The sequence below is a fragment of the Eschrichtius robustus genome, chromosome 2 (genome assembly GCF_028021215.1).
Source record: "Eschrichtius robustus isolate mEscRob2 chromosome 2, mEscRob2.pri, whole genome shotgun sequence".
Lineage (NCBI taxonomy): Eukaryota > Metazoa > Chordata > Mammalia > Artiodactyla > Eschrichtiidae > Eschrichtius > Eschrichtius robustus.
Genome location: NC_090825.1, coordinates 173,597,281 through 173,705,852, shown reverse-complemented (window position 1 = coordinate 173,705,852; position 108,572 = coordinate 173,597,281). Strand labels below are relative to the sequence as shown.

At 51.5% G+C, this 108,572-nt stretch overlaps 3 protein-coding genes and 1 non-coding gene across 5 annotated transcripts; 1 reads left to right on the top strand and 3 right to left on the bottom strand.

The window, feature by feature from the left end:
• Positions 1-12,722: 12,722 nt before the first annotated feature.
• On the bottom strand, positions 12,723-15,907 carry CLEC4G (C-type lectin domain family 4 member G). Its single transcript, XM_068534955.1, has 9 exons — positions 15,835-15,907; positions 15,402-15,503; positions 15,043-15,096; positions 14,790-14,852; positions 14,549-14,653; positions 14,120-14,209; positions 13,749-13,897; positions 13,513-13,628; positions 12,723-13,227 (listed from the first exon to the last, which is right to left on the bottom strand). Exons 1-9 carry the CDS (start codon positions 15,887-15,889, stop codon positions 13,089-13,091), a joined length of 873 nt encoding a protein of 290 aa, XP_068391056.1. The 5' UTR covers positions 15,890-15,907; the 3' UTR covers positions 12,723-13,088.
• A 25,393-nt stretch (positions 15,908-41,300) lies between these two features.
• CD209 (CD209 molecule) lies at positions 41,301-44,443 on the bottom strand. The gene is made up of 8 exons (XM_068534954.1): positions 44,309-44,443; positions 44,055-44,129; positions 43,854-43,940; positions 43,405-43,554; positions 43,109-43,186; positions 42,717-42,868; positions 42,115-42,227; positions 41,301-41,706 (listed from the first exon to the last, which is right to left on the bottom strand). The coding sequence occupies exons 1-8, from the start codon at positions 44,346-44,348 to the stop codon at positions 41,565-41,567; spliced, it is 837 nt and encodes a 278-aa protein (XP_068391055.1). The 5' UTR covers positions 44,349-44,443; the 3' UTR covers positions 41,301-41,564.
• Positions 44,444-47,103: 2,660 nt separating this feature from the next.
• On the bottom strand, positions 47,104-47,210 carry LOC137760297 (U6 spliceosomal RNA). Its single transcript, XR_011073262.1, has one exon. It is a non-coding gene; the product is annotated as a U6 spliceosomal RNA (small nuclear RNA).
• Positions 47,211-68,092: 20,882 nt separating this feature from the next.
• EVI5L (ecotropic viral integration site 5 like) lies at positions 68,093-97,855 on the top strand. 2 transcript variants are annotated; one of them, XM_068537099.1, is made up of 20 exons: positions 68,093-68,254; positions 79,201-79,384; positions 80,748-80,937; positions 81,324-81,548; positions 81,634-81,708; positions 82,371-82,496; positions 83,774-83,917; positions 84,066-84,155; positions 85,303-85,400; positions 85,484-85,544; positions 88,768-88,821; positions 89,693-89,725; positions 90,730-90,870; positions 93,706-93,834; positions 95,236-95,376; positions 95,458-95,613; positions 95,700-95,846; positions 95,925-96,020; positions 96,101-96,196; positions 96,353-97,855. In XM_068537099.1, exons 2-20 carry the CDS (start codon positions 79,248-79,250, stop codon positions 96,629-96,631), a joined length of 2,418 nt encoding a protein of 805 aa, XP_068393200.1. In that variant the 5' UTR covers positions 68,093-68,254; positions 79,201-79,247; the 3' UTR covers positions 96,632-97,855. The 2 variants fall into 2 exon arrangements, with proteins under 2 accessions (XP_068393200.1, XP_068393201.1); XM_068537100.1 differs by lacking the exon at positions 89,693-89,725 and having other exon boundaries at positions 68,094-68,254.
• Positions 97,856-108,572: the final 10,717 nt, after the last annotated feature.

Here is a 108,572-nt window from a genome sequence, read left to right as displayed (position 1 = left end):
AAGTCTCTTGACTCTAAAGCACCTATGTGCCAAAGAGCATGGGCTTTGGGGTCTGACAAGCCTGGGGGCCACCAGCTGCCCCCCTTGCTGGATGACTATGGGCAAGTCACTTCCCCTCTCTGAGTCTCAGGGAAATGGAGATGGGGGCAGCCAGGCTCGATGAACGGCTGCTCAAACCGGGTCTTTCAGCACCCCAGAGGAGGCCAGAGGTGTCACCACCCTGCAGCCGGACATGCCTGAGCCCATGCTGGCCAGACCTGGGGCTGAGTCCTGGCTTCACCCCGGATGAGCGACTCAGTTTGTTCATCTGTAAACTGAGGGTGAGCAGCAGCGCTGGTTCTCCCCTGGAGGCCCCTGGAGGCTGTATGATACGGCATTCGAGGTACTGGCACACAGTAGGTGTTCTGTAGGTGAACTGAGGTACCGAGAGGGTAAGGAAGCTGTCCGCACCACACTGTGGTGGGACTGGACCTTGAACCCAAAATGGGTGACCTCGGAGCCTATTTGCTCCACAACTGGGGGACACGGCCTCCTGGTGGGTGTCTGCTGCTAAGGGCCAGGGCGGCAGGGCCCCGATGCCAGCCCGTTTTTCCAACACAAGAGCTCCTTCCCCTGCTTACGGTCTTCAGTGGCTCTCCAGCGTCCTGCACGATCAGCCCTCAATGCACCCACCAAGCACATCTTTCCTGCTCGGTCACGCAAATCAGCCGGGTTTCACTTCCCCAAACCAGGTCCCTGGCAATTCTGTCCACACCTACCCCTGCTTTCCTCCCTCAAGGGAGGAAAGGTCGTCCCTCAAGACTCAGCCGAGAGGTCGCTTCTTCCAGGAAGCCTTCGGTGCCCACTTTCCACTATCAGGTGGGCAACAGAGAGAGGTCACTGGGGGCCACTGGGTGGGCAAAGATGGCAGGAGGCCTGGGGGGTGGGAACCCTGGGGGACTTTTATGGAGGCCAGGTGGGGGTGGGGACACTGCAGGGGCCTGTCACCTGGTCCAGGAGCCATAGGAGGTGGCCTGGGACAGTGGCAATGGGGATGGAGAGAAGCAGGTAGGTTTGAGATGAGGTAGCCTTTATGATGGGAGGGACGTGGGGGTGGGTGCTTGGAAGATGCTATGGAAAATGGCCAGTGTGGGTGAACAGCTGGGCGGTGAGGACACAGGAAGGAGGAGGAGAAAGTTTGGGAACAAGTCCTGCTGGGCTGCGGGGAGGCCACAGGACGGGGTTCCGGACAGAGGCTGGGCCTGTGATGGAATCTGGTGTTTCCGAGCTTCTGACAACTCTGCAGGTCCAGGCACCCCAGCCCCAGGCCATCCTGGTGCCCAGTGGCCCTAGATGTTCTAACTGGGACTCGACGGCTTGCATGATGCTAGGTTCCTGCCAAGACTCAATTTAGACACCCACACAACACACACACACACACACACACACACCACAAAAGCACAAATCGACATGCAAAGGCATCCACACAACACACATACAAAGATTCAGACACACGGACAAACAACACTATCCAACCACAGATACCTACACCATGCAAAACTGCACATGCCCCACGTGCACACAGACACAACCCAGAGGCATCTACACAACACACACACAAAGATACAGACCACAGGACACCACCAAACCACACACGTACACAACGCATACACATAGATATACACAGACACAGACAAATACACAGAAATGCACAGAGGTACACACAACACACACACACAACTTAAACACACAGAGACAACACACAGTGGAACTACAGATGCAAGATAGACAGACGCACCCAATGTGCACACACACAACGTAATCACATGCACACATAAACACAGACGCACATATAAGTGTACCGAAACATACACACACAAAACGCACAGACATAGCGACACACACCACAGCTATGCAACACACAAGCACATGCGCAAGTACACGGTCATACAGACACACACGTACGCCCTCTACCGGTCTTCTGCAGAACTGTTTCCAAAGAGGGCTTGATGGACAGAAGCAGGGCCCTCCTCCAGCAGCCCTCCTGCGGGAGGAGGGGAGGAGGGCTGGACTTGGCCCTCCTCCCCCCACCCCCATCCCCCACAGGCCTCAGTTTCCCCTTAGGACCTCCCCCTCCACCTCTGTACCACCGCCCGGCTTCAATCACCCCCAATCCTTGCTACTTCCCACATCTCTGTGTTCAGCCCCGTGCATCTCCTGTGCATCATTCGTTCATGCGACGAAAAAACTCATCAATAGTCAATCTAAGAAAGAAACGGAAAATTTTATTGGAGCCAACCTGAGGATTATAACCCGGGAGACAGTCTCTCAGAGAGCTCTGAGGGCTATTCCGAAGAGGTAAAGGGGGAAGCCAGTACAGATGTGATTTTGGAGAAGGGGGGTTTGTGCAATCGAGCAGTCATCTTTTTATTAATTTTTTAAATTTTAACTTTAAATTTTTTATTTTATTTTTTCTGGGCCGCGCCACGCGGCATGTGGGATCTTAGTTCCCCAACCAGGGATGGAACCCACACCCCCTGCATTAGAAGCACAGAGTCTTAACCACTGGGCCACCAGGGAAGTCCCACATCTTTTTTTTAATTTATTTTATTGAAGTATAGTTGATTTACAAAGTTGTGTTAATTTCTGCTATACAGCAAAGTGACTCATTTACACATATATATTCTTTTTCATATTTCATATTTGAGTACTGATCTTGGTAGAAGGTTGCTGCTGTTCTCGAGGGACAGATATCTTAGTTAATGGTTTTAGTGGTTTCCTAAGGATGGGATGATGCAAGAAACTGAGCTCATAAAATTGTCTACTGGAAATCTCTGTCTATCCGAGGGCCAGTTCTGCCAATTTTCCTACAGCACAAAGTGCCTCATCCTGATCTTCGCCCTGAATTCCTTGTTGTAGGTCAGCAACTTCGGTGGCTAATGACTTGATTCCTGTAGAACTGGATGGTGGGCAACAAACATCCTTTGTTTTACAATCCCCTCCCTTTCGGTCTTAATTGCGACCAAAGTTTGGGAGGCCTTTCGTGACCAATTTGTCCCATGGTGCTAGGAATGCTCATTCCCAGGTCTGGAGAAGATTTCATGGATAGAGCCACTCAATGTGCTATTAGTGGGCTGTTAACAGTAGCCAAAAGCTTCTGGACTACCTCTCTTACTAGCTCATTATGGTCCAGGAAATGGTTCCCTCTTGTTGCTTCTTCCCATAGCTAGAGCTACACTATTACAATCACTGATCTTATAAGACTGTATATTTGATCAACCGTTTCAAGTCACCTAATCGTGATTAAATCTACCTGAGGCTCGATTACACATTTTTTTTAAAGTCTTCTTTTTAATAAATTTATTTATTTTATTTTATTTATTTATTTTTGGCTGTGTTGGGTCTTTATTGCTGCACATGGGCTTTCTCTAGTTGCGGCGAGCGGGGGCTACTCTTTGCTGCAGTGCATGGGCTTCTCATTGCGGTGGCTTCTCTTGTTGCGGAGCACGGGCTCTAGGCACGCGGGCTTCAGTAGTTGTGGCGCATGGGCTCAGTAGTTGTGGCTCGTGAGCTCTAGAGCACAGGCTCAGTAGTTGTGGTGCACGGACTTAATTGCCGTGCAGCATGTGGGATCTTCCCAGACCAGGGCTTGAACCCATGTCCCCTGCATTGGCAGGTAGATTCTTAACCACTGCACCACCAGGGAAGTCCGTCGATTACACATTTGGTAATGCAAGAAACAATAATCTGGTAAAATAGGCAGAATACAAGTAATATAGCTAGTGGCATTAATAAGGTCATAAGTAAGTATCTAAGCTGAGAACTACCGTTAGGTACCGCCCAGGATCGCCCCAGGTTGTCTGACCAGTCTGTTCTGCATCCGTCTCTATCTTTAAGGAAAATGGTATATTAGCATTGTATGGAAAGTTCACCGAAGATGTCTGCACCTATAAGGCGAGTGGTGGCTCGTCGTGACCCCTTACAGATTGTGGAAGGAATGTCACCGTCTAAGGAGTCACAGGGCTGGCGCCAGAAGGAGAAGATTGATCTTCATGGTTGAGCAGGTATTTCTGCCGTTGGGGAGGTCTGGTTCACACATAATGCAGATGCACGATACACACAAGAGGGCGAGGGAGGAGACCAAAGGGCAGAGGAAAAGTTTTATGTTTAAATTTTTCTCGTCTCCCCTTAAAATGTGAATTTTTATTTCATCACTGTCATTCACTCACTCATTCATTCATTCATGCATTCAGTGAGACACTGGACACCATGATGGGCCCTTGGGGCTGATGTCATGCAGAAGCTGAACAAAAACTCTACCCTTGGACCTGACGTTCTATCCGGGGAGACAGACAAATGTCAGACGGTGACGGATGTCAGAGACATAAAGGAGATAGGAGGAGGGGGTGTCAGAGGCACTATTTAAATAGTGACCCAGGAAAGCTCTCTGAGTGGGTGACGTTTAGCCGGAACCCCTGCAGGGAATGAGACCCCCAGCTCACGGATGGGGGGAGGGATCCCCAGCAGGGGAAACGGCACGTGCAAAGGGCAAAGAAGAGCCCGCAAGGCCCCGTGTAGCTGCCACCTTCCCCTTCTGCACACGCCTGGGGATCCCCTGGGCAGCAGGGTCTGTTGGAGGAAATCGAGGGGGGCAGGTGTGATGTACAGAGTGAGCCCAGATGCGACCCCTGCCCCGGGCTGAGCACAGCATTGCCCACCACCACCTGCCTTCTCCCCACCCCATCACCCACATTCCTTATCTTTTGACTGGTCCTGTCTCTCCTCTTCCACGACCCCACCCCCGGTCACCATCTTCCCTCCTGGACAATGGTGGCAGGCCCCTCTCCATCAGCCACAGGACCACATCTTCCCCCGCTTCCAACCCTCCATGCCTCCCCTGCCTGGAGTTCAAGGGCTTTACCTGCTCAGCCTCTCCAGCCACACCTCCCCCCACCCCCACTTCCCCAGGTGCACTCTTACACCTCAGGGCCTTTGCACTGCCAGCTCCCGCTCCTGGGGTGCCAAGCTGGCCTGCAGTGACAGTTTGCACGGAGGCCTCCCTGACTGCAGAGGCCGGGCTGGGGGCCTCCTCTGAGACCCCACAGTCCTCTGTATTCCCCTTACCCAGTCCATCTGTGTTAGGTGGGCCTCTCCTGGGACCCGGAGCTCCCTGCGGGTAGGACCTGGGCACCCTTCCTGGAGGGTCCCTGAGCTCACAGGCAAATGTGCCCCTCCTCACTCCCCTTCCCAACCATCATCCATGCAGAGAGCAGGTCAGCAGGAAGAGGAAAGGCACGTGTGGGATGGGAAGGGGCTGGCTGTGCATTGTCACCTCCTGGAGCCTCACGTGGCTGATTGTGGTTTTTTGTGCTGTTGGGGGCGGGGAGGGGTTGGAGGGGGGCTCAGGATGAGGGGGACACAGAGGCTGGCTTGTCCATATCCTTCCTTCTGGAGAGACTCCCAGGCCCAATGCCCACTCCCTCCAGCCCCTCCAGGTCCTAGCACACCCCCGGGGACCAGGGGGCTGAGCTAGCCCATCCTGGGAATCCTGAGAGCATTCCAGGACTGCACTGGGAGATTCGGGGGTTTCTCTCTGACATTGCCCATGGTTCTCTGAGAGGATGGGATATTGTGTGGGGACCAGGCTAGAGGATGGCTCCCAGCCCCCTAGAGATACAGAAATCTTGGACCCCAGGCTCCAACATCAGGGACCCATGCTCTGACCTTCCTGGAGACCCAGGAATCCAAACCCTTAAGGACCCAAGAAGCCAGGACCCCAAGCCCCACACTCAGCGACCCAGGACCCTAGCCCTTTGGAGATCCAGGATTTCAGGACCCCAGTCCTGACTTTCAGGACCCCAGAAATCCAGGCCCGCCAGGCCCCCAGCCCCTTAGGGACCCAGGAAGCCAAGACCCTAGTCTTTTTTTTTTTTTTAACACTGGCTCTGTTTTGTTTTATTTATTTATTTGTTTGTTTGTTTGTTTGTTTATTCCCAGTTTTTTGTCCATGCTGCATGGCTTGCAGGATCTTAGTTTGCCGACCCGGGATTGAATCCCAGCCACAGCAGTGAAAGCGCCAAGTCCTAACCACTGGGCAGCCAGGGAATTCCCCAAGACCCCAGTCTTGACGCTCAGGAACCTAGAAATCCAGGACCCCAAGTCCTCAGTCCCTCAGGGACCAGGCCCCTAGACCTTAAGGACTTTGGTCTAAGATGGTGAGGTTTTTCTGCTCCATCTGGCTGTTCTGCGGGTTGGTTCCCTAGGTTGGTCAGGACGGTGGGAGTGCTGCCCTCTGCTGGATATACCTGGTCACTGCTTCCCCCGACTGGGTGACTCCCCACAACCCGCGCGGGTGAGAGAAGGCCACGGAGTCCCAGCTCCACCCCCTTCTCCTGTGGGGCTCAGTTTCCTCATCTGTAAAGTGGGGATATGCACAATTCTCCCACGTAGGTTGTCGTGTGCATAAGTCCTTCCGCACAATTAAACAAAAAGTCTCGGGCTTCCCTGGTGGCGCAGTGGTTGAGAATCTGCCTGCCAACGCAGGGGACACGGGTTCGAGCCCTGGTCTGGGAAGATTCCACATGCCGCGGAGCAACTAGGCCCGTGAGCCACAATTACTGAGCCTGCGCATCTGGAGCCTGTGCTCCGCAACAAGAGAGGCCGCGATAATGAGAGGCCCGCGCACCGCGATGAAGAGTGGCCCCCACTTGCCGCAACTAGAGAAAGCCCTCGCACAGTAACGAAGACCCAACACATCCATAAATAAATAAATAAATAAACCCAAAGTTTAAAAAAAAGAATTACCTCTTTAAAAAAAAAAAAATGTGCCTTCAGCTCAGAAACTTCACCCTTAAGTACACTTAAAAAAAAAAAAAAGTCTCTTCCGCAGGATAGAGAGAAGCCAGCAACAAATGGGAGCGCTGTTAGCACTATTTCCCGAAACACATCGCTGTTGCGTATCTCCCATTATTAATACACGCTCCCCCCCCCGCCGCCCCCAGCCACAAAGCACAAAGGCTCTTGGAAGAAAACCCAAACTCCCTGCAGCCAGCAGGGCCCTGTGTGGCTGGCACCTTCCTTGCCTGCATCGTTCCTTTGCTCAGCTCCAGCCACATCTGCACACTTTTCTGTTTTTTGAGCCCTCTGGCTGGCCCTTCCTCATCCTCCAGCTCTCTGCCCTCCAAGAGAAGTGGTCCTGGTTAAACCGGCCCCTAGCCCCTCAGTCACCCTGTCAATGGTCTCTATGACCCCCACCTGTGAAGGTGTCCGGTTTGCTTATATCTTGCACGGTGCCCATTAGAACACGAGTTCCAGAAGGGCAGGGGCAGTGCCTGTTGTCACCACCGAGTCCCCAGCCCTTGGCTCAGGGCTAGGCACACAGTAGGTGCTTTACAGGCATCACATCTGTAGGAGTTTCTTAATGACTGCTGTAAGGAATTACCTCAAACTGGCTGGCTTTAAACAACGTAAGTGTATTATCTTGCAGTTCTGGAGGTCAGAAGCCCAATACAGGTCTCACTGGCTAAAATCAAGGCGTGGACAAGGTTGCCGTCCTCCTGGACATTCTAGAGAGAATGTTTTCTTAGCTTTTCCAGCTTCTAGAGGCCTCCCACATTCAGTGGCCTGTGGTCCCTTCCTGCATCTTCAAAGCAAACAGTGTAGCATCTTTCAACCTTTCTCTGACTCTGATCCTCCTGCCTTTCTCTTATAAGGGCTCTTGGGATAACACTGGGCTCACCTGGGTAGTCCATGATCCTCTCCCCATCTCCAGATCCTTAACTTAATCTCACCTGCAAAGCCCCTTTCACCCTGTCAGGTTGCCTATTCACAGGTTCCAGGGATTGGGACGGAAACATCTTTGGAGGCCATCGTTCAGCTGACCACAGCACCTGAGGAGGTAGATGTTATTATTGTTCCCATTTGATAGATGCAAAAACTGAGGCTCAGGGAGACAAAGTCACTTGCCTAGGCTCATCCATCGAGTAAGTGGCAAGCACAGGTTCTAGACTGTGGTCTTTCTGTCTGCATCTGCCAAATCCATCCATTTGAGCCATCTGTGAGTGGACGTGGGGACATAGGAGAGGGAAGAGTTGGGGGCAGGGTGGTGAGGTGGATGGCAAAGGGGCTGCCAAGGGGACAAGAGGAGTGTGTGTTCTGTCCTACCCTGGGGGCTTCCCCAGATACCTCAGCCAACCCAGTAAGATGCCTCAGGATCCCAGGGGGTTTCCTGGAATTGGGGGGAGGGATGTGGGAGGTTGGAAAAGACGAGCTACTCTGTCCCAAGTTCACTTCCTTGGAAAGTGGGGTGACAGATAGGGCCGTTCCATCCAGGAAACCCTGGCTGGGCTCCAAGGTCACCTTTGATTTGCTGACTCAGCCCCAGACAGTGGGGTCATGTGGTCACTCAGGGGGCTGCTGGTGGGAACACCTACTTGGAAAGGGTAAGAGGGTGGCCAGAAGGGGTCTCTTCTGCCCCCAACCCCCTGCTTCCCAGAGCAATCCCCTTTGGCCTCTCCAAGACAGACCCTGCTTTCCCTCCCCCACCTCACTCCTTAGGATAGAAGTATAGGGAGCAGGGGGGACTGCTTTTCCAGAATGTTCCACTTCCAGTTTCACCACGTGGGCACACCACCTTCTATTTCTCTTCATCACCTCCTCTTCATCACCTGCCAGACTGTGAGCCCCAAGAAGGCAGCAACCACAACCTGAACCCCAACATTTCATTATGACAATTTTCAAGCATACAGAAAAGTTGAGTTTTAGAATGAAAATCCATCCCTAGATTCTACAATCAACACTCTATATTTGCTTGATTACAAATCTGTTCATCCATTCACCCCTCAATCCATTTTATTTTTCATGCATTTCCAAGTAAGGTGCAGACATTAGCCCACTCCAGCCCCCTAAATATCAATACTAAATCCCCCCCCCCAAATGCTCCAACCCACAGACCGTGAACTAGAGGTCAATGTTCGCTGGCTGCTCTCCTAACTTTTTTCCCTTTTGAGTAAAATAACTTAGAATGAAATACACAAATTCCAGCAGTGTTTTCTTGGAGCTTTGACAAATGCATTCACCTGTGTAATCCAAACTTCTATCAAGGTACAGAATGTTTCCATCATTCCAGAAAGTTCTTTCATGGCCCTTCCCAGGAAGTCCCTACCTCTGCTGCCGGGGAACCATTGTGCCCACAATTTTCCAAGCTTGAGTAGTTCTGCCTATTCTAGAACTTCATATAAATGGGCTCATAGCGTCTATACTATTTTGTGCATGGCTGCTTTCGCTCAGTCTAAGGTTTTTTACCTCTTGTTCTCCATTGGAACTCCAGTGCCTGGCTTACAGTAAGTGCACAAGAACTGTTTCTGGGTGAGAAAATGATTGCATTGAATGAATGAATGAATGAATGAAAGAAATTGCTCCTTGTTCACGGAGACTTGCTCTCCCATCAGCTCTCCCGTCTCCAGCTTCTCTCTGGCCAACCTCCTCCTTGGTCTGCTGAAGCACCACTATTGTCACCCCCCAGAAGACCCCTCTTTGGGGTGCAGTCAACAACCCTTCTATTTGTCTCTGTTCAGGGGGCTGTAATTCCAAATATCAGAGACCCCTCCCCCGTCTCCTCTTCCCATGAAAACACGTGTTATCAGGCACATGTAAACCCGTGCTTCCTGCCTTCCCACGATATCAGCTTCAATTTCCAGCCTCATTTCCGCCCCTCCTGCTCTTCTCTAGATAATCACCTCCACCTGGTTCTAGAACTGCTAAAGCCTCTCTTGGGTCAAAAATACCCTCCCCGAGCAACCAGAGCCTGGAGACATCGCTGAGTATTGGGGAAGCAAAAAGGGTGCAACCACTTTGGAAAACTGTTTGTCAGTTTCTTACAAAGTTAATCACTTACCTACTATCTGACCCACTCCCAGGTATTTACCCAAGAGAAGTGAATACTTAAATCCATAAAAAGTTCTGTATGAGATTATTCACAGTAGCTTGATTCATACTCTCACATTCAAACAACATAAACATCTGTCAACAGGTGACTGGATACACAGATGGTGGTCCAGCCAGCCAACGGAAGATGATTCAGCAATGAAAAGAAACAAACTACAACAGCGTGGGTGAATCTCAAAAACACTATATGCCTGGAGAAAGAATCCAGGCACAAAGCACTACACACTGTACGATTCAACGTATATGGCATTTGAGAAAAGACAAATCTCGTCAATAGTGATGGAAAGCAGGTCAGTGGTGGCCTGGGGGAGGGGAGGAGGTGAGGATTGTTTGGGAAGGGACAAGAAGGAATTTTAGGAGGTGATGGAAATGTTCTACATCTGCAGTGCAGTGGTGGCTACAGAGCTGTATACATTTCTCAAAACTTGTTAAATTGTAAGCTTGAAATAAGTGCATTTAAAATAAAAAAATTTTTTCAACTGTTGTAAAATAAACATAACATAAAATTTACCATCTTAACCATTTTTTTAAAAATTATTATTTATTTATTTATTTTTGGCTGTGTTGGGTCTTCGTTTCTGTGCGAGGGCTTTGTCTAGTTGCGGCGAGCGGGGGCCACTCTTCATCGCGGTGCGCGGGCCTCTCACTATCGTGGCCTCTCTTATTGTGGAGCACAGGCTCCAGACGCGCAGGCTCAGCAGTTGTGGCTCACGGGCCCAGTTGCTCCGCGGCATGTGGGATCTTCCCAGACCAGGGCTCGAACCCGTGTCCCCTGCATTGGCAGGAAGATTCCCAACCACTGCGCCACCAGGGAAGCCCCCATCTTAACCATTTTTAAGCGGACAGTTCAGGAGTGTTAAGTATATTCGCATCGTTCTGCAACAGATCTCCAGAATTGTTTCATCTTGCAACACTGAAACTCTGTACCCATTAAGCAACAGTATTTGTCCTTTTGTGACTGGTTTATTTCATGCAGCATAATGCTGTAATATGTGTCAGAATTGCCTTCCTTTTTAAGGCTGAATAATATTCCATTATATGGTTGAGTATATTTGGTTTATCCATTCATCCATTGATGGACACTTGGGTTGCTTCTACCTCTTGGCTATTGTGAATAATGCTGCTATGAACATGGGTATGCAAATATCTTTTCAAGACCCTGCTTTCAGTTCTTTTGGATATCTATCCAGAAGTGGAACTGCTGGGTCACATGGAGTTTCTGGGGGGAGACTGATCCTCGTGACCTTGATTTCAGTCCAGTGAAACTAATTTTGTTTGTTTACTTTCTCTTTTTGGCTGCACTGCACAGCATGCGGGATCTTAGTTCCCCGACCAGGGATCGAACCCGTGCCCCCTGCAGTGGAAGCATGGAGTCTTAACCACTGGACCACCAGGAAAGTCCCAATGAAACTACTTTTGGACTTCTGACCTCCACAACTGTAGAATAGATGTATTCTATTCTATTGTATTCTATTGTATTGTATTGTATTGTATTGTATTGTATTGTATTCTATTCTATTCTATTCTATTCTATTCTATTCTATGTATTGTTTCAAGCCACCAAGTTGGCAGGCATTTGTTACAGCAGCAGTAGGGAACTCATACACTCTTCCAAGCTGACTGTCTGGAAATCCATCAGTCTGGTCAACAGTCTACTAGGTATTTTATCTGTCCAGAAGTCAGATGGCTCCTGGGCAAGGTCAATGCCTTGCTCTGGGCTGGAGTTTATTTATTTATTTATTTATGGCCACACCACTCGTCATGTAGGATCTCAGTTCCCCCACCAGGTATCGAGCCTGCACCCCCTGCAGTGGAAGTGTGGAGTCTTAACCACTAGACTGCCAGGGAAGTCCCCTGGGCTGCAGTTTAGAGGGTTCAGAGAAGGGTTGGGGGTTTCCTGATTACAGCACTGAAAGATTCCACCTGACCAGGGAGTTTGAGTGCTGTTGCCTCCTGTTCCTACTCAGTGAACGCTCTCAGGGCTGGGCAGCTTGGGGGCTCCGAGCAGCTTTGGTTCTGGACTCAGCTCTGCACAGAACTAAAAGCTGCTAGCCTGTCACTCCCCTCAGTTGGACAGTTGGACCCGTCTCCACTGGAAATGATGGGAGAGCCCCCAGGTCCCCAAGACAGGAGCAGGAGGCTTTGGGAGTGCAGGGTAAATTCAGATCAAAAGTCTCCAGTTGATAAAGCTAGGCTGTGTGCACCCCACACCCCCCAAATGGGTTCAGCCATGCCTTACACTTTCCAACACCCTCTGCCTGCAAAGCCCTCCCTTCCCAGCTCCATGTGCTGAAATCCCATTGTTCTTGGAAAGTCCATCTTCTCTGGATGTATTCCCTGAACATCCCACAGAACCTGGGTGCCCGAGATGAAAGGGACAATGCTCATCAGATCCGGGCAGCCCCTCTCCCACCTGTCTCAGGGCCTTGTGTCAGGCTGCCTGTAGTCTCTGCAATAGGGTGACAGTCTCCTCAAGGAACAGGGCCAGCACTGCAGCATCTCAGCAGAGTTCCTCTCCCTGGGGACACAGGTGGCTCCTTCAAATGCATCATATCACTCCTTCACGTATTCCTCAGTCGGGTCACTGGTCACATTGTCCCAGGGGTAGGGATGGGGGTCAGACTCATTCCTGTGTCCCCCGTGCCCTACAGCCCTCCTGGCCCAATGCAGGTTACCCACTGGGTTTGGGGGGCATCATAGGCCCCTGAGGTCAGGGTCACTCACATGGATGACATCAGAGTCTCTGAGATAAAGCTTAGAACAGCTAACCAGAGCCAGGGGCCAAGATTCATTTCTCATTTATTGATGCTCGCTCGGGCTGCGAAGAAAGCTCTCAAAATCCCTATCTTTGAGGCCTTCCATCTGCATGGTAAAATACAAGTAAATCAAACAGCTCCATCCCTCAGTTACTTGACCTTGGTTAGGGAGGGCGATAGGGTCAGATCACAGGGCCGGGGAGCTCAGATTTTGGAGTGGGTGGAGACTAGCTCTGGTCCACGCGTGAGGGGTTGCAGTGAGGCTGGAGCGGAGGTCTCAGAGTGCAGTTACTGGCCTACGCTGTGGGTGGGGTGGGAAATTAATGGTGGTGGGCGGAGCCAGGACGGTGAGCGGCTCAGGCGGTTGGACAAGTGCCAGTGGGCGTGACTCTGGGGCACTGGGGGAGATCAGCAGCTGAGCCTCTTCTCACAGATCCAGCTGTCGTCCCTGTTGTCGCACGGTGCGTCGTTCCACATCCCCGTGCGGAGAATCATGATGCAGTCCTCGCGCCCCAGCGAGTCATTGGGCTCCCCCTGATTCCAGTAGCTGCAGTGGTTTGGCGGAGGTGTTGCTGGGAAGCTAGGCTGAGGATGGCCATGGGGTCCAGCCTTCCTTTCCGGGGTCTAGCCTGTTTATTGCTTGGGTCTAACCTAGACATCCTGAGGGCCTAACCTGAGCACACGCACCTGGGATATAACTTTCTAACCCCAGAATTTAACCCTAGTCACTTCCTGGGGTCTAGCCCGCCCATCCCTAAGGAGGCCCTGAGATCTGGCCGAAGCGCTTCTCCTAGGATCCGAACTGTCAGCCTCCCCAAGTCCCTTCCCTCACCTGAAACTGAGCGGGACTCCGTCCACCCACTGGTAGCCCTGGATCCTGCGCGCCCTGCGCACGGCCCTCAGGCCCAGCCAGTAACCGCGGCCACCAATGTTCCGACTTAGGAAGCCCTGGGCAAGAGGGGAGACTGAGCCTCGCGTCCGTCCCGCCCCGCCCCGCCCCCAACCACGCCCCCTCAGGTAAACTCTTTCTCCCCGCCCCCCCCGCCCCCCAAAGCCGGAGCTGCGCACCTGCTCATCCAGGCCCCCGACAATCACCAGGTGCGCTCTGGCGCCCTCGCAGTGGCGCTGCGCCTCCACCCACGTGGCCCGTTGGGTGGAGAAAAGGTAACAGGAGCCCTGGAATGGCAGCCACGACTTGGGGCACTCCTCGCAGGAGCCTGCAGGGTGGCGAGGATCAAAGAGGTGATTTGCTCCCGAATGGAGCAGATGGTGAGGATTGGGGAGGGGAGTGTCGGACCCCCGGGCTGAGTCAGGGTCGGAGCCACTGAGACCAGGCCAAGGTCAAAGGGCGGGGCCAGGCGGATCAGGGAACCCTGGGGCCCAAGGGCGGGATCCACTTGTCCTCGCCTCTCCCCTCCACCCCTCCGGATCGTGCTCACGGTTCCCGAGCCGGACTCCTTCCAGCTCCCGGAAGAGCTCACTGCGGATGTTCTCACGGTCCCTACCGGCTTCAGCCAAACTCTGGGTCACTGCGAGGTAAAAGGAGTCCAGATTATAGCTAGGCTCAGCATCAGTAATAGGGTCATGATTAGTTAAGGTCAGCATCCACTTCCGTGGTCATTGCCAAGGTCAAGAATGACATCACGGTCAAGGACTGTTATAGCTGGGTAGGGTCCAGTTGCGGTTGGGGTTAGGAGTTGCAGTCAAGGTCAGAATCCAGAGGTCAGGGTCAGGATGGAGGACACGACTGGGGTCAGTGGTCAGGATCACAGGATAGGTGGGGGTCACAGAGGGGTCCGGAGGTGAATCAAGGGTAGGGTAACAGCCGGGGTGAGGGGTCAGGGATCATGGCAATGTCCCGCCCTCACCGCGCTCGCTCAGTTCTTTTAGGGCGCTCTCCTGCTGGATCAGATTCGACTGTGCCTCTCTAAGCTTGGTGCGCACGGTCTGCAGCTGCGCCTGAGTCCCCAGGCCTGGGAAGGGGGGCGAGGATGGGGGTGGGACATCTGAGACCAGCCCGCCGCCCCCACTACGCACCAGGAGCCCCGCTCCCACTCGCCTCCTCCAATCCCGGCCACAAGCCCCGCCCCCTCGGTCCACCAGTCTCACAGCAGCTATTGCAGGCTCGGATCTCCTCCTTCAAGACACCCAGCACCACCGTCTGCTTCGAGGCTGGAACGATCCCCCGTCCGCCCCACACACTCCAGGTCACCCTCGGGGACTCACAGGACCCTGCCCAACTCCAGGGCCAGCCTTGCAGACTGTGAGATCCCCACCGACCCACCCACTACCCCGACGCCAGGGTCCAAGACCCTTCCGCCCCCGAACTTTGGGGACCCAAGAGCCCCTGTCCTGCACGTACAGTTTGTCCTCAGCAGATCCTGTTGGCCGAGCAGCGCCCCGCGCTCTGTGGAGGCTGCGGAGAGAGGGGGACTCGGGAACTCTCCCCGCGGCCCGAGGGGTGCGGGGACCCCGATCACCGTACGCACAGAGTGGGTGGACAGGCGTGCAGAACACGTGATGTGCACACACACCGACAAAGGACAAACACATTCACAGGCACATATGCACACACGTGGGTGCACACAAACTCTGTTCCGAGGTGTTCACACTCAGACCCAGGCAAGGGCCTGGGACCTGGCTGGTGTGTTTAGGGACGGAGAAAAGGTCTATGTCTCCAGGGGGGCTGGACACGACCTCCCCCATCATCCAGTCACTCACCCTTGGAAAACAGGACGCTCAGAACGAGGGTCCACAGGATTGTGACCACCAAGAGAGCCAGGGCCAGGAGGAGGGGTCTCTGTCCCCAGCGTCCCCAGTGCCCTGGGATAACACGGATGGACTCCTGAGTTCCTCCGGTACCAGGACCACCCTGGATCCCTGGGCCCTGAGGACTGAGCCCTGGATGCTTGGGTTCCTCCCAGGAAACTGAGATTCGGAGAGGTACAGTAACTTGTCTGTGGTCACACAGCCCCTAAGTGGCAGAGTTGACATTTGAATCCAGGTCCAGCTGGCTCTAGGGCCTGTGGTGTCTCTCCTGCACTCACTACTTAGGCCCTCTCTTGGCTGATCCTCTCCATTCTCCCATCAAACCCCAAACCACTGGTCAGAGAGGGACCCAAGGGGACCTGTGAGGCAGCCCCATTGCTCATACCTCCAGGGACCTCCTCCAGCCTGCCGTCCCACTTGCTGTACCCGACAGTGTCCATGGTGAGCAGGCACCCAGCTCTGGGAGTAGATACAAAAGTAACCCCATCCCTCTCCCCACCCCACCCACCCTCTTCCTTCCTTCCCATCTCCTGTGTCTCAATTCCTGGTACAGAGAACCACTGACCAATCACAGCGATGGGCCCTTTCTGGGCTGGGCTGGGCTGGGCTGAGCTGGGCTGGACTGCAGTAAGGGTGGGGTGGGGAGGGGAAGTGGGGAGTTGAGGGGGGTTGAGGGAGGGTAGAAGGAGTGGGAGGAGTGAAGTGTGTGTGTGTGTGTGCACGTGCGTGTAGTCCCAGCCTCTTGGGCGCTCATCCCCAACCCCCACCATCACCAGGCACGTGCTCCAGCAACCATTTCCAGGCTCTGCTGGGGCTTCACTTTGGAGCTCGGTCCGCATCTCTTATAGGTCTGGCGTTGGCCTTCCTCCTGAGAGGGACAGGATGAACCCAGCCAAGTTCAAGGCAGCTCCCTGCTGGTACCTGAGAAAGCCCCTTCAGGTGTGCGCCCCCCAACCCCATGCCAGCTGCTCATGGCTCCTCAACTCCCCTGCAGGTGCCTGCCAGAAGCTACCTTTGACCCTGACCTTTATTCAGTCCTATTCGACTAGAAGGGAGAACACAGCCAGTTGTTGCATGGAGGCCAGCTAAGCTTCTGGACTCTACTATTGGGTGTGTGTGTAGGGTGTCCATATGCAGCTTCTAGAAGCCTCTGTTTTTCTCCTCGGTGCAAAGGGGGACAGTGACAAGGCCTCCCTCCAAGGGATGCTGTGATAAAGAAATGAGGTTATGCACGGCAAGCCTTGGCACCATCCCCAAGCACAAAACCCTCCAAATGTCATTCATTCTTTCAACTAATATTGGACACCTACCACATGCCAGGCATCGATCAAGGAACTGAGGATACATCAACGAACTAAAGAAGAAAATTCCTTTTTTCTTGGAGTTAACATTCCAGTAGGGGGTAGGGAGAGACAGACAGCCAATAATGAACATAATTAAAAGGTAAGTTGGAGATTGCTTCAAGATGACAGAGTAGACGGACATGCTCTTACTCCCTCTTTTGAGAACACCGGAATCACAACTAACTGCTGAACAATCATCGACAGGAAGACACTGGAACTCACCAAAAATGATACCCCACATGCAAAGACAAAGGAGGAGCCGCAATGAGACAGTAGGAGGGGCGCTATCACAATAAAATCAAATCCGATAACTGCTGGGTGGGTGACTCACAAACTGGAGAACACTTATACCACAGAAGTCCACACACTGGAGTGAAGGTTCTGAGCCCCACGTCAGGCTTCCCAACCTGGGGGTCTGGCAATGGAGGAGGAATTCCTAGAGAATCAGACTTTGAAGGCTAGTGGGATTTGATTGCAGGACTTCGACAGGACTGGGGGAAACAGAGACTCCACTCTTGGAGGGCACATACAAAGTAGTGTGTGCATCTGGACCCAGGGGAAGGAGCAGTGACCCCATACGAGACTGACCAGACCTACCTGCTAGTGTTGGAGGGTCTCCTGCAGAGGTGGCGGGCAGCTGTGGCTCACCAAGGGACAAGGACACTGGCAGCAGAAGTTCTGGGAAGTACTCCTTGGCGTGAGCCCTGCCAGAGTCCGCCATTAGCCCCACCAAAGAGCCCGGGTAGGCTCCTGTGTTGGGTCGCCTCAGGCCAAACAACCAACAGGGAGGGGACCCAGCCCCACCCATCAGCAGACAAGTGGATTAAAGTTTTACTGAGCTCTGCCCACCAGAGCAACAGCCAGCTCTACCAACTACTAGTCCCTCCCATCAGGAAACTCCCACAAGCCTCTTAGATAGCCTCATCCACCAGAGGGCAGACAACAGAAGCAAGAAGAACTACAATCCTGCAGCCTGTAGAACAAAAACCACATTCACAGAAAGATAGACAAGATGAAAAGGCAGAGGGCTATGTACCAGATGAAGGAACAAGATAAAACCCCAGAAAAACAACGAAATGAAGTGGAGATAGGCAACCTTCCAAAAAAGAATTCAGAATAATGATAGTGAAGATGATCTAGGACCTCGGAAAAAGAATGGAGGCAAAAATCGAGAAGATGCAAGAAATGTTTAACAAAGATCTAGAAGAATTAAAGAACAAACAAACAGAGATGAGCAATACAATAACTGAAATGAAAACTACACTAGAAGGAATCAATAGCAGAATAACTGAGGCAGAAGAACGGATAAGTGACCTGGAAGACAGAATGGTGGAATTCACTGCTGCAGAACAGAATAAAGGAAAAAGAATGAAAAGAAATGAAGACAGCCTAAGAGACCTCTGCGACAACATTAAATGCAACAACATTCATGTTATAGGGGTCCCAGAAGGAGAAGAGAGAGAAAAAGGACCCAAGAAAATATTTGAAGAGATTCTAGTCAAAAATCTGCCTAACATGGGAAAGGAAGTAGCCAAACAAATCCAGGAAGCACAGAGAGTCCCATACAGGATAAGCCCAAGGAGAAACACGCTGAAACACAGAGTAATCAAAGTGGCAAAAATTAAAGACAAAGAAAAATTATTGAAAACAACAAGGGAAAAACGACAAATAACATACAAGGGAACTCCCATAAGGTTAACAGCTGATTTCTCAGCAGAAACTCTACAAGCCAGAAGGGAGTGGCATGATATACTTAAAGTGATTAAAGGGAAGAACCTACAATCAAGATTACTCTACCCGGCAAGGATCTCATTCAGATTTGATGGAGAAATCAAAAGTTTTACAGACAAGCAAAAGCTAAGAGAATTCAGCACCACCAAACCAGCTCTACAACGAATGCTAAAGGAACTTCTCTAAGTGGGAAACACAAGAAAAGAAAAGGACCTACAAAAACAAACCCAAAACAATTAAGAAAATGGTCATAGGAACATACATATCGATAATTACCTTAAACGTGAATGGATTAAATGCTCCAACCAAAAGACACAGGCTTGCTGAATGGATACAAAAACAAGACCCATATATATGCTGTCTACAAGAGACCCACTTCAGACCTAGGGACACATACAGACTGAAAGTGAGGGGAGGGAAAAAGTTATTCCATGCAAATGGAAATCAAAAGAAAGCTGGAGTAGCAATACTCATATCAGATAAAATAGACTTTAAAATAAAGAATGTTACAAGAAACAAGGAAGGACACTACGTAATGATCCAGGGATCAATCCAAGAAGAAGATATAACAATTATAAACATATATGCACCCAACATAGGAGCACCTCAATACATAAGGCAACTGCTAACAGCTATAAAAGAGGAAATCGACAGTAACACAGTAATAGTGGGGGACTTTAATACTTCACTTACACCAATGGACAGATCATCCAGACAGAAAATTAATAAGGAAACACAAGCTTTAAATGACACAATAGACCAGATAGATTTGATTGATATTTATAGGACATTCCATCCAAAAACAGCAGATTACACTTTCTTCTCATGTGTGCATGGAACATTCTCCAGGATAGATCACATCTTGGGTCACAAATCAAGCCTCAGTAAATTTAAGAAAATTGAAATCATATCAAGCATCTTTTCTGACCACAACGCTATGAGATTAGAAATGAATTACAGGGGAAAAAACCGTAAAAAACACAAACACATGGATGCTAAACAATACGTTACTAAATAACCAAGAGATCACTGAAGAAATCAAAAAATACTTAGAGACAAATGACAATGAAAACACGACGATCCAAAACCTATGGGATGCAGCAAAAGCAGTTCTAAGAGGGAAGTTTATAGCTATACAAGCCTACCTCAAGAAACAAGAAAAATCTCAAGTAAACAATCTAACCTTACACCTAAAGGAACTAGAGAAAGAAGAACAAACAAAACCCAAAGTTAGCAGAAGGAAAGAAATCATAAAGATCAGAGCAGAAATAAATGAAATAGAAACAAAGGAAACAATAGCAAAGTTCAATAAAACTAAAAGCTGGTTCTTTGAGAAGATAAACAAAATTGATAAAGCATTAGCCAGACTCATCAATAAAAAGAGGGAGAGGACTCAAATCAATAAAATCTGAAATGAAAAAGGAGAAGTTACAACAGACACCGCAGAAATACAAAGCAACCTAAGAGACTACTACAAGAAACTTTATGCCAATAAAATGGACAACCTGGAAGAAATGGACAAATTCTTAGAAAGATATACCCTTCCAAGACTGAACCAGGAAGAAATAGAAAATATGAACATACCAATCACAAGTAATGAAATTGAAACTGTGATTTAAAATCTTCCAACAAACAAAAGTCCAGGACCAGATGGCTTCACAGGTGAATTCTATCAAACATTTAGAGAAGAGCTAACACCCATCCTTCTCAAACTCTTCCAAAAAATTGCAGAGGAAGGAAAACTCCCAAACTCATTCTATGAGGCCACAATCACCCTGATACCAAAACCAGGCAAAGATACTATAAAAAAAGAAAATTACAGACCGATATCACTGATGAATATAGATGCAAAAATCCTCAACAAAATACTAGCAAACAGAATCCAACAACACATTTAAAGGATCATACACCATGATCAAGTGGGATTAATCCCAGGGATGCAAGGATTCTTCAATATATGCAAATCAATCAATGTGATACACCATATTAACAAATTGAAGAATAAAAACCATATGATCATCTAAATAGATGCAGACAAAGCTTTTGACAAAACTCAACACCGATTTATGATAAAAACTCTCCAGAAAGTGGGCATAGAGGGAACCTACTTCAACATAATAGAGGTCATATGCTACAAACCCACAGCAAACATCATTCTCAATGGTGAAAAACTGAAAGCATTTCCTCTAAGATCAGGAAGAAGACAAGGATGTCCACTCTCACCACTATTATGCAACATAGTTTTGGAAGTCCTAGCCACGGCAATCAAGGAAGAAAAAGAAATAAAAGGAATACAAATTGGAAAAGAAGAAGTAAAACTGTCACTGTTTGCAGATAACATGATACTATACATAGAGAATCCTAAAGATGCCACCAGAAAACTACGAGAGCTAATCAATGAATTTGGTAAAGTTGCAGGATACAAAATTAATGCACAGAAATCTCTTGCATTCCTATACACGAATAATGACAAATCTGAAGGAGAAATTAAGGAAACACTCCCATTTACCATTGCAACAAAAAGAATAAAATACCTAGGAATAAACCTACCTAGGGAGACAAAAGACCTGTATGCAGAAAACTATAAGACACTGATGAAAGAAATTAAAGATGATACCAACAGATGGAGAGATATACCATGTTCTTGGATTGGAAGAATCAACATTGTGAAAATGACTATACTACCCAAAGCAACCTACAGATTCAATGCAATCCTTATCAAATTACCAATGGCATTTTTTACAGAACTAGGACAAAAAATGTTAAAATTTGTATGGAGACACAAAAGACCCCGAATACGCAAAGCAGTCTTGAGGGAAAAAATTGGAGTTGGAGGAATCAGACTCCCTGACTTCAGGCGATACTACAAAGCTACAGTAATCAAGACAATATGGTACTGGCACAAAAACAGAACTATAGATCAATGGAACAGGATAGAAAGCCCAGAGATAAACCCTCACACCTATGGTCAACTAATCTCTGGCAAAGGAGGCAAGGATATACAATGGAGAAAAGACAGTCTTTTCAATAAGCGGTGCTGGGAAAACTGGACAGCTACATGTAAAAGAATGAAATTAGAACACTCCCTAAAAGCAACCTAAATGCCCATCAACAGACGAATGGATAAAGAAGATGTGGTACATATATACAATGGAATATTACTCAGCCATAAAAAGGAACGAAATTGGGTCATTTCTTGAGACGTGGATGGATCTAGAGACTGTCATACAGAGTGAAGTAAGTCGGAAAGAGAAAAACAAATACCGTATATTAACGCATATAGGTGGAACCTAGAAAATGGTACAGATGAACCAGTTTGCAGAGCAGAAATTGAGACACAGACGTAGAGAACAAACGTATGGACACCGAGGGGGGAAAGCGGCGGGGGTGGGGTGGTGATGGTGGTGTGATGAATTGGGCGATTGGGATTGACATGTATGCACTGATGTGTATAAAATGGATGACTAATAAGAAAATAAATAAATAAACATTAAAAAAAAAAAACCAGAAAACCAAATGAATAAGTGTAACAACAACAAGTCTTGAGGACAACCCAAGCCACCAGCCTGGCATATGCCAAAGTGTTACCATTTGCTGGTAAACAAATAAAGCATTTTAAGTTCAGATAAAATAAAATAAAATAAAATAAAAAATAAAAGGTAAGTTGAATAACATGGTGGATCTCAACTGAGGGCAATTAGTCTCCCCAGGGGGTATAGAGCATGTCAGGAGACATTTGTGCTCTTCACAATTGGTGGGTGTGCTACTGGCATCTAGTGGGTTGGAGACTCACGATGCTACTCAACATCCTACAATGCACAGGACAGGCCCCCGCAAGCAAAGACTGATCAGTCCCCAGTGTTCACATGCTGAGGATGAGACCGCTAATATTGTGTATTAAAAAGTCACAAGTGCTACGAAAAAAAAAAAATTAAAGGAAGACAAGTCAAGTTGGATAAAGGACCCTGGAGTTCTGGGCTGGGGCAGTGACCAGCAAGTAGGGTGGCCAGGGTTGGGCTCACTGAGAAGGAAAAATGTTTTTATTTTTGTTTTTTTTGTAAGGAGCACTTCTTGCATTGCAGCCCCCCTTGTAAGTGCCTACACACACCTTCTGGCATCCCCTCAACAACCCTCAGAAATAGCAAACCGTATCCACTTCGTGTTTAAAAATTTTATTCGATGCCTATTCTCTTGCCTTGTTTCAGAAAGGCATGAGAGAGACAGATGTGATAAAATAAAATGAAGAGATGAGAATTTTTTTTTAAAAAAAAGGAAGACAATCATTAGTATAACTCAGAGTCACGTGTTCTGCACCGTCTTCCCAAGGTCCCCAGTGGGATTCAGCTCCTGAGCACATCCTGTATTGGCTCTTTCTCTTCCCTCTCCCACTTCCCTACATTCCTCCAGGGGCTTCTAGAACCACCGCCCAGGTAAACTACAAGTCCTCAAATCCTTATCTCAGGCTCTGCTTCTGGGGTGACCCAAAGACTCCTTGGCCGTTTCTACAGACCAGCAGAGTAATACACTCAGCCTGGCAGGGCTCCATAAGAGGTAGCTGCTATTATTTTTGCTGTTGATATTATGATCTTTCCATGGTTGCCATCCAAGATCAACTGGGACCTCTAGTTAAATGAATTGTCCAGGTTCATGGAGAGAGTCTGCCAGAAAAGATCTTAGAATTGCTGATTTGTAGCCCGTTTTCCTGGTGGTATACTATAAGGAGGATTGTCAGGTGATGATAAAACTGGATTGCTTCTACTTCACAGGAAGGAATCTGGAGCTCATACAGGAAAGGTGGCTTGCCCAAGGCTACCCAACCAAGAGGTGTTGGTGCCCTGACCCAAAGCCATGTTCCTCCGCCACAGAGACAATTCTCTTAGTTATTGTGGGAGACTGAAAGATCCCAGCCAAATCCCACCCATCTCCTACACAAGCCTCTCTGCAATGTGACTTTGTTACTCCTCACGTCACGTGGAATCAATTTCCTCTCCCTCAGAATCTGTACTATCCACGTGATTTGCTTTCAAAAGTGGGCGTGCAGAAGAACCAACACGTGACTTCCGAGTCTGGGCCCCAGGGTGCTTTGCGGCTTCCACACACGAGCTCCTGGGATGCTACAGGTCTCCTTGTTAGAGAGCCTGGCTTTGATCCGTGAGGATGAGAGGCCACGTGGAGGGGAAAGTGGTCCAGCTGGCGGCCAGCAGCAAAGATCCTCTTGGCTCTTCCAGCCATTCCAGCTGCCATCCCAGTGCAACAATGCAACCGATTCTAGGCTAGACCAGGAAAGGAGCCACTGGGTAAACCCATGGAATTGTTGAGTTTTAAGCCCCAAGTTGTAGGGTGATTTGTTATCTCGCATAAATAACTGAAACAGTCATAAACATAAACAAGCACATTCTTGTACTCCAAGCAAACGCAGTCTGGAGTATGGGGTGAGTAGGGAGGGGAGCCCCTTTCCCCTGGCAGTTGGGTATGTCAGAGAATGTTCCAAGACAGAGCAGACGGGCCCTTTTTTCCTTTCAACCTGGACGTTCTCAGAAGCGTGACCCTTGTCTCCAGAATCTCAGCCCCCACTCAGGTGTGAATGCAGTCATTTGGCTTCTGGCACTGCAGCTTTCCCAGTGACTTGGGTTGACCACTGCAACTGCTTCTACTCAGAACCAGGCATCTTGTGGATTTCTCTGAGGCACATTGGCAGGTGGCCATGCCAAACTTCCTGTGGCTTCCGGGACACCTGCTTGTCTAGTGTGTGTGCTACCCTATTGCAGACACTTTCCTAGGCACTGGAGATTCAGCAATGGACAGAACTGGCCAAAATTCCCTTTTTTTTTTTTAAATAAATTTATTTATTTTTGCTGTGTTGGGTCTTCGTTTCTGTGCGAGGGCTTTCTCTAGTTGAGGCAAGCGGGGGCCACTCTTCATCGCGGTGCGCGGGCGTCTCACTATCGCGGCCTCTGTTGTTGCGGAGCACAGGCTCCAGACGCGCAGGCTCAGTAGTTGTGGCTCACGGGCCTAGTTGCTCCGCGGCATGTGGGATCTTCCCGGACCAGGGCTCGAACCCGTGTCCCCTGCATTGGCAGGCAGATTCTCAACCACTGCGCCACCAGGGAAGCCCCAAAATTCCCATTTTTAATGGATATTACAATCTTGTGGAAGGGAAGACAGTAAGCAAATGAATATGTACCATGTATTCTAGTGTCATAGAGCAATAAGTATATACACTATCCTATACTATCCCACCAGGGAGTGAAGGAAAAATGAAGTAGTGTACGGAGGTAGTGAGTGATTTGGAGCAGCTGCTTTAGGATGATCAGGAAAGGTCTTTCTGAAAATGCAATATTCTTTGGAAAATGGTTTGACAGTTCTTCAGTCAGTTAAACATAGAATTACCATGTGACCCAGCAATTCCACACATAGGTATGTACCCAAGAAAAATGAAAACTTACATCCACACAAAAACTTGTACATGAATGCTTATAGCAGTGTGATTCATAATCGCGAAGAAGTGGAACTAAGCCAAATGTCCATTAACTGATGAATGGATAAACACGATGGGGTACATCCAAATGATGAAATATCATACAGCCTTAAAAAAAAGAACAAAGTCCCGATACATGCTATGACGTGGATGAACCTTGAAAACATTATGCTAAATGAAAGAAGGCAGATATAGAAGACCACATATTGTATGATTCCATGTATAAGAAATGTCCAGAATAGGCAAATCTATAAAGGCAGAAAGTAGATTAGTTATTGTCTAAGGCTAGGAGTGATGGGGGAAACTGGAGGGTAATGGTTACGGGCTATGGGGTTTCTTTTCAGGATTATATAAAGTTCTTACATTGGTTGTGGTGATAGATGCACAACTGTGTGACTATAATAAAAACCACTGCATTGTACAGGTGAATTATATGGTGTGTGAACTATATTTCAATAAAACCAGGAAGATAGGGAGAGAGAGGGAAGGAAGGAAGGAAGGAAGGAAGGAAGGAAGGAAGGAAGGATGGAAGGGGCAACATTTAAGCAGAGATCCAAATGAAACAAGGGAATAGCCATGAACATATTGGAGGAAGCACACTCCAGCCAAAGAAAATAACAGGAGCAAAGGCTCAGAGATTTACTCTCATTTATTTAATAGACATTTATTCAACACCTCCTAGGTACCAGACACAGTCCAACGGCTGTGGATATCGCAAAGAAGCAGCTGCAATCTCTGCCCTTGTAGAAGTCACACATTAAACCAAGAATTCCAATTACTATGTTACTGAAACAAAATGTTGCATAAACTCATTTCTTTTTCTAATCAATGGCTTTCTCTCTTACTTTCCTGATTCGCAAGCAGCTCAGATTTTCCTTCCTTTCTCTTGAATTGTCCAAGAATCTTTAGGGACTCTAAAAACCAAGTGTGGGAGGAGAGGGAGCAGAAAGGTTTCCACCCCAAGTGGAGACTGGGTCTGAATCAGACCATTCTTGCAGTTCCTCTCCAAACTACACAGTGGCGCTGCTGAAGACTGGTCTCCAGGGTCTGACCAATGAGATGGGCAGCCTTTTGGGTCCAGATACCCACAAGGCAATGCAGTCCTTTGCAGGAGGACGATTATAATCCCTCCAAGGGACATGCGGGCTGACATACAGACCAGGTACCCACCATGGCAGGAACTCCTCATCTTAAGTTTCACACAAATTCATTGAACAGATATTTAATGACTGCCTACTATGGCCTCTTATGCATTCATTTAACAAATATTTCTTGAGTTCCTACTATGTGCCATCCCCTGTTGAAGGCCATGTCATGGCAAATAAGACAATCAACCCCAGCCCAGCTGGATCTAAATCTAAATATTTGCAAAGCCAAACTTTGGGGAAAATATCCGGTAGAAAGGATTTCTTAGAAACAGACTCACAGGGACTTCCCTGGGGGTTAAGAATCCACCTGCCAATGCAGGGGACACGGGTTCGAGCCCTGGTCCGGGAAGATCCCACATGCCGCGGAGCAACTGAGCCCTTGCGCCACAACTACTGAGCCTGTGCTCTAGAGCCCACAAGCCACAACTACTGAGCCCGCGTGCCTAGAGCCCGTGCTCCGCAACAAGAGAAGCCACCGCAGTGAGAAGCCCGCGCACCTCAACAAAGAGTAGTCCCCACTTGCCACGACTAGAGAAAGCCCGCGCGCAGCAACGAAGACCCAACGCAGCCAAAAATAAATAAATACAATAAATTTATTTAAAAAATTAAAATTCTATTAAAAAACCTGATTTGTCAAGTGAAATCCTTAGTGGCTTCATTTTCAATCCCTCGTTATCCCCCCCTTCCCCACCTTCTCTCTCTCTCTCTTTTCTCCCCCTTAGTTAAAAAAGAGTCTTTACGTTTTTATCACTGTTTATGTTTTAATTCGTTTTGCTCCTTCTCACTGAATCTCATTGTGGTTTTTGATTGTGTTCCCTGACTCCTGGAGATTTTGAGTATCAGTATATGTTGATTCACTCTTCTGGTTTGATTTTCTATAACTTGTACCCTTTTACCCATCTTTTTCTTTTTCTTTTTCTTTTTCTTTTTTCTTATTAATTTATAGAACTTCACTAGTGAATAAGTAAAACTTGGTGGGCACGCACTCTGAAACAAATGAGTAATAAACTAGTTGCAGAAGCAGCCGTGGTCTAGATCCCAGTAACCTAGGATGGCAAGAAGCAGAAACCACTTGAGATGCATAGCGCCGGGACATTTCTGTAACTTACACACACAATCACACCAAGTGTGTAAGCATGTGTATCGCCCACATCATGATGTTGGAGGGGCAGCAGCAGTGAGCGGTGGCTTGAAGTGAGATCTTAGTTCCCTGCCCAGGAATTGAACCTGGGTAGCCTGGATGAAAACCAGGACTCCTAGCCACTAGGCCAGCAAGGGCTAGAGACTAGAAGCAAATTTCCCCTGGCTCTTACTCCCACTGAAAAATGCATTTCTCAAGGAGGCAAAAACTGTAAAAACAGGCACAAAGTTTATTATTAGAGACACAGCACAGCACAAGTGGGAGAGCACGTAGAGAGACAGTTTGTTTAGCTAAGACAGAAGCAAGGCAGAGATACACACCTGTAGAGAAAAGGGTGTGGGCGTCCTCCCTAATGAGGAGAAGCGCAGTAAAGAGGCTGTTCCATCATTCATATAGGGCAGTGCTTCCGGGTCTCTGTTTACCTCTGGCCAATTATCTGGTTTCTTTTTCCACACCTGACCTGCCCTAGGACCCTCCCCAGCATGCCTGCACAACTTTTTTCCAAGGTGGATTCCAGCCCAGAGGCCTATGGGGAGCCTTGGCATCACCTATCATGGGGTGGTGCCCCCTCTTTTTTGACCCCCAAGAAGCCTTTCTGCACAGGTGCAGTGTCTCCCTTGCCCCAAGGATGGGACATATATGACCTCTTGATCTTTTCCTCAAGCAGGGTTTAGCCCCTCTCTGTTCCTGCCGTGACTGTTATCTTAAAGTGTCCTCAGGGGACAAAGCCTGGCTATTTACCCTGTTTCTGTTGTTATTTCCATCTCAAAGTGCAAACAGGAGGCCAGTTGTAAATACCTAATCTGGAGCCCATCTATCTCCTGCCTCAGTCAGAGAGGCTGCCTGTAGTACAGAGTGGGGAAGAATGGTTAGACACTGAAAGTCAGCAGTACTCAGAGACCAATGCAGGGCTGAGGAAGGTTATTGCCCACAAAATGGGAGGGTCCCGCTCCTCTTCCTAAAAGTCCTCTGGTTCCGGGACACAAGATCCATCTTGCTTTTGTCATCAGAAATGGAACCTGAATCAACAGGGGCTGACAGCTGCCTTACCAGCAGGAGGTTACAGTGGGGCAGGACCTTCATGGAGGGCACACCCTCCTCCTGGGGCTCTCCAGGACAGCAGTACTCAGGAGGGATGAGGGCTCAGTGGGAGGAAATGGAAGAAAAAAAAAAAATCCACAAGTGTTGCACAATATCACCAGAATATGTTCTTAGGAAAGGATCTAGATGGAAAGGATTCATCAGCCCTTATGGAGGAGAAACAATGAATTTGTTTGGGGGCATGAGAAGAGGTTTTCTGAAAGAGGTAGCGCGGGAACTGGGCCTTCAAGGACTTGTGCACTGTTGACAGAAAAAGGAAGGGTCTACCAGGCAGAGGGCACAGCCAAGGCAAAGGCTAGGAGGCAGGAACATGGGTCTCTCTTGTATATACCTGTAGCTGAAGCTGCCTTGGGGAGGTCGGGGGAGATGTCCAGTGTTGCCAGGCAACCAGAAGGCTGTCCACTCCCTGTCTTGTGCCCGGAATTTGTCACAGGGGAAATTAAAGGGAAAGGGAGGTCCCAGGCACAAGCCTGGCCACAGCCCTCTAACCTTTAGCCCTGGCCCACTCCAGGGAAGGGAGACCCATGGCGGGGGTGGGGGGGCGGGGGGGGGCAGGGAGCAGGGAGGTAGGAAACATGTGAGCAGGGACTTTAGAATACCATTTTTTTATAAATGAATTTTAAATTAATTTTTATTGGAGTATAGTTGCTTTACAATATTGTGTTAGTCTCTACTGTACAGCAAAGTGAATCCGCTACACGTATGCATATATCCCCTCATTTTTGGATTTCCTTCCCATTTAGGTCACCTGACCAGGGACTTTAAAACCATGTGACGAGTCTGGGAGGCACAGGGGACTATGAGGACCCCTAGAGGCATCTGACTCAGCCTGGAGGATCCTGGAGGACTTCCGGGAGGAGGTGATGCCTGGAGAAAAAAGCCAGAATTATTCTGGAGGATGAAAGAGTGTTCCTAGCATGATATTAACGCTTGCAAAGATTGGGAGGAGAGAGGGCCTAGGACTCTTCAGAGAAGCTGAGACTAATTCAGGGGCAGTAGTCTGAGGCTGGGGTGCCAGCTGGGGCCAGATCATACAAGGACTTGAATCGTGCAGACAAGGGGTTTGGACTAGTATGGGAGGAAGGTGAAAGTCACGGGATTCAGTCCCAAGGCCAAGACCACTCTGTGATTTCCATTCTCTCCAGAGACAGGAAGCTCACTAGTCACCAGGGAACCCAGCTCAGTGCAAAGGGTATCTTATGCTTTGGTTGCTGCTGTTAGTTTTGGTTTTGCTTTGGGCGTGCTTTATTTATTAAGCACGCACAAAGGTATGCCAGAGAAAAACATGAAAACCCGCATGCCTTTCACTCAGCTTTATCAGGTTTTGACTTCTTCGTGTTTTTGAGATCTTCTTAAAAGTAAATAAATTATAGCTGATAGCCCCATGTGCCCCCTCTGGTCTTATTTCTCTCCTTCCTTTGCCAAGGAAAATGCCCTCCCGAACTCGGTGTTTATTCTATTAAAACCTATCTGAATTATGTGTGCATTTAGACAATATATGGAGTTGTTTTGCACATCTGGAAGCTTTACCTAAACGGTACCATGGGGCTTCCCTGGTGGCGCAGTGGTTAAGAATCCGCCTGCCAACGCAGGGGACACTGGTTCGAGCCCTGGTCTGGGAAGATCCCACATGCCGCGGAGCAACTAGGCCCGTGAGCCACAACTACTGAGCCTGCGCGACTGGAGCCTGTGCTCCGCAACAAGAGAGGCCGCGATAGTGAGAGGCCTGCGCACCGCGATGAAGAGTGGCCCCCGCTCGCCGCAACTGGAGAAAGCCCTCGCACAGAAACGAAGACCCAACACAGCCAAAAATAAATAAATAAATAAATTTATAAAAAACAAAAACAAAAAAAAGTACCATGTGATCTACATCCTTCCACAATTTATTTTTGTCCCCTCCACATTGCAATTATGAAATATATCTATTTAACACTCATTCCTCATTAGAAAAAAAAAGATAAACACAAGAAAACAAATGCTGAAGTAAACAAAGAACAGGATAGAACTTCCTTCATTTGATAAGTGGCAATTTCCAGGAACCCACAGAAATGTCTTACTTGTGAATTATGAAAAACATTTTTGGTAAAATCAAGAACAAAATAAGGATGCCCATCTTGCTATTTTCCCAGTGCAATAGTAAATAAGACCTAAAAATATTGGAAAGGAAAAGTGAATGTTAACAGTGATCATATTTCCAGAAAGTCCTAGGGACTTAACTTCTGGACTAATTAGAGGACTCACCAAGATTAACGTACAAGGGAACAAGTTTCTATGTTCTAGCAGTGAACATTGGAAAATAAGAAACAAATCCTCTACCTAATATACGAAAATCCCTTGAAAGTTAAAGAATAATCATAACAAGACTATGAATAAAGCTGTTATTCTCCTAAGAATGTGTCTGAACAAATCAAGACAAAAAGTGAGTTCCCCAAAAGAACACTCAGTATTTTAAAGAGTTTAATTCTCCCTAAATGAATTTATAAATTCAGTGCTATCCCAATTAAAATCCTAAATAGATTTTTTGATAAAATTGTTTTATTGTGGTAAAATATGCATGACATAAAAATCTACCATTTTAACCACTTTATTTATTTTTTAAAAACTGAAGTAGAGTTGATTCACAATGTTGTCATTTTAACCATTTTTAAATGAACAGTTCAGTGGCATTAAGTACATTCACATTGTCATGCAACCATCCCCACCATCCATCTCCAGAAATTTTCCATCATCCCCAACAGAAACTCTGTCCCCATTAAACACTCACTTTCCATCCCCCTCCTCCAGCCCCTGACAATCACCATTCTACTTCCTGTCTCTATGAATTGGACTCTTCTAAGTACTTCATATAAGTAGAATCTTAAATAGATTTTTTTTGAGTCTTTTTAAAGAAACTTAATTTGGAAATAATTTTAGAATCACAGATGAGTTGCTACCACAATACAGAGAGTTTGGTGTACCCTTTACCCAGCTTCCTCTGTCAATAACGTCTTACGTTACCATCATACATTTGTCACAGCGAGAAAATCCTTACCGGTACAATACTATTAACTAAACTCCAGGCTTCATTAGATTTCATGTTTTTCCACCAGTGTCCTTTTTCTGTTATAGGATTGCATCCAGGATCCCACACTATATTTAGTCATTGTGAAACCCTGTAACTCATATTGGGATTTGAACCCACACGCTGGGACTCGAACCCAGCCCAAACCCAGATTGGGACTTAAACCCACAGTCATTTAACTGAGAGCACACACCTGGTCTCAGGACTTAATGAAGTTCAGGTTCTTGATGTCTCATCGCAGAAAGAATTCAGTGAGACAAAATGATAGGTAGGAAGTGGATTTATTTAGAGAGAAACACATTCCACAGACAGAGTGCGGGCCATCTCAGAGTGCGAGAGTGGCACCAGGGTATGGGGTTGTCAGTTTTTGTAGAGGTGGGTAATTTCAAAGGCTAATGAATGGGAGGAGAATTCCAGCTATTTTGGGGAAGGGGTGGGGATTTCCAGAAATCGGGCCACCGCCCACTTTTTGACCTTTATGGTCGGCCTTGGAACTGTCATGACACCTGTGGGTTTGTCATTTAGCTTACTGATGTGTTACAATGAGCATATACTGAAACTCAAGGTCTAGTGGAAGTTGACTCATCTGCCATCTTGGACCTATTTGGTTCTAATCAGTTTATGTCGTGTCCTCGGGCTATGTCATTCCTTTAAAGGTTGTGCCCTGTCCCCTTCCCTCCTGTTTCATTTGTATTAGTTTGTTCAGGCTGCCATAACAAAGTACCACACACTGGGGGGGCTTAAACAACAGAAATTAATTTTCTTGGATCTGGAGGCTGGAAGTCCAAGATCAAGGTATCGGCAGGGTTGGTTTCTTCTGAGGAAGAACAGAAGCAAAAAAGGAACAGAAGCAAAGAGGGGAAACGTAGGGCCTTCAAGACAAAATTGTAGGTCTCCCACCTAGAGTAATGAAAATAAAAACAAAAGTAAACAAATGGAACCTCATTAAACTTAAAAGCTTGTACACAGCAAAGGAAACAATAAACAAAACAGAAAGACAACTCACAGAATGGGAGAAAATATTTGCAAATGAATCAACTGACAAGGGATTAATCTTTAAAATATACAAAGAGTTCATGCAGCTCAATATCAAAAACAAACAAACAGGGTCTTCCCTGGTGGTGCAGCGGTTAAGAATCTGCCTGCCAATTCAGGGGACACGGGTTCGAGCCCTGGTCTGGAAGATCCCACATGCCTCAGAGCAACTAACACCATGCGCCACAACTACTGAGCCTGCGCTCTAGAGCACGGCGTACCACAACTACTGAAGCCTGCGCGCCTAGAGCCTATGCTCCGCAACAAAAGAAGCCACTGCAATGAGAAACCCGTGCACCACAACAAAGAGTAGCCCCCACTCGCCGGAACTAGAGAAAGCCCATGTGCAGCAACGAAGACCCAAAGCAGACAATAATTAATTAATTAATTAATTAATTAATTAAAACAACCTAATCAAAAAATGGGCGGAAGATCTAAATAGACATTTCTCCAAAGAAGACATATAGGTGGCCAAGAGGTGCATGAAAAGATGCTCAACGTCACTAATTATTAGAGAAATGCAAATCAAAACTACAATGAGGTATCACCTTACACCAGTCAGAATGGCCATCATCAAAAAGTCTACAAACAGTAAATGCTGGAGAGGGTGTGGAGAAAAGGGAACCCTCATGCACTGTTTGTGGGAATGTAAATTGGTACAGCCATTATGGAGAACCGCATGGAGGTTCCTTAAAAAACGAAACATAGAGCTACCATATGATCCAGCAATCCCACTCCTGGGCATATATCCAGAGAAAACCATAATTTGAAAGGACACATGCACCCCAATGTTCATAGCAGCACAGTTTACAATAGCCAGGACATGGAAACAACCTATATGTCTATCAACAGATGAAAGGATAAAGAAGATGTGGTACATATATACAATAGAATATTACTCAACCATAAAAAAGAATGAAATAACACCATTTGCAGCAACATGGATGGACCTAGAGATTGTCATACTGAGTGAAGTCAGAAAAAGACAAATATCATATATCACTTATAGGTGGAATAAAAAAAATGGTACAAATGAACTTATTTACAAAACAGAAACAGAATCACAGATGTAGAAAACAAACTTATGGTTACCACAGGGGGAAGCAGGGTCAGGGGGAGGGATAAACTGGTAGATTGGGATTGGCATATACACACTATTATATATAAAATAGATAACTAATAAGGACCTACTGTATAGTACAGGGAACTCTACTCAGTACTCTATAATGACCTATATGGGAAAAGAATTGAAAAAGACTGGATATATGTATATGTATAACTGATTCACTTTGCTGTACAGCAGAAACTAACAGAACATCGTAAACCAACTATACTCTAATAAAAAATTTTTTTAAATTGCAGGTCTCGCCACCTATCCCTGCCACCAACAAAACAAACCAAAACAAAATCCACTGAAGTAAGTCGATTTTGCTGCATTGACATAAGCAGGTAACATTGAGCTGCCTATCTCATAAAACATCCCCAATACATGACACATATGAACAAAAGGAAAATAGTAAATTCAGAGAGAGTAATTGAAAAGATTCACAAAATGAAAATTCACACAAATCAGCTGAGGAAAAAGTCCCCCAGAAAAGGAATCAGGAAGTAAAAGAAAACCGTAAGTCAACACTTTAAAGAGAATTAAATATAATCAAACAAGCATTTGAGGACATGAAAAATCATCTTACATCAAAAATTCAAAAACTAAAGAACCAAGTACTGATGTGGGCAGAAAAGAAAAACAGGGGTAGATGAAGAGAGATTTGAATCAACTCAGGAAATAAGTGGAAGAAAAAGAAAAAATTATTTCAGAAATGCAGAATAAATTATAAGGTACCCAAGAGAGAATAAACTCAAATGAAAGTGTAATAAAGGGCATTGGATAAAAGCAGAAAAACAACTAAGAAAGTGACAATGGGGACTTCCCTGGCGGTCCAGTGGTTAAGACTCCACACTCCCAATGCAGGGGACACAGATTCAATCCCTGGTCAGGGAACTAAGATCCTGCATGCTGCATGGCACGGCCCAAAAAAAACAGAAAGCAAAGAAAAGAAAAGAAAGTGACAATGACATGAAGAAAGAAGTGAAAAGGCATCAAGGGGAAATGAACAGAAATGGAATTTCAGACACTGAAGGAGTAATACATGCATTATTGTGGTCCTTGAAGAAGGAAAACAAAACAAGAAAACAGAGCTGATATTTAAAATCATAATCCAAAAACTTTCCAGAAATAGAAAATCACCTGAAATTACACACTGAGAGGGCTGGCCAGGTACTTGGGAAAATTAACCCAGATGGTCAACTCTGAGACATATTCCAGTCAGGCTACTTGATTTCAAAGATTAAGATAAAATCCTTAAGCCTTCCAGATCAAATAATTTACAAAGTCATAAGAATCAGACTGGTATCAGACTTTTCAAAACTAATGTTCAAAGCAAGACAACAATGGAGGAGCATTAAAAAAAAGAACTCAATGAATGAAAGTGTGAACCAAGGATTCGATATCCAGCCCAGCTGTCCTTCAAATACGTACAAGAAATAAGGAACTCTGTACCCACTAGCCTTTCTTGAAGAATCTCTGAGAGGATTCCCTTCATCCAACAATGGGATGATTTTTTTCTCATAGAGGCATGAAATAGAAATTTGTAAATTGGTGCAGCCACTGTGGAAAACAGTCCAGAGGTTTCTCAAAAAACTAAAAATAGAATTGTGATATGACCCAGCAATTCCACTCCTGGGTATTTATCTGAAAAAAACAAAAACATTGATTCAAAAAGATATATGCACCCCAATGTTCATAGCAGTATTATTTACAATTGCCAAGACATGGAAACAACCTAGGTGTCCATCAAAAGATGAATGGATAAAGAAGATGTGCCATATATATATACATATATATATATACATATGTACACACACACAATGGAATACTACTCAACCATAAAAAAAGAATGAAATTTTGCCATTTGCAGCTACGTGGATGGACTTGGAGGGCATTATGCTAAGTGAAATAAGTCAGACCGAGAAAGACAAACACTGTATGATATCACTTATATGTGGAATCTAAAAAATACAGCAAATTAGTGAATACAACAAAAAAAGAATCAGACTCACAATATAGAGAACTAGTGGTTACCAGTGGGGAGAGGAAGGGGAGGGGCAATATAAGTGTGGGGGAGTGGGAGGTACAAACTATTGGATGTAAGATAGGTTACAGGGATATATTGTACAACACAGGGAAAATATCTAATATTTTGTAATAATTATCAATGGGAAGTAACCATTAAAATTTGTATAAAAAATACAAATCCACAGCTAACATCATACTCAATGGTGAAAAGCTGAAAGCATTTCCTCTAAGATCAGGAACAAGACAAGGATGCCCACTCTTGTCACTTTTATTCAACATAGTTTTGGAAGTCCTAGCCACAGCAATCAGAGAAGAAAAAGAAATGAAAGGAATCCAAATTGGAAAAGACATAGTAAAACTGTCACTGTTTGCGGATGACATGCTACCATACACAGAAAACACTAAAGACGTTACCAGAAAAATTGTATAAAAAATAAAAATAGGGCTTCCCTGGTGGCGCAGTGGTTGAGAATCTGCCTGCCAATGCAGGGGACACGGGTTCGAGCCCTGGTCTGGGAAGATCCCACATGCCGCGGAGCAACTGGGCCCGTGCGCCACAACTACTGAGCCTGCGCGTCTGGAGCCTGTGGTCCGCAACAAGAGAGGCCGTGATAGTGAGAGGCCTGCGCACCGTGATGAAGAGTGGCCCCCACTTGCCGCAACTAGAGAAAGCCCTCGCACAGAGACGAAGACCCAACACAGCCAAAAATAAATATTAAATAAATAAATAAATAAATAAATAAATAAAAATGCAATAATTTTTTAAAAAAAATAAATAAATAAAAAATAAAAATATATATTTTTTTTTTTGCAGAAGAAAAAAGAAATTCTGAAACTCCTTCCTGTGTATTCTCTGGCTGAACAAATAAGCAAATATATTGTGGTTAATGAGAACCACATTTCTCACTGTTGGAGAAAAGGTGTTACAAATAAGGAAAGGGGAAAAGCTAGGGACTTCCCTGGCAGTCCAGTGGTTAAGACTCTGAGCTTCCACTGCAGGGGTCATGGGTTCGATCCCTGGTCAGGGAACTAAGATCCCACAAGCTGTGTGGTGAAGCCAAAATAAAAGAGGTGGGGGAGGAGGAAGACCAGAATGAACTCTGTGATGTTGGACTACAAGTAGGGTATCAGTATGAACTCATGGTTTTTAATATATGTGTCCAGATAAGTAGATACAGAAATACAGACATATAGTATGTCTATGTATGCCTATTTGTACACACGCATGTGTTTCCGAGCCCTGTCTCCCAAGAAGACCTAGAACAATGGACACAGCAATAGCAAAAGCACACCTAAACCACAAGATACCAAAATTAGTGGATAAAAGTTTGATGAGAGATGGAATATTTTCTAACTCCCAACGTTATCTCCTCGCAAGATATTTATTCATTACAAAGAGGAAAAGACTCACTTTGCAATGGAGTAAGCTGGTGGGCACCACCTTAACCAGATAACTGCAGTTAATGCCAACAATAATAGACATAGCGACATTACGTAACCTTTGAGATGAGGCACTGGGAAGTATGCAACACCACTTCTGTGGTATTTTTGCCAAAAAGGATAACCTCAATCTAATCAGGAGAAAAAAAAAACACACCAGATAAACTCAATCTGAGGGACAGTCTACAGAAAAATTGACCAGCACTCATCAAAAATGTCAAGAGCATGAAAGCCAGGACAAGACTAAACCCTCACAGATTGGAGGAAACTAAAGAATGACAATTAAATGCTATGTGACATCCTGAGTCAGGAAAAGGACCGAATAAGGTCTGTAGTTGGGTTAATAATAGTGTATCAATGTGATGTTCCCGGATTTGATCATTATACTGTGGTCCATAAGATGTTAACCCTGGAGGAAGGTGGATGAAGAGTATTTAGGAACTTGTGTCTTTTCCCCAACTTCTCTTGTAAGCCTTAAAATCATTTCAAAGTACAGAATAAAATAAATAAATGCATCCAGCACTTCTTTAACCCATAACTTTTATCTCAATGCAAAGTTTCTATTGAGTTTGTGCCTTTAGTGGTTTCTCCACCAGCTGAGCTCCAAGGTAGAGACTCAGGTGTAATTTATTTGGGACATGACCCTGGGAAGCATGACAAAGGCAGTGGGGATGTGAGAAATGGAAGGGAAGGGAACCAATAATGAGGATGTTAATAAGGAACTAATGATGGTGGGCAACTGAGGCTGAAAACTTTGCCTCAGAGTCCTCCTTCCAGAAGGATAAGTGAGCTGGAGTATTTAACCATTAACTCTGATCAGTCATTGGAGATGTGGTGGCATCATCATTCCTGGGCATTCCTGGCTGCCTTGTACGTGGGTAGGGAGGACTCTGATGGTCAGGAAAAGTCTTTAGGTGGCCAAGTGTCTCAGATGCTGGGCATTGGATGTGTGGGGGCTGGTACACCCAGGAACATGCATCAGTCAGCTTAGGTTGCATTGCAGTAACAAACAATCCCAAAACAGCTTAGAACAACAAAAGCTATTGCTTGCTTATATGACAGGTCTGTGAGGGTGGGCTTCTGATATTCCCAGTCATATGTTGAGTCTGGGGTATCATTCCTTCTAAAGCACTTGAGTGGTTTTTTCTTGGCCTCATATAATTTCTCCCCATGCATGTACCAATCAAAACTCCACCAAAGACTGAATGGGGGGGGGACTCCCCTGGTGGCACAGTGGTTAAGAATCCACCTGCCAATGCAGGGAACAGGGTTCAGTCCCTGGTCCGGGAAGATCCCACACGCTGCGGAGCAACTAAGCCCGTGCACCACAACTACTGAACCTGAGCTCTAGAGCCCACGAGCCACAACTACTGAAGTCCTTGCGTTCTAGGGTCCGCGTGCCACAACTACTGAAGCCCGCACACCTAGAGTCTGTGCTCCGCAACAAGAGAAGCCACCACAATGAGAAGCCCGCGCACCACAATGAAGAGTAGCCCCCGCTCGCCGCAACTAGGGAAAGCCCAAGCACAGCAATGACGACCCAATGCAGCGCCCCCCCGACCAAAAAAAAAGATTGAATGGGGACCGTCTGCAGATTCTTAGAGCTCTCTCCATTCAGTTCTCTCTTCTTGGAACTCTGTCCGTTGAATTCTAGCCTTTCCAGCCTGCCTGAATTACCAACTCTATCTCTTCAAGCCAGTGAGAACTCAGAGCTCTGCTTGGGTTTACCTTCCCTGCACTGCAAACTGGAAACTCCTTCCAGGCAGTCAGCTGGGCCAATTGTAGGGCTCACCTTGTTTCTCCCCTTTCAAGGACCACTGCATTACACTTACCTCCAGAGACTGAAAATAATTCTTTCATATACTTTGTCCAGTTTCTCACTTACTTCAAGCAGGAGCTGGTACCGCATCTTGGCTGGAAATTATCATGGGGATCTCTTAATTCTGTCTTTACAAACACAAGCTGGTAAATAGGAATTACAATAATTACTGGAGGGATTTTTCTTGAGAAAAGCCATTCCAGCATTCACTGAATTTGGACAGTGTGATTCCTGGATCATTTTTGTTTTCAACACAGTTCAACGGTTTCCATTTTTTCCCCCTTTGTCCCCTTTTATTTCACTGGAATTATTTTTAATAATCAATTATGCTAGCTTCATAGAAGGAGCTAGGAAGAATTCTCTCCTCTACATGCCAGGTGCATGGCTGGGAGCCGAGGTTCTGGAATTCCTCTGTGGACAAGTTAATAAGAATCTGCTACACTATGCCACAAATAGCAAATACACCCCAGCATCTCAGCAATGTAACACAACACAGTCATGGCCAAAACACGCTCTTGCAAAACTGTTGCAGATCAGAGAAGCTATCTTGCATCCAAGTTGCAGTTGTGGGTTCCCGCATTGGCAAGGGGAGAGAAGAGTGTGCAGGGAGGTGACCACCAATCCTTCTTAAATGTCCCAGTCTGGAAATGACATGGTCAATCTAGTCTCAGCCCATCTACTTACCAGGCGTGTTTCTGATGCACTGCTTGAAATGAGTCCCATGAGCCCAACCTGAATTTGGTTCAGTTCCCCCAGACGCAGGCCTTAAGACAAGGATTTCAGTACAAGAGGTTGATTTGTTGTGTCATCCTCAGAGGGCGCTAGGAGAGAAGGGAAGGAAGCCATAAGAAAGCATTATTTTTTTTAAATTTGTATTTATTTTTTGGCTGCATTGGGTCTTCGTTGCTGCATGTGGGCCTTCTCTAGATGCGGCGAGCAGGGGCCACTCTTCATTGCTGTGCGTGGGCTTCTCATTGCGGTGGCTTCTCTTGTTGAGGAGCACAGGCTCTAGGTGTGCGGGCTTCAGTAGTTGCAGCTCACGGGCTCAGTGGTTGCAGCACGCGGGCCCTAGAGCGCGAGGGCTTCAGTAGTTGTGGCTCGCGGGCTCTAGGGCGCAGGCTCAGTAGTTGTGGCACATGGGCTTAGTTGCTCCATGGCATGTGGAATCTTCCCGGACCAGGGATCGAACCGTGTCCCCTGCATTGGCAGGCGTATTCTTAACCACTGTGCCACTAGGGAAACCCCAAAAAAGCATTATTGGCATTATTGAGCAGGTGGCTTATTCCTCTTGCTAACCTCTAAAAGCTCTGAAACATGCCTCAGAGTTGTCTAAGTCAAGAGCAGAGAGAGTTGGGATATTACCCACCAACTCATTGCGATTTACCTCGTACAGCACATCCATAAGAAGTACAACACGTGGTAGACAGAATAACATCTCCCCTAAAGATGCCCATGTCCTAATCCCCAGGACTTATGAATAGTTTATGTTACGTGGAAAAGCAGGAAGTAAGGTTGCAGGTAGAAATGAGGCCCCTAATCAGCTGATCTGAAAATTGTGAGATTAGACTGCATTATTCAGGTGGGCCCAATGTAATCACCGGGTCTTTTAAATGTGGAAGAGGGAGGGAATTCCCTGGTGGTCCAGTGGTTAGGGCTCCCTTCTTCCACTTCAGGGGGCACGGGTTCGATCCCTGGTCAGGGAACTAGATCCCACGTGCTGCAGCTAAGACCCAGTGCAGCCAAATAAATAAATAAATAAATATTTAGAAAAAAAATTTATATGAAGAAAATCATAAAACTTTACTGAAGGACATTTTTAAAGTACCCAAATAGGGGAGGGAGGGTGGGGGAGGATGGATTGGGAGTTAGGGGTTAGCAGATGCAAATTATTATACATAGAATGGATAAACAAAATCCTACTGTATAGCACAGGGAACTATATTCAATATCCTGTAATAAACCATAATGGAAAAGAATATGAATAAAAAATATATATGTATAAAATCACTTTCCTGTACGCTGGAAACTAACACAACATTGTAAATCAACTATACTTCAATAAAATATGTTTTGAAAAAATAAAGTACCTGAATAAATAATTGGTTCATGAATCAATGAACACATAGATAGCTAGACAGACACATACATACCTATTTGTATTGTATATGTATACATATATGTATATATGTACATTCCCAACCAAAATTACAAACTGATTCAAAACTGTATCTGGGAAATAAAATACACAATAGTAGAGAAAAACATATTGAAAAAAGGCAATGTCCTAGTGTACATCAAACAGATTATCAAACTATAGTAACTGAAAAAAAAAAAACTATAGTAACTGAAACAGTGGCAAAGGAACAAAAATAAGTTCAGTGGGACACATAATGCAATGTATGACTTTATTAAGGGGATGTCATGGGGGGGCTGAGGGGGGGCTGAGACCATCAATAGATGAAAAAAGATGGTCTATAGCCTATGGTGGGATGGGTCTTAGAGGATAAGGGGGTCTCAGAATCTCCCTCAGGACCTCGAAGACCTCCGTACAGGAGGGGGATGGGAATTCACCAAAGGGAAAACCAGAAACGGATGGGGCCTGAGAGGAACCAGCAGACCGCATGTCTCAGTCGCCTGATCTCTGCGAACCAAGACAGGGTGGGGTCGGGGGGGAGGCAGTGACCCTCAGAGGGCTGGGCAGGGAGCCGAGGGCTTCTCACAGATCCAGGAGTTTTGTGTGCTACATTTGCCATCATTCCAGCCATCGTTGTACAATTCCACACAGTCCTCATCTTCGTGGTTGTTGGGTTCCCCTTTTTTCCAGAAGCTGTGAACCCCATGAGAGCTCTGAGCCCCCTACTCCACCCCGAGCCCACCCCCAGGCCCCCCTTTGGAGGAGCTGGTCCCTGGGCTTTGGCGGCAAATTGCCAAGTACCAGCCAGAGGGTGGTGAGGAGTTTGGAGGCAGGGTTTTGGAAATGTGGGTTAGGGTTGGAATCCACCTCCATTAGCATCAGCTCTGGCAAAGTTAAAATGCAGATTCTTGGGCCCTTACCCAGACTTATAGGATCCGAGGTCCCCACCACCACCACTCCCACCCCCAGAATGAAGGCAGGACTCTGCATCTTCACCAAGCGCCTCAGGTGATACTTTCCAGTCCCAGAGTCTGAGCAACCCTGCTTTGAAGGAGGGGCGTCCCTGCCCACACCCTCGGGCCATTGTCACTGGGAGGTCACCTGAGTTGGAGGGGGCTGTTGTCCACCCATTTCCAGGAACCCTCATTGTGGTGGTCACTGAGGCCAATCCAGGTGGGTTTATTATATCTGACATACCAAATCTTCAGGAATTTCTGGGGGCGGGGGTGGGGAGAGGGGTATCAGGAGGAAGATCCCTGAACGCCACGCGTCCCATGTTTGCCCACTTTCCCATGGTCCCCTGCCTCCCATGGAAGTTCCTTTCACAGTCTAGCCTATAGCCCCTACTCCAGTGGTATGTGTTCACATGTGCATGGAGGCTGTGGATGTGTGTTAATATACATACATGTGTGGATATGTGTTAACTTGTGTCTCAGTTGACATACATTATGTGTGGTCTCAAGGGTACTCTGAATTCCTTTTCTGTCCAGACATGGGCTCCTCTCAAACATGTTCTTCTCTCACTTGACCTTCCAGAGTCCATTATGGTTCCTCCTCCAGGAAGTCTTCCCTGACTGCCTCTCACCTCTCACCCCCATCTACCCCGTGGACCTCCATCTCTCAGAGGGCAGAGGAGTGCAGCAGAAAGCTCTCTGTTGACCAGTCATTTGGCCCAGCCCCAAGGGGAACCTTGCCCAGCCCACCTGCTCCTCAGGACTCTTGATGATCACCAGCTGGGCCCCAATGTCCTGACAGGCAGAGACAGCAGATTTCCAGTCACTCTGGGTCCAGGAGAATAAGTAGCAGCTTCCCTGGAAGAGTCCCCAGTTCCAAGGACAGGGACGGCACAGGCCAGCTGGGAAGGAGGAATGGGGTTGGGACAGAGAGGTCACTTGGCTCCTAGGCCCCAGACACCTGCGTCAGATCTTGGGAACCTAGGGCCAGCCACTGTGTTCAGCTGTCAGCTCAGTCCCCAAGAAATCCATGAGAAAGATCCCAGCTCTGCCCTGCCCTCCTCAGGGCAGCCATAGAAGGTGGGTCCCAGCCCCACCCGCAATCCTGTGACTTCCTCTTGACCTTGGCATGGGACCCTTACCCAGGGTGGCATTCATCCAGGTCAGGTGCTGCAGGATCTCCTCCAGGTTTGATTGCATCTGTCCCTGTGCAACATCAGCTGGAGGGAGAGGACCTCAATTATTAAGCACCTACTGTGTGCTTGGTGCAGAGAGGGCCCCATGACAACATTATGTATGGATCTCACAGGGACCTGAAGAGCCCATAGCACAAATGAAAAAACTGAGGCTTAGAGAGTGACTTGCCCAACATTGCCAGCCCCCAGGACCTCTTGCAGGGCCCCAATCCCCTCCCCCACTCCTGCCCTCTCTCCTTCACCCCTGGTGGTGATGGCTGGTCCAAGGTCATGCTCCCTCGGAGCCCCATCCCCTCTCTGACTCCGGAACCCGGCGTCCAGCCCCTCATCCAGCCTGTTGTTCTCCTCGTGGTGGTCCCCCAAATCTCTCTGCAGGACCTGGATCCTGGAAACTACAACAGAGCAGAGAATTCCCCCTTTATGAGCGCCGACTCTATACCTGACCCGGTGCCAAGTCCAGTTTCAAGGTCTCAGGGAAACTAAGCTCCCCACAGGGGAGGATGCACTGCATTTCACGTGAGGAAGCAGGATCAGAGAGGGGGAGTAACTGGCCCATGGTCACACAGAAGGTGACACGGAGCCCAAACGCCCCAGCCCTAGTAGGTCTGGGGAATGTGGAAAAGGGCAAAGACCATCCCAGAGAGAAAACCCAAAGGGACCCAGGACTCCAAACCCCCAGATGCTGACTCACCTTGAACCAGGGTGGTCAGCTGCAGCATGAAGAAACCCAGTGAGATGAAGAGCAGTAGGGGAAGCAGAGGGTTCCGGGCCAGACACCCTGCAGGACCAGCAGATGGACAGAGCTTGGGGCTCAGGGGCAGACCCTGTCCCACCCCGCCCCCTAACCGCCCCCTTCCCCAGCTGCCTGCTCCTGAACCAGCCATTCTGGTACCTGGTGAGCTCCTCAAACTGCGTAGGAGTCCAGGGTGTCTCTCAGCCAATCTCTGGCCCCCAAATGTCTCCTCCTCTGAATAGGACAGAGCACATGCAGTTGAACTTGGAAGCCTGCTGAGCCCTCTCTCAGAACTGCAAGCTGGAGACCAGACCCTCCCCCTTCCCTGCAAGCTGAAGGCCAGACCCCAGCACCCTCAGGACCCTGGGGCCCTGTCATCCCACCATCACCCCAGACTGGGGGTCCAGCCTCACCGGAGCCACCCGGCTCCTTGGGGTTACACATCTCTGCCATCCTCCTTTCCTCTCTGCCCCTCTTTCTAACTCCTCTCTGGACTATGGTTTTTATAACCCCACGTATTCCCCTCTGTAGCCCTTCCTCAGATCTGTTCTTTCTCAACTCAGGAAGAATGAGGAACAGGATGGGGATAACACTTCCTCTCAGAAAAATCCGGGGAGGGATAAAGCGCCTGACACAACTGAGAGGTCAGTTAGGATCGGGCAGAAGCTGTGCAGTCAACTTTGGTGCCAGAAGGCACTGTTCCAACCCCTATCCAGTCCTGGGACCTTCAGCCTCACATTCTCAGAGCCTCAGTTTCCTCAACTGTGAAATGGGACAATTACCCTGCCTCACACTGTAATTGTAAGGTTTAATACAGCGCACTAGTAATGGGTATAAATTGCCTATTCTAATGATGAATACTCAGTAATAACAACACTTAAGCATGTGCCCACTGTTCCCCCTGGTGTGTGTTCTCCCTCACTGTAGCAAGTAATAAGCCTGGATTTGCTAACCACAGGTGTGTTCCTAATGGTCTAACAGTTCTCACAATAGCCCTATGAGGAAGGTAGTTATTATTCTGCTTTACAGATGAGGAAACTGAGAAACAGAGAGGGCAAGCAACTGCCTGAGGTCACATAGCTCAAAAGCAGTGGGGCTGGGAGTTGACCCATGAGTCCCTGCTTAACCACTACACAAAGCAGTTACTTTTTTCCCCTTTGTAGTTACTAAGTATTTTGTAGAGAGTCACTTTGAAACTTTGTGTATTGAGCTTCCAATTTATTTCTGTATGGACCCTGGTCTCCTATCTGATGCAATTGGGTGTATGTTACAATCTAAAGTGAGTCTCTTGGGGCTTCCCTGGTGGCGCAGTGGTTAAGAATCCGCCTGCCAATGCAGGGGACACGGGTTCAAGCCCTGGTCCGGGAAGATGCCATATGCCTCAACTAAGCCTGTGTGCCACAACTACTGGAGCCCGCGTGCCTAGAGCCCATGCTCTGCAACAAGAGAAGCCACAGCAATGAGAAGCCTGTGCACCGCAACAAAGAGTGGCCCCTCTCACCACAACTAGAGAAAACCTGTGTGCAGCAACGAAGACCCAACGTAACTAAAAATAAATAAAGACAACAAATAAACTTATTTTAAAAATAAATAAAGTGAGTCTCTTGTAGACAGCATGTAATTGGAACATCTTTTTTATTCATTCTGTCAATCTCTACCTTTTAATTGTAGAATTTAACTCTTCTATATTTAATGTAATTACTGATAAGGTAGGGTTTCTATCTGCCATTTTGCTATTTGTTTTTCATATGTCTTATTTCTTTTTCATTCCTCAGTTCCTTCGTTACTACTTTTTTCATGTTAAATAGACACTTTCTTCTTTTTTTTTAAATTGAAGTATAGTGATTTACAATGTTGTATTAGTTTCTGGTGTACATCAAAGTGATTCAGTGCGTATATATTCTTTTCTCATATTCTTTTCCATTATAGTTTATTACAAGATATTGAATGTACTTCCCTGTGCTATACAGTAAATCGTTGTTGTTTATCTATTTTATATATAGTAGTTTTTTATATAGTAGTTCACCCTCTCCAGCATTTTTTTTTTTTTTTTGGCTGCGTTGGGTTTTCGTTGCTGCACACAGGCATCCTCTAGTTGCGGCGAGCAGGGGCTACTCTTTGTTGCCGTGCACAGGCTTCTCATTGTGGTGGCTTCTCTTGTTGCAGAGCACGGGCTCTAGGATGCTCAGGCTTCAGTAGTTGTGGCACGGGCTTAGTTGCTCCACGGCATGAGGGATCTTCCCTGACCAGGGCTCGAACCCATGTCCCCTGCATTGGTAGGCAGATTCTTAACCACTGCACCACCAGGGAAGCCTCCAGCATTTATTATTTGTAACTTTTTAAATTTATTTTTTAAATTATTTATTTATTTATTTATTTTATTTATTTTGGCTGCACCAGATCTTAGTTGCAGCATGTGGGATCTTCATTGCAACATGTATTGCAGGATCAGTTCCCCGACCAGAGACTGAACCCGGGCCCCCTGCATTGGGAGCTCAGAGTCTTACCCACTGGACCACGAAGGAGGTCCCCTGTAAATTTTTAATGGTGGCTATTCTGACCGGTGTGAGGTGGTACCTCATTGTAGTTTTGATTTGCATTTCTCTAATAATTAGCAATGTTGAGCATATTTTCATGTGCCTATTGGCCATCTGTGCGTCTTCTTTGGAGGAATGTCTATTTAGTTCTTCTGTCCATTTTTTTAATTCTCTTGTCCTTTTATTTAACCAGTTTTTTTTAAAAAATAGATCTTTATTGGAGTATAATTGCTTCACAATACTGTGTTAGTTTCTGTTGTACATCAAAGTGAATCAGCCATATGCATACATATGTCCCCATATCCCCTCCCTCTTGAGCCTCCCTCTCATCCTCCCTATCCCACCCCTCTCGGTTATCGCAAACACCGAGCTGATCTCCCTGTGCTATGCTGCTGCTTCCAACTAGCTAAATATTTTACATTCAGTAGTGTATATATGTCGATGCTACTCTCACTTCGCCCCAGCTTCCTCCTCCCACCCTGTGTCCTCAAGTCCATTCTCTATGTCTACATCTTTATTCCTGCCCTGCAACTAGGTTCATCAGTACCTTTTTTTTTTTTTTTTTAGATTCCATATATATGCGTTAGCATACAGCATTTGTTTTTCTCTTTCTGACTTACTTCACTCTGTATGATAGACTCTAGGTCCATCCACCTCACTACAAATAACTCAAAAATATAGAACGCTTCACGAATTTGTGTGTCATCCTTGTGCGGTGGCCATGCTAATCTTCTCTGTATCGTCCCAATTGTAATATATGTGCTGCCAAAGCGAGCACTTCTGCCCATTTTTTGATTGGGTTGTTTTGTTGTTGTTATTGTTGAGTTGTATGAGCTGTTTGTATATTTTGGAACTTAAGCTCTTGTCGGTCGTATCATTTACAAATATTTTCTCCCTAGTTGTAAGTTGTATTTTCGTTTTGTTTATGGTTTCCTTAGCTGTGCAAAAGTTTATAAGTTTGATTAGGTCCCATTTGTTCATTTTTGCTTTTATTTCTTTTGCCTTGCTAGACTGACCTAAGGAAACATTGGTACAATTTATGTCAGAGAATGTTTTGCCTATGCTCTCTTCTAGGAGTTTTAGGGTGTCATGTCTTATATTTAAGTTTTTAAACCATTTTGAGTTTATTTTTGTGTAGGGTGTGAGGGTGTGTTCTAACTTCATTGATTTACATGTGGCTGTCCAGCTTTCCCAACACCACTTGCTGAAGAGACTGTCTTTTCTTCATTGTATATTCTTGCCTCCTTTGTTGAACAGTAATTGACCGTAGGTGTGTGGGTTTGTTTCTGGGCTCTCTATTCTGTTCCATTGATCCTTTTGTCTGTTTCTGTGCCAATACCATGCTGTTTGATTACTGTAGCTTTGTAGTATTGTCTGAAGTCTGGAAGGGTTATGCCTCCAGCTTTGTTCTTTTTCCTCAAGATTGCTTTGGCAATTCTGGTTTTTTTAAGGTTTCATATAAATGTTAGGATTATTTCTACTAGTTCTGTGGAAAATGTCATGGGTAGTATAAGAGGGATCACATTAAATCTGTAGGTTGCTTTGGGTAGTATGGCCATTTTAATCAATATTAATTCTTCCAGTCCAAGAGCATGGGATATCTTTCTATCTCTTTGAATCATTTTCAGTTTCCTTTTTCAATGTTTTATAGTTCTCAGCTTATAAGTCTTTCACTTCCTTGGTCAGGTTAATTCCTAAGAACTTCATTTTATTTTGTTGTTGTTGTTGTTGCAGTTTAAAAAGAGATTTTTTTTAACTCTTCCTTTTTGATATTTCATTGTTAGTGTAAAGAAATACAACAGATTTCTGCATGTTAATCTTGTAGCCTGCTATCTTGCTGAATATGTTTATCAGTTCTAGTAGTTTTTGTGTGGAGTCTTTAGGGTTTTCTATTAAATAGATATTTTCTATTACTATATATTTTTGACTTATTTTCTTAGTGGTTGCCCTGGGGTTTACTATTAACATTGTTAATTTATAACAATCTAGTTCAGAGTAATATCAACTTAATTTTAATAATATACAAAACTCTGCTCCTATTTAGTTCAATTTCTGCCTCCTTTTGTGCAGCTATTATCACAAATTACATCTTTATACACATGTGCCCATCGACTTAGATTTCTAATGATTGCATTAAACAGTTGTCTTTTAAATCCGATGGAGGAAAAAAAGGAGTTGCAAACCAAAAATACATGTATACTGTCTTTTATATTTACCTGTGTAGTTACCTTTGTTGGTGTTTTTATTTCTTCATGCGGATTTGAGTTACTGTCTAGTGTTCTTTCATTTCATCCTGAAATACTCCTTTCATTTCTTTTATTGTGGGAAAATACACGTAACATAGATTTTACCATCCGAACCATACAGTTCAGTAGCATTTAGTACATTCATAATGTTGTGAATTTTGTGCAACCATCACCAATATCTAGTTCCAGAACATTTTCATCACCCCAAAAGGAAACCCCATACCCATTAAGCAGTCACTCCCCATTTCCACCTCCCCCCAGAGCCAGAAACCACTAATCTACTTTCTGTCTCTATGGATCTACCTATTCTGGATTTACCTATTTCATATATATGGAATCATACAACACCCTTTTGTGTCTGGCTTCTTTTGCTTAACATAGTGTTTTCAAGGCTCATGCATGATGTGACATTTATCAGTACTGTACTCCTGTCTATGGTTGAATAAAGTAGTTTTACTGGATATAGAATCTTTCATTGACAGGTTTTTTCTTTCAGCATTTCATATATGTCTTCCCACTGCCTTCTGGCCTCCACAGTTTCTGATGATCCACCGCTGTTAATCTAATTGAGGATCACTTGTACAAAGTGAGACATTTTTCTCTTGCTGTGTTCAAGGTTCTCTCTGTCTTTGAACAGTTTGATTATTATGTGTCTAAGTGTGGATCTCTTTGAATTTATCCTCCTCGGAGTTCATTTAGCTTCTGGGTATGTAACCTAACATTTTCATCAAATGTTGGATGTTTTCAACTGTTATTTCTTCAAACATTCTTTCTGTCCCTTTCTGTCCTTATTCTCCTTCTGACACTCCCATTATGCATATGTTGGTACGCTTGCTGGTGTTCCACATGTCTCTGATGCTCTGTTAATTTTCTGTTCCTCAGACTGGATAATCTCAATGGATCCATTTTCATTTTTTGCTGATACTTCCTTCTACCTACTCAAATCAATAGCAATTTGCCCTCTAGTAAAATTTTCATTTCAGTTATCGTACTTTTATTTATTTATTTATTTATTTATTTATTTTTGACTGCATTGGGTCTTCATTGGTGTACGTGGGCTTTCTCTAGTTGCAGCGAGCGGGGGCTACCCTTCCTTGTGGTGCGCGGGCTTCTCATTGAGGTGGCTTCTCTTGTTTCAGAGTTCAGGCTCTAGGCACACGGGCTTTGGTAGTTGTGGCACGCAGGCTCAGTAGTTGTGGTGCACGGGCTTAGTTGCTCTGTGGTATGTGGGATCTTCCCAGACCAGGGCTCGAACCCGTGTCCCCTGCATTGGCAGGTGGATTCTTAACCGGTGTGCCACAAGGGAAGTCCCTGTACTTTTTAACCCCAGAATGGTCTACATTGTTCCTTTTTATAATTTCTATCTCTTTATTGATATTCTCTAGTTAGTGATACATTATTCTCATACTTCTCTAGTTTATTAAATATGATTTACTTTTGCTCATTGATCACTTTAAAAACAGCTGATTTGAAGTCTTTGTCTAGTAACCAATATCTGGACTTTCTCAGGGACAGTTTCTATTCACTTTTTTCATGTGTATGGGTAATATTTTCCTGTTTCTTTGTATTTCTCATAATTTTTTGTTGAAAACTGGACATTTCAAATGCAAGCATGACTCATTTTATGGTGCTTCACTTTATTAGGCTTTGCGATAATGCATTTTTTTACAATTGAAGGTTTTTGGCAACTCTAAGTTGTCAGATGATGATTAGTAATTTTTAGCAATAAAGTATTTTTAATTAAGGTATGTACAGTGTTCTTTTAGACATAATGCTATTGCACACTTAATAGACTACAATATAGTGTAAACATAACTTTTATATGCACTGGGAAACCAAAAAATTTATGTGGCTTGCTTTATTTCAATATTTGCTTTATTGTGCTAGTCTGGAACCAAACCCAAAATATCTCTCAGGTATGCCTTGTAATATAATATGGCAACTATGGAAATTAGATTCTACCTCCTCCTGAAGGTTTGTTACCATTGCTGTTTTTCCATAGTAGTTGTTTTTTTGTTTATTTAATGACTTTTCTGAACTAATTCTGCAAAGTCTCTATTCTCTGTCATGTAAGGTTACTAAAATCTCTACTTAGCTTGGTGCTTAGCTAGTGATTGAACAGACTTCCTTGAAAACCTGAAACTAAAAGTCCCCCAGTCTTCACCCAAGGTCTCTGTGTGTTTAGACACAACTTCAACACTCAGCCAGGAAGATTACAACTCTGCCTTCGCCTCCCCTTCCTGCTTCCTCAGAGCCTCAAAGTCTGCCAGAATTAAGAGCTTAGCACCTTTTCAGATCTTTCCTGGGTATGCACACAGCCCTCCACATGCATGTGGCCTTCCAGATTCCCAGGGTATGTTGGAACTTGTCAAAGTCCCCAGGGACATCTCATTCCTTAACGTTTCCTTTTAAGACTTTTTGGTTAAGCTATTATTTACCCCCAACTGTTATCCATCACCTCAGGCAGCTGTGTTGTTAAAGCATTTGACAGGCGCTCCCTGCGGAGAGGTTTTTAGCATTGGGCAAGTTCAAGTGAGGTCAATTAAAGACAAGCTGTTTCAGTGTGGTCTTCTGGGGAACCACTAGACAGATCAGATAATTACTCTTCCTTGGGAATGAGGCTTTGTAAGAGCTCCTTACAAAGAAGGAGAACTTTGTAAGTTCTCCTGTAAGAAGAAGAACTCTGTTCTTCTTCAGTACCAGGAATGTGGGCTGTTATTTTTTAAGGCTATTTCTTTTTTTTTAAATATTTTTCTTTTCTTTCTTTCTTCTTTCCTTCTTCCTTTCTTTCTTTCTTCCTTCCTTTCTGGCTGCGTTGGGTCTTCATTGCTGTGCGTGGCCTTTCTCTAGTTGCGGTGAGTGGGAGCCACTCTTCACTGCGGTGCGAGGGCTTCTCGTTGTGGTGGCTTCTCTTGTTGCAGAGCACGGGCTCTAGGCACGCGGGCTTCAGTAGTCGTGGCACCTGGGCTCAGTAGTTGTGGCTCAAGAGCTCTAGACCACAGGCTCAGTAGTCGTGACACATGGGCTTAGTTGCTCTGCGGCATGTGAGATCTTCCCGGACCAGGGCTCGAACCTGTGTCCCCTGCACTGGCAGGCGGATTCTTTACCACTGTGCCACCAGGGAAGTCCCAAGGCTATTTCTTTTTTTTAATTTATTTTATTGAAGTATAGTTGATTTACAATGTTGTGTTAATTTCTACTGTACAGCAAAGTGATTCAATTATACATATATATACATTCTTCTTCATGTTCTTTTCCATTATGGTTTATCACAGGATATTGAATATAGTTCCCTGTGCTGTACAGTAGGACTTTGTTGTTTATCCATTCTCTATATAATAGTTTGCATCTACTAGTCCCAAACTCCCAATCCATTCCCCCCGACCCCCACCCCTTGGCAACCACAAGTCAGTTCTCTATGTCTGTGAGTCTGTAAGGCTATTTCTGAGTTGGAGAGTGGGCAATGGGACTAGGGTACGTTAAAATTCCACCAAGCTCATTGTTCTTTACTGAGATTCAGTCTTGACTAAATACTCCCTGAATTACTGTAAGCTTTTGGTTGATTGCCAGAGTTCTAAAAGTGTTGATTCTGACAAATTCTGCGGTTTTTTCATTGTTTTTATGGAAAGGCAAATTTTACTCGCCATTTTTGCTGACATTCCTTTTTTCCTTTCTGTTTTTTGATGCTTAAATTTTCTTTGATTTGGCCAGTGGAAGCCTTTCATGCTGGCTTCTGTGTCCTTTTGACATGTGCCTATCAGTTTTTTGCTGAGCAGACTTTCCTTGTCTGAACCCTGGAATCAACCATTTTTCCAAAGAGCCCTGGTTGCTTTTAAGTGGAGAATGGCATTCAGAAACCAAGACCTGAGTATTAAGTATGCTCATTATTATTGGGGTGTCACTGATCCCAGGACTTCTGAGTAGGCAGATGAGAAAACACACACAGACACACACACACATTTATTTCTCTATATATTTTGAAAACCATGAGTTCACACCAACACCTCCAATTAAATACAATAAGGTTCATTCTAACTTTCCCTTCATTCTTTTTTTTTTTTTTTGGCCACACAGCTTGCGGCATCTCAGTTCCCCAAGCAGGGACTGAACCCTGGGCATGGCAGTGAAAGCCTGGAATCCTAACCACTAGGCCACCAGGGAACTCCCGCTCCATTCATCTTTGTAACACTCTTTTCTGATGGTGGGAAACCTGGTTCCCATTACCCTGCAGGATTTATTTATTTCATCAATCCCCCTATATATAGCCAATCTCATTTTCCCATCACTATCCCCTACGCCAGCGGTCCCCAACCTTTTTGGCACCAGGGACCAGTTTTGTGGAAGATGATTTTTCCACGGACCGGGGTGGGGGTCGGGGGATGGTTCAGGCGGTAATGCAAGCAATGGGGAGCGGCAGAGGAAGATTCTCTCACTGGCCTGCCACTCACCTCCTGCTGTGCAACCCAGTTCCTAACGGGCCATGAACCGGGTGTTGGGGACCCCTGCCCTACGCTATGTAGATGCCCTCCTCACTGCACTTGGACACTGACCTTCTCTCTCCAGGTAGACAGACCCCCATGTTGTTGCCCTGATTACCTCACTTGGGCTCTGACATCATCCCATACCAGCCATCCCTCCACGAGGATGCTCTCCTCACCAAGTTTGGACTCCAGCACTCTGGTGCCCACCATTTGGAATGCTTACTCTTGTCATCTAAGAACTGGATGATTTACCCTGTCCCCTAAACACCTCTCCATCTATGCAAGCCCATCCATACCCAGAGCTGGTGTCTGCCTGCCCCCTGGTACGGACGCTAAAACTGCTCTTGGCTCACCTGTGAAGGGCTCTTTTTTTTTTAATTGTTTTTTAATTTTTTGGCCACGCCACTTGGCATGTGAGATCTTTGTTCCCCGACCAGGGATCGAACCTGTGCCCCCTGCAGTGGAAGCTCAGAGTCTTAACCACTGGACCACCAGGGAAGTCCCTGAAGGGCTCATTTTTATGTCTGAAACCCAGCTCATCAAGGCTTCCTTGCATTCACTCTTGACTAGTCCTATTGAAAAGTATGGGTTTTTCTAGTTATCACCATGGAAGGGAGGGTCTTTGGGGGACTTCTACATTCTCAACAGAAATGGAAATCCTGCCAGCACTCCTTCACCACTTACTTTGTGCTAAAGCCGGGAGGGTGTGGGGTGGGAATTGATAGTTTTGCCTCTCTTAATTAGGAAGTCCGAGAGAGAGAGAGAGAGAGAGAGAGAGAGAGAGAGCCAGATTCAGGTTCAAAGTTTTATCTGTCTACTAGCTGTCTCACCCTGAATGTAACCTTCTAGACCAAGAATTGGCAAATGTTTTCTGAAAAGGGACAGATAGCAAGTATTTTTCGGCCCTGTGGGTCAGTCAGTCTCTGACACAGCTCCTCCACTCTGCCCCTGCAACATGAAAGCACCCGGACAATATGTCAGTGAATGGGTGGGGCTGAGTTTCGCTAAACTATTTATAAAAACAGCTGGGAGCCAGCTGTTCAGAGGGAGGAGACTGAGTCTATTTTCTTCACTGCTACATCCCCAAAGTCAAGAACACTGCCTGGCAGGTAGTGGGCACTCCAACAATGATAATAAATGAGTTATTATCACTTGTATATTCTTCTTTTTTCTTTTAAGTTTTTTTAGCCACGCCGGGCAGCTTGTGGGATCTTAATTCCCTGACCAGGGATTGAACCCACGCCCCCTACAGTGGAAGCATGGAGTCTTAACCCCTGGATCACCAGGGAAGTCCCTCCCTTGTATATTCTTGATGGAAAAGTAATGACACAACCAGAGTGACCAGTGCTGGTGGATGGTTGAACAGAGCATGGGAGATCCAACTGTGCGGCATGTTCAAGGTCTTTCGGAGGGGTTTTTGTTCCTTAAAGAAAGGAGGAGGGGGACTTCCTTGGCGGTCTAGAGGTTAAGACTCTGTGCTTCCACTGCAGGGGGCAAGGGTTCAATCCCTGGTCAGGGAAGTAGATCCCACATGCCACCTGCCCAGCACGGCCGAGAAGATAAAAGAAGAAAAAGAAGAAAGAAAGGAGGAGGGAAAGAACTTTTATTGGGCATCTGTTTGGTGCCAAGAGACCTAACTTTTCTCATGACAGCCCTGTGAAGTGGGTTTGTATCATCGACTGGATGTTTGTGTCCCACTCCGCCACATTCCTATATTGAAACCTAATCCCTAAGGGGATGATATTCCGAAGTGGGAATGTGGGAAGTGATTAGCTCGTGAATGGCATTAGTGCTTTTATAAAAGAGACCCCAGAGAGCTCTCTCACCCCTTCTGCCATGTGAAGACACAGCCAGAAGATGGTCTTCTGTGAATCAGGAGGCGGGTCCTCACCAGACACCAAATCTCCCCACACGTTTATCTTAGACTTCCAGCCTCCAGAACTGTGAGAAATAAATGTTGGTTGTTTAAGCCTCCCGTCTATGGCATTGTGTTATCGCAGCCTGAAAGGACTAAGACGCTCTGTGTTCCTATTTCACATATGGGGAAAACTGAGGCTCAGGAGTTGAGGAGACATTCTCATGGCCTCACAGCTGTAGGCAGATCTGGGGAGGTGGTGGCTTTCCCATCTCCAGAGACACACCAACAGAGCTGGAACACCAACCCCTCAGGAAGATGAAACAAGATACTCTCTCTTGGATGGGCTATTCCTACTACTGTTCATTATAAACCCCTCCACCTGGTGTTCAACACTTCGTGATTGGATCCTGGACTGGCCATCCCGTTTTTCCTCCTGGGGCTCTAAAGTCCTGCTGAAAAACTTTCAGTTCCTCTAGGAAGCCACATTCTCTTTCACTTCCTGACCTTTGCACGTGCGGATCGCTCGAACTGAAATCACCCTTTCTCCTACCACCCTGTTGCATCTCCTCTCAAGCAACTCGTCCTTCAGCATGTAACCTTTCCCCTAGAATGTGACCGTCAGAAAGCTCTGGAGTATTTTCCAACATCACCAAGCCACTCTCCCAGTCTCACCCGACTCTGACTGGATGTTCTACAGATTGAACGCAGTCCTGACACTATCCACCTAGAGACAGCAACAGATCTGTTTAAAAAAAAAAAAAAAAAAGCAACTGTGTACACGTTAAAGATCTTATTGGCTTTATTCAATGATTCATGAATTGGGCAGCATCCAGTCTAGCAGATAGAAAGGAGCCCTGAAGGGCTGTACAAGGCTAGAGGTTTTTTGGTTTGGGGTTTTTTTGGTTTTTATTTTCTATTTTTGGGCCGCACCGCGTGGCATGCGGGATCTTAGCTCCCCAACCAGGGATCGAACCCATGCCCCCTGCAATGGAAGCGCAGTCTCTTAACCACTGGACCGCCGGGGAAGTCCCAAGCTAGAGGTTTTATAGGCAGAAGGAAGCAGGATCAAGGTAGTCGTACCGGCAAAAAAGTGGGTGGGTCATTGTAAGATTATTTTCCTGTAGGGGATGGCAGGGGTCTATCAGATGATTCCTTATTGGCTGGTTTAAGATTCCATTTCTGAGAGAGCTCTGTCATTAAGACTGAGTTTGGTGATGTGAGGCTCACTATAAGGGACTCCATTTTGGCTCTGTTGTCTTGTTTTTAACAGATCCCACAGGTTAAGGGGTCAGTCCCACAAAACTGTCCTCAACTTCAGACACCAAGTGTAGATCCAGGACATGCATACTTCTGACCCACCCACTGCAAATCAGGGTTTCCCACGACTCCCTCCTCAAGTCTGATAATTTGTTAGAACGCACAGATCTCAGGGAAACATTTACTTACCAAAACATTTACTGGTTTGTTATAAAGGATATTACAAAGGAGACAGATGAGCAACCAGATAAAGTACATAAGGCAAGGTCCAGAAGGATCCTGCGTGAAGGTGCTTCTGTCCCCGTGGAACTGGTGTGCGCCACCCTTACCAACCGGGAAGCTCATCAGATCTCAACAAATGTCTAGTAAGCAGATGACATGAGTGAGGAAATACTGTCTCACTCCATTGCCTAGTTCCCCTTCTGTACCACACAGACATATGTAGCTGCCCTGTCCTACATTCCCGCCTGGATTCTCATCTCTCTTCCACCGACAAATCGCATCATCTTTTAATACCACCTCCCCCAGGAAGTCTTCCTTGCCTACCCACGTGGAGCTCCTTCCCAGACCAGTTGAGCTGCACAGACTCTGTCATACCTTATAAGCTTTGATCTGACAGCAGGAGGATTTCCCCAAAGATCTGCCCCAGGTTATACCCCACCTTCCTCCCTGATTCTCAGACAAGTGCCACCTGCTGCTTTAGAGGTGTCATTGAAATGGGACCCAGGCTGGGCTGGCCTCACAGAAACCTGCCAGCACCAGAATTCCAGAACCTCAGCTAACATACAGACCAGGAGGAGACCACTGTGGGCTGTGGGCAGGAATCAGGGAACGCACAGCCTACTGTGTTTCTCGCCAGGTTGAACAGCACCACCCAGTGGTCAAGGAGGCTTCAGCACAGGTTTACAGAACAGATACCTTCCTGCCTCCTTGCCTTTGCATTAGCTGGTCCCTCTGCCTGGCATGCTGCCCTTCCTACTTCTCTCAATATTTTACCTGTTCTTGAGAGTGACTTCACAATCCCCCGGGTTTGCTCATTTCCTCACCTTGAGCCTTAGCCCCTCCTGGGCACTGCTGCCCTCCAGAGCCCCAGGAAGGAAGGCGTGCCCCATCACACATTCTGCCCTGCAGTAAAGGGTCCTGGGTCAGCTGTTGCTCCAGCCTCGAAGGCTCCATTCCTGGTGATGTGGATGAGTTGTGCCTCACGTCTTGGAACAGGAAGACTTCCAGGAACAGAGGCACTCTTCTTCCATCTTTGGGGAAAAACCTCTAGGTGTCACCACACTTCTTAGAAAAGGGCTGTTCTCACTCCTGCCTTCACCCCTCCCAAAACCACCAATGGCAGTATCTATTTTTCCTTTGAGAACTCCAGCAGACCCATTTTTGTCTTGGCCTCACCCTTGATAAAGGTGGCCACTCCCTCCTTCGTGCTTGAACCCCACTTTCTTGGGACTCCCTTGATGGCTTCACCTGCTGGGTCTCCTCCTTTCTCCCAGCCGGCTCTTGCTCCATCTCCTTCCTCTTCTTTTGCCTGACCTTGCAATTTCCTGTCATTTATGAACATTTGCAATCCAAATCCCCTTCTGCTGTTGGAAGGATGAGAAAGGAAGAGAACCAGGTATGGACTGAGTGTCCAGTTTCTCCGGGATTGCAGCCAGCCTGAGGCTGCAGAGGGCAGCAAAGTCAGAGAGAGACACCGAGACCAGAACTGAGTGAAAAACCACCCAAGAGCCAATAGGTCAAAAGCGAAAGCCCAAAGTGGTTATAAACACCAAATGGCCACAAGCTAGGGTATAGGGAGACAAGGGTGAGGCTATAAAACAATCTTGTTCTGATGTTGTTTTAGGTACTAGATCTTTAATTACTTTCCTTTCTAGTGTCTTGTATCATATTTAGTCTGCTCAGTTTATTTTTTGTTTGTTTGTTTTTTGTTTGTTTATTTGGTCTGCACTGGGTCTTTTTCAAAATATAAATTTATTTATTTTATTTATTTTATTTTTGGCTCTGTTAGGTCTTCATTGCTGCGTACAGGTTTTCTCCAGTTGCGGTGAGCAGGGGCTACTCTTCATTGCGGTGCACGGGATTCTCATTTCGGTGGCTTCTCTTGTTGTGGAGCACGGGCTCTAGGCGTGCGGGTTTCAGTAGTTGTGGCACGCAGGCTCAGTAGTTGTGGCGCATGGGCTTAGTTGTTCCGTGGCATGTGGGATCTTCCTGGATCAGGACTCGAACCCATGTCCCTTGCATTAGCAGGCATATTCTTAAACACTGCGCCACCAGGGAAGCCCCTGCGTTGGGTCTTAGTTGCAGCGTGCTGGATCTTTTAATTGCAGCATGCAGACTCTTAGTTGCAGCATGCATGCAGGATCTAGTTCCCCAACCAAGGATCGAACACGGGTCCCCTGCATTGGGAGCACAGAGTCTTACCCACTGGACCTCCAAGGAAGCCCCAGTTGGCTCGGATTTCAAGCTGCTTCTTGGGTGCCTTTGGATATCTTGTATCACTCTGTGATCTATCTCCAAATTGTTCATTGATCTGTTTGTTTCACCTCTGGCTCCCCTACATAGAAGTTATCTGTTACTATATAACAAATTGCCACAAACTGAATGGATTAAGACAACACACATTTGTTATCCCAGGTTTTTGCAGGTCAGGAATCTAGCCATGACTTAGTGGATCCTTTGCCTGGGATCTCTCTTGAGGCTGCAATTAGGGGGATGGCCAGGAGGACTATGGTTTCATCTGAAAGTTGGATAGGGGAAGGATTCACTTCCAACCTCACTCATGTGGGTTTTGGTCAGATTTGTTTCCTGTGGGATGTTGGACTGAGTCTCAGTTCCTAGCTATCTGTTGGTCAAAGGATGCCTTTAGTTATTTACCACATGAGTTTCTCCAACAAGGCAACTTCATCAAAGCCAGCAAGGAAGAAAGTGCCAGCAAGACAGCAGTCAGAATCTTTTGTAACCTAATTTCCGAAATGGCATTTCTTCATGATGAGATATTCTACTGGTTAGAAGCAAATTACTCTTTAGTAGAGGATTACACAAGGCCATGAATACCAAGAGGTAGGGACCATTTTAGAAACGGCTTACCGTATCCCACCAGACTATAATTCTGTTAGTGCTGGGACCCTTTTGTTCACATTAACTATCATGTCTCCAGTGTTTTTGAGTGAATGGCATATAGTAGATGCTCACCTAATATCTGTAAAATGAGAGACTAAATGGAGTAAGCTGTATAGTCTAAGAGTAGAATAGCTAAGGAGTGCTTCAACATTTCTTTTATTATGTTCAGGGTTCTGTTCACGGGTTGTTGAAACTAATCAAGGAGCAGTGGGATGGGTGGAATTGTCATGGCAGGTAAAACCAAGGGCAGTGGACTGTAGGGTGAACACAGACAGGGAGGAGTCATTGAACTACAGAGGCCATGGGTCTGCTCATTTGCATCACCTTGCAGGGCTCCAGGAAGTGATCAGAAGATATTAGGCATGGTGAGTGCTATGTACCTGCCAAGATGTATCAGTTAGCGTTTGCTGCATAACAAACTGTCCCTCCCCAAAAATTAATGATTCAAAATAAAAACTATTTAGTTCATAATTGTGTGGTTCAGAAATTTGGGTCTGGCTCTGTTGGAAAGTTCTGCTGAGCACAGGTGAGCTCATTCACGCATCTGTGGTGGGTCGATTAAGTCTGGCTACTTAGCCAGTGCAGCTTTACAAGATAAGTGAAATACTTTGACAATGCTCCCATCAAGAGAGGAGGTCTTGATCCCCCTGAATCTGGGTGGGCTTGGACTGCTTCAACGAATAGAGTATAGCAGAAGCAATATTATATGATCTCCAACACTAGATCATAAAAGACCATGCAAGCTGCTTCCTTGTTTTCTGGAAGACTCACTCCCAGAGACTTGAGACATCATGTAAGGAGTCCAACTACCCTGAAGCTGCCATGCTAGAGATGCCATGTGGAGGGAACTACATGGAGACACCCTGAGACTACAGAAAAAAAGAGGGATTCCCCCCCAAGAGACCCCAATCATTTGAGTGATCCCAGCCCAGAAACCAGACATGTGAATAGAAATACCACCAGATAATTCCAGCTCCCAGCCACTCTAGGCACCCCCCAGCCCTTCAAGTCTTCCCAGCTTAAGTCCTAGATGCCACGGAGCAGAAACAAGCCATCCCTGTTGTGCCCTGTCCAGGCTCCTGACCCACAGAACCCATGAATATATTTTAAGTGGTTGCTATTTTATGTTACTGAGTTCTACGGTGGTTTGTTGCACAGCAATAGAAAATGGGAACAGATGGACTTATTCATAGCTGGAGGTTGATTGGTTGGTGATTGAGGCCACAGGGGTGACTGAGTCATGTGCCTCTCATCACCCAGGTTACTGGGCTAAATGGCAAGGTAGGCAGCTCTCTCATCAACCCCCAACAGAAACATCAAAAAACAAGCAGAAACTGTCATAACCAAATTTCTCAACGGTCAAAGGTTTATAGCAACCCTACCCAGTAAAGAGTTTAAGGTATTGATCACAATGATGTTCAAAGAACTAAGGAGGAAAATGGATGAACAGAGTGAGAAGTTAGGCTTTTTTTTTTTTAGCTGTGCCACACAGCTTACAGGATCTTAGTTCCCTGACCAGCGATTGAACCTGAGCCTTCAGCAGTGAAAGCACAGAGTCCTAACCGCTGGACCGCCAGGGAATTCCCAGAAGTTAGGCATTAAAAAAAAAAAAAAAGTTGGAAAATATAAAGAAAAAACCAACAGAGCTGAAGAGTACAATAACTGAAATTAAAAATACACTTGAGGGACTTCCCTGATGGTCCAGGGGTTAAGACTCCGCACTCCTAATGCAGGGGGTCGGGGTTCGATCCCTGGTCAGGGAACTAGATCCCGTATGCCACAACTAAAAGATCCTGCACGCCGCAACGAAGATCCTGCGTGCTGCAAATAAGACCCAGGGCAGCCAAATAAATAAATATTTTTTAAAAAAATACACTTGAAGGAATCAACAGTAGATTAGATGATACAGAAGAATGGATCGGTGAACTGGAAGAAAGAATAGTGGAAATCACTCAAGCTGAACAGAAAAAAAGAAAAAAGAATTTTTAAAAATGAGGACAGTTTAAGAGACCTCTGGAACAACATCAAGCATACTGACATTCACATTATAGGGGTCCCAGAAGGAGAAGAGAGAGAGAGAAAGAGGCAGGGAACATATTTGAAGACATAATAGCTGAAAACTTCCCTAACCTGGGAAAAGAAACAAACATCCAGGTCCAGGAATCACAGAGAGTCCCAATCAGGATCAACCCAAAGAGGACCATACCTCTTTAATTACATGTTGTAATTAAAATGGCAAAAATTAAAGACAAAGGGAGAATATTAAAAGCAGCAATAGAAAAGCAAGAAGTTATGTACAAGAGAACTCCCATAAGGCTATCAGCTGACTCTTCAGCAGAAACTCTGCAGGTCAGAAGAGAGTGGCATGATATATTTTAAGCAATGAAATGGGAAAACCTACAACCAAGAATACTCTACCCAGCAAGGTTCTCGTTCAGATTTGAAGGAGAGATCAAAAGTTTTACAGACAAGCAAAACTAAAAGACTTCAGCACCACCAAACCAGCTTTACAAGAAATGTTAAAGGGACTTCTATAAACAGAAAAGAAAAGACCATAACTAAAACTGTGAAATTATGAAAGGAAAAATCTCATTGTTAAAGGCAAATATACAGTAAAGGTAGTAGATCAACCACTTATAAAGCTAGTAGGGGGTTTCCCTGGTGGCGCAGTGGTTAAGAATCCGCCTGCCAATGCAGGGGACACGGGTTCAAGCCCTGGCCCGGGAAGATCCCACATGCCGCAGAGCAACTAAGCCGGTGCGCCACAACTACTGAGCCTGAGCTCTAGAGCCCGCAAGCCACAACTACTGAGCCCACGTGCCACAACTACTGAAGCCTGTGCACCTAGAGCCCGTGCTCCGCAACAAGATAAGCCACGACAATGAGAAGCCCGCACACCGCAACGAACAGTAGCCCCCGCTCACCGCAACTAGAGAAAGCCTGCGCACAGCAACGACGACCCAACAGAGCCACAAATAAATAAATAAATAAATAAATGTATTTAAAAAAAAAAAGCTAGTAGGAAGGTTAAAAGACAAAAGTAATGAAGTCATCTATATCCACAATAAGTAGCTGAGGGATACATGAAACAAAAATATGTAAAATATGATGTCAAAAACAGTAAACATTGCAGGGGGGGAGGAAAAATGCAGGGTTGTTAAAATATGATCAAACTGAAGAGATCGGCAACTTAATCATGTACATATACAGGTATTTCTATATATAAACCTCATGGTAACCACAAACCAAAAATCTATAATAGATACATACACAAAAAAAGAGAAAGGAATCCAAACATAACACTAAAGATACTCATCAAATCACAAGCAAAGAGAGCAAAAGAAGAAAGGAAGAAAGAAGAACTACAAAAACAACACAACAATTAACAAAATGGCAATAAGTACATCAATAACTACTTTAAATGTAAAGCTGACAGGACTCATACGTTCTGATTTTAAACTTAATACAAAGCTACAGTAACAAAACAGTTCGAAACAGTGTGGTCTGGCACAAGGATAGATGTATTACCAGTGGAATAGAATTGAAAATCCAGAAATAAACCCATACATCTATGGCCAGTTGATTTTTCACAACAGTGCCAAGTCCATTCAATGGGGAAAAAAATAGTGTCTTCAACAAATGGTGCTGGGACAACTGGATTTCCACATGCAAAAGAATGAAATTGGACCTTTACTTCACATCATGTATAAAAATTAACTAAAAATGGAAAAACAACCTAAATATAAGAGCTAAAACTATTAAACTCTTAGAAGAAAACATAGGAGTAAATCTGTATGATATTGAATTTGGCAATGGATTTTTAGATATGACATCCAAAGCATAGGCAACAAAAGAAAAAATAAATTGGACTTCATCAAAATTTTTTTATACGTTATATTTATTATATAAAATATGCTGACGAGTTCTGCTTTTGTACCTCAAGATTATACGTATGTTCACATGCTAGGCAGAGTCATAAAACAGAACCAGGATGACAAAGCAGCCACGGTGAGGCTCTGCTACAGGCACAAGACACCTGAGGGATGTGGTCCAGACCCTCATTGTGTGAATACCATTGTTCCACAGTGTCTACTGCTTTCATCTGCGAATGACAAAAATTTAAAACTTTTATGCATCAAAGGATGTCTTCAAGAAGGTGAAAAGACAACATACAGAATGGGAGAAAATACTTGCAAATCATATATCTGATAAGAGCTTAATATCCAGAACATATAAAGAAATCCTGCAACTCAATAACAACAACAAAAAACATACAACTCAGTTTAAAAATGGGCAAAAGACTTGAATAGACATTTCCCCAAAGATGATATACGAACAGCCGATAAACACATAAAAAGATGCTCAATATTATTAGTTACTAGGTAAATGCAAGTCAAAGCCACAGTGAGATAACAGTTCACACCTACTAGGATAGCTATAGTTTTTTTTAAAATAACAAATATTGGCAAGGATGTAGAGAAATTGGAACCCCCATGCATTGCTGGTGGGAATTTAAAATGGTGCAGCCACTGTAGAAAACACTTTGGCGGTTCCTCAAAAAGCTAAACATAGAAGTACCATAGGATCCAGCAGTTCCACTCCTGGGTATATATCAAAATAATTGAAAGCAGGGTCTCAAACAGATACTTTTGCACCCGTGTTCATAGCAGCATTATTCACAGTAGCCAAAAGGTGGAAACAACCCAAGCGTCCATTGACAGATGAATGGATAAGCAAAATATAGTTCATACAAACATCAGAATATGATTTAGCTTTTAATAAAAAGGAATGAAGTTCTAATACAACATGGATGAACCTGAAAATATTTGCTAAGTGAAATAAACCAGACGAAAAGACAAATATTGTATGATTCCACTCAGGTGAACTACCTAGAATAGATAAATTCATAGAGACAGAAAGTGGAATAGAGGTTACCAGGGGCTGGGGGTGGGGCAGGGGGGAATGAGGAGTTATTGTTTCATGGGGACAGAGTTTCTACTTGGGAATGATGAAAAAATTTTGGAAGTAGGTAGTGATGATTGCAGAGCATTGTGAATGCAGCTAATGCCACTGAATTGTACACTTAAAAATGGCAAATGTTAGGTTATATATATTTTACAATTAAAAATACTCCAAAAAAAAAAAAAAAGAGCAGAAGCTGCTAAACCTCTTAAGATCTAGGCTCAGAACTAGCCCAGCATCACTTCTGATGCATTCTGTTGGTCAGAACAAGTGATAAAGCCAGCTCAAATTCAAGTGATGGGGAAACAGACTCTACTTCTTCATAGGAGGAGCTACATATATTGTCCCCTTTTTCGCTCTTTATAAGACAAAGTATCAAGTCTGAGCCCATATTAATCAATATTCCCAACAAACAAATTTTGAGTCCAAAGCTTAGTCCAGAAAAAAATTTTTGATTGTGCTAAAACTTATCTGCTAAATACTGAGAAGAGTCTTTTAATAAATTTAAATATGCAAAATTTGACTCTGAAGATATGACAACCACCCCCCCCCAAAAAAATCACAGAGGTAGAATTGACAGCTGGTAAAAATTGGACAAAAAGAGTCCAATTAATGAATCAAATGTTTACTGCAAAAATCACATGGAAAAAAATGTTCCTGATAAAAATGATTTCGCACTGAAAAAAAATTGGGAACGGTTTAAGTGCACTGAATAGCAAAGTGATCCAGCAATCTAATTGGCTAGATTCAGCTTAGGATTCAAAAGTCTTTTCCAACAGAAATGTGTTGGATTTTTTTCCCCACTGTGCTTATAAAAATGGAATCAAAGTGTCCCCAGAATAAAACCATCCTTTGTGTGAATACGGCAGAGTAAGGATGAGAGGGTCAGATGCCCTGTGCATCTTCCTAGTGTCTAACTTTATTCCCCAGACACCAGATGCCACTTATCTCCTAGGCAAGGTCCCAGAAACGATCTGGTCATGACCTCTATCTGGGTGGCCTTGGACCCCACCCAGGTCTGTGCCTCTGCAGACCCCTCTGTCCCCCACCTCCTGTACCAGTCCAGGTTTTTCTGTTCCTTGGAAGTTGTGGGTCACATCAAACTGTTCTTCTCTGAAGGCAAACCCCAAGATTTGTCCTTTATGATGGCTTCTCACTCCTCCGCACTGAGGGACCACGGGCAGCCAGCCCAGAGATTGTCCTTTGGTGACTACTTGACCCTCACCACATCCTGGTGTCACTCTTGCCCTCCTGACTTACCCTGCGTCCTATCTCTAACGTGCCCATAGGGGTCCTCCCCCGGCCTCCCAAGTCCACCCAGGAATCAGAGGACAATGTCCATAAGATTCTCTTCAGCTTCATACTCTGCAAATCCAAGGTCACCTTGGATTTGTCAAGGACTATGAAATGTCCAGCACATAAGCTTTAAAAGAAGGAAGGCAAATAGGGACTCCCCTGGCGGTCCAGTGGTTAAGACTCCACCCTTCCACTGCAAAGGGCATGGGTTCCATCCCTGGCCCGGGAACTAAGATCCCCCCAACAAAAAAAAAAGGGAGGAGGAGGCAAAGATATGCTTATCTTTTCTTTTCTTTTTCTTTTTTTTTTGGCCCTGTGGCACGTGGGATCTTAGTTCCCCAACCAGGAATGGAACCTGGGCCCTCAGCAGTGAAGGCATGGAGTCCTAACCACTGGACAGCCAGGGGATCAAAGATATGTTCTTTTTTATATATATATAATTTCATTTATTTATTTTTGGCTGCGTTGGGTCTTTGTTGCTGTGCATGGGCTTTCTCTAGTTGCAGTGAGCAGGGGCTACTCTTCCTTACGGTGCGCGTGCTTCTCATTGCAGTGGCTTCTCTAGTTGCGGAGCATGGGCTTTAGGTGCACGGGCTTCAGTAGTTGTGGCACAAGGTCTCAGTAGTTGTGACACACAGGCTTAGTTGCTCCGCAGCATGTGGGATCTTCCCGGACCAGGACTCAAACCCACGTCCCCTGCACTGACAGGCAGATTCTTAACCACTGCGCCACCAGGAAAGTCCCAAAGATATGTTCTTTATTTTAAAAATGGGATATGCGGGTATATGGGCATGTGGGGGAGAAGGAATTCATTATAATTATTTTTACCACAGAGTTTTTAGAAATACGCTTGGAAGCTTTTCTTAACAGTTCCAAAATTTTAATAGATGCAATGTACAATAGATAGTAAGAGAGAGGGAGAGAGGGAAGACACAGAGAGGGAGTATAGACAGCGGCAGAGAGGGTGTAGACAGATTCAGAGTAGAGACAGAGACAAAGCGAGAATAGACAGAGGCAAAATGTAGACGGGACAGAGCGTAGACAGAGGCGGAGAGGATGGACAGGGGCAGAAAGCGTGGCTGTATGGCATTCACCGCTCCCAAAACCAGAAGGAACCCCCTACCTACTATTTAGAAGGTTGAGATCTCAAACCTCAGAAGGTCCTGACACTCCCCACTCTGGGTGCCAGCCTTCCCCGTTTCCATTTCTGTCTCTCCGTTTTGAACTTACGATGTCACCCTCTCTTCTGTGACAGGGTCCTTCCCTGCCCCACACCCCTCCAGGGCCCACCCCTGCATCTTGGGGTGGGAACTTGTCCTTTTCTCTGTCTTGCCCCCTATACGTAACTGCCTCTACATCTCCCTCCCCAGCCTGAGCGATCCCCCCACCCTTCCCTTTCCTGTGAATAATCTTGGGCCCGCCATTCATTCATTCATCAAACATTTATAAGCAGTTCCCATGTTCTGGGCCCCTGCTCAGCAATGCCAGGGACGCCCTGACCTAGGCCCTGCCTTCCCCCGCCCCCATCTATCTAGGAGGGGTGGGGGATGGGAGGGCCATGTAAGCAGTGATAACAGCGTGCTCTGAGTTTGATGGGGGAACATAAGACACTGTCAGCCTCAGAGAAGATACCTAACCCGGCCTAGACTAGAGAATGGACAGGCCTGAGTCTCCGGTGTGACACCCTGACCACCCAAAGCCCCGCCCTCAGCACAGAGCCGGGGTCAGAGAAGATGTGGTCCCTCAGCCTAAGGGATTTCTGGCAACGCCCCTTCTCAGACCCAACCCATTAGCCTCTACCTGATCTGCCCCCGCCCCATCACTGATCTAGGCCACGCCCTTCTCAGCCCCTCCCGTATTTCATTCACACCAGGCCTCAAGCCCCACCGCCCGGGAGGCTAGCCTCACACGATCTCGTTGGCCAGAGAGCGTCACTTCACCGCCCTCCTTCAGTGTCATTGGCTCCCTAGGTGTCAATCTTCTTTATAGAGGCCCAAGAGTTACCATGGCCGAGGTTTGAGGGGCAGATAATAATGGCCGTCCCAGGAAGTCTCGTTATTGGGCAAAAAGCCCGACTCTGGGCGGGGCTTAGAGCCAAACGCTGGCCTGCCTCTGTCTGGGGTTCCTCAGGGACCCAGCCGTCCCTCAGAGACACACCCCTCTCTCCTTCCTATTGGCCCTGACAAGTGTTGATCAACAGGATTCCACATTCCGATAGGCAAAACACCCCGTCCTTCACTGCTTCCCTAATTTCAATTCGCTTCTCTCCTTAAAGGCGGCAACCTTCTGGCCGTAGCCAGGGCCCTCGCCCTCCTTACGGAGTGACCATGGATTGGCCAGACACCCCGTCACTCCTGGCCAGCGGGCGGAGCCAGAGCGCCTGGGGGCGGTGAATTGGCTGACTGGGCCTCGGGGGCGGGGCAGCGGCTCCTGTCAGCGGGTGAAATGGCAGCGACAGAGCCGGTGGCGGCCGCGGTCCCGGGGGGCGGCTGAGGGGGCCGGGCCGGGCTGCGGGACGAGAGACGCGGCGGGGCCCGGGACGGCGGCGCGGCCCGGGACGGCGAGGCTCGGCATGGCTATGGCGGCGCGCTCTTCGCAGGTAGGTAGGCGGCGCGGGCCGGGCCTCCCGGGCGCCTTCTCAGGCCCGCGGCTCCGCGCTGCGGCCCACGGGGGCCGGGCAAGACTGGGACTCGGGCCCCCTCGCCCCGGAACCCACGCCGGGAGCCCTCGGCACTCCCAGCACGGACCCTGGCCGTCAGCCTCGGGCCCTGGCCCCTGCCCATCCTCGTTCCGACGCTTCCCGACCCCTCAGGGCCCCTCCCACGACTCCTCCGGGCGCCCTCCTCCCCCACGCCGCCCCCTCCCCGGGAGGCCCCCTCAGGCCCGTGACCCCCGCTGACCCTCTTTACTGACCCTCAGGACCCCTTTCCGGACCCTTCAGGGCTCCCCCAGTCCCCACCCCGCAGACCCGGCCCCTACGAGCGCCCCCGCAAGCCCAGGACCTCCGCCCTCTCTCTGTCCCGATCCCTCAAGACCCCCTTCATCTGTAGACCCCTTGCCACGCCATCCCTCCCCTCACTTCACATCCTATCTCTGGGCCCAGACCTGCCCCCACCCCCAAGGATACCCGTCTTAGAGCCATACCCCTCCGTTCTGACCGCGCAGGACCCCTCCCCAGCTTCTGTAAATCCGGATTCCTGCCCGCAGGCCTCACCTCAGCCTGCTGGGCCATCTCCCACCCCCAGCAGCCCCATGCCCAAGGGCACCCCTGAAAGCCCCTCCTCAGGGTCCTCGTCGCACACACCCCCTGATCCTGACTCGTCTTGATCCCTACTTCCTGAAAATCCACCCTCACCTCATGCTCAGGACCTCCCAGCAGATGTTCTGAACCCCACTCCCCACCCAAGGGACACCCACCTCTGTGAGGGCCCCACTCACACGCACAAGCGCGCGCACACACACACACACACACATCTGGGAGGCAACAGAGCAAAACCCATGAACCCCCAACATCTCATACTGATAGACACCCTGGGCCCCTCACACACAGACATTCAGGAGCCCTTCACACACACGCACACACACACACGGACAGACACACACACACACACGGACAGACACTTGGATCCCCAACGCACGCAGAAAAACTTAAGACCTCCAACACAGAGCCAGGCAATTGGGACCTGCCCCCCTCAACGCGCACACACACACACACACACACACACACACACACACGGCTCCTCAGCACTTTAGCACCCCTCCTTGGAATTCACCTGTCCAGGTCCTCCTGGAGGCCCCAGCAGCTCCCAGCTCAGGCAGAGACTCAGAGACATGAGCTACCTGCCCTGCCCCAGGCAGCCAGCCTTCCCATCCACACCAGCCTCCCTGAGCCCGTGCCCCCACTGGGGCCCTGGAGGTGGCGGGGTGACCCAGAATCTCCCAGCACCCCTGTGGACACCTGCCCCAGGCCTCTTCCCCTTTATTCATCTCCCCCGCTTTACCCTTCTTCAAAGGGAAGAATGCTCCCTCTCTTTCCTACACCAGTCTCCCCAAAAGAACCACTGCCTGCCCCCTCATTTCTGCCACCCCTGGCAGAGGGGTAGGGGTACCGCCTGCTCCTGGCCCTGGTTCTGAAGTCTGACCAGACTGGTAGGACCAGCATCCTGACCCCATCACGCCCGCTGGCCTCAGATGGCAGGGCCAGCCCCTAACAGCCCCGAGAACTCTTTCACCCACGACTGGCGTGTCATGCCAAGATGAAACAGCTTCCTTCGATCCTGGCATTTGAGACCCAGTGGGGCTGGGTTTGGGCCTGCCAGAAGCAGACAGCTCTTTGTTAAGGAATATTTTCAGAAGGGAAAAATGTGTTGAAGAGGCTCTGGTGGAACACGAGTGAGGAGTTGGCTTGGTTTTTTTTCCCTCAGCCGGGCTGGGATGGATCTGGGGGACCCATGTCGTCGTGTCTTTCCAGGTGTACTGGCTCTTCCCGCCCATACAGCCCACACCCTCGGGTCCAACCTGTGGGTTCCCCTGGGCTTCTGTGGTCGGCTGCAGGTGGTTTGGTTTGACTGCAGGTTGGGATGAGGCAAGTCAAAGAGGAGGGCAGATCACAGAACTGGCGAGACAGCGCAGCCAGGACCGCAGGGACTGAGAAGGAGCCCCAGGTCCTGCCTGAGGGGAATCCAGGTCAGGCCAGCACTGCCTGTCTGACATAAGCGTGCCTGGAAAACCCCAGAGGAACAAGCCCAGGCTTCTTTGTGGATATTTACCAGTGGATTCTGGATGGCTCTGGGGAAAAGCACATCTGAGCTTGGGGCCTTGACTTACCCATCTAGAAAATGGGGAGAGAAATCCCGAGACCAGGACTTTGTACTTCAGGGGAGCCAGAGAGGTTAGGATGTGGCCCTGAATGTCCCCTGGGCACCATGTGGAAGGGGTCAGTGGGGTCCAGGAGGGCAGTCGCCCACCTGTGGGTGCTAGCAGAGTCACTGGGCATCCTGGGCCCCTGGTTGGAATTAGCTGATGCCTCAGTGGATAATGGCTGTCTTTCCATGGCTGAGCCAGTTTACATCAGGGCTAAGAGACAGTTGGTTGTGGGATTTGTGGCCCCACAGGGACCTCCCAGGGGGGCAGAGGGCAGTCGGGTGCCTGCTTGCTGGCAGTGCCCACACCCCACGTAGACCTCTGACGCTGGGCGGATAGAGGTTTGTTCTGCCCACGTGCTGAAGGGAGGAGTGAACGAAGAGACTTCTGAAGGTCACGAGGCACACAGGAAACAAACTCCACGGCCTCCCCAGGGGGGACTTTGTGCAGATGCAGTGGGGTCAGAATCCTCCCCGGGATAGACTGTGGACTCCTTAGGAAAACACGAGAAGGCTCCCGGGAAGGGCTGGTGAAAGACATCAGTGCCCTTTACCCTAGACTGGGGGGCCGGGGCCGGGTCTTTGTGCACGTGCTTTTGATGGGTGCAGGGGGAACGGAGGATCGTGCTCTAGTTTCCTCTTGCAGAATATGGGTGCTGGTTGTTCCGGATGAGGCCCCCACCACGTACTGGGAATCGAGTCAGGGGCTGGGGTGTGAAGGAACGTCAGGGGTGGCCCCTGCCCTGCATCTAAAGACCCTCTCCACGTCAGCAGGCGAGAGCTGAAACCAGGAGCGCACTGATCAGGCCGTGCTGCGCACCAGGCCCTGTACCAAGCCCCATTGACATACTATCTCATTTAATCCCCCCAAACCACCCGGAGGGACCAGCATTCCAGCCCGTGCCCTTACCATCCCATCCCGTGTGGAAGCAGGAGACAGATTAACGGACAGCATGCTGTGGAGCAGAGAAAAGGGCCTGGCGCATCCCCGGGGCATCAGGGAAGGTGGAGCAGAGATGACATACGAGTTGGGAGAGGAGCTCTCTGGGCAGGCGTGGCAGGGAGGGGTGTTCCAGGCAGCCCAAGTGCTTGGAAGATGCCCAGGCGGCAGGAGCAAGCATGGTGCATGCAGGGAAGCGTGCCTTGTTTGGTGGGTTTCATCCTATAGGCCTTCGTGTCCCAAATGCCATCCACGGGGCACACACCATGGGACGCTCCCTGGTCAAAGGGACCAGTATTTGGAATTGAACTTGGAAAGGCAGCAAACCTCCCCCACCACCGCCCCCCCGCCCAGGGACGTCTGCTGCACACATGTTCTAGAAGCCAAACAGAGGGCAAGAGGGAGGTTAGTTAGGAGAACTAACAACTCACCAGGGCTGGGGAAGAGATTGATCCCTTCCAGGGAGATTTCAAGAGCCCCACTGGCACTTTTCTTCCATTTCTCAGCGCACCGTGATGTTTGTGAGATTGTTTTTTGTTGTTGTTTTTTATCTTTTGGCCACGCCACGCGGCCTGTGGGATCTTAGTTCCCCACCGAGGATGGAACCCGTGCCCCCTGCGTTGGAAGCATGGAGTCTTAACCACTGGACTGCCAGGGAAGTCCCTGTGAGATTGTTTCATTGAGGGCTATCTCCCAGCCCAAGAGTCCCACGAGGGCAGGGCACATGTCTGTTTGTTCATAGTTGAGTCCTAGGCGAGAACAGGGCACGTAACAGATGCCTAGTAGACACTTGGTTGATTTTAGGAGCTGACAGTCCTCCCCACTCACCCACTTCTGAAAGAGGGCCTGGATCTCTTCTGCAGAAAGAGGTCAGATCCATCTGCTTGGAGAGCCCCCAAAGGCAGGGCCGACCCACCTCGCCCTGGGCCCTGGCCCAGCCAGCCTTTGCAGCAGGAAAGATACCCTCTTGGCTTTGAAGAGCCGAGAGCCTTTACAAGATGCCACTTCTCTTATCCACCTGTCCCTGGAAGGCTTATGAGGGCTTTAAATTGTTTCCTTTGTCATTCTCAGGGATACTGAAATATAGAGAAATCAGGGATTTGCCGGGAAGGAACCTGTGATGGTGGCAGAAAGTAGCTGCTGACATGCAAGGTAGTAAACTTTTTTTTAGGTCAGAAGGGATTCCACAGGTCCTAGGTCAGAAGGGATTCCACAGATCCTTCCACAGCTGATTTTAGCCTGAAGGTACTTGCCGCTGCTGCTATTACTACCAATAACAATGATTTTAGTTTTATTGCGTTTAATATTTAAACAGGGCCGCCACGTAAGGGGTGGGCCTGCTGAGGAGGGGAAGTTTGTTTATTCAGTCCACAAATATCAGATGCCTGATGGTACACTAGACTCTGGGGATCCACTAGTAGGCTAGCCAGCCCCTGCCCTCATGGAACTTTCCACCCAGGGGGAAATAAATATCATGAGCCAGCTCCTGTCCTAAGTACTTGACAGGTTTTAGCTCATCTATTCCTCCCAACAAAACCTGTGAGGTCGGTACTATCATCAGCCCTGTTTTCAGATGAGGAAACTGAGACAAAGCACATTGTACCCAGATCAGAAAGATAGGAAAGTAGGTGAGGAGGGATTTGAACCCAGGCTGCTGGCCCTGAAGTCCTCCCGGGAGGCCAAGAGATCTGGGATCATTTATCCACACACACAGCCATGGAGGAAGGTACATGGATGTGGAAACATCCCGGGTGGCACGGAGGAGCGGCTAGAACTGGGGACAAGAGGAGGGCCGGCAGTGACTGCTGAATTCCAGCAGCCGTCCTTGTTACCTGAGGGGCAGCTCGCCCATCAAATGCCCACCCCCATGGCCAAGGAAAAGACCCGGAGACGTCAGGCCGTCTCCCCAGGAGTCGGGGTGGTCTGAGTGGCCCAGCTGATAGTCTGTCAGTCTGAGCAGATGGGGTCACGTGGCATCTTTCAAGACTTCAGATTTAGAAATGACTCTGGGTCCCCATAATCATTAGAGGTAGAGGATCAGAAGCTGGGCTGGTAGGGGGTGGGACATGGAGGCGGGGTGGGTAGGAAAGCAAAAGTAAAGGAGTCTTGGGGTCTTCTGCCTGCCTCTGAAAGATGGCACACACACACTCACTCACTCTACCTGTTGAAAAAGAGTAACTCATTTACTGAGTGCTCACTGCACTCGGTGTTTTACGTAGGTTGTTTCTAAAGTCATTGAATGCAGAGTGACAGCTCAGCTGATCAACTTGGGGCAAAGGCTCTGGAGTCAGAAATCCAAGTGCAGGGAGTTCCCTGGTGGTCCAGTGGTTAGGACTGCACTTTCACTGCTGAGGGCACAGGTTCAGTCCCTGGTCGGGGAACTAAGATCCTGCAAGCCGCTCAGTGAAAATAAAATGAAATGTTTTTTTAAAAAAATACGTGGGTCACTCAGTATTTAAAGAAAAAAAAAAGAAAGAAAGAGAAAAGAAATCCAAGTGCAAATCCTTCTTCCTCTACGGCCTCGTCAGGAGACCCAGTGAGCAACTCTCTACTCGCTAGGGCACCTCTCACATGTTATAAAACTGTCCTTTACGTTTCTGTCTACCCTGGTACAGAATCTTCTTTTTTTTTTTTTTTTTTTAATTTTAAAAATAGACTTTAGTTTTCAAAACAGTTTTAGCTTTACAGAAAAATTGAGAAGATCGGGACTTCCCTGGTGGCACAGTGGTTAAGAATCCGCCTGCCAATGCAGGGGACACGGGTTCGAGCCTTGGTCCAGGAGGATCCCACATGCTGCAGAGCAACTAAGCCTATGCTCCACAACTACTGAGCCTGCGTTCTAGAGCCTGCGAGCCACAACTACTGAGCCCGCGTGCCAAGAACCTGGTCTCTGCAGCAAGAAAAGCCACCGCAATGAGAAGCCCGCGCACCGCCACGAAGGGTAGCCCCCGCTCGCCGCAACTAAAAAAGCCCACGCACAGCAACGAAGACCCAATGCAGCCAAAAATAAATAAATAAATAGATGAAATCTCTCATCATTTCTTAAAAAAAAAAAGAAAAATTGAGAAGATAGTACAAAGCATTCCCACAGACCCCACACTCACAGCCAGTTTCCCCATATTAGTAACATCGTCTGGTAAGTTTGTTATAATTAATGGACCAATATTGATACATTATTATTAACTAAAGTCCATACTTTATGCAGATCTCCTTAGTTTTTCCCTAATTTCCTTTTTCTTTCCCAGGGCCCCTTCCTGGATCCCGTAGGACATTTTGTCCTCACATCTCCTGAGGTTCCTCTTATCTGGGACAGTTTTCGTAGGCTTTCCTTGTTTTTGATGACTTTGACAGTTTTGAGGAGGACTAGTCAGGAATTTTCTAAAGTGTCTCCTAATCTGGATTGGTCACATGTTTTCCTCATAGTCTTGGGGAGAAAGACCCAGAGATGAAGTGCCCTTCTCATGTCAGCGTATCAAGTGCACATGCTCTCAACATGACTTATCACTGATGGTGTTGACCTTGATCACCTGGCTGAGCAGCACAGGGGTTTTTCTCTTCCTTCATCCAGCAGACATTGATTGAGCACCTACTAACGGCCAGATGCTGCATTAGGGGCTTGGAGTAGAAAATTAAGAAGATAGGCCTTTGCCCCCAGAAGGTTCATGACCCAGTAGGGCAGGCAGGCGTGTATAGTAGGAATTGCCATAGAATGTGTCTTGGGCTGGGGTATAGGGGTAGGTATTTTCGGGGAGAGGGGAGAGGAGTGAGCCAGAACCCTGGAGGTGGTCGGGGGCAGGGGGTGGTTTGCCAGGAAAGAGTTCACCGAAAAAAATCAGTTTCCTTCTTTTTTATGGTTGAATACCATTCCATTGTCTGGATGGACCACATTTCATTTATCCATTCATCCATCGACGTTTGGGTTGTTTCCACTTTCTGGCTATTGTGAATCGTGCTGCTGTGAACAATTGTGTACAGGTGGGACTTCCCTGCAGGTCTAGTGGTTAAGACTACACGCTTCCAATGCAGGGGGCACTGGTTCGATCCCTGGTTGAGGAGCTAAGATCCCACGTGCGGTGTGGCCCGGCCAGGAAAAAAAAAAAAAAAAAGAATTAAAAAAAGAACTGTGTACAGGTTTTCCTGTGAATGTACGTTTTCCATTCTCTCAGGTAGATAACCTAGAAGCGGAATTGCTGGGTCATATTGGCAACTCTCTGTCTACCTTTTTGAGGAACTGCCAGACTGTTTTCCACTCTACCTCATCTTTTATTCCATGCGTTTCTCTCAGTCTGTAATAGAAAGTGCAGATGATCATCTCTTGGTCTCTGCCCACCCCCCCACCCCCGTATGCTCTGGGCGTGCAGGGGCTGCTTCTGTCTTTGCCCAGCAGTATTCAGCCCTCAGCATGGTGCCCAGGACCTGGCTGGCACTAAGGAAATACCGGTGGGTGGGCAGGCAGGTTCTATTCCTCCAATATTTCTCGACTCTCACGTTGTACCAGGCTCAGTGCGGGTCGCAGAAGTAGCAGGGACCCAGACAGTGGTGATTCCTACCCCGGTGGTGGATCTGATTGAGCCATCCTGGAGGCAGTTGGCAATCTTGGCTGGTGCTCAGGAGAAAGGAGAAGATGGGGACGAGGGAGGGTGTCACAATCACCGACATGTATCTGGTCATTTAAGTCCTGAAAGTGAGCTCACCGAGGGCATGAAGGGATAAGGGCCAAAGCAGGGCCTCTGGAGGAAGGGGCGCCAGGCTGGGCCGAGGCAGGAGGAGCCTCAGGAACCTGGCCTCTTGGAAACTAGGTGGGAGAGGACTTCAAGAAGGCGGAAGCATGGCTGGCAGTGTCCAAACGCCCCTGCGAGGGAGAGGAAAAGGGAGGTGGAGGGTCCCCAGCATCTGGACCTTTCTGCCCCCCGACCCCACCACCAGCTCACCGGCAGTCTTCTCCCACCCCTCTGGCTTGGCTCAGCTTCCTAAGCCATGGGCCACCTTATAAGGGCGTGGCGGGCGGTGGTGCCAGCAGGGACGGCATTAGGTGGCCCACTGCCCACTCCGCAGGAGCCAGGAACCCCCTTCGGGTGGCTGCAGTGAAGCAGAAGCAAAGGGCGTTGAAATGGGGCCGTTGAGAGGCTGGGACCCCAGACCTGGAGGGCCTGTGTGTGGGTCTCAGAGGCCAGTGGCCCCTCAGCACTCGAGGGGACCTGCCTTGTCTCTGCGACTCTGTGCCCCTCCAGCAAGGGTAGGGCGGCCGCGTGCCCTGGGGAGATAGGGGCTCATTCGCCTCGTTCCACTCCACATCCCTGCCCCTAGAACAGTGCCTGGCCCTCAGACGGCCCCCAGTAAGCGCCAGGGAAGGAGGGACTGAGGCGGTAAGAGTCCGGGCGCTCTGGAGAAGGGACAGGGCTGCTCACAGAGCTAGGAGGGCAGTGAGCCCATGTCCATCCGTATGTACTCGGTTCCAGGCGTGGCGAGACCTGGTCAGTGCAGGAAGCGTGCGTGTGTGTGTGTACGTGTGCACGTAGGGGCAAAGGGGTGTGTGGGCGTGAGATAGTGTGTGATTGTGTATCTGAGCGTGTAGGTGTGCGATTGTGTGTGAGTGTATGTCAGAGCGTGTGTGCATGTGCACGCAAGACTGTGTGTGTAGGTGGTTTGTGAGTGTGAATGTATCTGAGTGTGTGGGGTGTGAGGTTGTGGGTAAGTGTGAGTGTGTGAGTGTGAAGGAGTGTGTGTGTCTGCGTGCATCAGGAGGATGGTTTCTGGGGCTGCGCAGCATTTAGAGAGTATGGGGATGAGTCAAGAGAAAGTTCCTGAGGGACCAGGAGGTTCTGCCTCTCAGACTGCAAATTTAAGCCCTGAGTATTGAATACATTTTATTTCTTGTATGAAATACACATTAATTTGTGATAAGTATCTGAGCAAACTCTGCGAGTGTATTGCCCTAGTAGTTTCTTTTAATCGGAAACTCAGAGCTGAACCATTCTCTTGGGCTCTTTGCAGGCCAGGGTTGTGGTTGGGGGGGAAGGCAATGCGCTTCTGAGGCTGGGGTCCCCTGGGCTCAGCACGGAGACAGTGGGCCCCAGCCCCAGCCCTGGCCACGTGTGGTCTTTGTCTCCGAGGCCCCCACTACTCCCCAAATCCAGCTGTGCTTATGGGGCTCCAATCCTCGCCTCCACCACCTACTCCCCTCTCCCAGCTCTGAAGTTGGGAAACCTACGCGGCCTTCCCAGCCCCTCCCTGCTCAGAGAGATCCTTCCAAGTCAGCACTCCTTGTCCATGGCCCCTCTCTGCCCCGGGCCAGCCACAGACTTTGCGGGAAGCCCCGGAGCGGCCCCCACTGGCCCTCTCTCAGGAATGATTAACTCCTGGCTCGGTGGCACACCGTGGCTTGGTCTTTGGGGCAGGTTGTCCCCGGCCATCTGGGCAACAGGAGGAAAAGGTCTTCTGCTTCTGATGGGAGCCATCGCCTAGAGTTTGTACCACTCACCAAAAGCTAGAGCCCTCAGTGCCCGACAAACTCGGGGGGCCGTCAGGGGCCAGAAACAGAACCAGTGACCCTGGGGAGCCACAGAGTCCTGGGGTGGGAGGGTTATGAGCCCCCCACTAGGTGAAAGAAAAGTGGTGCCCGCTGCCCCTTGACAGGGGAGCACAAGGGAAGGAGACTAGAATCAAGTGCATGGCCAGGATCAAGTCCAGCTGACCTGTGGACCCTCAGGTGTTGGCTGGGGGCTGGGCTTGGGCTGTGGGAAGGTGCTCAGTGACCTGAGGGTGCCAGGCAGGTGCAAAATGGGCTGCTTTTCTCCTGTGACTGTCCTCCTGCTGCCTGGAGACCAGATGCCCCCTCTCCAGGACCTGGGCGAGGGCCCCTCTGTGGCTGAGCTGTCAGAGCCAGGTCAGGTGAGGGCCAAGGGGAGCCACACTTCAGACGCTGTTCCATTTGAGTCCAGAGCCTTTGCTTTCGGCACAGCCAGTGTCCCTGAAGCTCCCAGGAGGGTGGGGCTGGACCATCCCCAGGAGGAGTAGGAGAGATGGGCCAGCACCCACCCGGCACGTGGCAGGCCAAGATCAGGATACTGATCAGAGCCTGTAGCTCTCACTCTGAGGCCATCAGAGCACAGATTCCTAGCACTTTGACATGTCCCTGGCTTCCCAGCCCAAGGGGAGTTGACTCTTCTGGCCATTGGCAGCACCAGACAATCAACAGTAGAGAATAATTGCTTGTGGCTGTGCCAGCAGCCCACTTTGGTTGATGAGACAGGGAAGTTCAGATGCCGAGGCAGGGCTCCCAGGACAGGCCGCAGCTGGGGACAGGGACCAAAGCTGTCAGGAACAGCCACCAAAGCAGGGGCTTCGGCACCCCCAAGGTCGCAGCAGGGACCCTGAGTGTGACGGGGAGCCTTGGCCCCTGGCCCTGCTGAAGACTCAAGGGTGTCAGTTGAGACTTGGTGCTCATGCGCAGGGACAGCAGGACAGCTCAGGCGCTGGCCGTTGCCCTCCTGATTCCATCCAGGCATCTGGACTACCAAGGCAGGGATCCCAGTAGCCAGCCCCTGGAGCAGAAGGGGCCGGCCAGGCCGTCAGCTAGGCGGGGGCGCGTGGGGATGAGCAGTGACCAGGTGGACAGACCAGAGGTGGGAAGCCCGGGGTGAGGAAATGTCTCTGGGTGACCAGCAGGCTCACTGGTCCAGAGCCGGCGGGACAGTGTGGGCACCCTGCCCAAAGCTGACCACACATGTCTCTGGTCCCCAGACAGAGCTGTGACCTGGCCCTGCTCGCGGCTGAGGAGCCTGCCCACCATGGCGAGCCCCACTCTGAGCCCCGACTCCTCGTCCCAGGAGGCCCTGTCGGGCCCCACCTGCTCCCCCACCTCTGACTCCGAGAACCTCAGCCCCGATGAGCTAGAGCTGCTGGCCAAACTCGAAGAGCAGAACCGGTGAGTTGGGACCTGAGGGAAAGGGAGAGGCCCCAGGGGTACAGCCTGGGCCCCGAACAGAAGTTGCTGGTGCCACCTCACACTCAGAGCTAGGCCTGGCCCTGGGCCAAGTGACAGCTCCCACCAGAGGCTTGACAAGGATGTTTGCCATCACCTCCCACCAGACGGTTCTCCCATTCAGATGAGGAGGCCACGGTATCAGGGGGCCCAGTGGACCTGGCCTTCATTTCTCTAGCCTTTGTTGAAGGGAAGAGTAAATCCTCTGACTCTGAAGTTGGCCCTTCCCACTTCTCCTCTGGCCCACCCCCTGTTTTAAAGTGTAGGTTTTATTATTATGCCAGTACGGCGAGGCCAGCAGATCAGGAGATGACTGCCATTAAAAAGACAGTTTGGGGAATTCCCTGGTGGTCCAGTGGTTAAGACTCCATGCTTCCACTGCAGGGGGCATGGGTTCGATCCCTGGTCAGGGAACTAAGATCCCACATGCCTCGCAGCATGGCCAAAAAAAAAAAAAAAAAAAGACAGTTTGTTACGCACAGATTCCAAGAGGAGGGGCACAACACGCCATGCACCATGCAGGGCCACCCGGGGAAGCACCAGGGTCAGTCAGGAGGCAGAGGGAATGAGAAAAATGTGGGCAAGAGCCTTTATTGTGGTTTCTGCCAGAAGGAATGGTGAGGCAATGTAATCAGGCTTAGGACTGGCTAGTCTGAATACCTTCAGCAAGCTGGGGGCATAGGGGCTGGGCCTATTTGTCTAGTACCCGGCCCTGGGGTGATTAGGGCAGAGGGATAGTGGCCCTGAGTGCAAGAGCCTAACAGGTGGGTGGTTTGTGGGTTCTGGATTGGTTGGTTTGCATATGAAAAGTGCGCTAGCAGGCAAGTCCTTAATTATCTCTAGGAATCTGCTAGGCCTGGGAGGGGCAGTCCCTCCTGGGTCAGGGAGGCCCCAGACGTCAGAGCCTCAGGAATAGGTGGTTAATGCAACCCCTTGCTAGTTGGGTGCCCCCAGCCAGCATCTCACCCTCTCTGTACCTCGTCTGTAAACAAATCTTTACAAAACCCGCCCCACAGGGTTGGTACGAGACTAAGTGAGCTACTCCCCATGCTTCTCAGCCCAGGGCCGGGCACAGAATGGGATGCATGAATGGCAGCCTCTCCAGGGCTCCCGGGATCAGGACCAGGGCTCAGAGAGGTTAGGGTACTGGCCAAAGTCACTCAGCACGTGCCGCTCAGGAAAAATAACTTAGACCCAATCCCTGGTATCCTCTGGGACCCCAGGGAGGAGGGGCCAGGCTCTTTGGGACCCAGGGGCCAGGGTGGGAAGCTCCTGCAGCCTCCCCCCTCCCCCGCACCACACCCAGGCTCCTGGAAGCCGACTCCAAGTCCATGCGCTCCATGAACGGCTCCCGGCGGAACAGCGGCTCCTCGCTGGTGTCCAGCTCCTCAGCCTCCTCCAACCTGAGCCACCTGGAGGAGGACACATGGATCCTGTGGGGCCGGATCGCCAACGAGTGGGAGGAGTGGCGGCGCAGGAAGGAGAAGCTGCTCAAGGTGGCGCAGGCAGCGGGGCTGGGCGGGCGGCCGGGGGGTGGGCAAGGTCTGCCAGGGGCCCCAGCACGAGCAAAGGGCAGGACTGGAGGTGTGTGGGCACTTTCGGGGTGCCTTGCCAGGGCCGGGGGGCTGGGTGTGGAGATCAGGGAGGGGCTGGCACCCCAGGCACCCTCCTGCTTCCCGCCCGCGAGTTCCATGATGGGATGGGGCGGCGCATTCAGCCTCGTGGACTCCGTGTGCCGTGCAGTGGCTCGGCCGAGCGTGGGTGGACCGGATCTCAGAGGCCGGGCTGGGCGGCCGTGGGGAGGCTGTGCTGGGATGGGGTCCAGCCCGGCCTCCCGATCCCACCCCCGACCCCCCCACCCCCGCTCTGACCCTGTCGCCAGGAGCTGATCCGCAAGGGCATCCCGCACCATTTCCGGGCCATCGTGTGGCAGCTCCTGTGCAGCGCCACGGACATGCCAGTCAAGAACCAGTACTCGGAGCTGCTCAAGATGTCCTCACCTTGCGAGAAGCTGATCCGCAGGGACATCGCCCGCACCTACCCGGAGCACGAGTTCTTCAAGGGCCAGGACAGCCTGGGCCAGGAGGTGCTCTTCAACGTCATGAAGGTGAGGCCCCCTGGCCCCACGGAGAACCGCTGCGGTCACCAGGCCCGGCAGAGCCCTGCCCTGACTCGCATGTGTTCCCTCGCAGGCCTACTCCCTGGTGGACCGGGAGGTGGGCTACTGCCAGGGCAGCGCCTTCATCGTGGGCCTGCTCCTCATGCAGGTAGGTGGCCTGGGCCCAGCCCCTCCCGGCTCTGTCTGCCCCCAGGAGGTGGACAAAAGGAGAGTGTTCCCTCCATCCAGTGTCCTCCTAGGTCAGAACCTCCCTCTGTGTCCACCTGTGACCTCTGACAGTCTCCCAGCCAGGCCTCCAGGGGGTGAGCACAGAGGGCTGGCCACCTGTTCTGTCCCCTATCCCGTCCCAAGATTGGAGGGAGGGGTAGGCTGTCCTACTCAGTCACCTCCCAGGGTTGGATGGGACACTCAGGCTTAGGTCAGCCAGTGTGATGTTTATGGGGCTTGGGGTTTCCTCCAGAGAATCCAGCAGGCTTAGGAGGGGGAGAATGGAGACGGCTGGGAATGGACCAGAGGATGCCTCCACCGTGGGCTCTGGAGGTGGCCAGACCTGGGGTTCAAGTCCCAGCTCCACTGTTTCCTGCCAGGCGGCCTTGGGCAGGTGACTTCAGCCTCAGGAGGCTTCCTGTCATTGAAACAGGGTGATGATATTTACCAGAGAGGTTTGCTGTGTGGGTCCGGGCAGCCCGGCACTGTCCACGTTCAATAAAAGTAAATGGAGCAGAGACAAGCGAAGCCATAAGAAGAGCAGTGGGCGCCCCCGCCCCCCCCCCCACCCCCACTCACAGCCCCCTGCCCGCCCACCCCCAGATGCCTGAGGAGGAGGCCTTCTGTGTGTTCGTGCGGCTGATGCAGGAGTACCGCCTGCGGGAGCTCTTCAAGCCCAGCATGGCAGAGCTGGGGCTCTGCATCTACCAGTTCGAGTACATGCTACAGGTGAGTGGGCCCAGGGGCGGTCCCGCCTGCCCCCACCCCCTCCAGCAGCCCACACATACGGGTGCTAACGTCGGCCGTCCCAGTGAGTCTCTTTGACTGAAAATTCCACGCCTGAGAAATCACATCCAGACGTTCCAGCTCAGAGAGGGGCTCTACTCCCCAAGGGGCCGTAAAGCACTGCCCTGAAGGATGCTTTGAGGGACCAGGCAGGGGCCAGCCCCTTCCAGTGGGGGCTCCTCAGAGCTCGGGGCTCCCAGAGCCATTGCGGCCAGGGTGGACGGGTCAGTCCGGCTCAGACACACCCACTGCGCCCTCCTGTCTGCTCCCTGGTGTGGCAGAAGGAGGGAAGGTGTTGTCTGCCTGCCTTTGCTGATTACTGGAGAACCGCAGCCGCCTCTGTTTATAAATAGCAGCCCCACAGGGCCCACTCCTGGCCGGCAGAGAGAGCCAGTATACGTGTGTACACACACACACACACACACACACACACACACACACACACACACACACACACACACACACACACACACACACACACACACACACACACACACACACACACACACACACACACACACACGCTGGCCTGCTCTGGAAGCCAGTCGCAGGTGGGGCGGGGCAGCTCTGCGCCACAGTGGGCAGGACACGCCCAGTCGTGAAAGCCCCCTTCCTCAGGCCCAGAGGATGGGGAGGTGCCGTCGGTCGAGGGGACCGGTAGTGCCAGCAAGCAGGTGTTCCAGGGCCACACAGAAGGAGCGATCCCACCTCAGGCTGGGGAGCTGAGAGCTCCTGTGGCGAAGGAGCTGGCCGCCACCAGAGAGCTCCTGAGTCAGGAAGCCCAGGGCAGGCGGGGGGACAGCCTGAGGGTCTGTTCTCCCAGTGAAGGACCTCCAGGGAGTCCTACCGCCTTCTCCAGCCTCAGTTCCCGCAGTTTCTGTCGCTTTCCAGCAGTCTGAAGTTCAGACCAGTCAGACAGGCATCCCTTGAGCGTTGCTGGGCACAAAGCACAGAGCATTGTGGGGGGCGGTGGTGAGGGTCCCACGGGCAGCTGGGCCTCCTGCCATCCCTGCCATGTCCCCACCTAGTGCTACTCAGAGCTCTGGGGTGCTGCCGCCCCACCCAGAGACAGTGTGGGGGACTGCCCAGGGCAGGTCAAGGAAGGCTCCCTGGAGGTGCAGGCACTGAGGCCTAGCACTTCCGGTGGAGGGAGCCTGTGGGTGCTGACAGCTGTGCCCAGCAACCTCCTCATGGTGCCTGGCCTCCTCCCCCCACCCCAGGAGCAGCTCCCGGACCTGAACACCCACTTCCGCTCCCAGAGCTTCCACACGTCCATGTATGCCTCCTCCTGGTTCCTCACGCTCTTCCTGACCACCTTCCCACTGCCCGTCGCCACGCGTGTCTTTGACATCTTCATGTACGAGGTGAGGACCACATGCCCCTTCCTCTCCTGGCCACTCTGGATGGAGTGACTCACGCCCCCAGTGGGAATGATTCCAGGGCTCAGGGAGGGGTCAGAGGGCTCCCCAGGAGAGCGTGACCAGAGATGCACTACCCCCGCCTCCTTCACAGGGCCTGGAGATCGTGTTCCGGGTGGGCCTTGCCCTGCTGCAGGTGAACCAGATGGAGCTGATGCAGCTGGACATGGAGGGGATGTCCCAGGTGGGCCAGGAGGGCCAGGGCGGGCAGGCTTGCCCCCCAGCAGGGGCACCTGGGCAGGTGGAGCCCTTCTGAGAGATGGGGAGGCCCTGGACTTCCTGAGCGCCCTGATCCTTTCCCATCACCTCTGCCCCCCCGAGGTCTCCACGGAGGACCAGGGTGGGTGGGTGCCCAAGGAGCCCCAGTCTCTGCCAGACACAGCCCAGGGCCAGCAACCTGGTAGCAGGGAGAGAGGAAGGCCTAGGCCGAGCCCTGGGAGTCCCCCCGCTTCACCTGCCCCCAGCTCTGTGTCCCCAGAGCCTAACATGGCAAATAGTAATACTGGCCAAACCAGGAGGCGTTGGGTGTGGTTTCGGCCCCAGCAACTAGGCCGGGCGAGGGCACAGGAGGGAGTGAGGGGTCTGGGGCAGACTCTCGCCCTGCCCCACCACAGCCTACCCCAGCTGCCCTGCCTGCTGAGAAGAGGCCGGCCTGCATCTCACCGCCATGTCCCCATCATGCAGGCCCCCGCCCCCTCCCAGCGTCCTCCAGCTGGTGCTTCAGGGAAGAATGCACAAAGGCCACAGTTGTGTCCACGAACACGGGCATCCATTGTCCGCAGCTGCCAGAGGGGGCCAGCTGGGCTAGGGAGCGGGAGCCAGCCTGGCCCCGAACTGCAGCAAGCTGTGTCCACCCGGCAGCTTGCACTTAACTCTTTGCGGAGGTTCCAGGGGCCCCAGGCGAGCAGGCAGACCACTGAGGGGTCCTCCCTCTGGCTTCCTCCGCACCACCCCGATCCTTCAGCCTCTTCCGTCTCCTCTCACTGCCCTGGGGCAGTGGCATGTCTCCCCCTTCTTCCGTGAAGGTCCTCTGTGCTCGGACCCCACCCCCACCCACACCTGGCCTTCGCCCTCAGGAGCTCCCGAAGCCCGCTCTCCCTGCAAACAGAGGTCCTGGCTGCAGGCAGCTCCTTCTCACGATTCCTGCTTCTCACACTCGCTCACTCGATCCACACAACAGGCCAGGTGATGGCGAGCGCCCAGGCCGACCGGCTCTGGCCGTCCCTCCTGGTGTACCCAGGCCCTCCTCCAGGGAAGCAGGGTGCCGCAGGGGCTCGGGTGGCCCCAGGCGGTCAGGGCCCGTGTGTCCGTGACCACCCGTGTCCCCACAGTACTTCCAGAGGGTAATCCCCCATCAGTTCGACAGCTGCCCGGACAAGCTGATCCTCAAGGCTTACCAGGTCAAGTACAACCCCAAGAAGATGAAGAGGTCAGTACCGGGAGGCCAGGGTGCTGGCAGAAAGGGGGTCCCCGAGGGTGAGACAGTGAGCACGTCGGCCCTCCCCTCTGCAGGCTGGAGAAGGAGTACGCAGCCATGAAGAGCAAGGAGATGGAAGAGCAGATCGAGATCAAAGTGAGCCCCCAGTTGGCCTGGGCAGGGCTGGCGGGAAGCAGGGGGGCGGTGGGGGGGGGGGGCTTGATGGTGGTGGTGGATATGCCCTTGGGAGCCCCCTCGACAGCCGCTAGAGGGCAGCCCACCCAGCGCGGGCCACACAGCAGGGGGTCCTTAGGCTCTGAGAGGTGGTCCCTCGGCCTGCCTGTCCTTTCACTCACCACCAGGCCGGCATGGGAGCAAGGGCCACCCCCCCCCCACCTCCAGCATTGGGGACACGGTGGTGAACAGGTCCACTGAGATTCAACCTCCAGCCCTTTCCCCTCCCGGGGGTCTGAGGGTGGGACTGAAAGGTCCAACCCTCTCATCACAGGACTGGGTCCCCTGGCAACCAGCACCATCCTTAGGTGATGGGGGGGTGGGGTGGGGAGGGCTTTCCAAAAGTCATCTCATTAACATAACAAAGACGCCTTTATTCCTCTCCTCACTTAGGAAATTCCCAGGGTTTTAGGAGCCTGTGCCAGGACCAGGGACAAAGACCAAGTATATATTCCTTGTAAATCACAACATCACAGAGGGTTTTCTGGGTGTGCAGAACCTCTGAACCCAGACGTCCCTCCATCTCCTTCCCTCTGCTTTCATCCCTTCAGACGTGATTTTGGTTATTCCCTCAACAGGCGTTTAGTGAGCACTATGTGTCAGAGTCACAGCAGGACTGAGGCCCCCCAGTCCAGTGGAGGTGGGGGAAAGACACAAACACAAACACCAGCACAGCCTGGCTCTGTCCTCTTCAGTGGCAGAGTCCCACAGTGGCTGGGACTGGAGTCCCACAGACCAGAGTTCAAATCCCAGCTCTCCTGCAGACCAGCTGTGTGACCTGCCGGGAAGGTGAATTCACCTCTCTGAGCCTCAGTGTCCCCTTCTGCAAAATAGGGATGACGCTCTCCTGTTCAAATTATTATTATTATTAACCGCCACCATCATCGTCATCCCTACCTCCTCTAGAAAAGCAGAGACAGAACCTAGATTAGAATCCAGGTCACCTGCCACCCATACCTGAGTGGCGAAAGAGGGCATCATTGCCCCGGCCCTGTTTGTAAGTTTTTGAGAAATAGTCTTGTGTCCTGAATTTTTAAGCATCTCCCTTTCTCAGGAATGGCAGCTTTACTGATGCACCAGTCCAAACGTGTATGTTTTGCTCATGCACAGACAAGGGCCTGCTGCCATATGGTGACCATGATGGCTCAGCAGTAGGGAGGGACACAGCGGATCCTTAAACCACATGCCCAGCCTGGAAATTTATAACGAGAGGAGACTGCATGCCCAAGGGCAGGGCAGATGCCTTCTCCCCTGACCCTGCCCTGTGCCCTTGCACCTTTTGCCTGTTTAAAAATGTACCTGGGATTTGTTTTAATCAGGTATGGTGAGGTGACAGACACAGAGACAACTGCCTTCAAAAGAAGAGTTTATTACTCACAGGAGGGGGCACACCTCTGCACGCAGGGCCACATGGGGAAGCACCAGGGTGGGTCAGGAGGCAGAAGAAGAAAAGCATGGGCCAGAGCCCTTATTGTGGTTTCCACAGGAAGGGATGGGCGAGGCAGGGTAGGCAAGTTCAAGAGAGTTCAGGATTGGCTAGTTTGAATAATTTCCAGGCTCTGGGCTATAGGGGTGGTTCCTAGCTGTCCTGGAACAATTGAGAGCAGGGGAAATACTAGCGTGGTGTGCGAGAGTTAGATAAGGGAGGTGAGTGGGGGCATGGGCTCTGGATTGGCTGGTTTGCCTGTGGAAGGCAAGCTAGCAGGCAGGTTGTCTACTCTCCCTAGGAGTTAGCTAGCCCTGGGAGGGGCAGTGTCTCCAGGATTAGCAAGGCCGCAGGATGTCAAAACATCAAAAATACAGAAAAAAAGGGACTTCCCCGGTGGTCCAGTGGTTAAGACTCTGCGCCCCCACTGCAGGGGCCACAGGTTCAATCCCTGGTTGGGGAACTAAGAGCCCGCATGCCGCATGGCAAAAAAAGAAAAAAAAAAATTTAATAGTGTGATTAGTACATAGGCCCCTGTAGTCCTTGTTCACTCTCTGTCTGGTTTTCCCTTGGGAGGAAGAGGAGAGCGGTTAGTTGTTGGTCGGCACATCCAGCTCCTCCAGGGATGGCTGAGCTTGTGGCATCAGTGCGTTGAGGCCAGAAAGGGGGCAGACATTCCAGGGGTCAGGGGTCAGGACTCTGGTTCTGGATCCCTATGAGCAACAGAGACCTGTGCCGGCAACGGCTCTGACCCCAGCGAGCCGGGAGCCTCGGGCAAGACACTGCCTGCCTCTGACTTAGTTTCCCCTCCCATGAAATGAGTCAGTGCCCATCAATCAAGTCTGCAATTCTCTCTGACCACAGTTGCTTCCTCGGAGTGTTCTGGGTGTTTCCATCACCTTTTTCTCCCCCGGTAGAAACCAGGCAATGTTCTGTGTGATCCGCAGGGAAGCAGGACCCTCACTAATCCGCCGATCAAAACTATTTCTATACCCACTGCTTAAGGGGTACGTAGTTAGAAACTAGGTGCAAGGCAGATGTGAACCTCCCCTGCTTCCCAAAAGGCTGTGAGGGAACCTAAAACCACAAATATGTAACCAAGACTACCAGCACAGGATGGAAGGCGGAAGCAAGGAGACCATCTCCAGAACCCCAGCCCGGGGAAAGTGACAACTCTTGGGTACAGCTGGCTCTCAGTGGGTTGCGGAAATGTAGTTGTCAAACTGAAAGAAGCATGTGTTCAGCAAGACCTCGTCCCCTGGACCCAGACTCTGAGTTTGTCCTCTGAGAATTCAACCCTGGCGCTCCAAGTGGAGCAGTGAGGGGTGGGGCCTGTCTGCGAGCGGCTTCCCCCAAAACACAGAGGCCTTTACCCCGTGGGAGGCGTCACATTGGCCCTTTACAGGCTCAAGCGTGGGGTAGAAACAGACTCCGGAGGAGGGGCCACCGCCCCCAAAGCCCCCCACCCCCCGCACACACAGTGCATAGCTACCAAAGTGATCACACTATTTTTACTGAACCAGAGTTTGTTTTTAAAAAAACACCTGGTGGACCATTCCGAACGGGAATTGGCCTTGACTGTTTTCTGGAATCACTGACCCAGAGCATGAGACACTGGCGCCGTCCTGCCCGGAGGTGGCCTAGCCCTGAAGGGACAGACCTCTGTGTGTACCGGAGCAGGAGGCGGGCTCTGACATGCTCTCCCCTCTCCCCGCATAGAGGCTTCGGACAGAGAACCGGCTCCTGAAGCAGCGGATTGAGACCCTGGAGAAGGTGAGGGGTGCGGCCACCAGCCTGTGGCACCGAACCCTCCCAGCCCCAAGCAGGACCCAGCAGCCAGAGGGCCAGCCAGCCTCCTGCCCCGGGCGCCGCGCACCCCCACCCCAAAGCCTGTGGCGTAAATCCCAGAGGCCCCACCACAAGCCCCACTGAGATTTGGGCTGCTGTATAAATTTGGGACTGTGGCGAAACTTTGCTTGAGGAGGGATTGAGTTATAACCCTGTCAACTGCAAACATGGAAATCCATTTGTGCCCGGTGCCCTCCCGGGCTGCCTGGGTGCGGGCTGCTCGGACAAAAGAAAGGAGACAGGGTGGGGGAGGAGGGGACGGCCTTGCACTCTGGAGGGGGTGCCATAGCCTTGACCCTGGCCCCCAACCTGTTTTTAAAGATGGGAGTAGAGACGGGGATCCTCTACTTCCAGCTCCCCGCTCAGTCTTGCTTGACCCTCCGCTGACCACAGGGAGTAGGTGGAATTTGTTGCCCTTGCCCCAAAGCCTTGATTCTCACTTTGCCTCCAAATTAAAATGCACCCACCGGGCCCAGTGCTTCCCTCCCCTGCCCCCTCCCCGGATGGCACCTCCTCACTCACGAGTGAGGCCCCCGCCTGGCGGCCCCCATGAGTGACGCTGCCCTCCCCACTCACACGCAGACCCCTCTCCAGGACGGAGCTGGCTCTGGCTTTGGTCTTCCTCTGGGTCCTCTCCTGCTGGTTCTCTGGTTCTCTGGTCTCCTCTCTCCCTGCTTCTAGAGACAGTCCACTGCGTTAGTGACAAGTGGTTCTTGTCTGTCTCTCCCTCTCTCCTGTCCCCGCGCCTCCTGCTCTGCCTCTTCCCCCTGTCGCTCGGAACCCCTCCACCGGGTAGGAGAGCGCTGCTCTGGCTGATAGGCTAATCCAGGTACTGTAGCTTTTCGTCTCCCGCTCCCACTTCTTCCTGGTCCCCGCACATGACCACCAGACCACCTCTTCCCTGGCCGCTGCCATCCCCCGAGGGGTGAGGGGGGCAGGCCTGGAGCTGCGCATGGGGGTGACTGGGGACCGCTTCTCCCGGGAGACGGAGGCTTCCCTCTGGGGGAGGGGGCGTGCGTGTAAACGCGTGGTGCGTGTGGGCGCATCTGTGAGTGTACCCACACGCACATGCACAGGTTTCCTCCCTCCAGGGGACACAGGTGGGGACCCAAGAGGGCTCGGGGACCCTGAGGCTGCATCAGCAACAGGCCCTGGTGTGTGCACGGCTGAGCCTCTGCAATACACACACAGATACACACACACACACACACACACCCATTCTGGCCCCTCACGCTCTTCTCTGCTCCCACCTGCAAGGCCTGCCATCTTCTTTCACTCACCTGCTTCTGCTGCTGCCTCATCTTGAATGGCTTTATCTGGAAGCTTCTGCCCACTACCTAGTGGCTCTGAGCCTGGAATGGGGGGCCTAAGTTGGGTGGGCTGAAGGGATGAGGCTGGGGGGTCCTCGGGCAGGTGGAAGTCCCGGGCTCCAGGACTGGAGCAGGTCCCGGGAGAGATGGATCCCACCCCCCGACCTGGCCCTAAGGAGCCAGCCCTGAGCCTCTGGGCCCTTGGCTACCCCCACATCCCCAGCGTCACCAGCAGAGCCCAGCCTCTGCTGTGCCACGTGCCCTGGATAAGGACTTCTTTCTCCTCACCTGGGACAGAGGCTGAGAGCCAGAGCCTGGGCCCCGGGTGGCTGTGTTCCTCCAGGTTCCTCCCAGTGTCCTGTTCCTGCCGGTCCCCCTATCCCCAGGCCCCGTGGGGCACCCCATCCCAGGCTCTGAGTGTGGGAGGCCTCACCCCTCTTCCTTCCGCCCCACCTCCACCCTCTGTGGGCCTCGCCTGGGGTGTGAGCAGAGGGTCACGGCCCCCTGTCCTCGCTGTGCTCAGGGGCAGGTGACACGAGCGCAGGAGGCTGAGGAGAACTACGTCATCAAGCGGGAGCTGGCAGTGGTGCGGCAGCAGTGCAGCTCAGCGGCCGAGGACCTGCAGAAGGCACAGAGCACCATCCGGCAGCTGCAGGAGCAGCAGGTAGCAGGCTGGGTGGGCGGGGCCACCCGGGCCAGGCCACGCCCCGTGCCCAGCTGCCTGCAGGGCTCTTGAGCAAATGGCTCCAAATCAGCCCTGCCTCAGCCCCTGGCCCGCCTGTTCCTTGCTGGGGGGCAGGGGACCCAGAGCAGAGTGCAGATTCTCCCCCACCCTCAGCAGCGAACTGCCCCACACCCAGGGGGGATCCCGTGTTTTCCGTTTCCCACCCCCCAGTAGGGTGTCTGGCCTACCACACTGAGAGGAAAGCAGTCACCCTCCCCGGCCCCCAGCCTCAGCACAAGAGCCCCTGGGAACGAGCTGTCCCTGCCGGGACCCCTCCTTCCACTGATGGGGCTGTGATTCCTTGGGGGAGCCCTGGTGTCTCCCCAGGGTCTGAAGGGCTGTTGGGCTGTTATCGAACTAAGCCCGGGTCCGCTCACCTGACATGCAGCAAAGCCAATCCACCAACACTCGGTCGTGGCGGAGGAAAGTAAAGCATCTATTGCAAACAAGGAGAACAGGCAGCTCCTCCTCAAAGGAACCCATAAAGTCCCCACTGGCTTTTAGGCAGGGGTTTTTAAAGACGGTGTTAGGGGAGAGGGTCCTAGGATGCATCATCAGCTCATGGACCTCCGTCCGATTGGCTGGTAACAGGGTGATGCTTCGGGAATCTCCGGCATCAGCCTTCTGGCTCCAGCCAGTCTGGCGTGCGCGTGCTTGTGTTCAGCATGCAGTCACTGTCTGCCACCTGGCAGGGGCTCTCAGCTTCTGCAGAACGGCTCAAAGATCCGTGTCAGACGGTTATCTGTGTCCCTTCAGGAGGACCTAGGCGTCCTGTGACCTACCGCCCTCATCATTAACCGCTTGCTGTGCTCTGGAACTCAGGGAAGGCCTAGGAAACTAAAGCCTTTTTCTACAAACAAGCAACGGGGACACCGAAGGGTTTTTGTACCCGGGAAGGCCCCACAGGGTCCTGCTCGGTTTCAATCCCCCCCCTTTTCTTTGAAACTTGTCAATCCTGACGGGGGGAGGGGTGGCACAGAAAGGCAGTAAAGTCTTGGATGGAGAGGTTAATCCTAAGCTTGGCAGGGGAACTCAGCTTTAGGGGGACTCAGTTTCAGGGCTTCCCCGGGGGGGCCAGCCATGCAGGGCAGGAGCTGGGACAAGGGAGAGGGTAACCCCTTCCAGCGCCCAGCACTTTGCCCTCAGAAGAGGGTCTGGCCTGTGCCCACCAGTCTGAGCCGGTGGGATGGCGGTGAGGGGGCAGCCCAAGTCTGTTGTGGGGTCATGAACTTCGGATGGGTAGTGGGAGGACCCATGTGCTGGAGCACTGCAGAGAGTCCGCTTCTCCCAGAGAGGGCTTTCCGAACTTTCCTCCAGCTGTACCCAGCCTGCCTTATGTGGCAACCCACCAGCAGCTGCAGCCTGCAAACTCAGCATGCATGCCCGAGCGCAGGTCCCAGAGGGGCAGGGAAGGATGCTGCAGGCTCCCTGCGATCCAGGGCTGAACCCAGCAGGGCCTGGCAGTGAGCTGGGGGCGGGGGAGGGGGGGTCCCTGATTTGGAGAAACCACAGGGTGCTCAAGAAACAGTGGGTAGAGAGACGGAAGGGTCATTAGCTGAGGAGGGCCCCCTCACCCAGGCCTGGAGACCTGACCTGAGGGATGCAAGCTGATTCTTCGCTCCCAGGTACAGGGCGGGTGGAACGTCACCGTTGCTCACCTGCATCCACCTCCTGCCCCGCAACTTCACGTGCTGTAGCCCCACCTGGCTCTAAAGCAGCCAGGCCAGTGGGGAAACTGAGGCTGGGCTAACCCCGCCCATGGCATGATGCCCCCTCTCAGGCCAGTCAGAGAGACATTCACCTGCCACCTCTGAGCTCTGGCCTTTAGGGCCTGATCAGAGCTGGGTGAGGCAGGGAGGCCGCTGCAGGCAGAGGGAGGGAGTGCGGGAGGTGCCAGTGCAGCCCCTGAGCACGGTCTCCAGAGGCTCCTGGAGGAGGTGCAGCCTGGCAAGAGGTTGGCATGGGGCCCGGAGCCCTTCTGAGCCAAGGGAGAGCCACTGGTACCCATGGGCCTCAGAGACCCCCAGTGGTCAAGGGCAGCGAGCAGACCTGGGCAGCTAGGCAGGTGGGGGAAGAGGGTGGCAGCTGCCCTGCCAGGCTCCCCAGGCAGCAAGATGCAGGCCCCGCTCTGACCCCAGGGGCTGCCCTCCCCCACTGGCCAGGTTTGTTTTGTTTTGTTTTGGCTGCGCCACGCGGCATGCGGGATCCTATTTCCCGGACCAGGGATCGAACCTGTGCCCCCTGCAGTGGAAGTGCGGAGTCTTAACCACAGGACCGCCAGGGAAGTCCCACAGCCAGGTCTTCTTTATTGGGCCCACCCATCACCCCTGGGACTCCTAGGGTACCTTTGAGAAGCCCCTGGGCACTGACCAAGAAAGGAGTCTCAGCAAACTCTTTCCCCATCTGCCCCATGCCACCCTCACCCTGTGGTTAGGCCACAGGCCACACAGCAGGAAGGGGTCCCCGGAGAACTCACCCTCCGTCCTCATCCCAGTGATCCTGGGAACCAGTCACTGGTGTCCCTTTCCATGGCATCCTGAGGCCATGGAAAGTCCCCTCTGTTCCCAGGACCCCTAGGCACAGAGCATCAGGGCCCCCCTGGCATCCGGCCCCTCCGGCGGATCCAGAGTTTCTCCTCACCCCCCTCTCCACCCAAAGCCCGGCCCTGGAGGTGGACGGGGTGGGGCCAGGCCTGGGCCCACAGCCGGCTGGCAGGAAGGCTGCCCACCTCTGGCCACAGCCTGGGGCCCAACGCAGCCCTCTGCCCGCCCCCAGGATAACCCGCGCCTCACCGAGGACTTTGTGGCCCACCTGGAGACGGAGCTGGAGCAGTCACGGCTGCGGGAGACCGAGACTCTGGGGGCCCTGCGGGAGATGCAGGACAAGGTTCTAGACATGGAGAAGGTGCGACTGGGCAGGTGCTGGGGGAACCCTGGGGAAGGGGAGGTGACAAGAGGCCCTAGCCAAGGAGAAGGGGCGGCCAGGGGGACCAGTGGGACAGGCCCTGGAGTCAGAGCCCCCTGCCCCAGCAGCCCCCACGGAGCTCAGGGCACCTCCCTCGGCCCCTGCCTCCTTCTCCTTGGTCTCCCAGGGTCTGGGCAGATGGGAAGTTGGGCCCCTCACCCTCAGACCCTCTCAAGCCCTGGAGGTACACACGTGCATGCGCACACACACACACAAGCATACAAAAAGCAACACGACTCCACAAGGGGTGTGCCCGCCCTCATGTGTCAGGCACCAGGCCACCAGTGCGGTGGCCTTCATGGGCTCCCTGGGCTGTATGTGTCCCCCTCAGGCCCTGGGTTCCAGGATTGGAGAGAGGGGAAGGGAAGGCCAAGGCCCAGGCCCATCAGGGCTGCTCCCCTCCATGGAGACACCACCCAGGGGGCCATCCTCTCCCACCTGCAGCCCTGCAGGGGGCACCAGGCCTCTTGGTCCCTTCCCAGCTCCTTCCACACCGGTTATTGGCTCAATTCCCAGTGCGCTGCCAGAAGGGAGGTGCCCCGGCCACCAGAGGGCAGCACTCACCCACTGGCAGGAGCCATGCCCCCCACCTCCAAGCTGCGCTATTTTGGGTGCCCTCCCAGGTGGGGTGTCTCTGCCACAGCCTTGCATGGGGCCATCGGCCTCTCGGTCCCCAACTGCCCGCCTGCCCAGAGCTGGGCTTCCCACCCCTCTCCCTCCACATCAGAGGGAAATGTGGGCCCAGTAGGTCTGCCACCACCCCCCCCACCCCAACTCCCAGACTCAAACAAGGGTCAGGGAGAACCTCATGCAGCGAGTTGGCTTTTGGTCCAAGAGGCTGGAGCATGAACCTCTCATCACTGAGCCCTTGGGAGGCCAGGATAGGGCCTAAGCCGGCCCTCAGTGCATCCCCAGGGAGACGGTGCTGAAATCCACGGTCTTCTCTGCTCCAGCTGGGCCAGGTCCCGGGTCTGGGCCCGGAGGGTGTGGATCTCAGATTCCCAGGTGGGTAGCGCCCGTCCTCTCCCAGCTCACCCAGTGTTACTAGCAGTCACATGGTGTGAGGGGGTTGCCCTAGGCCAGTCGTGCCAGAGAGCAGGTGCTGTTATTACACCGGTTTTACAGACCAGGATGTCCAGCCGGGGCGGCAAGGGCGGGGTCTCCTCCCCTCGGGCCTGGTCCTTGTTCCCCCGGCGCATCCTGGGGTCCAGGGTGCGCCCTCTCCCAGCCGGGCCGCCCAAGGCGGAGCGCGGAGGAGAGGGGAGCCGGGGCGTGGGGCCTGCGGGAAGGGCCGCGTGGCTGCGCAGCTCCCCTGGGCTCTGACCGCTCCTCTCCCCGCAGAGGAACAGCTCGCTGCCCGACGAGAACAACGTGGCGCGGCTGCAGGAGGAGCTGAAGGCGCTCAAGGTGCGGGAGGGCGAGGCCGTGGCCTCGGCGCGGGAACTGAAACTGCAGCTGCAGGAGCTCTCGGACACCTGGCAGGTGAGGGAGGGCCTCGCCCGACGCGCACGAAGCGGCCTCGGGGCTCCCAGGCGGAGGCCGACCGCCGACCTCTGCCCGCAGGCCCATCTGTCCCGCGGCGGCCGCTGGAAGGAGTCCCCGCGGAAGCTGGTCGTGGGCGAGCTGCAGGACGAGCTGATGAGCGTGCGGCTGCGCGAGGCCCAGGCTCTGGCCGAGGGCCGCGAGCTGCGGCAGCGCGTGGTGGAGCTCGAGACGCAGGTGGGCCGCTGCCCGCCTGGGGAGGGGACTCGGAGCCCGGGGCCGGCCCCGCGGCGAGGCCGTGACCCCCGCCCGTCCGCCCCCAGGACCACATCCACCGCAACCTGCTGAACCGCGTGGAGGCGGAGCGAGCGGCGCTGCAGGAGAAGCTGCAGTACCTGGCGGCGCAGAACAAGGGGCTGCAGACGCAGCTCAGCGAGAGCCGCCGCAAGCAGGCAGAGGCCGAGTGCAAGGTGTCGCATCCCCCCACCCGCGCCCGCGCCCCCGCCCGCCCCGCCGCGCCCCTTGACCGCTTGTCCCCCCGCCCCCAGAGCAAGGAGGAGGTGATGGCCGTGCGCCTGAGGGAGGCGGACAGCATGGCGGCGGTGGCCGAGATGCGGCAGCGCATCGCCGAGCTGGAAATCCAGGTAAGCGGCGGGGCCGGGGCTGGGGCCGGGCTGCGGGGCGGGACCCCGCGCTGAAGTCCGGCGACCTGGCCCGCCCGCAGAGGGAGGAGGGCCGCATCCAGGGCCAGCTGAACCACTCGGACTCGTCGCAGTACATCCGCGAGCTCAAGGACCAGATCGAGGAGCTGAAAGCCGAGGTGAGCGCGGGAGGGGCGTAAGAGCCCCGGTGTCCTCGGCCGGTGACGGGCCGGGAGTCGGCGCCTCGGGGAGCGGGAGAGGAGGGGGCCCGGCGGCCGGACTCCGTCCGTGGGTACGTCGGTCCACGCCTCCAGCGCGCGGGTCCCCCGCCCCAGGTGCGGCTTCTGAAGGGCCCGCCGCCCTTCGAGGACCCGCTGGCCTTCGATGGGCTCGGCCTGGCGCGGCACCTGGATGAGGACTCGCTGCCGTCGTCGGACGAGGAGCTGCTCGGCGTGGGCGTGGGCGCGGCGCTGCAGGACGCGCTCTACCCGCTGTCCCCGCGCGACGCGCGCTTCTTCCGCCGTCTGGAGCGGCCGGCCAAGGACAGTGAGGGCAGCTCAGACAGCGATGCCGACGAGCTGGCCGCACCCTACAGCCAGGGCCTGGACAACTGAGGCAGTGCCCCGCGTGCTCGGAGCCCGGGGCCGCCGCCTGCCCGCTCCTTCGCCGCCGCCGCCCGCACTTAACAAACTCCAGGCCCTCGGTGGTCCCGCCCACCCCGAGGGCCAGGACCAGCGCGGCAGGGCGCAGAGGGTAGGACCGAAGTCTGGGGATCCTGAGTCCCCTGGCAGGCCCACTCTCCCCAGCAGTGTTTACCCATCTTGGTCCGTACCCCTCTGGGCCCAGTTACCTGGAGGGTCTGCCCCTCTTAACAGCCAGGGCAGGGGAGGACCCAGGGGTCCCAGGACTGGAGGAGCAGGAACGTCCCCCCTCCTAGCTGGCCTCCTTCTGGGACAAGGGTGGCCCGGCTGGGAAGGACCCAGGAGCTAGAGGAGGCCTGAGGAAGAAGAGGCCGCTCTAGGCCTGTCGTTACCACCCCGAACCACCCACGGGACCCTTGGCCTCTGGGGACAGATGGCCAGGCTGGGTTTTCCTGCCTGGTGCAGGCATTGTGGCCCCTGCGACAGAAACCAAAGCCCCCCCTACTGTGTGCAGGGCCGCGCAGGGTGTGAGTGGCCAGCCGGAACCAGCCAGGGCCTGGGTAGTGTCTGTCCCTGCTTCTTGGGGGCCAGAGCAGCTGTAAGGAAGTGAAGAGACCCCCCTCTCCCCAGCACACCACATCTTCCTCTGTGACAGTCCCATCGCCGCAGCCTGGCCAGTGATGAAGGGGCTCCCCGACCCAGGCTAGCCTCCTCTCCAGGGGGTCCCCAGCCTCCACTTCCGTTCCTTCTCAGTATCCCCGGCCCCACTCTCTGGCCAGAGCCAGGCCCCAGGGGAGGAGGCCGCCCAGGTGAGTTGCCTCCCCGCGCCTGCTCATGGTGGTCCCGTGGTCTCTGCTGAGTCAGAACCAAGAACAGTGCCAAAATCCAACGATGCCCCCAGACCCCTACCCCCTGGGGCCTCACGCCCCTCGGGCTGACCCTCTCGGTGCTCCTGGAGCCTAGAGCAGCATCACAAGCAGTCTCCCCGGCACTTCCTGGGGTGGGGATCCATGCTCAGTACCCCCTTCCCGGTCGCCCACTCCTCAGTGTAACAAAGCCTGGGGACCAGGGTGGGCATCCGAGGGGCTCTCCCACGTGCCCCCCACACTGCCCACCACCATTTTGCACACTGCCTGTTCACACTCCACATGTCGCCCAGGCGGGAAAGATGGAAAATAAAGTGTATTTACACAGTCACGGACAAGGGATGCTGAGCGGGGCAGGCCTTGGGGTAGGGGAATCACCACAGCCATGGGTCCCCGGCCCCTTGTCCAGTGAAGCAGCGGGGAAGCGAGCAGGCTGTCCTTGTCCTTGGGAGCCTCCCACCATCTAAGAGAACCAGAGGTGGAGATCATAGCAGGCCAGTAGCGGGGGGGCCAAAGAGGCTGTCCAGGTCGGGTGCCGCGTGGGAGAGGAAAGGACATTCACACGTACAGTGTGAGCATAAGTGTGGGCGTCGGAAGAGACGGTTAGTATTGTAGGAACGAGTCACCAAGGACCTGGGACGTCAGGCGTATGGACAGACCCTTAGAGGAGGGCATTTTCAGGAGGGTGGCTCTGGAGATGGGGAGGGAGGATGGGCCATGATTTCCCACCTGGGTGACTCAGCTGGGGCCTCCCCTGAGAGACACAGAGGAGTGAAGGGTCTTAGGGCCTCAGGAAGATTCAGGATCTGGTTTATTCGGCACCCACTTCCTAAGGCCTTCCGGGTGCTCCACTGTGCCTGGTTCTGAGGGGTTCCAAGTGTAGTGGAGCAGACAGACATTGGGGTGGGGGCGGGGATTAGCCTGCACAGTAGTGTGGCAAGTGCCTAGACGAATGTGTAAGGAGATCAGGGAAGGCTTCCTGGAGGAGGTGTTGGGGGGGGGGATCTGCAAGGGCAGAAGCATAACGGTGAGACGTCGCAAGGACCAGCAGGAGGCACATGAGGTCTGTGAAGAAGGAACAGGAGAGAGTGGGCATGGCCAGACCGGGAAGGGGCTTTTCTAGTCAGGAGAAAGAGTTTGCACTATGAACTAAGAGCGCTGGGGAGCCGTGGAGGGCTTAAGTGAGAGGGGCACCATCAGGTAGACTACAGTGTTGGGGGGCAGTGCAGAGGCAAAACAGCCAGGCAGTGGGGGTTCCCCTGGGGGAAGAAGGCCCAGAGAGGCAGCATCCTTTGTGGGGTTGCCCATGGAGCTGAGGCAGAGTCCCAGCTAGCACAGGGGTGACAGAGCCAGGAATGGCAAAGGAAGGCTTCCTAGGAGGAGACATTTAATAGGTGCCAGCCAGGCCCTACCCTCTACACCCAGTGTGGACCCACCAACTGTCCCCCACTCTGCTGCCTGATACCTGCCAAGCGGCAGGGCAGGACACTGGTTATGCACCAGGACAGCCGAATCCCAGTTCTGTTCCCTCCCACGACAGCTCCTGTGGGCCCATGCATCATTCCCATCACACAGATTTAACACTGAGACCCTGGCAGTTGCTGTCTGCCTCTCCTGCTGCCACCGGGTAATTCCACCTGGCTGGCTGCCAGGAGGGGGCACGGCCTTGGGGGAAGTGTCTGAGGTTCTGCTCTGTACCCTCACAGGGGCTGGCCTTGGAGCCCTGGCTGCCCAGCATGTCAGGAGTCAGCCCCTACCCTTGGGCTTGTCTCAGCATCTGGAAACAAGGACACCTGGGTCCTCACCAGGACCCAGCTTAAAAAGGGACCTCTGTGGACTTCCCTGGCAGTCCAGTGGTTAAGACTCTGCACTTCCAATGCAGGGTGCATGGGTTCGATCCCTGGTCAGGAGAACTAAGATCCCACATGCCACTAGGTGTGGCCAAAAAAAAAAAAAAAAAGGAACTTCTGTAGTTTGCCACCTAACTGATTGGCTCCCAGGGGTGGAGGTGGCAGTGTCCCACTGCGACAGCGCCAATGTCTCTTCAGACCCCAGGTTGGGAGGCAGCTGCTTCTGGGGTGGGGGACAGGCAGGACTTGGTGATTCCTGTCTGACAGGAACCTGGCTTCAGGGACTGGGTCTAGGAGCAGAGATAGGGTTGAGGGCCCAACACAGGGTCCCACTCTGTCCTTCTACCTGCCCCGGGGATTGTGGTTCCCCTCGGGCCTCCCATCATTCTTGGTATGAAGCATGACACCCTCAGGGAGGGAAGGCGTAAGGGGTGCATTTCCGGCAGGGGCACTTGGAAAGAAGAGCCTGCGCTGGGGCTTAAAGGGTCCAGGATCAGGGTGACTGGACTGTGGGACGGCAAGGAATTCTGACTGGGGGAGACAAGTGAAGACATTGGTTGGCTCTGGTGAGGACCCTTGACTCTGGGACACAGGCAAGAATGCCTGGCTGGAGGGGCTTGGGGAGGACACCCGAAGTTGGGATGAAAGGCAAGGCCCATGGTTGGGAGGCACAGAGGGGCATGATGAGGGCAACTGGAGAGGAGTGGGCATTGTGAGGACTCCCTGATCTCCCACCCAGCTTTGGGAGAGGCTGCTCCTTCCCTGCAGGCCCTCCTAGTGCGGTCCATCCAGGAGGCAGGGAATGCCCTTCATGAGCCCTGGACCCAGCTGCAGGCCCGCCTTTTGCACTGCAGCCTCCTCGGTGAGCAGAGGGCAGTGCGCGCGCTTGAGAGGCCCTGGAGGGACCCGAGATGGCCATGGGTCTCAGGCCACCCCTGTCTCCCTCCTACACCCCAGGGTGTGCAAAGTAGGGCGGTGCACACTGTGAGGAGGGACCTCAGGAAGGGGCCCGCCACCTTCTCCTTGGATCCAAGCAAGCCTTTCCCACGTGTCTTTCCCCTCCCCCCAGGAGTGCCCGCTCCCCTGGCCGAGCGTGGGAAGAGCTTGGTCAACTGGCCACAACGCCCACGCCTTGCTCACTCGGTCGCGCGGCCTCACCTGGGCCCCTCCTGCACCTAATTTTTCCATGAGAAATTGGGCATGAGAAAACCTACGTTCACGAAAGCGGGTGGGTGCGCGGCGCTGGACCACGGGGACTCGGCATCGCCTGGTCCCACCCCAGCCCCTCCTCGCGCGCCCCTATCCTCAATGGAGAAGACGCAAGGCCTTCAACCAGAGCTACAACCTGCTGTGCACAGCTGCCAGCACAGCCCGGCCCAGCCCCTCTCGCCGCCCTGCGGTTAGCTGCGCCGCTGGAGGGCCCCAGCCCGCGACCGCGAAGGTGAAAGTGAACAGGCTTCAGTGTCCCGGCTTTATTGCAAACTCGGGCTGCGCGCGGTAGACGATACACTGGACTCCGGGCAGGGCCTAGGCCGAGGGAGGGACGAGGCTCGAGGGGAGCGGGAGCTTGTCCTAAGCCAAAGGGGCGGGGCTCAAGGGTGAGCCTTGGCCAAAGGTGTGGGTGGGTCGCAAGCCTGGGCCAAAATTCTAGGGCTCTAAGGGGTCTGAGACCAATCCACAGGGAGCCGGACTCCAGGAGGAGGGGAGGGGGAGATCTAAGACAAAGATGTGCAACCTGAGGGACGGATCCTAAGGCAGGGGTGGGGCGGGTGGGCGGGGCTAGGGTCTGGCTCAGTGGAAGGTCTCCACCTCTACCACGGTCCAGTCACCCTGCGGGGAAGTCACGTCATCCGGGGAGAAGCTAGTGACTGAGGTGATGCTGGCGCGGGACTCGTCCAAGGGAGACAATAGTTCGGCCCAGCGGCCCAGTTCGGCGTCGCTGAGCGCAGTGCGGGCTCCCCCCGCGCTGCCGGCACCCCCCGCGTCCCCTGAGCCACCGGTGCCGCCCGCGGCACCCTCGGCCGCAGCTAGCAGCAGCGTCCGGCTCAGCAGGTGCTGCACGACGCTCGCCTGCAGCGCTCCCAGCGGCAGCTCGCCCAGACGCGCCGGCTTCGCGCCCCGCGAGGCCGCTCCAGCCCCAGCCCCAGCCCCAGCCGCCGGCTTCCCACCGCCCGCGCCAGGCCCGGGCCCCGGATCCAGCGCGCCTGTGGCGGGAGTCGCCGACTCGGGCCCTTCAGCCTCGTAGATGGTGCACAAGCCGTCAGCAGAGCCCGACCCGGCAGCAGGAGACCAAGGCAGGGGCGCTCCTGCGGGGAGAGGAGCCAGGCTGGGCAAAGGGAGCGGGAAGCCCCGCCCCCGACACAAGACCCCGCCCCTTCCTTCAACTCCGCCCCCAGACCCAAAGGTCCTGCCCCCCGAGTTGCAAAGCCTCGCCTCCGACCTCGCCCTCCTACCGTCCCCAGACCTCGCCCCTCCTACTGGTCCGCAGTGTCCGGAGGGCTGCTCGCTTACCTGAGGTGCCGCGGATGGCCAGCGGCGGAGCGGAACCTCGGCTCCAGGCGGCCGGGTGGCAGGCGGCGAGCTCCGCATCGGCGGGCGGGGAGGTTGCGGCGCCGCCCTCGGGCCCACTGTCGTAGCCGCGCAGCTCTTCGGGCGTGCTCGTGGCGCTGCTGCTGTGGCCCGCCAGGTCCGGGCCGCTCAGCGTACTGGACGGGCTGCGCGAGGGCGGCGGCGGTGGACCCGGGGCCAGAGCCAGGGTCAGCCGTGGGCCCGAGATTGGGGCATCGGGACCCGGGGTTGGGGGGCGGCGTGGGGCTTGCAGAGGGGGTGAGGCAGGGGGAGAGGGAGGGGTCTGCAAAGCGGGCAAGGCCAGGGAAGGTGGAGCCCGCGGAGGGGGCGTGGCCAGGGGAAGTGGAGGGTCTTGCAGAGGGGGTGAGGCAGGGGGAGAGGGAGGAACTTGCAGAGGGGGTGAAGCGGGGGGAGAGGGAGGGGCCTGCAGAGGAGGTGAGGCCAGAGAAGGTGGAGCCCGCGGAGGGGGCGTGGCCAGGGGAGAGGGAGGGTCTTGCAGAGGGGGTGAAGCAGGGGGAGAGAGAGGGGCCTGCAGAGGGAGCGAGGCCAGAGGAGGTGGAGCCTGCAGAGGAGGCAAGCTCTGAGGAGAGGGAGCGGCCTGAAAGGGAGGCGTGGCCAGAGAAGGTGGAGTGTGTGTGGGGGGCACGGCCAGTGGAGGAGGGGCCTGCAGAGGCTGTGAGGCCAGAGATGATGTCTGTATAGGAGGAGTGGCCTGTAGAGGGGGAGCGGCCAGAGGCGCGGCCAGGGGGGAGGGTGAGCCTAGAGGAGGAGCACCTGGCAGAGAGAGTGCGGTCAGAAGAGAGGAAGGGGGAGAGGTCTGTGGAGGGGATGTGGCCAGAGAAGGGTCCTGTGTGGGAGGCGTGGCCAGTGTGTAAGGCGTGGCCTGAAGAGGTGGAGACAGAGAAGGACCGGCCTGCGGAGGGGGCGTGGGCAGAGCAGAAGGAGCCTGAGGAGGGGGTGTGGTTAGGGAAGAAGGCGGGTTCCTCAGAGATGTTGCTTGAGATAGAGGGGCTTGTAGAGGGGCAGTGGCTGGTGGCAGAGGACCCGACAAAGGAGGTGTGGCCAAGGGAGAGGGGAGAGCTGGAAAAGGGGGTAAAGCCAAAGACGCCTCGGTGGGGGGCATACTCTGCAGAGCGGGTGAAACTGATGGAGGGACTGAAGTCAGGAAAGTGGCCGTGGCCAAGGAAGAGGCGGATACCTCCGGAAAAGATGTACCCAGCTGTGCGGGGGTAGCTTGCAAAGGAGGTGTGGCCGGTGGAGAGGGGAGGGTCTGCAGAGAGGGTGGAGCAGAGGGAAGAGGGGCTAGTGGAGGGGGCGCGGCCAATGGGTGGATAAGGGCCTGGGGAGGGGGCGTGGTCGGTGGAGATGGAGGGAGCGAGCCCCGCAAGGGAGTGGCTGTGATATGGGAAGGCGGTGCAATAGGACAGGGTAGGGAGGAGGTGGCCAAAGGAGGAGAAAAGCCCTGTGCAGGGACTGCGCCCTTCCTTGGGGGTGTGGCCTGCGGGGGGCGTAGAGCCTGCAGTCCTCTGGACTTGGGCTGCGAGGGATGCCCCAGAGCCCGGGGTGTTCCAGCCGGGGAAGCCCCGGAGCGGGCTGGGGAGGACAGAGGAGTGGCGCTGGAGCCCGTGGGGCGCAAGGTTGGCCTCTGGAGGCCCCCGCCGGCGCTGGGTCGCCTCCTGGTGGCAGGGCTCGGCTCCGCGGCGCTGCGCTCTGGGGCGCTGCTCACTGATTTCCTGGAAGCCTCGGTCGGGGGCCGGGGCCGGGCACTCGGAGCTGCCCGGGGGACACCCACCTCAGCGCCCGCAGCCCGGGACCGACGGGAGATGGCCGAGGAGGAGACGGCTGGAGTGGACCCAGAAGAGTCTGGGGACAAAGCAGAAGACCGAAGGGTCGCCGATACTTCTAGGCTGGTCCCTCTCACATCCGAGGAACCCCCTTCCTCCCCAGATCACGTACCTCTCCGTGCCCCAGCGCTCAGGGCGCTCCTTCTGGGCCCTTCAGGGGCTTTTCCTCTGGCCACAGGTTCCTCAGCTGGGGGCCGGAGCCCCTTCTGCCCAAGAGGGCCTGGCCTGGGGACAAAAGGGTCTGCGCTCAGGACAGCGCTCCAGCTCCTTGTTTCGTCTCCCAAGTCTACATTTCCCCATCTGTGAAACGGGGCATATGCCCTCTCTGCCAACCAATAATAGCTTTCACCAATTTGCGCCCAGTGATGAGCAAGTACTCCCACACACTTTAATTAAAAGCTTCCAGATGGAGACACTAACCCTTGCCCAAGGCACCAGGGGAGAGGGGGCTTGTTACCTGGTGGGCCCGCTGGCATGCCCCGAGCTAGAGATACAGCCTGGGCCTGGGGTCTTCGCAGGGGCCCGCTCCCCTCTCCCAGCTGCTGGGGGCCTGGAGGCTGTGGGGAGAAGGCCGAGTCAACGCAGGTGCCCCGGAAAGGAAGGGGAGGCTGGTGCCTCAGAGGAGAGGGGGGCAAGAAGATGGGGTCCGAATCAGGAAAAGAGGTTGGAGTACCTGGGCTCCGGGGGCCTGTCCCAGCACTCCGCAGTGGTCCCCCCCGGGGAGTAGCCTCCGGGAGAGCGGCTCCCCGGCTGCCCCCCGCTCGCTCTGCCAGAGGCCCTCGCCCTGAAGCTCCCGCTGCTCCCAGAACTCGAAGAGCTGCGCTGGTTACGGGAGGAGGGGGTCGTGGAGACCCTGGGGGCTTGGGGGTCGGAAGGTTGGGAGGGCGAGAAGAGGGCGTCCGACCGGCGGCCCCTGCCCTGGACGTGTCCCTCTTGTCCATCTCGCACCTGATGAGGAGGCAGACCGATCAGCATCCCAGGTCCTGGACAGCTACGCTGCCTGCAGGGATCTGGGTCCTGGCACCTCTCGGCTCTTTCCCCAGCGTCGCCACCCATGGGTGCCCAAACCTCTGCCTGGATCCACTTCCTTCCCACCCACCCACCACTCACCAGCGCAGCTGCTCATGGCTGTCCCCAAGTCCCACCCTCACCGCCTTCCTCCAGGCCATGCCAGCCTCAGCCAACCCCCCTGCTCCCTCTCAGGACCGGAGATCCACCCCCCTACCCCTCGCCTCCTCAGGGACCCTGACCACCAGCGTCGGGACAGGGGGCTGCCACAGGTTCCAGATGAAGGGGACGGGAGCACACGCCCAGGTCCCCCTCGCCAGCCACCAGCGCCGTCCCGGAGGGATGTCGGCACCTGCCGGGAGGAGCAGCGGCCCTGGCTGCCCGCGCACGGGCTCGGGGAGACAAAGAGCCGCGTCCCGAGCCCTTCCCCTCCCCCAGCTGGGCCCTGGTCCGCGCCACCCTTCCACCTGCTCGAGCCGAGCTCACCTTGGGCTCCGGCCTCCCGCCGCTCCACGCTGGGTCGCCTGGGGTGGGACAGGGTGGGAGCGCCGCGGCGGCCGCGAGCGGAGGGCAGGCGAGGGGAGGGGGCGGCGGGCGGCGGCGCGGGGAGGCCGTCCGGCCCCTCGGCGGCGGGCGGGGGAGAAGGGGGCGCGCGCGCTGGATGCAGACCCGGCAGGCAGAGGCGGGAGCGCGCCGAGTAGGGCGGCCGGGAGCGCGTAGGAGGGAGGGGCTGGTTCTCCGCGGCTGCGCCTGAGGACCCCAGACACCCAACCGGTCGGGCTTCGGGGGGAATCCCTTGGGGTCCCGGACTCAGCCTAACCTCCTCTCCCCACCCCCTGCCATACACACCTGCCCCGGCCCCCACCCCAACTACTTGGCGACCAAGGCCCGCCTGGACGCGGATAGGCTGGGCCCTGGCAACCAGGGGGCGGGACCATCGCGCCTCGTGCCCAATTGACCAATCCGGCCGCTCGGTGTCCCAGGCCCTCTCCCCGCTTTTGCGACCGCAGAGGCGGGCCCCCCAGGATTCTTGGGGCTTCCGCCCCTCTCATACCCGAAGGGTTTTCACAGACCCCAGGAAACCCCGTACCTGGTTGGGCTGGGGGGACTGGTGGGAGAATGCAGCCCTGGGAATGTAGGGGTAGACCCCAGATTTGGGGGAAGAGAGGAAGAAAGGACAAGAGGGAGAGACCGAGGATGGTGAGAGATGACCCAGCCTTCTGCAGGGCAGAGCACCCCCCACTCGCCACACCCTCCCAGGTCACACGAAGTCAGGTCAGCAAAGGCTTCCTGGCAGAGCCGGGCTTTGGGGGGATGAGATTATGGGGGTCCTGGAGGTGTAAAAACGGGTGCATGAGGAGCCGAGAAGATCCCGTCCGAGGTTTCCCAGCCCAACCTGAGGGAGTGAGAGGTGTCATTTTGGTGACCCGCCAAACTGGTGCAGAGGCCTCATGGAGGACCTTGATAGGAGACTGTGGCATTGAGGGGGTTGAAGCGAGAAGAGGAAGATGGCCATCCTCAGCTGCCCAGAGCTGGCCAACAGTGCCAGGTGCCCTCTTGCACCTCTGCTTATACTTAAGGCCACATGGCTCCCCACACACACACTGTGCTCTCTGCCCCCAAGCCCCATCTCTTCAGACTCTTAGCGACTCACTACCCCATCCCAAAGAACCAGCTCCCTCTGCCTCACCCCTTCCCCCATCACATTTGTACATACACACACACATACACACACACACACACACACACACACACAGAGTATCCACCGTATGATTCCATTTATATAGTATTCTGGAAAACACAGCTAATCTATAGTGACAGAAAGCAAATCAGTGGTTGTTGGGGACCACTGGGGGAGGGAAACTTTTGAACCACCAATTGAAGCCACTCTGATTGATTCCTGACCCTCAGAAACTATGTGAGACAATAAATTCTTGTTGTCTTAAGGTGCTAGGTTTGGGGGCAATTTGTTACACAGCACAGTAATATGTAACTACCTCAGGCTCACAAAACCTTAAAAGCTGGGTCTAAAATATCAAGTGTTGGTGAGAATGTGGAGAAATTGGAACAGTTGTGTACTGTTGGTGGGAATGTAAAATGCTGCGACCACTGTGATTCCACTTATATGGGGTCCCCAGAGGATTCAAATTCGTAGAGATGGATGGTAGAATGGTGGGTGCCAGGAGCTGGGGAGAGGAATGAGGAATATGAGTTCAACGGGGACAGGGTTTCAGTTCTGCAAAACAAAAATAGTTCTGAAGATGGATGGTGGAGATGGTTGCCCAACACTGAATGTACTTAATGGCACTGAACTGTAAACTTAAAAATGGTTAGGATGACAAATTCTATGTTATGTGTGTGTTCTACCACAATTGTTTAAAACCTGGACAGTGTCCATGCGAGAAAACTCACAAACTACCTGTGGGAATGTAAAGGGGGCAGGCTTTCTGGAGGACAACTGGAAAGCATTGTATGTGTGTCATATGACTGAGACATTCTTCTCAAGCGTCTGTACCTGTGGCGGTGCCATACAGCTCCTTCCATATCTCCTGAGCACCCACAGTCCCCACCTGCAGGAAAGTCAGAAGTGTCAGGGTATTAACACTCCCTCCATCCCCTTCTCCAGAGCAGCCCTCAGCCATGACAGGCAGGAGCTGGTGCATCAATGCTTCAACTCCCTCACCTCTTGGGTGGGAAAGCTTGGAGGTGCGTCCTCCACCATCTCCCAGAGCTCCCCAGCACAATGGAACCCCAGTTGCCCATATTGGCAGCCTGCTCCTTCACCCTCATTAACACTACTGGCTTCCTTCCCTTCCCCACTCCCTCACCTTCCAGAGAAACTATTTGCATCTAATTCCTTGCCTCAGGATCTGCATCTAGAAGGGCCTGAACTAAGCATGCATCCGTCCATCATTTACTGAATGCTCACTGTGTGCCAGGCACCATCCCAAGTGCTGGGGACACAGTAGGGAACAGAAGAGACACGTGTCTGGGGATCATGGGGCTTCGATTCCAGTCACCACCGAGACTCTTGCACAAGCGTGCAAAGCGTCGTTTATGAAAACACTTATCCCAACATAAAGCTGGAAACAAACCGCCAGGGTATGGATCTCAAGGAGCTTCTCCCGAGGCTAGAGGAAAGGGAGAAACTATTCACCTCAAAAGGCCCCTGCCCCTTGCTACCACTTCACCCCACCCTACTTTGTTATATACACAGTATTTGTCACAAGCTGACATTATCTTGTTCCTTACTTATTTGCTTTCTTACCTCTGTCTCCGCCCACCCCACCCCACCCCACCCCCAATCCACACACACACACCAATAGAGCAGAAGCTCTGAGAGAGAAGGTAACCTCGCTTATGGTGTCCACACAATGAAGGTTTGTCTTTGGGCAGCCTGTGGTCGAGCCCACAGGGACTTCTTCAAGGGTTGCGCCCATTGCAGGGTTTCACAGGGGAACCTAAGCTTAGGGGATCCCAACCCTCAAGGTTTCGGAGTGTCTCTACTCTGGTGAACTTGTTTTCTTTTCCCCATGGGAGATGGGGTTTCACTCTGCCACCTGGTCCAGGTCCCCTCTCCCTTGAGTTTTGCAGACAGGGCAGATCAAGGTCAACTGTCGTCTAAGACCCAGCTCAGGCCTCCCAAAGTGGGGAGGAAATCGTGGGCGGGGGGGGTGGAGGCAGAGTCTCCCTTTGAGAAGCCGGTCTCCCAGACTGGACTCCAACCCCGGCTCCCAGAGCCCTCTGACCCCCGTGCCCAACCCCACCGGGACCCGGG

What these genes read in the sequence shown, in the direction of transcription:
- CLEC4G (XM_068534955.1), bottom strand. Translation starts at nt 15,889, where the DNA reads ATGGACACTGTCGGGTACAGCAAGTGGGACGGCAGGCTGGAGGAGGTC. An exon ending in GGATCTGCTGAGGACAAACT is followed by an intron (nt 14,853 to 15,042) that starts GTACGTGCAGGA and finishes GGATCGTTCCAG; the next exon opens with CCTCGAAGCAGACGGTGGTG. An exon ending in AGGAGTCCGGCTCGGGAACC is followed by an intron (nt 13,898 to 14,119) that starts GTGAGCACGATC and finishes GCCACCCTGCAG; the next exon opens with GCTCCTGCGAGGAGTGCCCC.
- CD209 (XM_068534954.1), bottom strand. Translation starts at nt 44,348, where the DNA reads ATGGCAGAGATGTGTAACCCCAAGGAGCCGGGTGGCTCCG. An exon ending in CAGTTTGAGGAGCTCACCAG is followed by an intron (nt 43,941 to 44,054) that starts GTACCAGAATGG and finishes CTGGTCCTGCAG; the next exon opens with GGTGTCTGGCCCGGAACCCT. An exon ending in GCTGACCACCCTGGTTCAAG is followed by an intron (nt 43,555 to 43,853) that starts GTGAGTCAGCAT and finishes GCTCTGTTGTAG; the next exon opens with TTTCCAGGATCCAGGTCCTG.
- EVI5L (XM_068537099.1), top strand. Translation starts at nt 79,248, where the DNA reads ATGGCGAGCCCCACTCTGAGCCCCGACTCCTCGTCCCAGGAGGCCCTG. An exon ending in AAACTCGAAGAGCAGAACCG is followed by an intron (nt 79,385 to 80,747) that starts GTGAGTTGGGAC and finishes CACCACACCCAG; the next exon opens with GCTCCTGGAAGCCGACTCCA. An exon ending in TGGTGGAGCTCGAGACGCAG is followed by an intron (nt 95,614 to 95,699) that starts GTGGGCCGCTGC and finishes GTCCGCCCCCAG; the next exon opens with GACCACATCCACCGCAACCT.